Source organism: Zophobas morio, unplaced genomic scaffold (assembly GCF_036711695.1).
Source record: "Zophobas morio isolate AGI-343-1 ecotype UQ-CSIRO unplaced genomic scaffold, CSIRO_AGI_Zmor_V1 ptg000076l, whole genome shotgun sequence".
In the NCBI taxonomy this organism is placed as follows: domain Eukaryota; kingdom Metazoa; phylum Arthropoda; class Insecta; order Coleoptera; family Tenebrionidae; genus Zophobas; species Zophobas morio.
The window spans coordinates 2,095,309-2,239,487 of NW_026972181.1; the positions used below are offsets into that span (position 1 = coordinate 2,095,309).

The 144,179-nt window shown below is 37.0% G+C and overlaps 5 protein-coding genes and 3 long non-coding RNA genes across 9 annotated transcripts; all 8 read right to left on the reverse strand.

Moving 5' to 3' along the window:
- Window positions 1–17,520: 17,520 nt before the first annotated feature.
- LOC135143826 (uncharacterized) lies at window positions 17,521–18,657 on the reverse strand. Its single transcript, XM_064075766.1, has 2 exons — window positions 18,645–18,657; window positions 17,521–18,044 (listed from the first exon to the last, which is right to left on the reverse strand). The coding sequence occupies exons 1-2, from the start codon at window positions 18,655–18,657 to the stop codon at window positions 17,521–17,523; spliced, it is 537 nt and encodes a 178-aa protein (XP_063931836.1).
- An 18,015-nt stretch (window positions 18,658–36,672) lies between these two features.
- Window positions 36,673–38,453, reverse strand: LOC135143827 (uncharacterized). Its single transcript, XM_064075768.1, has 5 exons — window positions 38,406–38,453; window positions 37,905–38,348; window positions 37,591–37,838; window positions 37,118–37,513; window positions 36,673–36,808 (listed from the first exon to the last, which is right to left on the reverse strand). The coding sequence occupies exons 1-5, from the start codon at window positions 38,451–38,453 to the stop codon at window positions 36,673–36,675; spliced, it is 1,272 nt and encodes a 423-aa protein (XP_063931838.1).
- A 10,516-nt stretch (window positions 38,454–48,969) lies between these two features.
- LOC135143828 (DNA-binding protein HEXBP-like) lies at window positions 48,970–49,388 on the reverse strand. The gene is made up of 2 exons (XM_064075769.1): window positions 49,364–49,388; window positions 48,970–49,286 (listed from the first exon to the last, which is right to left on the reverse strand). The coding sequence occupies exons 1-2, from the start codon at window positions 49,386–49,388 to the stop codon at window positions 48,970–48,972; spliced, it is 342 nt and encodes a 113-aa protein (XP_063931839.1).
- Window positions 49,389–51,794: 2,406 nt separating this feature from the next.
- Window positions 51,795–55,788, reverse strand: LOC135143829 (uncharacterized). Its single transcript, XM_064075770.1, has 3 exons — window positions 55,774–55,788; window positions 53,926–55,721; window positions 51,795–53,865 (listed from the first exon to the last, which is right to left on the reverse strand). Exons 1-3 carry the CDS (start codon window positions 55,786–55,788, stop codon window positions 51,795–51,797), a joined length of 3,882 nt encoding a protein of 1,293 aa, XP_063931840.1.
- A 327-nt stretch (window positions 55,789–56,115) lies between these two features.
- LOC135143789 (uncharacterized) lies at window positions 56,116–56,959 on the reverse strand. Of its 2 annotated transcripts, XR_010282898.1 has the most exons (4): window positions 56,934–56,959; window positions 56,828–56,850; window positions 56,707–56,770; window positions 56,117–56,650 (listed from the first exon to the last, which is right to left on the reverse strand). It is a non-coding gene; the product is annotated as an uncharacterized LOC135143789 (long non-coding RNA). The 2 variants fall into 2 exon arrangements; XR_010282897.1 differs by having other exon boundaries at window positions 56,116–56,650; window positions 56,707–56,850.
- A 22-nt stretch (window positions 56,960–56,981) lies between these two features.
- Window positions 56,982–57,247, reverse strand: LOC135143790 (uncharacterized). The gene is made up of 2 exons (XR_010282899.1): window positions 57,078–57,247; window positions 56,982–57,022 (listed from the first exon to the last, which is right to left on the reverse strand). It is a non-coding gene; the product is annotated as an uncharacterized LOC135143790 (long non-coding RNA).
- A 474-nt stretch (window positions 57,248–57,721) lies between these two features.
- LOC135143830 (uncharacterized) lies at window positions 57,722–58,765 on the reverse strand. The gene has a single exon (XM_064075771.1). The coding sequence runs from the start codon at window positions 58,763–58,765 to the stop codon at window positions 57,722–57,724; it is 1,044 nt and encodes a 347-aa protein (XP_063931841.1).
- A 51,680-nt stretch (window positions 58,766–110,445) lies between these two features.
- Window positions 110,446–111,379, reverse strand: LOC135143770 (uncharacterized). Its single transcript, XR_010282892.1, has 3 exons — window positions 111,189–111,379; window positions 110,817–111,000; window positions 110,446–110,592 (listed from the first exon to the last, which is right to left on the reverse strand). It is a non-coding gene; the product is annotated as an uncharacterized LOC135143770 (long non-coding RNA).
- Window positions 111,380–144,179: the final 32,800 nt, after the last annotated feature.

Consider the following 144,179-nt stretch of genomic DNA (forward strand, 5'->3'; position numbering starts at 1 on the left):
GTGATAATCGAGTGTCGCATCTTTGACATTTTTTGCTGATAAAGCAAAGCGTTGTCGACAAAACCACGGTTGGAGCCAGCATGCAAAATAATTATTCGTTTTCCACGAGCAGGTGGAGCATCTAAGGTGCACTTTCTAGTTCCATCAGTCCATCCCTTTTTGACGGTGTCATGTGTGTCAAACCACGTCTCGTCTAGATATATTATGGGTATATTTTCTTCTTGTAGTTTCTGAATTTCGTTCAGATATTTAACCCTCCATTCTGATATACGGGGAGTTTCCATTAAAACTTGCCGCTTGTTAATAACTGATATCTTGAAACCAATTTTTCGTAGAAAAAACCTCAACGATGACTCACTGCACTTAATTTTTAAATCATCTACTACCTTCTGATGTAACATGGGGACCGACAAAACAACATTATTGGCGTACGCTTCATAAATAAGACGTCGAATTAGGTCTCCGTGGTGTTTTTCAAAAGTCTTCGAATTTCCGGCGTCACTCCTAACTTTCCTTGATTTGAGATCAGTATTTATAATTCTTCTTACGGTTGATGGCGGAACAAGAGTCATTTCTGAGATCTTGGCAATAGCTCCACTGACTCCGTTTCTGTTCTTCTCATAATTATAAATATTTTTTATAATTTGTTTGGCTTCGACAGGCAAATGAGTCCGTGATAAAGTAGCTGCGGTGGACGTTATTGCCACCCCTCTATTTTCAGTAGAAACTTCCTCTTCGTCTTCCTCAATTTGAATAAATTCAGGAAATGCATCAGCATCGCCACCGAGATCAGAGAGGGATCTACTGCGTTTGGATTCCACGGTCTCCACATCTTATGGCAAAGTAACTAAAATAATATAAATTATTTAATACACCCGTTATAAAATTTAGTTCTTGTGAAATACCTTTTTAAAATTGCTAAAGAACAGAGTCTTCAAAAAGACTGTTTTGATTATAAGAAAATAAACACAAAAACAATAATAACGCACATGAAAACACAACTTGTCGACCACGTTTCCAAAATTCAAGTAGAATAACGACCAGATTTCAAATTCGCTCCGAAGCCAGGTAGGTACAAGCATTAAGGATTATATTGTTTGAGAAGTATTTCTTGGAAGTGGTTAACGACTTAAATCCGGTCCCTTATTATTTTCGGAAATTCCGTTATTTAAGTGTATTAAAAGTATGTTTGAGACGTTATCCTGTTACTTTTCAACTTGAGTTTGCTTTGAAAGCATTTAAAACAGTACACGTGTGTCAATATGTCGAAGATAACTCAAATTAATTTATAGATTAAATCTTTTCCTGAATTTATTCTTCAAGAAGGCACTGTGTTTTGTAGCTTCTGCTACAAACCGCATTTCTACTTACAAATATATGTTTTTGGGATCACCGGCAAAATTTTTTGCTACAATATTTCGAAAAGTATTTAAAAATAAATTGTTACAAAAATACTAATTAAATGGCCTGTTATTATTTTTTTTTATTTATTTGTCACTATTTAATGTAAGACAATAATTTTTAAAAATTTTAACAAACAAAATTACTCTGAGTCCGGTCCTTCGCGTCTCGACCGTCCCTGGCACGTGGCATGGTTTACATTTACTAAGTTTTATGAAGGGTCGGCTGTAAAGTACTTTAAACGTCAAAGCCATAAACGCCAAATATGTTTGAGGATAGTATACCAAGAGGAATTAAGGCACAAAGATGCTTCACTGAATTTATTACCGATTTTTCAAGAAAAGTATGCTTATAAGCCTATAAGCGTCTAATGGATTAAAACAACAAATAATAATCATAATTTATTTGTTTTATTTGTTCATTATAATAATCCCATTTATTTACCAGAACCGTCTAAATGCAATAATGCGATTAGGTATACTGACCGTTTTAAGGAGTGCTCGTCCAATAGTGGGTAAACTAAAAGATTTGGTAAATTTTCTTGGAAGAGTTTGTTTCTTCAATGAAAATTTATGGTTTTTAACTCTTCTGCCGCTTGAAAGTCCAGCCTTGTGAAAATAGATTATTTGATAACCTGTTTCGTAATGATTGTAAATACGAACAAAAGCATATTTGCATATTCCAAACAACTGGCCATATCGATACCAAACTTGTACAGATATGTTTTTTAATGCTTCTGTTTTCAATGAAATAAATTGTAGTTGCAAAATACTTCTAACGACATATTACGCATACATACATATGTAGGTACTACCTCATTTACTATATTTCCAATATGTGCATTTTTCGCTTCATTGGTAGGAGCCAGGTAAGAAATATCAGTGAGACCGGCGGTCTTTGAATAGCTCGTAAATAAAGAGATTTAGTGAAGTTTCCTAGAACAGTCTGTCTCTTCAATGAAAATTTTAGTTTGTTAACGTAATTACCTAATTAGGTGGGTAGAATTTTAAACCGGATCGACAATTTTACTTTGAAATATAGGTACAATACGCTATATTCTTTTTTCGCTGCAAGACAGAACAAATAAAAGAATAGTTTCTAAAGCTGTTCCATTTTTCCACTCTTTGTTTTCTTTGAGATACGAGTAGTTCTTGTGCCGAAGTGAAACACCAAAAAGTCTAAAGTTCGGAAATCAGCGTGAATTTTAAAACACATAAAAACGACTTCTTTATTTATTTAAATATTGTGCTGTAACGTCCTGCGACGTGGAATGGAAACACAATTATTACTTGGAATAAAAATAAAGAACATCGAGAACTTGTGCTATGTATTAAAAATATTTAATTTAAATAAGTAAATTATGTTAATAAACCATAAAACCACAAAAACCTTTTTTTAACACAAATTATATTTCAATAAATTTTCAGTAGCGAGTTATCGATATACTTAATTGTATTTACATCATAAAATGTGAAAGAAAATGTCTGATTTTTGACTTTATGTGGCATATGTTACCCGTTTTTTAAGATATATATGAATGCATATGTTTTGTCTTTAGTATATATCTGTCCGTCTCTAGTCTAATAAATTTTCTAAAAGAATATAGTAAGTTTTGAGAAAACGCATTTAAAAGCATTTTCCTTTGTATTATTAGTAACAAAAGCGAGCACATAAAAGCGTAGAAAAAATTTCCAATGTGTTATTTACATTTATTTTACTCCATACTGTGTCAAATTTCACGTTTTACTGGATTCGGTAAAATAAAAAAAAACGGACAAGTCCGGTAAAATTGAGCTAAAAAGAACAAGTCCTGTAAAGTGTTACTATGTGTTTAAACACCATTTTTGATGCTGATTTGCACGAATAAACAAATTAAAACATTTACCAAACAGCGGTTGCTGACGATGTCAGAAAAAGTGACTCGATTTGAACTTTTTCTCAAAATAGTAATTATTTTATCGAATAAAAAAATATGTTGATAGTATGAAATAAAATCCATAACGACATACGTCCGGTAACTCTTTTCGCAGTACTCGTTTCGAAATTAAAGACTCGGTTCCCTACAGTCGCCTCGTCCTGAAACATCTCACTCGTACTGTAAAATTTGAGTTACCGGACCGTATTTATAATAATGTTAGCACTAACAAGTATTTAAAATAACAAGTAATAATTTATTTGTTTTATTTATTTTTATTCATTATAATAATTCCATTTCTTTATCAGAAACTTTTAAACGAAATAAAACCTACTTGGCTAGAAATAACGGCAAACTTGTGTTAGGCTCATCTGGCAACGTTGTAAATTATCTAAATGCTGACTATGAGATTTTTACACATTTTTTTCGTCGCCCTCTATCGAGTGGTAGATTTATTAAATGTATTGTTGGTGTGATTTGTGTTACCTATGCGCGTGATTGGTGTCCAAGCTTTTCGCCGGCGTTTGACGGCCGACTGTTGGTGCGCCATCTCTTGTTCGCCGGCCGTTGGCCTGTTCGCTCCAAACAATAGCATGGGTCTATCTATATGTATTTAATCAATGCACTAAATCAGCTTCTCCTTCGGCAGGCAACGTTGTAATCACCCCGGTGCGTTTCGTACTGCCCTTAATGTGTTTGTTACTATCTGACAAACGTCTTTTAAATGTGGCTTTTGGCACATTAAATTGCCGACAACATTCGTTCAACCCTAGTTGATTTTTACGAAAAGCAGTTAGTGCGTTATCCATGTCCTCTTCGCTCCATTTATAATATTTCTTTTTTGCTTGTTTTTCCGCATCCATCTAGTATAAAATCATAGTTAATAGATTATAACAAGAAAATTTATTATTAGGCATTGTAATACGAAGTTCTAAAATTACGCGCCTAGATACTGTGACGTGATTGGTCAAATCGGGAGTTCCTTCAATTAGACCGATCCAAATAAGGAGACTCTAAGGTGGTCCAATTTACGCGCTGGTGCAAAATTTACTATTTTCTTGTGTTAAAACGCTATAACGAAATAAAACATATTTATTTATAGGTTAGGTTCTTAATTTTATTACGCTTTGACCAATGTAGTCTTTGTGCACTGTATTTATGAAATAATTTAGGCTATATATCCTTACAAAAACATGCGAAAAGTTGTATCACAATGGTAGCAAAATTTCTTTGCAATTTACCAAGCAGACACTTACCGGTACAGAATGGAATTTTGCACAACACTGCTTTGGCGCCAAATACTTTCAAATAATATGCACTAGATGTCGGCAACTATTCTAGATTAAAAAAAATTAGGGTGGTTCAATTCAGGGACTGGTCCAATAAGGGGGACTTTCCCCTATAATGATGCAAAAGTTGCGTTTTCCGCAGCGGTTGAGAATTTGTGTTTTATCCTGGATAATGAAATTGAATATAGTTTAAATGGTATTTATGATAGAGAAATGTTTGAGGAACATTTCAAATTGATTTGGTTAGAAGAATAATAAATTTCTGAGATGATACGACATATATTTAAAATGGTTACTGTGTGGTTTTTCTTGTTGTTAATAATGAGTGGGGAATCGAGTAAATTAGCTTCTGAAAATGAACCTTAAGCGCAGATATAACACCCCTCTGCTTTGTAAGTATATCAGTAGAAAAAATAAAAGAACCACTAATTTTATTCATATTCTTTTTATTCATTACCTCAACCAGATCCTGGGCACTCATATCATAAGAACTATGCAAACATATAATTTCACATTCTTGAGCCTTCTTATTACAAGCAAAAAGATTATCTTCATTTTTTAACAAATCTTTATACAATTCTGCATATTTTTCCGGGATAGGTGAATTACACAATTCAAGATTTTTTTTCTAATGTCTCAAAGCATCGTACGGACCCAAAACTGGACAACAACAATGTACTCCTCTTCTAGACCGCCAAAAATGCATAAGAAAATTTCCCCCAATATCAACTACTGCGCATGAAAAATTTTTATTAAAAGTAACCGGAACAGTTAAACCTAAAACCTTCAAATAAATTTGCATTTCACATAATCTAAAAGCATGTGCTATTGCGTGAGATTCACGCACAGCATTTTTAAAAACTAAACTCAATTCCGGAAATTCCCTACATAATAATGATTTTTCATCTGATTCTAAACACATTTTAATAATCAATCTCTCACATTTTTTTTCTATTAACCAATTCATCTCTAGCGCACTCAATAACACCCATTTCAACTAATCTGTTCAGTTCGGTATCCTTTGTACGAAGTTTCTCATCAACCACATTAGCAATAATTAATTAACAACTAGGTAATGAACCTAGTTGGTCTAAATGGTGATATTAGACCAACTAGGTTCATTACCTCCTGCGCTATAAAAGTATCAGAACCCACAACACCAACATTATCACTAAAAAAATATTCTAAAAGTTTAACAAGCTCAAATTTTATACGTGAGCGTCTACTTACATGATACGAACGTCTAACATAGTTATATGAAGGAAAAGAGAAAACTAAAGAAGAATCCTCGCACAATATATACAAAGCACTTAAAATTACTTTAATTTTTGGAAAAGACCCATAAGTCCTAACCAAAACATTAATTTGTTCAACAGACAAAGAATAACCCTTATAAAAAGCCAGTTCGTCAAACCAGTGTAGGTAACAGTAACCAGAATGATACCGTCGGTTACCATCGACAATATCAAAAACTTCCCCTCCAGCGGCCATACCGCAAGCATACGCAAACTGCAAATCGCAAATAGCAAACCGCAAAGGGCAAATCGCAAACGCAAATCAACACAAACTCGCATAATTTCTTCAGCAAAACCCTTCAGGACCTATAGAATTCCTAATGATTAGAAATCTATATTAATTTCACAAAATCAAAATGTTACCTAGGTGTTATTGGTCCTTTTTAATCACATAATTTTAGTGTAGAATAATTGTAAGGTGGTATTATTAATAAATTTCAGCCCACAGAATTACTCGCCACCATTTTCAAATCTTTATCAGAACCCCTCTCTTTTTGTCTGTCTTTTTCCGCTGGTCTTCGCGCCTTATCAATTACACGGCCAAGCGTCATGTCACAGAGAAAAGAAGCGCAAGAATTTGAAATTAATGCGAAATAAATGTAACAATTACTTCGTGATTGTTACATGCTGAAAAAACTTTATTATTCCAAAAAAAGTATGCACAATAACGATGTACCTACAAAAGTAACATGCAAATAAACAATGTAATATCTACATAACTGCATGAGATACAGGGCATCAGCTTACATGTACGATTTTGTAAATATTTTATTATATGTTTGTGTTTGTCAATGTTTTTTGGTCGTGTAACCACATATTTTTCACATTTTCTGGGTTTGGAAATCCTTTTCTACAAAATCTTCAAAACAATTTGGCAGTTTGTGTTCTCTTGAGACACATTTTAGAGTTGCTTCTTGGCGACCGCTTGGCACATCATTATTGTCAGCAAAAGTAAATTTTTCAGTACTTGCTTCCGCTAATATTACTGGTGCCTCAACACAAAGAGTAGAAGTTGCAACTTCCAAATGTCGACGTTTAGAAGGACGCGGTTTGTTTGCTTTTTTTTGCAAATTTGTTTTTGGGGCATATAGAATGGTATTTACTAAATTTTCAGTGCATGTAGGTCTCATTCCGCAAATTATGCCCAAGTAACTGGCGGTTAAACGTATCGAACGTCCCTTTTGCCAAAGTGGATTTAGGCTTTGGCCTCGTGTAGTTTGCTCTACTTTTTTGGTATTGATATTTTCTATATTTTGCATAAAAGCCTTTAGTGTATTTTCCTATGGAGTTCGATGTATTACATTCTCTCGTCCAAAGCTCTGTCTGTGTACCGATAACAAATGATTTTTTATTAAATTCAATGACAGGGGCATAACATCTTGTTTCCGAAATGGGACTATTTGGCGCGGCCGACTTGGCGTGGCCAACTTGGCGCGAGTCATTTTGACGCAAAGCCAACTTGGCGCAGGGACACTTTGGCACAAGCCGTCTTGGTACGAGCAATCTTGGCGCGAGTACGTCGGCATATAATATAAAAAATATTTATTGTTCGTACTGTAGCACCGTAGATCAAATAATAAATAGATACCAACACGCCGTGTTCTTTCCCTAGGAGAGCCTGTGACGACATCCTCCTGTCACACATCTCTCTTGTGCATGGAGGGATTACAATGAAGCTATCCTTGCGTGATCACTATTTGAATTTTGCGCGCCTAAATTTTAGGAAGTATGTCTAAACTAACTTCGTACGAAAAATGTTGACAGCTTGATTTCATAAATAATTCGATATTTCCACATACAAACTTGCGCTCTTCCACGGACATTGCTTGATAGGTTTAGACAGTTGTAATATCTTCGATGCTGTAGATGTGCTGCAATGTTATAAGTGCAATGGTTTTAATCATTCCATCAAAAACTGCAATAAAAAACGTTCTTGTCCAAGATGTGCTGTTGACCATGAGGTGAAAAATTGTTTAGTCCCTGGAGAACAACTAAAATGTGTGAACTGCGCGAACATACATGAGAAAGAAAATCTTAGTGCTAGGGATATCTCGCATGCCTGTTGGGACTATAACTCTTGTCTTATGTATAAACCCATGCTTAACAAACTTAAGCATGACGTCTTTGGAATATGTAACATGTAGCAATCAACTCATCCAACCACCCATTATTTGACCTATTCATACACAACAGTTGTTAATTCTGCTACAAGCAGTATGACTTTTTCAAGTAATAATACTGATAAAATTTAACATCTAAGTCAAATTTAATTTTTACTTGCGATTCGAACTATTTTGATAGTCTCTCAAATAACCAATGTAGCGACCCTCGTTTGTATTACCAAAATTGTCGCGGATTAAATATCAAATGTAAAGATCTGTACACGGGTCTTCTATGTTGTGATATTGATGTTCTCTGTTTGTCTGAAACTTCATAATCACATTAATGCAGTTACTTCAGAAGCTTTCAAATCTCTTGGCTTTATTATACGATGTGGTTATCATTTAACGGATATAAATTGTCTTCGTATCTTGTATTTCGCTTATGTGCGCTCAAAACTTGAATACGTTAGTGTCGTCTGGTCCCCTTTTCAAAAAACCTATATTGATTCCTTAGAAAAGATTCAACGAACATTTTTAAAATATCTAATGTTTAGGGCTGATGGAAATTACCCTCCTAGAGGATTTCCTCATGTATCCTTGCTGGAGATATTTCACATTGATGACTTGAACACCAGACGGGTCAAGGCAGCTTTAAACTTCCTAAAAAAGCTTATTGCTTTTGACATTGATTGTTCTTACCTTCTTAGTAAAATCTGCTTTTATGTCCCACGGTTATCCTCACGTAATCTGTTTTATTTTTATCTCCCCACTGCCCGTATTAATATTGTAAAACATTCGCCTATTTATGAAATGTGCTCCTTATATAATCAAAACTTATATGATCTGGAATTATTTCGTTAAGATAAACTTCTCCTATCTGGGTAAAGTAGTAATCTTATAGCTACTGACATGAAGTTAGTTACTTTCATTTCACCTCCATCGTTACTAGTTGGTCTGTCATTGGGTTTGTTTTCAACCTGTTCACCAACTCACACATAATAATAATATTAATAACTTGGCGCAAGGACACTTTGGCGCAAGTCATCTTGATATAAATATACAAAAATTGCAGCCGTTAGCATAACCTAATTTTTATAGTCACCAACGCGTGGAGGAGTGGAGGGGTAATGTCGACGTTTTAATGGACACAATATAATTTGTATAACATTTACAGATATACGAGCCAACAATTTGGTATTTTAAGGATTTTTTCCTTCCCGAGTGTAAGCTAAGGAAGTATAGTAATCGAGTCCATCGGACGAAGTGCCACTTTTATGTTTTCTGGATGTTTCATGACCCCTACAGTACCAAAAAGTAGTCTCCCGTTTCCGTCTGTATGTCTGTCTGTCTGTCTGGTGTCTGTATCCATTTTTATTAGACAAGTAATCTCCGAAACTGCTATACCGATTGTTATCAAATTTTGTATCTATGTTAGAAATATCATGGACGTGGTTAAATACTACCCAAAATTTGGATAATCATCCTCACCAATAATTTGATGACGTCATTTCATTAAATCATATCTTAAAATAAGTTTAATGTTATATAAAAATATACTCCTATACTTGTAGTGTACGAATCCATTTTCAGTTTTTTCGCTAAACGTTCAAATTTTCGCAAAAACAATTCCAAGTTTCAATACGCTTATATTACCAACACCGCACAGGGGGGGGTCCCCGTGGCGCAGCGGCCAGTCGAGAACGCGGAGATGTTCAACGAAGCCGTGCGACATGCGGTAGTGGTTCGATGCCGAATCGGATTATTAGAAAAAAATGTTATCAATATTTTACCTGTTTTTAGGAGTTAATTACCTACCACTTTGAATATTTCTTCAATTGACCTATTTGTAATGATAGCAAATAAAATTTTCTATATACTTCAAAAACAGGTGTAACGGATGAAAAACCGTTACTGTTTTGTAGCATTATTTTTTATTTTTCCTAAGCTAAGCACAACTCGCTGTCTCACTATCGTATTATTGGTTGCCCATATTCCCATCGTGATAATTTACTTAATAGAATTTATCTAAAAGACCCCAACAAGCTCATGACCTTTTTGGGCCTGTGAGGGGGCTTACAATACCTCGCTAGTAGTACCCTGACGTCGCTTGGTACCACAGGCTTCCCATCTTATAACCGAAAAAAAATATATATAATAATTTCGCGTACGATGGAGTTTGTCATACCTTTGGCGATCTATCTTTTTTTTTCTTTTTTGATACACTTTGAGACACTTTGCCAAGTGGACTGGCAAAGCCACTTCGTCTCCATTACCCGCTCCACAGCATGTCGAAATTGGCCCCCGGCACCCTATTTTTATCGCCTCTGTTCCTTTGTGTCGTTTGTTTCTTTTCAGTCGTTAACCTTTAATAATGAAATATATTTCTGGTCCTGACGCTTTCGTCAGTTTGTTAACTTCTTATAATAGGTCTTTAACTGTGATTGCTTTTTCGCTATAACCTATAACTCTTTGTTTGCATTTGAATCTGTCAACTGTAATCCACCCTCTCCCCTTTTGAGGTGAATGAAGCGCAGACGTGGAACCTATTTGATAGCCAAAAATCTTTGAGACTCTTCTAGCTTTTTCTTGCGGGGAGCGAGAGCGTGCAGTATCGTATCTTGTATTTGTACGCTTTTAGTGACCGCTATCTCTCATTCCCCTGTTTTTAGCAGACGCCATTTTCGATTTCGAGGTCACATCAATTTTCTCTTCTACTCTCGCCCGAACGGCTCTTCTCCCGGACGGTTCTTTTCCTCCTTGAAGGTTTCCCTTCATGGTAATACTATTGGTTCCCCGCATTGGTGGCCTCTCGCAGTTGCTTTGATTACCTTTGGATGTCCCTGGGTACACTTTGAACGCCCCCATAGCACCCGACGTTGAGAAACTGTTTCTCTTCTGCCTGAAGACGGTACTGTGTACCGAAACACGTGTAGCAGTGACTACGAATATATTATTTAAACTCTGAAAGTTTTTTCATTATTATTAAAAAAAAAAGCTCATACTATTGCCATAAGTTCTAATTCACTCGATTCTATATCTGCGGTTTTGTTTGATATATTATAGTACACCGGATGTAGCTTGCCGTCCTCACTGCCTTGAAGGAGTATTGCTGCTAATCCTGCTGCACAATTATCTGTATGGAGTTCAGTAATTTCTATCTGCGGATTGAACAATCGTAACAGTGGTTCAGACCCAGGCAACATGATCGTCTTTTTCACGTGAATAAATAGTCATCAATTACGTCATGATGACCAAAAATTTCACGTGATATTGACGTACCAATGACGGTCAACTGTCTCGTCCAGATGACGTCATTTTGTGACGAACTATTGACGTGATTTTGTAACGAACTATTGACGTGATGTACTGGCGTCTTAGAGTCGTCATTTTGTAACGAACTATTGACGTGATGTACTAACGTCTTAGAGTCGTCATTTTGTAACGAACTATTGACGTGATGTACTGACGTCTTAGAGACGGCATTTACTGTCCATTTTAAGTCGTTTTTTATATTTTGATTTTTAGAAAAAAATATGCAATAAATAAAACGATGAAATAATTTTATATTTTTATATTGTTTACCTTAAATAAAATATTTTAATTCGATATAATCACCAGGTAAACCCCAAAATAAAAAATAAATTATTTAAAATTAAAACAGATAATTACAATTAGTGTGAAAAAATATTAAATTTACTATAATTCTGTACAACCAACAATAAACTTCAAAAAACAAATAAAAAAATTTATGTTAATTAAACAAATTAAAGATAAATCACTCCTATAAGAACACAAACAAATCTACATACAGGTAATTACGAATACAATTAGTATAAACAAAAAAAGATGGATATAATATACAATACACATAATCAAAAATAAACTTTGCAATAAAATATGTTATTTAAAAAAAAACAGTTTTATAAACACAAAGAAATCTACATATTTACAAAAAATATTAAAAGAAAACTATAATAAAGGGAAAAGATTAATAGCATTGTTGGAGATAACTTATTTGAAAATGCACTATAAAACTAATTGATTATCACGACGACTTGACTAACCACAACAAACAAAAAAGTACTTTTAAGAATTAAGTTTTTAGTGCATGGATTAATGGAAATGCAATCATTTTTTCGTCTATGGGCAATAGCAAGCACTTGGCTATTATTAAATTTAACGGATGACAGCTTAAAGCAGAAGACAAATTCTGCACTTTAAAAATGCTAAATTTAGTTGAATCTAACGGATAATCGTAAAATGGTTGCATTGACAAAAATGTATAGCCTATCAGGAAAATCTCGTTGCCAATACTTTTAACAATATTATGTACCTGAACAAATTTGTCTTCAATAATGCAATAACAATCAGCTACTGAATGTGCAAATATCTTAATTAAAAATTTTTTTAAATTTATCTTTGTATATTGCTTAAAATTAGACATGGAAACAAGTAAAGGGCCATTTGTATGTTCATATCTACAAGATAAATTTTCATCATGTTCTAAATGTTCATTTATTGAGCATAAGTCAGTTTCGTGCAGTCGTCTGTAAATCTGTTGTAAAGGTTTGTTGGGGACTTCACCATTTTCTTTAATTGACCCAAGAAATTTTCGAAAGGGAAGGCTGAAAAATTGTCTAAACAACCAAACAGCTGTACATCATCAGTTAAGTGACATAACATATGTATGTTGTACACATAATATTCTTGTCCATAAAGCTTGCTACAGTGTGTCACAAACGTGTTAAGCATTTCGCTGGCGCTGGCAATAAATTTTGAAATATGATTATCGGAAACTAAGATAGTAATAGCACAATGCAGAAGCATGAAGTGCTCGTATACTGCAAGAGCAAGTTTATTTTTTAATACAACGGGACCAAGATGTAACAGGAATGTGCGAAATTCTGTAAAGTAAAGTAAAGTAAAGTAAAGTTTATTATTAGTTCTCTAAGACATATATAAATGTATAGAACAAGTCAATTACAGTTTAAACATTAAAATCACAAATAGGTACATACATATACATATACATACAGATATGCAGACATAAGTTCAGATTACAATGTTGGGTCATTAAGAAATTCTTCTAACGAGTAGTACTCATTTTCAATCAGTAACTTTTTTATATAATGTTTTTGTTTATCTTGATTTATATTCTTTAAGTGATCATATAATTTATTATAACAGCATATAGATAGATAATGTGGACTATTTTTATAGAGTGCTGTCTTATGCAGGGGAATTTCTAATTTGCTTCCATTTCTTGTTTTATAAGTGTGGTTGTTATTTAATGGCTTATATGCACCAATATTATGTATAGTATGGATTATGAGGCTGTATATGTAGATGCCTGGAACCGTCATTATATTCAATCTTTTAAAGAATGTTCTGCAACTGTTATAGGATCTAAGGTCTGCGATAGTTCGAATAGCTCTCTTTTGTAGTCTGAATAGTCTAATCGTTTCTGAGCATGCACCCCAGGCTATAATACCATAACTTAATAGTGAATGTATTCGTGAAAAATAATAAAGTTTTAAAATGTTATTATCTACTGTTCTTTTTAATTGTTTTAAGGTAAAACATTGTATCAAAAGTTTTTTACTCATGTACTCTATATGATTTGCCCATTTAAGCCTATTATCCACTATAATGCCTAAGAATCGTGTTGCTTTTAGTTGTTGTATTGACCCAGCCTTTGACTTAATTAGTAAGCTTAAGTTTTGTTCACTACCTTCATTGGTGAATTGAATAAATGCTGTTTTGCTATAATTTATAAACAATTCATTACTTTGGAAGAAATCATCTAACTGTTTCAACCTTTCAGTTGCAATTGTACAAATGTTTTCCCTTTTGCGAGCAGTTACAAGAGACGAAGTGTCATCTGCATACATTATTGTGTTTTCATATGTTAGGTCAAGTACATATATTATATATAACAGTGGCCCCAACACAGATCCTTGGGGAACTCCTCTATTTGATGTTAATAAATTGGATTTAACACCTTCCATTTCAACATAATATTGCCTATTTTGTAAATAGCCTTCAAACCAGTTCCATGGGACACCTCTTATACCATTATGCCATAGTTTTGCTAGTAGCTTGTTATGATTGACTAAGTCAAACGCTTTGCTGAGGTCAATAAATAGCCCAACACAACTCTTTTGCATATCCATATTTTTATATACTGCATTTAAAAAGTCGGCCATGGCAGATGATGTCGATTTTCCAGCCATGAATCCATGTTGATTGGGGTTCATGCGTATGCTTCTAATTAAAAAATTTATTAATTTTTTTGCAACTATTTTCTCTAAAATTTTAGAAAATGTATTTAAGTTGGAGATCGGTCTATAATTTTTTGCTAATGTCGGATCATCTTTTTTAAATACTGGCAGAACTTTAGCTATTTTTTGTGAGCTTGGAAATTTACCTTTTGTTAGAGAATTATTAATAATTATGGTAAGAGGTATACACAATTCTGCTGCACAGTCTTTGATAAGTATAGCCGATAGTCCATCAGGCCCACAAGAATTGCTATTTTTTAATTCATATATTGTGTTTAACACTTCATTTTCTGTAACGGGGGTAAAGTACAGTGTACAATTATTACTTTTACTAGAAGGTAAATTTATCCCATTATTAACTTTGTCTTTATTTAGGTATTCATTTATAACATTATTAAAGTATGCGTTAAAGTGATTTACACATTCCTGAGTATCATGAATTAAGCTATCTCCCGAGTTTAAACTGATTTTTTCATTTTTCTTTTTTGGTTTTTTACCTATAATTTGCCATGCAGTTAAGCCTTTATTTTTCGATATTTGCATTAAGTAGTTATTATGTCTTTTTTTTGCTGCCTGTATAACTCGTTTGTAAATTTTTTTATATTCTTTGTAATGCTCGATTATGGATAAATTTCCGCTTTTTGTTAGATGAAAAAGCTCTTTCAGATGTTGAGACGACTTTTTTATCCCTTGAGTGATCCACATATTGTTGGTTATTTTATTATTAGTATATTTTACTTTTTGTGGAAATGTTGCCTCAAAATTTATATTTATAACTCGCATGAATTCATTAAACTGCAAATCGACATCATAGTAATCCCCGTTTGTCAATGAATCATACCAATTCTCTTGAGTTAGTAAATTTTTAAATTTATTTATGTTATTTATATTGTTAGTTTGTCTATATTTTACCTTGTTTTTATTTTCAGAATTATCTGTAGTTTCCTGAAATATTTCTACTACCTGTGCTGCATGGTCAGACCAACCAGTGAAAATTACCTCAGATTTATCTACCATCATTTCTATGGGGATGCATATATTATCCAGACAGCTGACGCCTCTTGTTGGTTTGTCTATTACGGGTTTTAGATTGTATGAACCTAGCATATCAATTAATTCATTACGTTGTTCTGAAATTTTTATAAAATCAATATTAAAATCACCACTTAATATAATACTATATCCCTGAAATTTACTCAAAATATCTAAAAGTGATATTAATTTATCTATAAATATGTCCACATTACCATGACTGCTGCTACGGTACAAAGCTGCAACTATGAATTTTCCGAAATTAGGATGATTAAATCTTACAGCGGAGCATTCGAAGTGAAGTTCCACACATAGGTCTTTTATTTTTTCAATAGGTTCACCACTTATTCCTAGTTTTCCAAATATGGCCGTTCCTCCCTGTTTGAACTGGCTCCTACTGAAGTAGTCAAGAATTCTGTAATTTTCTAAATTCACTCCTAAGATGGTATTATTTTGGTACCAATGTTCAGATAAACAAACTATGTCACTTTCACATTCTGCAAGCAATATTTCGAGTTCAGTTACTTTATTTGTTAAACTTTGACAGTTCTGGTGTAGTAATGCGAGTTTTTTGCTATTATTAGATGTCACTGGATGTCGTTGTTGTTTGAAATGTTCACTTATCTGTTCTGGATTTTTCACGAAAAAAACTATATCTTCTAACCGTCACATTTTCGGGCCAGTTTTCTTCGTTCTGCAGTTCTTCTAGAAGAGAGTAGTCAGCCCCTATTTTAAACGATATGCTATTTGCATTTTCCCTCGTTGGTAGTTGTTCGACTATAAATTGTTTATTGGGGAATGTCGTCTGCAAGTAATTTTGTACTTGTTCTGCTGTTGTATTTAGCTGAACCTTCCCCAGATGTAGCCAAGCACGTTTGGTTACCCCCGCGAAAGAGTTATTATTGGAGTACGTCCCTTTGTTAGTAATACTTTTTTTACCGTTTACGACATATTTCTTCTGATTTTGTTCGTCCAAGTCCTTGATCGTTGTTTTCAGCCTGTTTACGGTTTTTGTGCTGGGTCTTGTTTTGCTCGTATCTTCTTTTTGCTTGGAGATATATTCATCGGTTTCTTTTTTCTTCCTTTTATCAATGACTTTATGTTGATTGTTTGTTATCTTTGCAGAGGGCACTGACCCCGTTGTCAAATTAACTTGTACATGCAGAAGACGGATAATTGTCTCTTGGTCCGTAATTCTTTTTTCGAGATGACTGTTTAGTTTGTTTAAAGTTGAATTTTCACGTTTTACAAACTCACATGTCTTTATTAGATTCTCATGGTCCTCTGTAGCGTCCTCCATGGCATCACTGTATTCAATACTGTCATCGTTTGACCTTGTTCTTGATATCACTAGGGCACTTTCACTCAGCGTTTTTGCGAAATCTATAAGCACTTTGTTGTTATTAACATATGCCGGTAACTCTTGATGTATTATAAGGTTAATAATGTCAGATTTCTTCAATTTATTGAGCTCTGTGCACAGTGTGTCTGCATCCGTCGCCATGTTGGACTGTAGCTTTCCATCTGGCTAATTCATCCAATGGTCGGGGTTTCCGATTAAATTCAGATGGTAAATATATTCTCAGTTGCACTAAATGGTCAGAAATAGGGATGTACCGACTAGTGGCCGACCGGTCGGATAAGCCGACTATTCGGCCGTTTTTCATCGTCGGCTGCAGTCGGCGACTGGTCGGCTAAACAGCCGATCGGTCGGCTTTTTTTTATTAAAATTAAAATAGTATATAAAACAATTAAATCCGGTTTACAGAACCTCAATTAAATATTTAATTGCCATTTAATTTTTAACCCCGTGTTAAAGTACCATATGACCAACTCTACGCCAATCAGACGTCGCTAATTAGGCCTTGTTAAATGCGCGATCAACTTAGTCTCAGTTAAATTATTGTATAAACTGGCCCTAAATTGTGTTATTCTTTATTTTTGTAGTGAGTTACTAAAAAAATTAAATGTTAAAATTATCCAAACAAATTTAACACATTTTTTGGAATCCAAAGGAACTTTAGTTATTCCTTTTATTAAAATAAAACAAATTTTTAAGGTAGTCAGAAAAATAGAAAAAGAAAACACACTGTCGTATTTATAAACCGGTTTTAGCAAAGCTGAACAGTCGGCCGACTAGTCGGTTTTTACTGGCCGAACAATCGGCTAGTCGGTTAGTCGGCCAGACCTACAGTCGGCACATCTCTAGTCAGAAATTTGTTTTGCTAAATTATTACCCAGTCTCACATGAAGTGGACCACTCAACCAAGAGTTCAATAATTTGCGTACAACTCCTAAGCAGATGCAATGCATGTAATCAATGGGGAAACATGCAATAAAATCAATTGGCAGGACTAACAGAGGCGTTTCGCCCACGTGATGCTCTTCATCTAATTGCAATCTAAATGAACGATCAGTTCTCTTAGGTGCAAAAATGTTCTTTAATGTCACTCTACCACAATAATACTCCCCTGGATCATGACATTTATCGCAGGATGAGTATCCTCCGTGAGATTTAACGCACTTTATAAACGCCTTTGCAGGACTATCGCAAACAAAGCTGTGGATCTCAACTGCGTATTTCCTGTTGTTATATTCAAAGCCGTTAACCAATAACTCTTTCAGCTCAGTTACAAAATCACTCAAATAATTAGGGAGTGGTTTTGGTTTCGAAGTCCCACAAAATATGCCAATAATAAACGGACTAGTTTTGGAGTTTTTAATTAAACCTAATATTGGCCACAATTGAACTTTTGAGCTATTAAAAAGAGGAAGACCATCAATGTTAAAACTTAATTTTAAGAGATTTTTATCAAATGAATTTGCATGTATTTTATCTAACTCAATTGTTAAACTTTTAAGAAGACCAAAATGACAATATTCTCCAGTTTCTAATATTTTACTTGTAAAATCTAACGGAGTTTTTAATAATGTTCTGCTGTCAGTAGGAAGTTCAGGATGAAATGGGGACAACATTTTTAGAAGATCAGTTAAAGCTGAGCGAGAGATACAATGTTGAACTGTTGCCCAGCGTCTTAACTGAGATAAAAGGTTATATTCTTTCTCGTCAGAGTTCTCGTCATTGTTAGCCGAAATTTCAAAATCGCTACATACGGAATTAGTTTCACAAACATTGTGATTATTTGAAAAGTCATTGCACTGACTAAAATTTGTTTTAATTGAATGAGGTGAAATATAATTCTCAATTGTCTGACTACTTGAAGAGGTTGATGGTCCTTTAGACGTTATAGAATGAACACTATTTTTTATTTTATTTACAGTTTCTGCCACTCTGCGGTTAAATTGTCTTTTCCCTACCAAATCTTTACGTTTGCGCAACATTTTGCAATAGAATTAAATAATCTTAAACTGAACGCTTACTGACCTTTTGAATCCGTTGAGGAGCGTGTTTCAGATATACCTTTATATCTCCTTCTATAATTTGCTCTGTTGCCGTCCGTTGCTCAGTTTAACAGCACCTGCAAATAATATAAATAGTAAAAATATTAAAGCACACTGATTTTTTTTCACTTACGGATAACAACTTTGTTAATAAGGAGTTCGTGAAAAGCCTTCTTTTCTTTTCGCGTACCTCTAAAACTGTACGTACAGGCCACCTTATCCGTGATTAAATGTCGTAAGACATTATTTGTTTGCGAGGTTCGGTCACGACTTCCCAACGTAGACAGATACAAGCTCTGAGAAAAAAGCAATTTTATAAAGGCCAAAAAATAAAGAACATATAAACTTACCAACGCAAAAAGATTTTCTTTGTCTTGTATAAAGTCCTCCAAAACGTTCAGTTCTTCTTGTGTAGTTACTGGTAATTGGACCGGTATATTATCGGGCAAAATATAGCGTGGTGCAGACTGTGGGTTGTTTTTTTTAAGTATCGCCAAAATTTCTTTATTTTGCTCTTTCACTTGAGCTACAAGTGCAATTAATTGGCTTTGAGTACCTAAAAATAGTGACATATGTAATTACTGTATAAAGTGAATATTTTTAAGATGACTAAAATTATTTATGCGTAAACAAGTAGCCACTATTCAAAAGTCAGGACAAAAAAGATACTTTACCTAAAAAATCTTTTTTAAATAGAATAAATTTTACCTGCACAATCACATACTCCTGATCTAGGGCCGGTTTATCAATGCGCAGTTAAGTTAAAGTAACTGGCAGTTAAAGCTTGTCTGTGAGTTAACCTGTTTATCATTACCCGCTAGCTCAAAACTGGTGGTCAAAGTGCCTGATAAATTAACTGACAGTTCAAACTGTCAGTTAAAGCGTTATCCACCAGTTAGTGGCAACATAACCTAATAAATCCAAATAAATCTGTTATGAATTTAACAATATTTTGATGAGGACTTATGTTGTGCAACAAATTGACAGAGAAAAGATGAGAAAAACACTTATTATTAGCTGATTATTTTCCAGGTCTAATGTAGATACCAAAAATTAAAAACTTATCTAATAATACCGCGAGATCGAAAAAGAAATTAATCGAAGTGGGCCATGCACGACAAGCCGTTTGTCGTAATCACGGTGGTAGGGTAATTTAATTTTTTTTATTAAATGTCAAACTGACAGTTTAAAATTAGAATTATGACGCCTACTTTTAAAACATAAGAATGAATTAAAATCACCGTTTTCCAATTTTGTCTAAAATTTATCCCATTTCTAAAGATTCCAATAACAAAAAAGCTTTAATTTCGTTTGATAACAGTGCAATAGTGTATTAAGTATTAAGAACGGTAAGGGGTGTTTACTGGTCGAAGGCAAAAGTTTGGAGACGGAGCGAAGCGACGTCTCCAATTTGTCTGAGACCAGTAAACCCCCTTAACGTTCGTGATGCTTATACTATTTTTTGTACGACCATCAAAAGATTTGCGTCTTTTTATCAAATTCATAAATTGAAAGAATTTATATCAAACATCAACAAGGTCTTTTTTTTAATTTAAAATTTGTTACTATGGTTTCGATTAATATAAACAACAATTTTAAAAATCAGTTTCCATTTTAACCGCTGTCGTTTTAGATTTGATCTGGCTTGATTTCGAGTTAATTTTCTTTCCGCGACTATAAGGGAGTGATTTATTTGCTTAAAATATCCAATCATAAGTGATGCTGAAAGCGAAAATGTCGAAGTCGAACACGCATGGAATTTCAAATAAAAAAAATCTTGAATGCATGATTACTTACCGTTCAGCTGAACAGTAAGTAATTTACTTACCGTTCTCCCCTTAGTTGTTAGTCGTAGCAACCCGTAAAGTGAACTTACTGCTATGGAAACCTGTACGGTTGTTACGAGCCAAACTCACAGCTCGTTGCCGGCCTGCTAGTGGAGAAGGGGTGAGTTCCTGCGGGTGCAAAGGGTCAGGTCGCTAGAGGTTCGCAAAGAAGAGAGAGCACACTGTTTGGTGTAGCGACGTCGCCAGGGCGCCACCAGTTTTTATTAAGACACAATTACAACAACAAAAAACCGGAAAAATATTTAACTATTGTAATTGCAAGCTGTTACTTAAAATATTTGATTACAATAACACCTCAGGTCACTAATTAAAAAGATAAGAGTGAGAAATAACTAAATAATTAAGCAAAAGAAAATGAGTAAGATATTAATGATAATGATTTAATGCGACTAATGGTTTACGATAAATACGAGCAATACGAACGATAGTTTAATTACGAAAGGCGACGAACTACTTAACGATAAATACGAGCGATACGAACGATGTTTACGAAGCGAACAAATTAGTTGGAGTCGTAACGAATAACGATTTGATTAATTATTTCGAGGGCTATGGGATAAACGAAGTAGGCCACACGCTCGGTAGTCCTAACGAACGTACGGAGGTATCAACGTAGAGCGGAGCGTCACAGTCTTACCGGTTGTTATTACTAGGTTATGTGCGAGTGCTAGTTACGCCAAACTTCGAAACGTTTTGCGATACAATAAAGAAAAGGTAAGGCGACTAATACTTAAACTTAATGAGATGGAATGGAAGTACCATGGGCACTTGCCTCCTTCGATATCCACGACGAGATGTCGAAACACAGCGGCGTCGCAGCGAATTTCCAGTCGATGTCGAGTCGAGGTTTTTGGTGACGGCCTGTCCAACCGATGGTAACTCTCCAGCTGTTCTGGGAGGGCTCACAACTGCCCGCGACAGTTGGAATTCATAGAATTCGTTCTCCCACTCAAAACTGGCTCCAATTCTCGATCACGGGAATAACAAGATCAGCGACAAAACAAAAAAAGCTGCAAGGAGAGCAAAGTCTGAGAAGATGTTCGAACTCAGTCAACCCCAAGGGTTCCACATGTCACATGCACTTGGTAAGTAGTAAAATATTATCGTTAACATGAAAATAACCATAACCACTGTTCGAAGGGATGCCAGGGAAAAGCTAATCAAAAGATTTACCTGCGGATCGACTGCAGCTTCTCCGATTTTAGCGGGATGGTCTAGTGCCCTTAACCCAAAATCCGACAAAGTCGTAGTGCTCGAACGCACTATTTCTTTTACAGCTCACAAATGCGCTCCAAGCGATAGCACCTTGTAGGGGACCCAACAGATCCGACGAATGCGATTCCAAACGTAACGCCAAAGAAAAGGTTGCTAAAACGAACTGCAAAAGAGGAAAGCACTAACCCCCAACATCATTCAACACGGAGTACCAAAGCAAAATGGATTCCCTTCCACCTGCGATGACGTGGCAAGGTAACGAAGCGAGAGTTCACGGAAGTTTGGCCCTCTAGTGGCAAACTTACGAAACGTCGAATTCCGACGAAAATCCCTAATCGATGTAACTAATGAGTGGATGCGATGGTTATTAACAAAAGAAAAAAACAAACAAGGCTATCAAGATTCCAGAAATGACGAAGACTCTAGGGGACGCTCCACGGCGTTTGTTCCCACCTAGGTAAGCAAATGAAATTCGCGAACAAAAATAACAAACAGAACGAAAATCGAATTTCAGAGTGAAGCTCTGGGATGGCGCGATCCATCCAGTTCCTTATAGCAAGAACCAAGCTGAAACGATCCAGAAGACCGATCTACAAACAGCGAGGCTGAAACACTCATCTGAGCCCCTCCAAGCTCAGAATCATCGCGACAGTCTTGCGACTGGGGGAGTCAAAAGCTCGGGACGAACCCTCCACCAAAGTTGTCCTTCATTGCCACCGTGCCCAACCCAACCACCCATGCACGAAATGACGAAACAAAAAAAAAAACGAGTAAACAAAATGTAATCCGATCCGAGAATGCCAATAAAAACCGAAATAGCTACTGCGAATTTTCAATTCGTAACACGGTAAATGATCGAAAAAGCGATGGTCGTACAAAAATTACTTTTGTCAACGTGACGATTAATAAATAGTATATTATTAGCCAAGGTTGCAGAGCCAAGCATTCTAGACCGAGCGCAAATTAGAACCCGAGACGCGCAGCGTCGAGGGCTCTGAAGCGCGAGGTCTAGAAGTGGCTTTGCAAGCGTGGTTAATATACTATTTTTTTCACTAGTAGAAACCATAAGACAATAAACTGAAAAAATTAACGTTCAATTTTTTGACGCAACATGATTTTGTTTTGATTTCTAATCAAACTTAATCTAAATCTTCAACACAAAGAAAACCGTTTATACTTGTCGCTGAGTTAATCATTTTATCTTCTACCGTCTACCAACTACCATGCGTATACTCAAGTAATGTTTGTAGCACACATTTGTTCATTTTTTAAGAAATAGTCACATCAAACATTGCGTACATAACCTCAATTTTTCTTTTTGAACCGGTGGTCGCAAAAGTTGAATTTGCTACCACTAAATGAGTCGACATTTGCATGCGTCCTGGCTGCTAGTGAAAAAAAAAAATTTTAAACTAAGACAACCGCCATTTCGTGCATGGCCAACTTTGACTAATTTCTTTTTCGATCTCTCTGTATTTATTTACAGGTGTACCCACTTGTTTCATTTTTAATTTCCAATATTTTTTTTCTAATGCTAAATTTTGGTTTTCATGATTGATCACGTGAAACGCGATATACAATCGTTGAATACCGAATGCGGATCGAATCTGATGGAACTTTCAAGGTCGGGGAGTTTTGAACTGACCAATCACAACTCATTCCCAGTGGGGTGAGCGTTACCACCTTAAGAGAGTAACATCTAAACTTCGAGCTACGAAACTGGAAGAAACATCGTGCATTGATAAACACTTTACCTCCGTTAACTGCTAGTTACCCTTATCTGACAGTTACTTAACAGACACTTTTAACTGAGCATTGATAAACCGGCCCCTACTAGACGTCACCAGTGAACTTGTAGACGGTAACGATAGACTATCGGACTGCAAATTCTTAACACTCAACTGAGGAGATGGTGGAATATTTTCGTAAGGTCCTACATAAATATGCACAAATATATTTTGTAATAAAAAATTGTAATAAAAATGTCTTACTGTAAGCAGCATCAGATGAAACTGACTGAGAGCCTATAGATGTTGGTGTGCTTGGTAGAGATAAATTATCACAAAACACCTTTCTTAAACTTAGTTGTGTTCTCGAAGAGTGAGCTTGATGCAGTTCTATATAAAATAAATATGAATAAAAATAACTGGTCCAATTAAGTTTTAGTGTATTAACTTACTAGGAGAAGTTGCAATACTCTCCAATAATCTTGGTGGTCGAGGCAAATATTTTGATCGTTTATTTATTGTAATATCAGTATCCTCATCGCTAAAATCAGACGATATTCTTCGCGGAATTCGTTTTCTTTTTGCAGAAACTTGCTCCACCTCGGACTGAACATCTGACGTCACTTCTAACTGCCTCAATTTTTTCGAAGCTTTATCAAAGTCATCTGAAAAGCAGTTTTATAAATATTAATTCTAGTGGTGTTCACTGCATTTATTATTATTACAATGACTATACCAGCTTTTGAAAAAAAAATTGCAATATTAATTTTGTGTATTTTCCCGACAAATACTTATAATTTTTTTTTTTTAATTACGAACATATAATGCATGTTACAGTCTTTTAAATTCAATTTAATTCAATAAGGGTAATACCTGCGTACCGCCGCAATTTACGTAGACCTTTCTGGGACACGGCGAAGGCGAAAGATCCGTTGCAATTCACAAGCAAGAACAGTCCGATTCTTTTAACTTTGGCAGTGTCGTAAACTAATAGCAAAAAAGACATCTGGAATGTTTACGTTTATGTCTACAGTGGGTGCAGACCACTTCAAGCTTTCATGGTTTTACGACACTTTCCCAAAATTAAAAGAATAAGACTCTTGGAATTTAAAGTATTTTTTTCGTCAGCTGCAGTTTACATTTGCCGATAGAGGCACGATTCAAATATGGCAGAGCCGCATATTTGTGATTTGTGAATGTTTGAAAGTACACAGAAAATGAAAATTATAACAACTAAGTAAAATATCAAGCTTTTAAAAACTGAATAAAAATATAATTAAAAGTTAAAACTTATATGTCATATAACTTTTGATTTTTTTCTTACTACTTTTGAAGTTTGAATTATTGTGGGTAACCGAAAAACTAAAAAAATTAAAGAAAAACAAAAAACAAAAAAAAATCGTGTTTTTTTTTTAAATCATTGATTTTTGATTTTTTAAAAGAAACCGATTTTTTTACAACCCTGTTTTAGGCATATTATTTTATACTCTTATTTATTTTTCCTGCGTTTTAAACAAGATTTTGAGAAATTACCTTGCGTTCGGAAAAAACAACTGTTCCAATATTCTGTGATATTCCAAAGGACGGATAATTGACCCTTTTCCTGTAAGCAAAGTGAGTAGACATTATATAAATTCCAATGATACAGAGTGAGACAACATCGCGCAGGCGAAGTCAGATTTTTGGAGCGCCAAGTTAAAATTAACCAATGAGCGACAGATTACGCATGTGTAGCCGGTTGCATTCTGTCAAAGCGGTTTGTTGTCACAGCACAGTATAGATATCAATCAGTAGAGACAACTCGCTGTTTTTACTGACCCGTTTTCATGGGTGGTCTTTTGTCTTGTGACCGTATAATAATAATAATAATAATAATAATAAGGTTTATTCTCCAATGGGACAAGCCCAATTACAGGAAAATTATAATAACAACATAAAGTATAAAGGTACAACATAAATAAAATTCTACATATAAACACTAAATAGACTGTAACAAAATAAAATGCATATCTATTATAAACCGAACACTGCAGTAACATATTTTACAAGTGTGTTAGTTACCTAAATCTTTGATCTTTTGAGATCTGTTTAGAGTTACACCATCGATCTTGTAGGAATACAACACAGAAACTTTTTTTTTAGTATATGATATAACAAAACATTTTAATACATTTAAATATAATTTATTTAGGACACACCATCTAAATAAAGAACATAGATCAGCCTGTAAACTGTCGCAATCCAGGATTGAATTAATCTTAACGTATATTTTCAGATCATCTGCGAAGAGTAACTTATCGTTATTGATAAAGTCGGGTAGATCATTGACAAATAGTAAAAATAGAAGAGGACCTAAATTTGAACCTTGAGGAATCCCCGAAGTTGGAGTAAATGATTCAGACCAGAAATTCCGATATCTCACTGAATGTTGCCGATTAGTCATGTATGAATATAACAAATTGGAAAGGGATTTCGAAAAACCAAGAATTGACAATTTATTTAATAGAATGTGATGATCTATGCGGTCAAAAGCCTTGGCAAAGTCCGTATAAATCACATCAACCTGTCCTCGATTATCGAGAGTTTCCGAAATAAATTGCGTAATGCACCCCAAATTTGTTATTGTCGATCTCTGGTTCACAAAACCATGTTGGTAAGGAGAGATAATATGTTTAATAGTTGAATAAATCTGGTTATACAAACATGATTCAAAAATTTTTGCAAAGTTGCACAATATAGAAATGGGTCTGTAATTATTTATTTGAGCAGGATGACCTTTTTTAAGAACTGGAGTTACACAGGCTTTCTTCCATATTTTGGGAAATTCATTATTCTTTATTACTAGATTAAATAACATATATAGAGGAGTAACAAGTATGGAGGCACAATCGCGTAATAGAAAACTCGGTATCCCATCAGCGCCGGAAGTTAAAGTGTTTTTGCTACGTTTTAATGCACTTATAATTTCTTTTTCACTAATATGTGAAACTGTCACCACTTCATTTGATATATGTTTAATTTCGGATGTACATACATAATTAGGATCTGAGACAGTATACACAGATTGAAAATATTCTTTAAATGCGTTTACTATATCATGGGGTGATGTGAATTCTGCTCCATTGAGGTGGACACATCCGGGTATTCTTGTTCTGCGCTTTTTACTATTTACAAATGTCCAAAATTGCTTTGGATCACCATAAATTGAATTTTCAATATTAGTTATATAATCTCTATAGCTCTGCTCTATGAGAAGTTTACAACTCGTACGGGCTTTTTTAAAGAGATTGTAGTAGTAGGGTGATTTGTAACGTTTGTATCTAGCAAAGGCAGCAGACTTAAATTGAACTGATCGAATTACTTCCTGAGTAAACCATGGAGGATAAAACGAGGTATGCGAAGGTTTTTTACGAAACTTTGGCACCGTAAGGTTAAATATTTCATACAATTTGTTGTATAATTTTGTACATGATTCCTCTGTAGTTGTATGCTTATTTAGAAAGGACCAATCGGTGTTTAAAAGCATATCATACATTAAAGGAAAATTTGCTTTTTTAAAATTCCATTGATCAGTATTGTCATTAATATCGAAATTGCGTTCAAGTCCAATTAAGGAAAATTCCAAGAGTAAAGTTGGGTGGTGTTTATCCTCTTCCACTAGAGAAATAGGTGCTTTGCTGACGCCACAAATGAAAGTGGAAAAAACTAAATCTAAAATATGATTATAACTATTGAACACATTATTGTACTGCTGTAAGTTATGAATGTTACTAAAATTATTTAATTGCAATGAGAATCTATCATTTTTGTTTTCGAAAAAAGTAGGTGTGTTGAGATCACCAACAATTAAAATATCATTACTGTTACATAGTAATAAATAATTGTTAAAAATTTCAAAAAATAATTCAAAATCGTGCAAAGAAATAGCGGGTGGAATATAGAGAACAAAAATAAACACATTTTGACTTATTAATTTTACACCTACAATATCGATTTGAGGAATCTCCTGTGTTAAGAAAGATAAATCCAGATGTGTTACATGAAAATGTGCATTCACGGCAAGGAGAACTCCACCACCTCTTGTTACCCCATGTTCCTGTAAGTTTCTGTCTTTTCTGAAAACTAAATAGTTGTTCGAAAAAATTTCTGAAGTGGATATGTCATTAGTAAGCCAAATTTCCGTGAGAAGTATCAAATCAAAATTAGCCGATGAGATTGAATGATAGAAATCAATAGTTTTGGAACGTAGTCCTCTGACATTTTGATATATGCAATTGATGGGGAATCTGCAATTGGGCGAACTAACTAGTTTAAAGATACTATCTTTGGTATACCATTGACGTATCTTATCTTGAGATCTTTTTCACCATTATTTAATCGATCCTTCAATTCCAGCTTCACTTGTTTATAGAAATCTATTTGTTTTTTTGTCCGGTCGAAAGAAAGAGTAATATTACTAAAATTTGGGTTATCCTTCAAACATTTAGCATTCTTTATAACATCTAGAACATCATTCCTGGAATTTAGACAAATCTTAATTGGTCTCGATCGAGCATTATTTTTGTTATATCTTCCTAATCTTTTTATTTGAGATGTTTGGGGTTCATTGTTCGCCTTTACAATTTTGAGGATCTCGCTTACCACTGCCACATCCTTATTTTGACGTTCTTCAGCTGTTTGAGCGGGTTCAGTGTTTTCAGGTATTCCAAAGATTATAACATTATTTTGTTTTTGTTGTCGTTCAAACACCTCATGAACTATTTCCTCAAATTCTATCGAGTTAGACGAGGCAGTTTTCGAGGAAAGGGTACTTTTTAAATTATTGATTTCATCCTGAAAACTTTGCCGCATTTTATCCAATGATTTTGAAAATTCCTCACGTAGCGTGTCAACAATGGATTTGACATTCTTGTATTGAGTAATATTTATGCTACATTCATTGCAAACCACTTTTACCGATTTAGATTTGCTCCTTGTCATTTTTATGTCATTCTCCGATAAATTAACACATTTAAAGTGAACAGCATTTTGACAGACGTCGCAGTTAATGTGAGGGCTATTATGATTAACGGATGAATTGCAATTTGCACATGAACTCATTATAACTGCTATTACATAAAAGGATTAGATTAACAAGGGATTACAAAGCTTCACACCTTAGGGTCTTTTAAGGTGGCTGATAAGCAATAACATACAAGGTGGAGCAGACCACGGTCAGGTCAACAGTAGAGAACAAGGGAGGATTATAATACTTTGTCAAGGCTAACAGTGGTCCATAAAACACTGCAAATACTAATCGAAGAACTAATCAGAAGAGATAGTACAACACCTTGTGCACAATGAGGTCTATAAAAAGCTTGTATTACCCAGGTTTTCAAAATTCAAAAATTAAATCAGATAGCTTACAGTTGACAGCTGAATGTATTACTTCACAGCTTATACAATTTGTTCGGTTAGTTTATCCACACAAAAACATCAGTAATATGATGCACTTTTACACTCTTCACTTGGCACGATCGATGAGGGCGCGCAACGCAAGGTACTTCTCTTTCTTACACATTGGGACATTGAACTGCGGTACTTTGGTTATCTAGTGACTTTAATGTGAAATATTTGAAATTTGGCAGTTTAGTTGCATTGGTTTTGATGATTTAAGGCTGATCTTCCGGTGTAATTATTGCAGTTAAGTGTAATTTTCACACAGACATTTTAAAAAGCGTTGTTCACGTTTTCATAGGACCATTGTTTACTGTTTTTTTTTTTTTTGTAAAAAAATTAAATGTACATATATTAGCATTTTCTAATAACGTTGAATTTTACAACCATTTACAGCCATCATGAAAAAGAAATTAATGAAACGTAAAATCGTAATCAGAGAAGCGGGCCACATCTAAATTTCAACATGGCATCCCTGTTATAGGGCGCTTAATTAATTATTTATTATAATAGACTGTGTGGTTTCTAAGATCAACTAGTTATAAAATGTTATTGTTATTACACTATTTTTAACTCTTTTCCAAAAATTCATTTGCACAAAGTGTAGTAAATTGTGTACACGAATCAATTTTAAAATGAAGAGTTTGTGATCCTTTTTAAATTAGGTGGCGACATCTAGAAATATTTTGGACAACGACCACCGACGACGGCTTAAAATTCGGGTCAAAAAGATCAAAGGTGCCGACACGAGTTGTCCATACTGACTGTTGTCTATACTGTGGTCACAGGCCTTTGCTCTGCTGCCCGAGTGCCGGATACTATTTCCAACGTGGTTTTGAAGATGCGTGCGCACGGAAAGTCACGATGGAAGTTTTACGATCTTACAGGAAAAGGGTCAATTAACAAAAGAATCATAAAATTATAAATTCTGATGGTCGAGGAAATAGGCGGCTCGTTTCAGGTATTAAGTTGCAGTCCTGTGAATCTTATCAGTTGAGAATGTACACAATAAACTAAAGCACGTTTATGTAAAAACATCTTATTATTCTGTCTTAAACAGAATAGGATTCCAATTTTATGATACTATTATTCCCACGTTAAGCCGGAAATGGGTAGTAAGCCCGGTCCAGATGCTAAAAACTAAAAATTTCCATGCACACCTGCTCAAAATATATGTGCACTAACCGGCAAAAATAATCGGTCAGCCTGAAATATTTTGCAAATTAACTTTAAAAATTATTAATTTAACGAATGAGTATTTATTTTTCTCTCTTTTTTAACTTAATTTGTACATCGTAAGCCGAGGGTTCTTTGAGCTTTAACTTGGCAATGTATCTTATACGATTTATTTTTTTTTGTTTGTAATTTGCAGAGCTGTTCAGTACTTCAAGTAAAAGTACTTGAAGTATTACTACAAGGTACAAAAGTACTTGAAGTATTACTACAAGGTACAAAAGTACTTGAAGTATTACTTCAAGTACTTTAACTACTTCAAGTACTTTACTTGAAGTACTTTTATATTTGGGTACTTGGTACTTGGAGTATTTCTAAAATATACTTGAGTTTAGTACTTGATTTTGCCAAGTACCTTACTCCAAGTACTTCACTCCGTATTTGAAATACTCTTGAAGTACTTGAAGTATGAAAGTGGAAACTTCAAATACTTTAGTCTCTATTTTTCAAAGTTTTCACACCTCAAAATAGGGTCTGTTAAATACTTGAAGTTATTAATTCAATTATTTGATTAGATGTATTTTTTATGGTAAAATCGTGTTTGTTTCCTGTGAGGTTATATTTTGATCTGTGATTGTAGATATCTTATCCGCAATACGACCTATATTTCATAGGTACTTGCATAATGCAGATAGGTAGGTAAGAAAATTAATGTCATAAATATGTCATTTCGGAGTGGATGACGACAGCAGCTTTGCGGGTAGTTTTTCAGTACCTTCCGAGTACCCCAAAGGGGATCGGGTTTGTTGACGTACCTGCTAAAGTGCAAGGTCGGATTTGAAAATATTTGAGAAATGATTCAGTACTCGTTCAAAAAGATATTTATTCTTTCATTAGTTTATTAACCCCGCCGTGTATTTGTCAGTAAGAAGCCTGTTCAGGAAGGAGAACTCGGTAGGGGATTATCCCTTTTATTACAATAGCTGATGGCAGGTACAGACTTTCATATTCGCCTCTTTCTCGTAAAATTCAACACAATTTTATGTTAAATATTTTGCAGTTTAATTTTATTTATTACGTTAGACACTCGTTTATTACCAAATCCTCTTTTTTTTGTTTATACATGGTTCAGCCATATAAACTTAGTTTGCTATTACTTAAATATTTTAGGTATAATTTTTTTTTAAGAAAACTTGCAGTCATTTATTATGATTATGTATAGTGAATTTTAGAATTATTTTTTTTACATTTCTGGAAATTAAGAAAAATGCGAAATCTGAAAAATATAAAACGTTTACTTTTTTAAAAACACAGTAAATTTACGTATGCACGTGAGCTATAATTAACTATTATTCGCTTAATATCATTACTTTTAGTTAATAAATAAAAAAAGTTATTCAAAGTATCCCATCCATTACTATTGTAGCTGATTCACCCTGTACTTATATGTGCATATTATCTGCAAAAAATGTATTGTACAATTTCGTATTGTATTTGCATTTGCAACCGTTTTGTAATTTGTGAGCAATTGTTTTGCGTGATCCTGAATAAATTTAATATGTCATTCAAAAAAAGCTCTGTCTATCAGTGGCGGCTCCTCAGAAGAGGCAGGGGAGGCTGAGCCTCCTCTATTTTTTGGAGCTGAGCTTCCTCTAGTTTTTTTCGATGAAAGAATTTATATTTTTGTAGACATTTGTTATTTTTCAGAATATTTTCTTGGATTTCATTTACTTTCATCATATATCAGGTTAAAATGTCGGAAAAATTTATATTTGCGCCCTCACAATCATAATTCACATTCACACCACTCCGCGTTTGGTTTCAGCGGCAGAGGCTTGCTAGCCGCTAGCCTCCGAACGACGATGCATCTGAATAATGAAACCGTAACCTTGACGCACCGTCAGTGTGCATTGCATTGGCTAAAAAGTTGATCGGACTGCCGCTCCAAGCCGCTAGCCTCCGGCTAGTTCATCTCTTTTCAGATCAAGTCGTACAGATAACTTTTCTTATTAGTTGGAGCAATCGGGTGTAAGTAGGAAAAACATTGAGGTGGTTTCGCGAGCTCCCTGTTCAGTGGTAGTGGTGTTTAGGCTTTACGCAGGTAAGGGTATAAAAGGGAAGACTAACACCATCACTCCCATTAATGGTATTGACAGTTACAATTAGAAACAAAACAGAGCATTTCATGAAAATAATTATAATAAAACTAAATAGTTAACGGCTTCGGTTTTAAGAAACAAATTATACTGTTGGAATTGTGTATTATTTATAAGTGATAAACTGATAAATCTTCCGCTTGGGGTAAAACAGGCTATAATAATTTACAAAATTTGTCACGAGCTATAGAAAGGTATGAAAAATCACAGGAACATATATTTTCTTCGATTAAATTAGAAATGCTTGGTAAGCAAAACATTGCCAATAATTTAGATTCGGCTCATAAAAGGGAGAACTATTACGAGAAAGTTGGTGAAAATTGGGCAATTTTGAAAAGACTAATCGATGCAATATAATTTATCTGTCAACGCAAGAGTGTTCTTTTCGTGGGCATGACGAAAAAAATTATTCAGATAATAAAAGTAAAAGTACTGCTTTTCAAATTTGAGCCTCCTCTGAAGAAAACTTCACGAGCCGCCACTGCTGTCTATATTATACAGTTTCCAAGTTTCTTCATCAGGGTTTTCAGCTTCTTTTAATGAATTGTAATACTGACTTTGCGTTCGGTATGGAGGCCAAAAAACTTGTTTTTTTAAAGGGGTGTACCATTTTTTTGATACCAGAGCAATTCCAGCTCCATCTTCTTCACAAAACTGCACAGCTACGAACGCCATTTTATTACACTGCGGACAATAGGTGTTATTTAGTTTTCATCAAATTGAGAATAAAAATTTAATTTGTTACATTCAATAAATAAAAAATAAAAAAGAACAAATTTTTACACTGAATTTAAAGAAATTCAGCACCCTCTCGATAAACACGCTACAGTATAGTCTTCAGTACTCGTAATAAATTTGAATAAATACGTTAACAAAAAAATTCATGAAAACTGCAGCTTTATCAACGGATTATTACAGTTACGAACAAAAACGTGGAAAAGAAAAAGTTGAGAGGTTTTATTGTTGCTGGTGTTTTGTGTTTATTGGGCCGTTAAAAAAAAACCGCACCTATACATAAATTTCTTTCATATATATTAACAATTCCTGTTATTAAGTGCAATACACCAAATTAATTATTAATAGTACTTACCAAAAATAGTAATCAAACAAACACAAAATAACACAGATTCAACACAAATGCTGTACAAAAACTTTTACCGTACGAATTTCCGCGCTACGGACTCAAGTTTTGTTTATGCTTGGTATCTTGTACGACAGCATGATAAGCACACAAGCGTTTGCGCATTTAGTGACCTGATTGGTCAGAATTCTGAAGAGGGGAACCAACAGAATTTATGGATGAAGAAGTACGAGGCAGATTTAAATATGACTGAAGTATACACATGTTCATTGTCGATCGAATTATATAGATATACTGATGCAATTATTACATATCACTTTATTTTTATAATAGGTAATAGTATTAACATCTATAATCGGCAAAAGCAACTCAACGGGCAGATGCCCATCAATTACTGAGTTACTCAACAAAAAAAAGTGATAAATTATGCGAAACTGAAAAAAGTACAACAAAATTAGAATAAACAAAAATTTCAAAAATTGATGTTTATGTTACTATATTACGTTAAATTAGATTTATTGCAAAATTGAGAAACAATTTCATTGTAATAAGGCATTGATTAAGTTATTATTTTTTCTTGGTACACGTTTTACGCACACCCCCTATAAAAATGACGGAGAAAGTACGGCCTTTTGACGTCATTACTTGACGTCAGAAATAAGTAATAAAAATCTCGTCATTATCACGTGATTTTTTGGGCGAATGACGTCGCCGACGAGTTATAACCAAAAATTGACGTGAATTAGACGACAGTCTGCTGCTTGGGGAGCATAACAACGTCTTTAAATGATTAAAACACTCTTCTTGTTTTTCTGTCCATTCAAATGTTGCATTCTTGCGTAGTAAGTAACTTAATGGACGCGGGTGCACTGCGATAAAACGTCGAAAGTATCCAATCATACCCAAGAATCTACGTACGTCTCCTTCGGTCTTGGATAATTTCTAATAGCCACAGTTTTCTCGCGACCCGGTCGAAGTCCATTCGCTGACACTGTTAGTCCCACGTACTCAACATCCTCTAACCCGAACACGCACTTCGATAAGTTTACAGTTAACTTCCCCTTACGCAACGCCTCGAACACTAGCTGCAATTTTTCCAACATATCACCCCAATCCCTTGCTCCTATTAACAAATCATTAATGTAACACATGCTTATTTTATGTCCAAGTGGTCCTAAAACTCAATGCATCAACCGACAAAATCTGTATGGACCATTTGTCAATCCAAACATCAATCGTTCAAACTGACGTGTCTCATCAAGTGTGATAAACGCAGTTTTATGTTTCGAGTCTTCCTCCAGTGGAATCTGTAAATATCCATGTGCCAAGTCTAGAGTAACAAATCACCGACTACCACTCAAGTGTTCAAACTGCTCGTTGATTGTCGGAATTGGAAAAACAGCTTTCTTTGTATGTGCATTCAACCATCTGTAGTCGATCACTAACCTTGGTTCTCCCGTTTTCTTTTGAACTGGTATTACGGGACTGGCATATTCACTTGTCGTTTCTGTGACTACTCCTGCCTTTTTCCACTCAACTCACAATTTCGGCAATTGCTGTTCTCTCACTTGCACTCGCTCGGTATGGTTTACCTCTCACTGGAACGTCGTTGTTTTCAATTTTCATTTTCATAACATTTGTGCAACCTCTCTCGTGAACATTAGGGGCGATGCAATCCCGATATTCCGTCAACAGTTTTATTAGGCGCTCTTCTTGTTCATCCACAATGGCTTTGATGGTTCTTACCATATTGGTTGTGATCGGTTCTCTCTTGTCTTCCGATGTTACTACGTTAAGCCTCTTCACTCTTTTCTGTTTACATATAGCGTCCACATCCATGTCTTTAAATCTAAACTCAAATTCATAGCCAAAATGCAGTACCTCCACTACTCTGAAGTAATAATAATTATAATAATGGTTTACTGCCCAACAGACTTACATCCAGTTACAGGGCAAATTACAGTTAATTCTAAGGTCTAAATTGAACTAAATTAAACTAAACTAAAAAAAAACTAACTTAATTAGTCTAACTATTATTATCTCTGTCAAATTTGCTTTCGTATTCTACGTTTATTAATGAGGCGTTCGAAGCCAGGATTCAGGTTCATTCTGTTTATACCGATTTTGCCAAGGCATTCGACAGAGTAGGTCACAATATTCTAATCTCTAAATTAAATTACTTTGGCTTTCATCATGACACAGTGAATTGGTTGTCCCTTCAGGTGTACCACAGGGTACACATTGTGGCCCAGTTTTGCTTCTTATTTTTATTAATGACCTGCAATTTAATTTTGAATTTTCTAATTTTCTGCTTTATGCGGATGATTTAAAAATCTTCAAGAGAATCAGCTGCTTTGAGGACACAATCAAATTACAATTCGATTTAAACAGTTTGCATGGATGGTGCCTAAAGAATCAGTTATTTCTGAATGTCAATAAATGTTATGCCATTTCTTTTTGTAATCGCAATCTACGGAGCGTTTTTATTCCCTCTTATGCGATTGATGATGTCTCACTCAAGATCGTGGATGAAATTAAGGATCTAGGGGTCGTTTTCGATTCTAAGTTAGCTTTCAAGAGTCATTATAGTATGATATTTAAAAAAGCATTAAATATGTGGAATTTTTTGTGGCGTCATTGTCATATGCTATCAACGACTTCATTGAGAGTACTTTATTGCTCACTTGTACGATCTCAGGTTGAATATTGCTCATCAGTTTGGAATCCATTTTATAAAACAGACATTGAACTTTTGGAAAGAATTCAAAAAAAGTTTCTACGATGTATGGAATTTAAAATGGGGATTGCACATCGTCCAGGAGAATATGATGTGGTCATGGAATTGTTTAAACTTCCTCCCTTGCACATAAGGAGAACAATGTCGGATTGTTGCATCTTACATGCAATTATTAATTTTCATTTACGTTCGCCTGATATTTTATCAAAATTATCATTTTATGCACCGGTTTCGAATCTATGTACAACCAGAGGTGCTAAAATTTTTCGAGTTTCGGTTGCACAAACGAATTTGAGTTTGAACAACGCAGTTAGGAGAATGATGCAATTAGGTAATATATTAGCGGGATATAGATCAGTAGATATTTTCTCAAACCCTTTATACATATTTAGAAGAAAAATTGTTTATATTTTATTTAAAAATTGTTATCTTAGGAGTTGATGTTTAATTTGATGTTTAATTTGAATTTATTTTCAATTAATTTAGATTGTTAAATGGTGGTTTTATGTAAATTTTTATTAATTCTATATTAATGTAAATGGAGTTTTCCGTAATAAACTAAACTAAACTATTATGAAACTAACTATGCGAAAACTTCATGCGCATTTAGCAGTATTTGCTTAAGCGGCGACACATAAATGTCAATTTCTTCGCCAAGGCTGTTACCAGTCTGCGACAATTTATATATTGGAGCATTAAAAAGAACATTTGAACGAGCTCTGAGACAATTAAATGTACAGTGATAGCGACTATGTAAACGGGGTACATTGATACATAGGCAGCCAGTTATGTAAATGGCATCTATGTCGTTATAAAGGACCTTATATAAAAATTTTATTGCAGACATTTTATATCGACATTCTAGGGTATCTAGTGAACACGAATTTAAAAGCTCCTTATGATCAAAACCTCTAGAGGGAAAGGTACCTATGCTAAGATAAAATAAATGTTTTTCCAATTTTCGCTGAACGTTTTCAAGATTTAATTTTTGATAAGCATAATAGGGGGACCATATTAGGGAGCAGTACTCTAACTTGGAACGTACAAGTGCTATATATAAAGTCCTTAGGGTTACAGGATTACTCAAGCACCTACATGTTCTGGCAATAAAACCTAAAAGTTTAAGAGAAGACGCTACTAGATTATTTATATGTGGGTGGAAAGATAAGATACTGTCAAATGTTACACCTAGATCCTGGATTTCAGTTATACGTTGCAAGTTCACACCTTTTAAGCAGTAGTCGAAGTGAACTGATTTGTTGGTGCGCTTAAATGTTAAAACTGCAGTCTTCTTCATGGTCACCACAAAATCATTGTCAGTGCACCACCCATATATAGCATCACCATCCACCTGCAATGATAGCGCATCTTCGAAGCCATTGACTACATTGGAAATCTTTATATCATCTGCATAAAACAAGATCCTATTGCGTATCACTGAGTGCAAATCGTTGATGTATATTAGAAATATTAATGGTCCTATAGTTGAGCCTTGAGGTACGCCCGACGTTTGAGAAAAATAGGAAGATTTGAATCCATTATAAACAACTGTTTGCTTCCGGTCGGAGAGATACGAATCAAAGAATTTTCCAACCGCCTGAGAGCAATGGAATGGTTAATGGTATCAAACGCCTTAGACACGTCCAAGTATATACAATTAACCTGCTGCTTCTTATCAAGGTGTTCCGCTATGAATTGTGTGAAGCATACAAGATTTGTTAGAGTTGAACGCCCAGGGAAAAAACCATGCTGATAGGGAGAAATCATAGATTTTGTTGACGGAAATATTCTATTATAAATGACTGTTTCAAAAACCTTAGAAAAAGCTGAAAGTACAGCAACAGGCCTGTAATTTTCGATATGGCTATTGTCACCAGACTTTAAAACCGGACATATTTTAGCCAATTTCCAATCATTAGGAAATGTTTGAGTTTTCAGCGACAGGTTAAATAGGTAAGTTAAGGGTTCGACTAAAATAGCACGACAATCTTTGACCAGATAATATGGAATTTGATCAGTACTAAAAGTGTGCTTCGGTTTGAGCATGTGCAGAGCCTTCTCAACATCCAGTTTGTCTATGTTTGAAAGATGTACGCAGGACGCAGGCACTGCCATACTATCAGAGGAGACAGAAGTACCCGCAGACGAAGTGTTATATACACTCTGAAAATATTTTGCAAAGCCTGAGACAATATCTAAAGGGTTGGAGAGTTCGGTGCATTCCAACGTGAGAACACCAGGTATTCGAGTTTTTCCACTCTTAGCACGAACAAAGTGCCAAAATTTCGTTGGATCCTTACACAGCGATTGACTTACACTGTTCAGATAATCGTCGTAGTCACGGTTAGTTAGCAATTTTGCCATTTTTCGCAATCTAATAAATTCATCTTTATAATGGATAGCCTTGCATTTTTTGTATTTTCGCCTAAAATTATTCTTAAACTTAAGAGTGGTTCTTAATTCAGTACTATACCACTTGGGAAAGTTTTTGCTGCCAGATGTAAATTTGGGTATTGTTATGTGCTTATTTTCCGTAGAAGCACAGTGTCGGCGGCAAGGTGGCGTTGGCAGGGAAACAACCTTAGATATTAACTAATTCTATTGCTAAACACACTATGAAATTCAATACAAACGAAATACAACAAATATCAGTAACAATTGTATCACCTTAATAACTTACACTAGTACTGAACCCCGATCCCTACTCTTTAACCTCTACCTCCCTTCAAGAGGATTAAGCCCCCTTCAGCATCTGCTGTCCTAGATCAATCCCCCTTCACAGTCCACGGCGACGGACCCTCTGGGACTTCCACAGTCCCCCTTTGGTGCTCTGGTCGTATGGGGGTAGAGATGAGAGGCAGTTTCTCTGGTTCTTTGCTGTCTGGTGGCTTTACTCTCCGAGTCCAGCACAAACACAAAACGGGGCAATAGAAATGCCACGGCAACAGCTATGTGGCGATAATATCAACGTGATGGTAACATCAATGTGGTAACTTTATTGTGACGGTAACAGGAATGTGGCGAGTTCACGCTCTTCTCTTAATCCCCACACCAACACATCAGCCGATGGCAACGGAATTGTTTAATTCACGCCAGTTAAGTTTTGGCACGACTTTTCCCCATCGCGTCCAAAAAATGGCCGAATCCCGGCAATACCGGTGTCAACTGTCAATTTCCACTCTAAAACGTCGACCTCCCTGCGCGTCGTGCGTACCAGCGGCGTCCCACAATTCAGTGGCGTAACGTTCGATTTTTAAACCATAACAGTACGCAAGAATCAATATATTTTATCATAAAAAGTTTTACATGCCAAATTAACATCTGTGAGACTATATAATGTCACGACTGAGGTGTTCTAAGGGGTTGGTAGAGCGGGGTAAAAAAGCCCAGTTCGTGAGTTTACGTTATTTCTATTGATAATAATTCAAATACAATAAAACTACTTACTGTTTTGTTGGGAGAAACATGTCACAGGTTCTTTTTCTTTCTCTTGCCACAACCCAACTGCCGTCCACCCGCTCTCGTCAACCCCACGAAGCCCTTGCAGCGTCAGCAACTATCCCTACTGTCGGTATGTGTCGACACTCCATGGCCTCGATGGAATCATATCGCGAGCAGGGTGTTTGGCAATCCCATCGTAACTAGGTTACATATTTTTGTGACTGTGACATATCTCCCCCCCTAGAGAACACTGGACCCCAGTGTTCCTTTAGTACAATCTAATCTTAAATACTAATAACAACAATATAAATATTCTAAGAGTAACAATAATTAAAGCAACCAAATCACAATGATGACAGTTTCCCTGGCCGACTTCTAACACATGGGAGTGGGTGACCCCTCGACCCTGAACACCCGTTCCCCTACGAGCTTATCTGAATTGTAGGTCCAATCGCACAGTCGTGGTGGTAATGCAGCGTGTTGAATATCAGCAGAATGAGCGAACGTACAGAAAATTCCAGTTTTCAGAATCGCGTTGCCAACGTGGACATCCCTTCCAGTGTTATTTCTGAGGCCGATACAGACATCATCGTCGGAGAAGAGGACGCCAGTACACACAATGTTTGAGGCATATCCTCCAACGGCTTTTAAGTGCAGAGAAGAGGTTATCCAGAAGATCACACTGCTGAGAGGCAATGAAGAGGCAATTGGACTTCTTAGTGCTTCGGTTCTGGAAGTTCCGGCACCATGAGACAGCTCGAGAGTACTGAGGTGCAGAGATCTCTGGGGATTACAGCCATCGACTGGTGTTCCCGCCTCCCTTTTGTGCTCGGTTGGATGTAGGGGCCAGGGAGCAACCATTAATCATGAAACAACATGAACCAAAATTATTACTGACTACCTACTAATGATTATCCTTATAATTCTTACAATTTTAACTTCTTAACTTAATTATTATATTATCTAAGGAAGTACATTTATTTATTATTATTATTAATTAATTTTTTTTTTACATACATATATATATTTTAATTGATCTCTTCACTTGAGATCGTAATTCTGATTTTCTCTATTAAGAATCGACTTAGAGAGATTTTGTAAAGTATTGTTAGACGTGTTGTTGGATTTGGGGTTGTTAAGTTTAGAAGGCGGATAGTTAGTGACCAATTATAGTTCATGGACTGGTTATTGTAAGTATGTGGGTAGAGAATGGGTGTGAATCGAATTAAAGACAAAGGATTTTAGCGTCCACCAGGGATTATATGGTTAACGTACGATATTAGGGCATCTTATCTGAGCACGGGAACCCAACTTGTATGATTACTTCTCGCTCATAGTCAAGTGAACATTTAGAGGGAAGTTTGGGTTTCAGTGCTCCGAATAGATTATGGGACGAATGATTCTACCTTTTATTTTTGTTATGATGAATAAGTCTTCCTCAGTTCAGTGAGAATAACTCGGAGGCATGACATTTCTTTGGGCAGTGGTGACTGTTCGTCAAATTTTCAAAACATTCAGGTCATAATAACTACAATTTTCGCAAAGCAAATTTTCCGGTTCTATACTCTAGCTTATTTGCTACAGATTAGTCCTTATTATTGTCACAGTCACAAAAATATGTAACCTAGTTACGATGGGATTGCCAAACACCCTGCTCGCGATATGATTCCATCGAGGCCATGGAGTGTCGACACATACCGACAGTAGGGATAGTTGCTGACACTGCAAGGGCTTCGTGGGGTTGACGAGAGCGGGTGGACGGCAGTTGGGTTGTGGCAAGAGAAAGAAAAAGAACCTGTGACATGTTTCTCCCAACAAAACAGTAAGTAGTTTTATTGTATTTGAATTATTATCAATAGAAATAACGTAAACTCACGAACTGGGCTTTTTTTACCCCGCTCTACCAACCCCTTAGAACACCTCAGTCGTGACATATGGTGGAGGCGCCGAAATTTAACTATACGGCTACATATGACTGATAAATTCGGTCAACGTCCAATAACTCGGTTACAAACTAAAATCATCATAGAGCGAGAATACAATTCTTTTAAACCAAAAATCAGAAGTTCCGATATACAAGGCAATGCTAAATTCGAAATCGGAGAAAGCAGTAACAGTACCGCGTCCGCATCTGGAGTAAATTTAGATTCGCTCTCCTTAAGTAATATATCCGGAGAACAAACCACAGACCCAAAAACGATTTTGGAAAATTCCCCGCCAATTATTATAACACCCACTAACGAAAAACCTCGAGTCAAAATGGCTGACGTAACAATCAGTAACGCTTTCGAGAGTAAGAAAACTCCAGCCATTCCGAATTTTATTAGCCCCGAAATTTTCGATCCAAAACGTGACGACCCAGAACGATTCCTAAAAAATTACGAAAGGGCTGCCGTGGCCAACGCTTGGGATAACAACCTCAAAATTATATATTTCGGCTCATTTTTGTCCGGTATAGCGAACCGATGGTACGAACACCTGGTAGACACAGAAAGGGATAAAAAATGGGAAGACGTCAAAAAAGAATTCTTAAAGGAATTCCAAATGTCAGATTACTCGGGAGATAAAGAAATGCAGTTCGAAAATCGAAAACAGGGTAAAGACGAAAGTGTGAAAGAATTCTTTTTTGATCTACTTTTCCTCGCGCATGAGGTAGATCCAGATATGACGGACCAAAGATTTATCAAATATTTCGAAAAAGGAATGTTGAACAAATATTTTAGTAATTACAAAATTTTGAAACCCGACGGTGTAAGCATACCTGGCTTGAAACCTATTATCGAGAAACTCGATGCTATCGAGCGGCGGGCGGATAATATTTCCGAAAATCCACCGGAGACTAGCTCGTCGCAACAACAAGGCTGGACGAACAGACAGCCTCGCCCGAATTACGGAAATACGCGAAATTTTATTGTTTCGGAAAGTCCACAGGAATCTAGGCTGTCGCAACAGCATTGGACGAATAGACAATCCCGTCCACATTTTGGAAACACACGAAATTCAATGAATAACTCATCAAATCCATCGCCACAAAATTTTAGGCGGGGCGTAACCAATTTACCGAGTACTCGTACATTTGACGGACGACCAAAATGCTACCACTGTGGGAAAAGCGGCCACTTTGCTAGTGCCTGCTGGCATAAACAAGAAAAATTCCACCCAAACGAACAAGGACGACGAAATTAAATCTCCCGATCGTCCTAACACAGAAAGGGGGGCAATCATTAGTTCAGTATCATGATAATAACCATTTCCACTCTAGCATATTAACCCTAAAAGTCCAAGTAGAAAATAAGACTGTAACCGCCATTATAGATACCGGGTCGGCTACTAATATTATTACGAGCGACATGGTCTTGACAAATGAAGTACGCAAGTCAAAACAAGCGAAATTTCTGTTGGCTGCGGGAAATACCAAAGTTCCTATTTTGGGTACAACATATTTTACACTAACCCTTGGAAAATTCAAGAGAAAAATTTTCGCATACGTGGTCGAAAGATTACCATATCCGGTCATTTTAGGCATGCAATTTTTGCGTCAAGAAAACTCAATCATTAATCTAAAAAATAACACAATTTCGTTTACGAACGGCGTGTTTAATTTCAATACATTAGGTCATATTTCACAACATACACAATCGACAGTATGTGGGTCAGTTCAGTATTTCAACGCAAAGAAAATATGTTACAAGAATCTCTACTATAAACATTGTATTGATGAAATAGCGCAAACACTGAAGAAAATTGTTAACCTAGGTCGAGACACGGCAAATTTGCAAACGCGGCAAGACTATACTAGGCCACAACAAATAATAAACACATACGTAACGCATGATTGCAATTTCCTTACAACTCACAACAAGAATGACCTTGAAAAAGAGACATATGAACACTATGTTAAATCTAAATTCGATGTTTATGACTCAGTTGTCAAATGTAATATTTGCAATATCAAAACAGGATCAGACGAAAACTATCCACGAGTCACATGGTCATTAAATAATCAAACCAATGACTCAAAACTAAATGAAACATATCTAACTGATGACAAATTCAATTTAACATTAAATATAAAACCAGGTGATTATCACAGTTTGTGGGAAACTTTGAATGAACTAAAACAAAAGTTACATGAATATAATGTGGGGAGACTCTATTTAGAAAAACCAAATTTTGCAAATAGTCTGCTTAAATTTTCTGATGTTAATCGCATGCTTCACTATGTTTTCAAAGACACACAAATAAATATATTTATTTTCCACAACGATAACCAACAACTCAAAGTAGATTCCGAAACCCGCGAATCAGTAATTGTACACGCCGAGTCGGAAGTGGAAGATAATCTTCACCAAAAAGTTACCCCCATAGTAACAGAGTCAAGATTCGATGCCAAAATTCATAATGACGCGACACAAGTTTTAAAATTAACTTTGTCAAAAGATTATAAAATCGATCCTTATACAAAAATTGTAGTTAAACTGAAAGTAAACAAAAACATTGCTGACGATATCAGCTTGCAGTCCGTCAATAACGATAAATTTTTGATTAAGCGAGGACTTATATTTAACATCTCAGACGATTACAAGACAGGAACGTTGGAGTCTCGGAACCATAATGCGTTAAAACTGTTTAAAGGCACCACCGTGGCGTATTTGGAAAATGTCATGTACCATGAACCGCTCCTTTTGATAAATCAAATAATAGAAACCGAACGACCAACGGAAAAAACCCCGAATCAAGAAATTAAATTTGATAACAACATAACCGTTGATCAGGAAAAACAAATCAGAGACCTAATAGATGAATATAAGGACGTTTTTGCAAACGATTTAAGTGAAATAGGTTCAACACACGTTGTAGAACATAAAATACAGTTAACAGAAAATACACCTATAAAAAGTAAACCATATAAAGTTTCACCAAAGGAACGCCAAATAATTGGTGATCAAATTGAAGAAATGCTTGAGCAGGGTATCATCAGACCATCTCAATCCCCGTATTCTTCACCAATTGTTCTCGTAAAAAAAAAGGGGACGATCAAAAAATGCGATTTTGTGTAGATTATAGAAAACTTAATAAAATCACGAAAAAGTCAAGCTACCCATTGAGTAATATCGATGAGATCATGACATACTTTGGTGACTCAAAATTTTACAGTACACTTGATCTCTTTAGCGGATTTTGGCAACTCGGAATTGAAGAAAACTCAAAAGAATACACAGCTTTCATAACGCCCGGTTTCGGTCTTTTTGAGTTTAACAAGTTACCATTCGGTCTATGCAATGCACCGTCAACGTTTCAAGACCTGACAGATAGAGTTTTCCGCGGTTTAAAATGGTCGTCTGTACTTGTATATATCGATGACGTTATAATTTATTCTAAAACATTTGAAGAACATTTAGAAAAATTGCGAGAAGTTTTCGAGCGTTTAAGAGCGGCTAACCTTACTCTGAAAACAAAAAAGTGCACGTTCGCATCCACACAAGTAAAGGTCTTAGGGCACATTGTTAGTAGCGATGTTATCCGACCTGATCCTGAAAAACTCGCTGCTATTAAAAATTTTCCGCAGCCGAAATCCATCAAACAGCTTCAGAGTTTTTTGGGACTTGCAAATTATTATCGAAAATTTATAGGTAATTTCTCCAAAATAGCTAGCCCTCTGCACAAGCTTTTGAAACATAATTCAAAATTCAAGTGGGAAACAGATCAGGAAAGGGCATTCAATAGCCTCAAAACGGAACTTTGCGGATCCCCGGTGTTAACACATTTTAACCCGAAAATCGGCTGCGAATTACGAGCGGACGCGTCAAAAGAGGGATTAGGCGTAATTTTGTTACAAGAAAGCGGGGGTCAAATGCACCCAATAGCATATGCGAGTAGAACACTTACCAGTGCGGAAAAAAACTACTCTATAACGGAATTAGAAGCGCTGGCTGTTCTTTACGGTTTAACGCACTTCCGACATTTTGTCTACGGGCGTCCCATTATTGTGAAATCAGACCACCACGCTCTGTGCTATCTAAAAAATTCCAACCAGTCAACGAGTAGACTAACGCGGTGGGCTATCAAATTAGAAGAATTTGACTATGAGGTAGTTTATAAAAACGGTAAGGCACACGCCGATGCGGATTGTCTCTCACGGAACCCGGTGTCTCAGGCGCCCAAAGACGAAGTAGATCTTTTTGACATACCTACTTTCCTCTTGGTAAACCAAGATCTTGTTCTTGAGCAACGCAAAGATCCCGATGTGAAGCATCTAATTCAAATACTTGAAGATCCTGAGAATACTCCATCAACCATTTCTTTAAGAAAAAAATCAAAAAATTTTAAACTGGTGAACGGTATTCTGCATAAAAAAAAACGCGACCGCAATTAACAACGATGATCTGGTAGTTATCCCAAAACATCTCGTACACGAAATTCTTTTTGCACACCATTCAGAACCGTTAGCAGGGCACTTGGGAATTGCCAAGACGAATCACAAAATAAAAAGCCGCTACTACTGGGATAGAATGCAGTCGGACATAGAAAAATTTGTAAAAGGATGTCCAGATTGTCAGGCACGTAAGGGAGCACAAAATCAAAAACCACCCGGGTTACTACATCCGATTCCGGTAGCGACTCCTTTTGAGAAGGTCGGGGTGGATATTCTTGGACCTTTTCGCAGGAGCCGAAACGGTAAAACGGTTATTATTGTAGCGACAGATTATGCGACACGATGGGCGGAAACTAAAGCCTTACCAAACGCCAAAGCGGGCTCAGTAGCAAAGTTTATGCTAGAGAATATAATAACGAGACACGGGGCTCCTCGAGACATTTTGAGTGACCGCGGGACAAATTTTCGATCAGAGCTTATAGGCGAATTGTTGAGAATAATGGGTACAAATCGTCAATTTACCACGGCATATCACCCTAGCTGTAATGGACTGACAGAGAGATTTAATAAGACATTGGCCGACATGTTAGCGATGTATACAAACACTAACCAAACCGATTGGGACGAGTTTCTTCCACACGTGACCTTCGCATATAACACCTCTCGTCAAGATACGACTAAATTATCACCTTTCATGTTAGTTTACGGTCGCGAACCAGTACTTCCGTCCGAAACTAGTCTAAGAAAGAATATTGAAAATCTAGATATAATAAATATTAGGGAAAAAGCGTTAGCGGTTAGGAACATGGCGGTGGATAATATTCGATTAAAACAAAACATCGACAAAAAGCGGTACGACGAAAAACATCGTCACGTAGAATTTCGGGTAGGAGACAAAGTTAAAATATTTACTCCTGTTCGAAAAGTCGGGAAAAGTGAAAAATTATTATTGCGGTGGTTTGCCCCATATTATATTACAAAAAAATTAAGCGACGTTGATTATGAGGTGCAAAAATTGGATAAACGATCTAAAAAAGAAGTCGTACACGTGGGGAGGATATTACCGTATAACGATCCGTGGACGGGAAACGGCGCATCCGACGAAAAATAAGAACGCTCGAAAAAACATATACCCTGTTGACGGGGGTATACAAGAATTCCTCAACCGTAGCACCTGCGTGTCGTAAAAGGCGACTAAAAGGAATAAAGTAGGGGCTCCTAGGAAAAAAAAAAAAAAAAGAATTAAAGATATTAATATTCGTTTCCGTAGGTATGTGCATCTGTGTCTGTTTGCCCTTATCCCATACACGAAGGCACAAGACAAAGTATCAGCTGGAGCTTTTGGGACACTAATCGTGCGAACTTTCAATTATGAGGCCCGATCCTAATAATACATTACCCGCACTTATTATTGTTCTTTTTAGCAAAGTTGCTGAATCGAGTATCGCACTCTATTTTTGGCAGCAAATTGAAAAACTAGGACTTTACCAATACAGCCACATAGTGACAAATTGTACTTTCTACCCCGATTTGAGGAAGATAAGCTGCACGGACCAATGTTACTAAGGAACGACTGATTGAGGAACTTAGTCACCACTGCCCGGCGCCTCCACCATATGTCACGACTGAGGTGTTCTAAGGGGTTGGTAGAGCGGGGTAAAAAAGCCCAGTTCGTGAGTTTACGTTATTTCTATTGATAATAATTCAAATACAATAAAACTACTTACTGTTTTGTTGGGAGAAACATGTCACAGGTTCTTTTTCTTTCTCTTGCCACAACCCAACTGCCGTCCACCCGCTCTCGTCAACCCCACGAAGCCCTTGTAGTGTCAGCAACTATCCCTACTGTCGGTATGTGTCGACACTCCATGGCCTCGATGGAATCATATCGCGAGCAGGGTGTTTGGCAATCCCATCGTAACTAGGTTACATATTTTTGTGACTGTGACAATAATAAGGACTAATCTGTAGCAAATAAGCTAGAGTATAGAACCGGAAAATTTGCTTTGCGAAAATTGTAGTTATTATGACCTGAATGTTTTGAAAAATTGACGAACAGCGCTTCCTTAAGAATTATATTTATAACAAAAGCCGGATGATAACTATCCTCCCTTAAAATGGGCTCATCTTCTTTGAAGACAGCGCACTTACCTACATTAGTAAATACTAGATCTAACATTACCTTATGCGAGTTCAATATGTAATTACACTGGCGCAAATCTAAGAAATTCATGAAATTAGTGTAAATAGTATTTACTTTACTCAAACATTTTGCAAATTCCGGAAAATTAAAGTCTCCTACAATTAACACTTGATCCATTTGAGAGCAAAATTCACATAGCATATCTAAAAATAGTTCTACATCAATAACAGGAGTCTTAGGGGGAATATAGATACAAAATATTTGTAATGTACAAGTACTGAGTAAAATTTTGCATGCCACAGCATCTATCATATTTACCGAAATTGCTTTAGTATCGACCAAAGAGCAGCTTAAATTGCTTTTAATCGCCAACAGAGCACCACCACCACGCGATTTCCCCGAGCACTCAAATTTACGGTCAGATCGAAAAACAAGTACGTTGCTAGAAAAAAGTTCCGAGCTTTTAATACTATAGTCTAACCATGTTTCCGTCAGCGCTAAGACATATTTAACATCACTTGTAGAGTAAATTTCCTTTGTTTTAGTTCGTAGTCCTCGCACGTTCTGATAGTAAACTCAAGTAAGCAACATCTGGCGCATCTGTCAAGATTCGGCTAATCAAAAAGCCCATTGACTGAGCTGCAGTTGGTACTACAACAAACTCAGTCTCTCTTTCAACCTCATCTATCTTGAGTGTCAATCTCGCACCCCACTGGCTAGATATCACTTGTGGCATCCCAAAGCCTCGGAGATTCTGACTCGATGGCAAACATTGGATGTGATATTTTCGCACAGCCTCTTTCGTTACAGTACACACAGCACTGCCTGGATCGATAAATGTCATTACTTTCAAATTACCGTTCAGAATTACCTCCCGGCAATATCTATCAGCATTGCTTTCCTCATTCTTACTTGAGTTTTCAACTATTAATTGCTCTGCCGTTAGGTTTGACTCCCTCTCGCGGCACTCCTGGGCCGTTTGGACACTGTCGTTTCACGTGGCCTGTCTCCTTGCAGCCAAAACACAGCTTCTCATCTCTGGGTTTCATGCAATCACGAGCTACATCACCTACAATGCCACAATTATAGCAGGGACAGACAATTGATCTTGGGCATTTAACTTTGGAGTGATTGAATCCGTTACACCTAAAACAAGGAGTGACCGTAGTATCTCCTTGCAGATATAATCCTCCAACATTCATCACTTTCTTGGATGTTTCCATATCTGTATAGTTGCCTGAAATATTTTATTGTTCTTCTTTAATGACCAAAAGTTTAATAATCGATACTTCGTTGCTTCAGAAAGTAACTCACTGTTCTGTGACTTCAGGTAATTCATGAATCACTCTTTGTCGAGACATGATGAAATGCCCACGACTCTAATTTTAGGATGTTCAACTCTCAGTACAAATACTTCATAATCACTAGAACGTTTGTCCTCAGTTAGTTGTTTAAGTTTTTTTGAATTTTTACTATCACTGTATCCTACAATAATACCACCAAATTTCACACTTCTTGAATTCACCAAATTAACATTTCGCAGTAAGTCCTCTTGCGTTTGCAATGATTTTTGTGCCACTTTTGGTTTGATCATCACTTTAATTTGCGTAGGTGCAGCCAGTTTATTTGCATAAGTGTTGTTTACATTGGTACTAACAGCATTCGAAATATTTTTATTTTAACTTATATTGTCACGTCCTGTGACCATTAGGGTTGTTATATAAAAACATTTGTCTCATATTCTATGATTTATTACCTACTACCTACAAAACTAAGTATATGGAGTTGGTACTTACTTAATCATTACAGTTGTCATTGGCAGTCTTGAAGGGACCCACACTGTCACAGTCTCTAACTCTCACTGTCACTCCCTGTCCTCGATTTGCCACTCTCCAAGTTCCTTCTGCTGGCCCAAGCATCAGCCAAACTTACTTTTTGGGGGCAAATCGGTTTCGTAACTTGTTGCTAACTGTGACATTTGCCCGCCCTTCAAGATTGTCGTCCCGACAATAATTTCCTAAAACTAGGCTACCCTAACATCTTACAATTCTACCCTAATTCCGCTCTTCTTTCCACTGTGGGGATGCCACTTAATTTCTGCAAGTCGCTCTGACTCACGTCGCTTCCTTTCCACTATCACTAGTTTCGACCAGTCGGGATTCGTTCGGATCATCTGCCAGTCCAAGTTCTTTCCGTCTTTTTTCAGCTCTGTTCAGGAATCTCGTGCTACGCACTCCCACTTCGATTCTTCTTCAAAGTCTGGACCAATGGATAGAATGGCGACCATAGGATATCATATGGAAGGATCTTTACGTCTTGTAAAAAAGGAATGATTTTTCAACAAGAAAGGAATTGCTTATAGGATCGGATTCTTCTTGGTTTGTTGTCAAATATGGGTCGCTCATCTCACATGTGGGCTCATTGACGTTATTTCTCTACTTGTCTGCCGAGTCCATTGTCATTGTTGGTCCTTTGACATACTTGTGGAAAGTGCTGTCGGCGTACATTGTCTCTTCCTCTCCTTGAAAGGGGTGATGTTCAAATTTTTCCAAATTCTAGCGTGACTGCGTGATCCTACTCCTCCCTGTGGCCTACCACTAGGATAGTTCGATGTTTTCAGGACGTTGACGTTTGACTCTTGTTGTGGCACCCCATGCGATATAAAAGAAAATTGTGTTAATTCGTTACAATAAAAATGTACCTATATCTAAACTTAAAATCTACATCTACTGGATCTTTAATTTTGATCCCCATTTCATTACCAACTTACATTAACTTAATTCTAGGAAAGCCTCTTCTCCCAACTCTAGACGCCCCTCTGACAAACTCACTTGCCGTCCTCTTGTCTGCAAGGGCACACTGGTTTCATTTACACTTTCAACTTTTCTAGGGTTGTCCCTATTTCTTCCAGTCCCTCGCTTTTACACATTTTAAACCCTATGTATCCTACGAATACAAGTATGGCAATACACATGAGCGTCAAAACTACTTGATTGTATACGCATGCGCTCCTGGAGCAGCAGCCTACACAATTCCAGATGAACATCATAGAATCCCCATGTACTGTGTAGGTGTTCGTCCAGTCGTGATCCTCCTGATGCACTTTTATCCTTCTATATACATCCGCCAATTTCTCGATCGGTGAGGTTAAATTTACGTGTGGTATTGTCAGTGTCCAATTCTCGTTGAGGCAAGTTTTCAGGGAGTCAAAGTGTAGCGGCACTGTTTTTTCAAAATCGTTAATTACCATGGCCCCTACTGTCGACCACGGTGCCGGTAAAATATGCGTTATGGTTATTTCCTTCTCATCTTCTTTGCATGGAAATCTTCTGCCAATGATTATTTCATCATGCAGCATGAGTTGGCAGTGGCAAGGTAGTACGATTTTCTTAGCACCTGGTTCTGCATCCTCTTTGTGCACGCGGGGTGCCGTGACTTAACTTTGCGCGAAGGACCGAGAATAACTGAGAAGTACCACTAACCTGGAGTATCCTGCTGGCGGTGACAGGGGCCCCTGGTTCTTGGTAGCCTGATTTTGAGAAGTACAACGAGGAACACGCGAGAGGAAAAACCGTTCACTCATGCACCTTTTACGTTCAGTAGCGTACTACTTCCGCTCACTCGCGCGTGCGCCGGAATGGAGCACTTACTGTTCGAACATAACCGCCCACCAATTTTAACAAAATTTAACGAAAAATTAAACGAAAATTAAAGAGAGTTCTTTATGCACATTATGAGAGTTCACTCAATTCTCCATTGAGAATTGGGTTGGGAGAATCACGAGCTTGTTTACCGGACGCGTATATAAACCGGTCGAGGTTTTCACTGTGGCCACACGGACGACTCCATCGGTTCCAGGATGTACCTCTTGTACGCGTCCTAACGGCCATGAAAGGGGGGTAGTTTCTGCGCCATACAATGCGACAATGGCGCCAGGTTGAATGTTTGGTTGATCCTTATTCCACTTCTGACGTTGGAGTTGAGTATGGAGATACTCCGTAGACCACCTCTTCCAGAACCGCTGATACAGCTGGGAGAGTAGTTGCCACCGACAGGTCCAATTCAAGTTGTCCTCCAAGGGAGCTTCAGGAGGTTGCAATAACGGTCTGCCGACTAAGAAATGTCCAGGGCTTAGGTAATCTACAGCGTCTTCTGGGTTAGAGGTGACGGCACATAAGGGACGGCTGTTCAATACCGCCTCAATCTTAGAAAATAGCGTGCTGTACTCTTCGAAAGTTAAGAGAGAGGTGCCGATTGATCGATACAAGAGACTCTTTGCGGATTTGATCGCAGCCTCCCATAGGCCGCCAAAATTGGGGGCGGCTGGAGGGTTAAAATGCCATTTTATCTCCAAAGAAGTTAAGGAACTCGTTATCTCAGAGGAGTGCGAACGTAGAAACTGACTCACCTCCCTCAGGTGGCGAGCGGCGCCGAGAAAGTTACGTCCGCAATCAGAGTATATGTCAGAGGGTAGACCACGGCGTGCGGTGAATCTGTTGAACGAGGCTAAGAAGGCTTTCGTGGAGAGTTCCGAGACCATTTCTAAATGGACCGCTTTCGTAGACATACATATGAATAAACAGAGATACCCTTTGTATGTGTGGGCCTTACGTCGACGACTTTCCCTGACCGTGAAGGGTCCGGCAAAGTCAATGCCAACAGAGGAAAACGGTTTGCTAGGTTGAACTCGAGCTGGTGGTAGATCAGCCATGAAGGGAAATACAGGTTTCGATTTAAACTTAAAACAGCGAATGCAGCGAAAAATGCGCTGCCGTAGGAGGGATCGAATCGATATTATCCAGAACTTCTGCTGTATAAGCGTCTGCACGCTTCTAGGTCCAGCGTGGCAAGCGTACAGATGATAGTAGTCGCAAATTAACGCCGAGAGATGAGCTTTCTGAGGTAAAAGCAGAGGGTGTTTCGCATCTAGGGGAAGGGCGGAGTGTCGTAGCCGTCCGCCCACCCTAACTATACCCATTGCATCCAAGAATGGGAACAGCTTCCTTAATGGAGTTGTGGTGTGACCTTTGGAACGCAACTCTTCTATAAGCAGAGGAAAATGGGTTTGCTGTGTGAGACGCACAAGCGATAAGGTCGAGTATCGCATCTCTTCGCTTGAGAGTGGTCCCTTCATCTCGGGACATCTTATTCGGAGTAGCCATCGGCGAATAAATGCGAAAGCGCGTTGTAGTCTACTAAATGAAGAAAATCGTGACACAACTTCATACAGAGGATTTTCTGGGTCGGCTTGGATGCGCAAAACTATAGGATCGTTTTTACGCTCAGGGAGCTCTTCGGGTGCGACATAATTATCGTCTCTTACGGGCCACTTGGACGGCGGATTCTGCATAAAATCTGGTCCATTCCACCAGGAATGACAATCCATGATCTCTTCGGGAAATAATCCTCGAGACGCAAAGTCGGCTGAATTTTGATTCGACACTGTGTGTGCCCATTGGTGAAGAGATGTAAGCTCTAATATGCGAACTACACGATTGGCCACGTAGGTTTTGAGAAGATGAGGAGAGGTGTGGAGCCATGCAAGGACAATCTGAGAATCGGTATAGAGATGAACATTTTCAAATCTTACGGCTTTAAGAGATTTAATCACATCACGAAGTAGTCTAGATAATAACAACGCTCCACAGAGTACCAATCGAGGAATAGTCAATGTCTTGAGGGGTGCCACTTTGTTCTTGGCCTTCAAAAGATAATTGCTACAAGTGCTACTGGAATCATACGCATGTAAATAGATGCAAGCGGAGTATCCTTTAGAGGAAGCGTCCGAGAATCCCACCAAGAGCAAACGTGGCAAACTTTGGAGAATGTATCAAGGAATTTTAAGTGCGCGTAGACACCGCATTTGAGAAGAAAACCTTCCCCAAGCCTCCGATAGGAAAGGCGGCAGGATATCATCATAGCCCACTTTAGAGATCCATATCTGTTGCAGAAAATGCTTAGCCCAAAATACAATTTGAGATAACCACCCCATGGGATCAAAGATTCGAGCGATATAAGAAAGAACAGTGCGCTTGGTAACTTGAGAATCAAATTCTTGTACATAATAGGTGAAAGTATCAGACCGAGGATCCCACCGTAATCCAAGAATCTTAATAGAAGGATCGTCACTTGAGAAATTCAACGGAGATTCACGATGCTGTCCTGGAACATGATCTAGAGCAATTGGATCATTACTAACCCATTTTCTCAGCTGGAAACCGCCACGATTGAGTAGGTTTGCGAGTTGTAACTGTAGCGACTTCGCTTCCTCAACTGTAGAGACACCATGCGCAATATCGTCCACATAGGTGCTTTCTGTGATAGCTTGTACTGCCAATGGGAACTCATGCCCTTCGTCCTCGACGAGCTGGAGAAGGACACGTTGAGCAAAATATGCTGATGGTGCTAAACCATATGTCACTGTTTTTAACTCATACTCCTGCACATTAGAAGCGGGATCTGGCCTCCAGAATATGTACTGGAGATAACGTTGCTTTGGATTCAACCAAATCTGTCTATACATCTGTTGAATATCCGCTGTGACTGCTATAGCATGAAGGCGAAAATTCATGAGAATGTGGCTCAAATCCATTTGTAGCTTAGGACCGGGCAGAAGTTGCTGATTAAGCGTTGTCCCGTTTAAGTCAGGGGAGGATCCGTTAAACACAACTCGCACTTTGGTAGTTGAACTAGTTTCCTTTTGAACACAATGATGAGGCATTACGTACATGGAAGGTTGTGCGGCTAGTTGCATATGTCCGAGATCGCGGTATTCTTGGAGAAAAGTAATATAAGCAGCGTTGAGTTGGGGACGCCGAGACATTCGAGCTTCCATTTTGAGATAAGTGTTCAGAGTTGTCTCTCGGTTGCTGAGAAGCGGCGAGCGCTGCTCACGGACTGGCATTGATACCACATATCTGCCTGAACGATCGCGATAGTGCGTGTCCTTGAAATGAGCTTGACAAAAGTCATCTTCAGGATTGGAGACTGAAAGGTTATCAGCGAGAGTCTCAGTTTCCCAAAACTTACGAACGGTATCATCAAGAGAATCGGTGCATGTGAGAAGAGAACACAAGGGGGAATTTGTTGAAGATGAAATCGAGCCTATAATTATCCATCCAAAGATTGTGTCAATGGCAGAGGGTTGTCCTTGAATAACATTAGGCTGCGTATTACATAAAATGTGAGGATATAGATCTGCTCCAATTAAGAATTCAACTCGAGCAGCTTGATGGAAGTTTTCATCAGCTAACGTTAGATGACTGAACTGATCCTTAATGTGAGAAGGTAACGTCTGACTAGGAAATTTATTAGGAATATCCGAAAGTACAACAGCGTGAACGTTTACGACATCAGCACGAGTTCTAGAGCGTAGAGTGGTACGAATGAGACCTTGAGTTCGGACAGGAAAACTGGCGATGCCAGTAACTTCAATGGGAGATCTGCTTCTTTTTAATCCCAAATGTTGCGCCGTCACTGATACTTGAGAGCCGGGATCAACCACAGCTCTTATCTTGTGATAATCTCCATTACAGTCTTGGATCTGGGCTGTCACAGTCGCTAGTAAAACAGTGTTGCGCTCCGCTGAGGTCTTGCACGAAAACACAACGGGAGATTTTCTTTCCTCTACAGAGGGAGAAGTACTAGTTTCGGAGGTATCCACCTTGGACTCCTGGTGTAACACGGAGTCCACAAGCAGCTGTGACAAATACGACAAATTTTACGAGATTGACATTCATTTCGATTATGAGCACCCAAACAGTTGAAACATCGTCTCAATCTCTTCAACGTATCATATTTCTGTTCATTTGTTTTCTGGAGAAATTCGCTGCATGCCGGAACCCCAGTAACATTTTATATGTAATCAATATTGAAGTTCTAACATTGAAATAATATGGGTAACGACAGATTTTTTTTTTAAAAATCAATATTGGTTTTAAATATTGAATATATATTTATTTTCAATGTTTAATACTTATTTAGTTCAGAACATTTAATAAATGTTCTTCATATGAAAGGGGGTATGGATATAAAAAAAACTTGTATGGAATACAATATAATATTTATTAAATACAAAAATACATTGTCACTGGAAATAAAAGTGTATTTGAAACGTTGCGGCAATATTTATACATTTAAAAATTATTTGTCCTAGAACCAATTCGTTGAAAATTTGTACCGGGTGATTTTTTTTAATTTCTGCTTTTTTTTCAGTTTCACTGCTTATGTCAGCAGTGAAACTGAAACTGCTGGCATAAGCTTCATGGGCAGAAATTTAAAAAATCACCTGATTTGAAACACAATATAAATTTTTTAAACATAAAAATACACTGCCAACTTACAATGAAATAAAAATACATTGTCAATGGAAATAACAATGTTCTGCTACATTTCAATCGTTATACAGAAATATTTATTTAATAATTATTTGCTCTATAACCGATTCATTGAAAAGCGATATAATTAATTAAAATAAAAAAAATCATACCTCATGTTTTTTTCGATGAGAATTCACTCTTGCTTTTGTCTGCGCTTAATGAGGTCCTACCATTTTTTAAATTTCAGCAGTTGTGGCGTTTTTGTGACGTTTCCGTGTGGTACCTACAATTAAATTAACTTACAAATTTCGTAATTTTTAAGAAATCACATAACTTTACATATTGTAGCCTTGTTAATTGTGAGTTCACTAAAAGAGAGCTTATTTTTTCCTTGCCCTGAAAACTTGAAAGCAATTTGGTTCATTATTAATAATTTCTTCAAAATTGCATAGGTACCTACATGTTTTTTTACATCTTCTCTTCCTGGAAAATAAACATTATTATCAGTCTGAAACTAACTAGTTTATAAATACTAGGAGTTAATAATAAGAATAATAAATGCTTACCAATTCATTCAATTTCTGCGTATCTCTCGCAATTTCTAACTGGATTTCTTCTTTTTTTTGGTTGCGCCCGGACATTCATCATTTTGTTTCTACATTCATAATGTGCTTATATTCAGGAATATTAAACCTCTTAAATATACTTACGTGTTGAGAAATTGCATTTTCTGCATTGCTTGTAGAAGTGAGGTTATGTAGAATTAGTACTGTTTTCTTGACAAAACGGTATTTACTACACTATTCTGAATTTATCGCAGTACCGATAATCACAATTCATAATAGAACAAACACCATGAAATTACAGAAAATACTTTTTGAACCACCAACAACAACAGAAAATATGTATATGTTGCACATTGCGCAAACGCGTTCCAGCAGAACAAGCGCAAATTTAAGTAAGTTTTACAAAAATGATGAATAAAATTATTATTTTTTGTTCGCAAAAATAAAAAAAATATTACTTTTTAATGAGCAATTAATAGTGTGCAACACGATATTTCGAATAGTGTCAATTTCACAATAGCTGGTATTTTTTCAAATCAATTTTTAATATTGCTCCGATAAAAACCCTATGACATAAATTACCTGCAAGTTGTCCCAACATGGTACTTTTTTTTTCATTTTTGTTGTTCGGTATCTTGATAAAAAGACATTTCATAAATATGTAATATATGTTGAAATTCATATATAAATTTATAAATATAAAATGAATATTATATAAATATTTGTAATATCTAATCAACATTTAATATTATATCAATCTTATATAAATATTAGAAAAATATTGCTTGCTACTGGGGAAAGGGATGTGAACCTTTGCAGAGCACGCACGGGACAGAGCACGTAGAGGAGGCATCGGATTTGGCATTTGTCATGAGTGAAGCACGGAATGACTTAACTGATAGAGATTTACATTTCGGTGATTTTGTGTCCTGAGAGAGAAGTTCGTACGTTCGATTCTGATCCGTTATGAAATCAATTAACGCCTGATAGCTGGGAACGGAATTTGAACTTTGCCTATTCTCAAAAGCTTTTCTAGATACAGGATCCAAATTTGCAAACGATAATTGAAACAGCAAAAAATCACCAAGGTCTTGAAGATTCAAAGCCTTAAGAGCATTAATGGAATTCGAATGAATATTCAAAAAATGTCTCAAACTGCTAGAACTTGGGGATGATAAAGGAGTAAAACCTAGAATTTGATTGACGTAGTGAGTCGCCAACCGTCTTTTATTCTGGTAGCGAAGTTGCAATGCCTCATACGCCAGTGCGTAATTTTCGGGGGTTAAATGAAAATTGGCAATGACTGTTAATGCGTCATCTCGCAGATAAGAGCGCAAATACTGGAATTTTTCCGCTTCTGATAACGCATCGTTTTTGTGGACAACCGAATCGAACAGTGAGAAAAACGCCGACCATTCTTCGATGCGACCGGTGAACGTAGGGATATTTATTCTGGGCAAATGCTGGTTGCTGTTGGCGACCGAATTACTGCTGGTTTGCTGCGGAGGTTGTGTCTTCACCAGGTCTAAATAACGACCACGTGTGTTAAATACTAAATCATCGAAAGCTGTTTGCACCTTACAGACTTCGAGAGCATGGCGATTATCCAATAAATCTGCATTTAGCTGAATAATTGCATTCTGAGTCTTATCCATTTCTATCTCAATAACCTCTAGTTTTTCGTACCGAGGCTTGAACTGAAGAGCTGTATCAACGGTGGTTCTCTTCACGGAGTCATAACAGTTTTGAACTTGAGCAAATAACTTTTCCCGTGTAGATTTCAGTACGGCGAGCTTCTTAATTTGAGATTGCAACAATTCTTCGTTAGTCATTGCGGCGATACGCGATAAAGCGTCGATCGAGAAACTGATAAACCGACAAATTTGAGGTTATGATCCGGCTTCGATTAGGACCAATTGTGCACGCGGGGTGCCGTGACTTAACTTTGCGCGAAGGACCGAGAATAACTGAGAAGTACCACTAACCTTGAGTATCCTGCTGGCGGTGACAGGGGCCCCTGGTTCTTGGTAGCCTGATTTTGAGAAGTACAACGAGGAACACGCGAGAGGAAAAACCGTTCACTCATGCACCTTTTACGTTCAGTAGCGTACTACTTCCGCTCACTCGCGCGTGCGCCGGAATGGAGCACTTACTGTTCGAACACTCTTGTTTCACAATCGGTCTTAGTTGGTTATTGCACTTGATGCAGGATTCATTTCTCGCGTGGGTGATTACCTATGCCTCTTCCTCAACTTCGGTTATGGTCATTGCAGTTGAATCATAGCACGTCATTGGGCAGTGCCTGCTTAGCTCTAATGATGATCCTCCTACAACCAGCTTATTGACACATGTTGGACCATGTAATGAATCCGCCGAAAATCGAGGCAAAAAACACAATTTGTTTTCGAAAGGTTTGCAGTGGTGAAGACTGACTTCGGATATCGCCCTCACCTGTCTGCTCACTCCTTCTGACACGGCAACGTACATACTCTCGTGCTGAGTTTTGCATGTTTGATTGTGCCACTTGAAAGGGACCGCAATTAATTCAAATAAAGAGCATGCAAATCCTTTAGTTCTTACAGGTATGCGGATGTGAACTGTTATCGTCTTTTCAGTCAACACACAGTCACAAATTGACAATGTGTACAAGATTTCCGCATCCCCAACAGAAATGGCCAGTTCCTGCCGATGATTAGCGATATTATCCTGTAACACTCAGTACCGATGGTGGGAGTATTATCTGCGGAATCAGATGTTGTTTAGATGCAGTCGCCACTTCGTTCTGCTCCATGATCCTGATGGTATTAATAATTTTTTTCAAATTCAAATAATTATTATAAATCGCTGTCAAAGCTAATCTTTCCTCCCCTCGCACTCGATTCTCGAGTTTCATCATTAAATCTGATGCCACCTTTTCTGCTAAATGCATCCTTCGTTCGATCTGACGGAACGTGTTCGCTGTGTCGTTTTAATATTTCCAAAATGCCTTCGATTCTTGACCGATGCTTTTCAGAGATTCGGTAAGCCCCAGTTGCAGCTGATTAACCTGTTCGGCCAACTGCTGCTCATTTGCTGCTAGCTTTTTAAATTTATGCTATTAGTTGCGTCAACATAGAACGCTCCCCGTCATAAAGATTTGAAAGCCTCTCTATTTCTTTGACAAACTGACAATTTAAAGATTTGCCGTTCTCACCACAATCCATCAAGCTAGTGCTGCTGTGTCCGGCGTTGTCTCCCGTCTCCCACTTGGTCGTATATATCAAGGGTATACTGGCTTCGTATGTAATGGAATTGGGCAGTTTTCGCCAGTAAACGTCCGTATTTATTTCTCCCGCTTGTCCAAGGTATAAGATTCCCATGTAGTATATTACTAGCATCCTAAAATTAAAATCATATTAATTTTTAATTTACACCAATTAAAAAGTTAACAAAAACTTATTGCTATATTATTATGTGACTAACGAGTAATATGTATGTTAAATTTTCCTTCGCAGGGGATGTCCATTGATCATGATAATTCATGATTCGACCCACGTGGACAATTTCTTTTCTAGGTTTTTGTTTCGTCCGCATTTCCAGCTCGTAATTTACTGCGCTGACTTTTCGAAGAACCTTATAAGGACCAAACCATTTACACATTAATTTAGGGCTTTTTCCTTTTCTCCTGATGGGAACAAATACTTTCACGTTTTCCCCGACTTCAAAATCTACCTCCCGATGTTTAGAGTCGTAGCGTTGCTTGTCGTACTTCTGCCTCTTAGAGATGTTATCCACAGCCTGCGCTTGGATTACCAAAAAACGCTCACGTAATTGGACAATATCTGCGTGTTCGATATCCGGCTCCATCAAATTAGCCTGGGTTGGCACTGTTGGAAATCTCCCAAAAAGCAACAAATATGGCGGAAAACCTGTTGTAGCCTGGACACTGGTGTTGTATGCAAATGTGGTCGGTTTTACGTATAAATCCCAATCCTTCTGGTCAGTACTTGTGTACATAGCCAGCATTTTGGCCAGCGTCTTATTATACTTCTCCACAAGCCCATTTGTTTGTGGATGATACGCAGTTGTGTACAGGTCCTTGGCGACTCCCATAAGTTTGAGTAGGTCGGTTACCATCTGACTCCTAAAAACTGTTCCGCGGTCAATCAGAAAAGATCTAGGAGCTCCGTACGTACACATTATGTTTTCAAAAATAAACTTGGCTACGCTTTTTGCTGTCCCATCTCTTATGGCTCCAGCCACAGCCAATCTAGAGACATACTCCGTACAGACGATAACCATTGTGTTTCCTAATCTCGATCTAGGGAATGGTCCTAACAGGTCCACTGATACCATTGACCACAGTTTCCCTACCGAGATTGGTTGTAACATACCCGCTTTCTTCTTGAAATCTTCGCCCTTAAAAGCCTGACAATCTGCGCATCCCCTCACAAACTTCTCTACATCCTGTCGCATTTTAGTACAGGAGTATCGTTCCCTGATTTTGTTAAACGTTTTTTTAGTCCCTAAATGCCCGCTGAATGGATCACTATGATGGTTGTAAAGAATTTCTCCAATCAACGATTTAGGTATCGCTAACAGGTTTTCTAATCCGGTTGCTATGGTGTTCTTCTTGTGTAATACTTCCCTTATTATTGTAAAATTTTTGGCCCTCTTTCGTAAACCAATTGGAAGATCGACGTTGTCAGGATCTTCAATTGCCTTTATTATGTTCTTTAGCTCTTCGTCTTCAAGCTGAAGTTTTCTGAGATCTTCTTTCGAGACCAGGTATGTGGGAATTTCTGCATTTTCTTCATCCTGTTGAGTCCCGCTTGACGTCGGATTCCTAGACAAACAGTCGGCATCTTTATGTTTATTTCTGGTTTTGTGAACCACCGTGTAATCAAATTCCGACAACTTAATGGACCACCTTGCCAGTTTACCTGTGGGGTCTTTAATTGTTTTTAACCACTTGATTGCATTGTGGTCTGCAACGATAGTAACATGTCTCCCATATATCAGATGTCGAAGATAACCGAGTGCCCATACACATCCTAAAGACTCCAGTTCTGTTATTCCTAAATTTCTCTCATTTTTCGTGACTGTCCTACTAATATATGCTACTGGATGTAATTGGCCCTCGTCATCCTCTTGTAAGAGTACAGCTCCCAAACCCTGGAAACTTGCATCAACCCTCAGTTCACAATCTCTGTTGGGATTGAATCGTTTCAATACCGGCGCAGTTATCATCCTCTCTTTTAATGTTTCAAAAGCTATATTTCTTTCCTCATTCCACAAGAAAACTGAATATCGTTTAGTTGTTTCATGCAAAGGGCGCGCTATTACGGAAATTTTTTTTATAAATTTCCGGTAATAGTTACACATTCCAAAAAATTGTTGTACCTCCTTAACATTTCGTGGAGTCTGAAACTTCGAAATTCCTTTAATTTTATCCTCGTCCACGCTGATTCCTTGCACGCTGACCTTGTACCCCAAAATATTTATTTCTTTCTTCAGATACATACACTTGCTCGGCTTCAATTTCAGCCCTGCTTGGCATAATCGTTGAAAAACCTTCCTCAATTTTTCTATATGTTCATTTATGTCTTTTGAGAAAATAATTACGTCATCTAAGTACACTAGAATATCCTTCCATTTCATATCTGCAAATAATTTATCCATCAGAGCCTGAAACGTTGCTGGTGCTGTACACAATCCAAATGGCATAATTTTAAATTGATATTGTTCGTAACCTTGTGCTATAAACGCTGTGTATTCTCTACAGTCCTCCTTTACGGAAACCTGCCAGTAGCCACTTCTTAAATCCAGATTTGAAAACCATTTGTTGTCATAACCAATGTATGTCATTATGTCATCAATGTTCGGAATGGGCCAGTTGCACTTCTTTGTTACTTCATTAAGTTTTCGATAGTCTACGCAAAATCTTGTACTTCCATCCTTCTTTTTTGCCAGAACCACCGGCAATCCCCATGGACTTGAACTTGGCTCGATAATGCCATTTTCTAACATTTCCTGTATTTGTGTATCTATAATTTGCCTTTCCTTGTGTGATACTCGATACGGTTTACATTTTATAGGGTTTGCTCCTTGTACATCAATTTCATGTTCAACTAGATTAGTTTTTCCTAATTGATCTGACGTTGCTGCAAACACGTCCGGGAATCCTTGCAAAACATCAACTAGTTTATGTTGTTCGTTTTCGGGGAAGTCACTCTCGATCTGATGATCTATCAACCGAACTTAATAAACCCCTTTTAACCAAAAACGTCTCGTTTTTGGCGACCTCCATGTTTCTTGCAAGTGAATTTTTTTCTTCCGGGTTTAACATTAGGTTAATTTCCTGTCCAGGACGAATGATGACATCCCGTGACGCGGTCAGCTTTATTTTGCCACTGTCATCAATTTCAGTCGCACTTGCCGGTGTTCGTGTCAGTTCATTCCACAACGCTGACCTCGTTGTTGACACTGACCTAGTTCCTGACGTCATCTCCAACACCATTCCCGATTTTGAAAGAAATATCTTCCCTTTCGCAAAATGGATCACGGCTTCTTCCTGTTTTAGGAACTGGACACCTAGGATTATTGGACTTGGTAGTTTGTCTACTACCGCCACCTCAACTTTGAAATTCTTTATTCCGAGTTCAATCCTAATATCCGCTTTTCCTAACGTAGAAATTTTGTGATTACCTATAGTTCTTAAAAATAAATCCTTCGTAGTACGACCAACACTCTTTATATTTACAAGATCCCTACTAATTAAATTACTACTACACCCTGTATCTATTATAATATTTACGACCTTACCATATATTTTCCCTTTTATCACTACTATGTTGTCCGGCGTTCTTGTATTCCCTGTTTGGTTTACAAGGACGACATCCGAATGCCCCCTCGACCCCGTCCTTATTCTTTTGGGCCTCTCCCCCACTGTGATTTACCTGCATTTCCATAATTATTTTTTGGATTACTTCTGCAGACTGCTGCAAAGTGCCCTGGTTTTCCACAAACAAAGCACGTCTTTTCATGTGTCGTCTCGTGTCCCTTACTACGACACGCGGCGGCGAAATGTCCGGGTTTTCCGCAGTTAAAACATTTAGAGCGGCCCTCCCTAGTTCTTGTAGATGGCAGTCCACTCTTTTCCCTTCTCCATGGTTGGCGCATTTTTGGCACGGATACTGTTAGTCGTCAAAAATGCACTGTCTGTAGAAATATTATTAATTAGTGTGAGTTTTTTCACTTCGCTAATTTTTAAAGCTAAGTTCTTGATTTCATTCTTACTCATACTAGGCGTTGCAAACATATAAAATGTTTCGGCTAACGAAGGTAGAAGACCTTTTTCAAAATGGGACCTGAAGGACTCATCCGACATTTTTGGATCCAACTCCTGCTGTAGCGCCAAAAGCTCGAAAAAATAGGACTTGATGTCCTCGTCCAGTCCCTACTTCCTGTTTTCGAATTTTGCCCTTACTCCTCTTTTAGACTCACCACTGCCGAATTCAGCAAAAAAATCGTTGGTGAGCGCTCTCCATGTCTTCTCTGCATTAGACTGCGTTGTTGTGTATTGGCGAAACCACGCCAATGCCGCTTTTTCCAAAAAAATTGGCAAACATGAAATTTTTAGCGGGTCATCCCATGAGTTAGTTAAAGCTACCCTCTCGTAGGTGTCGATGAAACTGTTTGGGTTTGACGTAGCTGGATTGAAGAGGGGCGGGGCTAAAAATTTTGGTAAGGCTGTAATTTTAGCTTTTTCCAAAGCTTCCCGAAGAGTTACGTTTGACATCTTGTCTTCTCCGGTCTCTATGTCGCTTTCTTCCTTGTCCCCTTCGCTCTCTGCACCACTTTCCTCCAACTCCTCTTCACTCTATTCCCTCCTTTCTTCCTTGCCCTCTTTGCTCTCCGCACCACTTCCTTCCTTGTCTTCTTCCTTCGTAGTTTACTCGTCTTTTTTCGGTTTTTCTGCTTGCTTTCTCGTGTCCAAAATTTCTGATATTTCTTGTAATGTCGAATCTGATACAGGCTTTGGGTTAACTATATTTACTTGCACCGGGTTTTCGTCAACTGTCTCAAATGCTTCCGTGCTTCGGCACTTAGGAACAAAATTCCGGTACTGCGCTTCTTCTACCTTACGCCTTTGACTACGTGTCTTTAACGATGGTTTCGTTCCTGACATTAAAAAAAATGTTTTTTTCATTTATGTGCCTTTGCCCTAGATTATCTACTGTGCTGCAAGTTCTGACTCAGCATATTACACCATTATCTACTTTATAGCTTTAAGGTAACTCCAACACACCCGTCAGCAAAATTCATTGCTCTACTTGTAAAACTAACCTATTAATAATATCGTTTAATTTAAATTAAGATAAATATGGTGATTTATCCTTCGAAATCTCACCATGGCGCCTCCACCATATATGTCACGTCCTGTGACCATTAGGGTTGTTATATAAAACATTTGTCTCCTATTCTATGATTTATTACCTACTAACTACAAAACTAAGTATATAGAGTTGGTACTTACTTAATCATTACAGTTTGTCTTTGGCAGTCTTCAAGGGACCCACACTGTCACAGTCTCTAACTCTGTCACTCACTGACCTCACTGTCCTAGATTGCCACTCTCCAAATTCCTTCTGCTGGCCCAAGTGTTATAATATTTTTGATTAGGATATTTTTGGAAGAGTTCGTTAAAACCGTTGAAAGCAATGAAATCATTACAAACGAACTTTTCTACAATTAGTGCATAATTATGACCAGAGCGAATTGGGAAACGACGGTTCTACAACGGATTTGACGATATTGGTTACGATTTAGTTTAAATGAGATTGGTTGTAGGATCAACTGTCGAATGAATATTTTGAATATGATTGGGACTTTGTATGACTGAGAGGGAGAATGCGAGTCTTTATAATTCTAAGTTAGTTTAAGAAAAGACAGTACTTCGATAGTTAAGAGTCATGAGAGGTGACTAGTTCTACAGAAGTGCTCAGTGGAGCAAGTAATGTAAAAGTGAGTACTTCGAGAGTTAAGAGTCATGAGAGGTGACTAGTTCTGCAGAAGTGCTCATTGGAGCAAGTTAATGTACCTACGTAATAGTGAAATAAAGAGAACATAATTCAGAGCAATTAGTGTTATTTCGAAAAGCTCTAGTATCTCATGAGGAGATAATTGGACACAAGAAAAGTTAGAGTTGGTGATTTTTGTATTTTTATAGCAATTTCTCAAAAAGCGGTAAATTGTTATATCACAAACATTTCGCAGTTTCTTTGCGAAATACTTGGCATCAGCCAAACTTACTTTTTGAGGGCAAATCGGTTTCGTAACTTGTTGCTAACTGTGACATTACGATTAAGGGGCCAAACAATCCAACGCGCAAATTTTTAACCAACGACATGACGGTATAGTTTCAAATTAAACGAATGGGATTCATTTAAAAAAAATCAGCGATAAAATATGCTTGTACCAAGCAGTATTTTTCAGTGAAAAGATGTATATCAAATTACTTACAAATAGAATCTTGTTTTCGTATTTTTACATTGAATTTCTTGTACTCCATGGCGTATTTCCACTAGAGTTTTATTTCCAAATCTTCGTCTCATACTTATTATTAAATTAAACCATCAGAAGCACAAATAAAGTTGAATGTGATTTTATTGTTTATTTTCGGATTTGTTGTTTTGTTGCTAGACTGCTGGGTAGACATAGTTACGCGCTGGACACCAACTAAATCTCCATTCATACTTACACACGCGATTAAAAATGTTCTTGTTGTCATGCTGAATACAATTCGTGCACTGATTTTTTCTTCAACAAATTAACTTGTAGCTGTTGCTTTGGAAAATCACAAGTCGCAACAGCTACTTTGTAATTTATCTCATAAGTTTTGTCGGAAAAAATCAGACCACTCCATTATATTATATATGAATAAACTTCACTATGGCTGCGACTACCTTATCAAGTCGCTTCCCATTTTTCCCACCTAAATAAATATATTTCAAAGTTCGATGCATCCTCTCTATGTGCATGTTTCTATTCAATTCAGTATGCATCCGATAGCATTGTGCCCACAATTCAGCCTTATGAGGTGTTAAAATAATCCAAGAATGGTTGGGTGGCGGGTTCACATCCCAGCTGATATGAACACTCAGGATGACATGTTAATAAAATATAGGGATAAATGCAAAAATTACTCGTTTTGGGAAATACCTTCGTGAAGTTGTAAAATAATTGTGTATGGATGCTTCAAACCACAAACAATGATTGTCTGACATTTTTCCAGTCTTCTTTGTGCTTATCGGAGGGTTTTCGTTGATGTGATTTCTCACCATATCTTTCAAATTTTGGTCCCGTTCGGGAGACTTTCGTATCCTGGATAAAAATTTAACGATTCTACAAATTAACAACGTTGGTACATACATGGATGACACTTTCTGCATCCTCGAAATAGTTTGGTGTACTAAGTTGCTTGCTTCATATTTTTTTTTAATTTGCAATCAAATTCATAAGTTGGCATATTGGGTTGTCAGTGTATTCAGTTGCAGTGTATGTCACGTTTCATGTAGATTGAATTATGTGCAGTATTGTGAAGTCAAAATAATATTTTCGAAGTTAAAAATGTGGTCAGAAAACTGGCGAACGCCAACCACATGATTTACAGTGTGGAATGTTTTTTCTCGACTACTTAATTGATTAAGTCAGTCAGATTCGGTGTCATTTTTTTCTCGAAAAGTCTAGTTGCGTTCCACAAGTTTGGCACCCCTCACCAGTCTGGCACACCGTATGTTTTCGTATACCTTTCCCAATGTATTGATCAGACAGATTGGCCGATATTTTGTCTGTATCTGGTTTGGTCTTTTTGGTTTTTCTAACAAAATCAGTATGGCTACCTTCCAACTCATCGCAACTCGATTTTACTCCATATACTGGTTTAACATGCTTCTAAGTGGTGTGGCAGTATTGCCTGTAGCACATCTGGCCGAATGTCATCAGGCCCCGGAGCTTTTCCACTTTTCAGTTTAGCGCAAGCATCTATTATTTCCTGTTCCGTGAGTATTGGTGTCACCTTTGCCGGAGTTGTGACAATATGACTACAGCTTGTTGTGTAAAAAAGATATGTTTCTTGCTCTCGGTCTGTAGATAAAGAGCCGGTGGACCATATTTCATCTGCGCTCTCACAACTTTGTACGCATCGCCAAAGATGTCCTTTCTAGATCATCTCGTAGTTCGTTCCATTGCCTCTCTTTCCTTTGGACCATTTCTATCTTTAGTTTTTTTTCGCGAGTTGGTAGTCTTGGCGGGCACTCATTTCCGTTTCACTGTTAATTTTCCTCTGGTATAAACCTTCTTTTTTCTCTGGCCAGTTTGTTAATACTGTCTGACCACCAGTCACTTTTGGGTCAGTCGTTGAAGAGTGCGGACGTGTTTCAAGTACCTCTGCAACAAAGTGTTTAACAGTGAATCATGAGGGCTATAATTTTAGCAAGATTTATAACCTTACCCATTTGCGGCTTGTCCCGCGAAACGTGGTTTGGTGACAAGTGTGCTGGTAGTGACGTTAGTGTGCGCCTACGAGGCGCCCTGTCGTGAGCCCCCTTGGTGGGAGCGTGAACATAGACATTGCAGCTGTTCCCCCACCTGTCACAGTCCCCAGGAACCTAGACCCAGGAGTGTGATATTAGGCTAAGTGGTCGATATAAGTTAGGTTAGATTTTATATATAAATAAATAGGTCGGTCAGACGTGTTTGTTTATATCAGCGACACTAGTACCGTATTCTTTTTCGACAACACTTTTGGTGTTGCCGGGTTTGCAATCACTGGAACGCCTTATCGCGGAACGTCGTGGAGTCGCCTAGTATCAATTCGTTTAAGAATCATCTCATCATCTGGACTCTTTTCTCTCCGATTATTTGTCTTAGTTGCAGTACTGGTTTTGTAATTTTATATTTTTATTTTATTTAATTTTTTTTTGCAGTCTTACCACACTTAAGTTTATAAGTTATCCACACATTTTCCATTGCCATTTTTTTTAGTTAAGTTATACAGTTTATAGGACCTAGGTCTTCACTGTATCTTTATTACTTAATAATAATAATAATAATAATTTACTTCCCGAGCGTAAGCTAAAGAAATATAGTAATTGAGTCCATCAAACGAATGGCCACTTTTTTGTATTGCATTGGTAATGGCCTGTTACTGGTATTATCTATTTTAATAATAATATTATTATTAATAATATTAATAATAATTTTATTCCAACAGGAACACCCGATAACAGGAATAAATAAACAGAATATAATGTGTGTATAATAAATAACTAATTGTATAACAGTACCATAACCTAAATGTAACTAATTATAAAAACAGAATTAGTACATTCTACCAATGTCATATATCTAATACTACTATATTGCTAACTGGCCACAAAAGATTCCGAAAACATAACGGCAGAGCAATATATCGGACCTCTCTGTCTCTCTGTGGTACTAAACAGTACTGCGCATACACTCGTACTTGGTTGATTTGTAGTCGATAGTGTAACTGGATGCATTTTGACATTTCGTACTATCTATTTTGTGTACATGCGCACAGACCCTCGGTACTCTTATAGACAGAAAACAACATCTTCTGTCTCTCTCTGTCCGTGAACACCGTTTCTATGTTACTTCTGAAGAGTTAGCAATATAGTACTACATATTAGATATATGACTAATACACTGAATTAGAAATTATTTCCAACTTAGAAAATTTAAAATTAAAATTGGTTCAATACCGAATTACGGATGGACTTAAACGAATCAAAATTTACGTCGCACATGTTGGATACTGTATTAAAGAGTTCACATATTAATGAGATGGGAGATCTTATTAAAGCATTAGTCCGACACGATTCACAACAGAATGTGGTATGATATCGCACACTATGTCTGGGTACCAAAAAATTAATTTTAGAGAGTAGTGCTTGACAATCTATTCTATTGTTTGCAATGTTATAAAGAAATTTAATCCATAACATATCACGACGTTTACTTAAGGGTCCCCAGTAGCAGACCGAAAAATGAGCTAAATAGATTTTTAATTTACGGGCTTAATTTCAACTTTGAAAAAAAGATCGACATTTCAATTGATAGAATATGTCTAAATCTCTGGGGAAGACACAATATTTTTTTAAATAAGTGATTGTTTAGTGTTTAATTAATCGTTCATTCTTCGAAGGAATTTGCATTTTTAGACGAGGAGAGAGCATTTTTCGCTTCAACTTTTATATCAGTGCAAAGACAACATTGAGCTCTATGGGGAAGACCCGGTCATTTTTGTTTAAAATTTATATTTATCGAAATATTTGCGTTTTAAAAAAATACTGAATAATGAAATTAAATTGAAACTAGGCAACTCTATTTACAAAGGATTCGTTTCCATAAATGGTTGAGTTTGACACAGCAGGGAGCCTTGCCGACCGACCCTTTCAGGTAATCCGTCCAGGTACTTTAGATCATAAAACTCATAAATACTTTTAGCTTACGAACATTGTTGAAACTCTTTTACAAGTGGACTTCTTTCATTGCTAACATAATTTGAATTAAAAGTATGCAAATTTTTATAATTTTATACATTCTACTATAACATTTTCTTACAAAAAATGATTCCAGTATTTTTTACTAATCTGTCATTCTATATATAAATCAATACACAAAACTGACAAGATTTAGATTCTCATCACTTCACTAACCACTTATTTACCTGAACAATCATATTTATTTAAATTTAATTTTTTGATACTCTTTTCCGCACCACCTATGAGGTAGAGTATTATAGGCACGTTTTTTACGTGATATCTCCAGTAAACCTATTCCAATATTACTATTTATTCCTGTGTGTGTTTATACTAGAAGGGGAAAAGATTTATATGAACTACACATGACGCGAATGCAAATAAAAAATTTTAATTGTACAATCTCTTCTTTACAATTTGTCTAATGGGTTGAGAATCTACTCTCTCCGAATGTAAGGCATAAAATAAAATTTTTCTCTCTATCTATTTCGCTCTATCATATTAGTATATATAAATTAATAAAAAATTGGACATTTTATATATTTCTAAGATAGCGTTTTTGTCTATTAAGCCGTCTGGCGATGCCGCATGCAAATGTACAAACCGCATTGTCTTATTGTCAGTTTGGTGTTACTGCAAAATGCTTCAGTTGCCCTTGCTTCATTTTCTATGCAAAGATTTTGGGAGAGTACATGCCGAATTAGATTTGCAGGGATGTAAAATGTTTTTCACAGTACAGTAAGATTAGCCGTGTTACTTGTTCTCTCATTTTGCAAATTTTACCAAAATAACGTTCGGTTAGTCTAAAGGATTTTTCTGCGCACCATTCTGGATTATTGCGTTCGCAAATTGTTTTGTTCGATTAAAAAGACATCAAGGTTTGAAAGTTTTTTGAGAAATACTTTTTGCGCTGTGACATATCAGGTATTTCAACTGCCTCGTTATTAGATACATCATCGCCCGAGAACTTGTATGATCCACAGACCGGAGCGCGCTCAGGCCAATGTCGACTCTATAAGCCTCCAGAAATTCAGCGGGAAATAGTTATTATTTAGATGCTTTTGTTTACACACGTCTCACATGTTTCACTCGACTTTGACACTCAACTATTTTTTTGTTTAACTAAGAATTAATACTTTCATTGCGTTTGATACTAACGTCCTAAATTAGCAATACTAGTGGAACAGTAATCAAGCAATAGATTTTTTTGGGAAAGTTCAGTTAATTTTTATGTTTTAGCAGCAATGTGTTATATTTTCTATTAATTTTTAGGTACATATTTTTAGTCACAATTTTGGTAGTTATTTTTTACTTTGATTTTTAGCAATAATAAATAGTCCAAACATGAAAAAATAAAAAAAAATTAAAGTCGGAAAATCTAAAATTTAGAAATTGAGAAATTGAACAATCGTATAATTGAAAAATCGAAACATCGAAAAACTGGAGAATCGAAAAATTAAAAAAAAAATGGAAAATCGGAAATATAATGAATTCCGAAAATTTAAAAACTGAAATATGCATAGAAGAACTGAAAACTGGAGAAATAGAAAAATCTAGAATTTTAAAAATTGAAAAATTAAAATATCGAAAAGTTGAAAAATTGCGAAATCGTATCAGTGAAACATCGGACAATTGAGAAATCGAAGAATAAAAAAATGGAGAAATCGAAAATTTGAAGAATGGAAAAATTGAAAATGTCTAAAATTAAAATACTGAAAAATTGAAACATCAAAAGTTGAAAAATCGAAAAACCGAAAAGTCGAAAAATCTCAATAATGTAAATTGTAAACCACAAGTTCAGGATTATGCTACTAAAAAATTGATAACATCATCTCAAAATTTTGCTGAATAAATTCTACTAAAAATGTGCAAAATATGATGAGTTTTTACTTGTAATTTATCATTGCATTCATATTTTTTTTTAGATTTGCTTATATACCTAGGTGGCTCAAAAAAATTAATGAATGAGTCAATTTATTCTATTGATTAAATCAGTCTCGACTCACTCCATTTTCCCAGAAATTTTTGGAATACTGTTATTTTTAGTCTAATCCACATTAATTTACGTGTCCTTGCAAAATGTTGATTTCATCACAAAATTGTGTACCTAAAGTAAAAATTTAACTCGAAAATGCTGGATATGTTTCATTGTATTTTACGTGCGAGGGAAGTTCTGTCGAAACAACTTTCCACCAATTTTTCTTGCTGTTATATTTGAACATAAACAGTTTATTTTATAGGAGTATATTTTTAAAACATTATAAAGAAAATAAAAAGTTGTGTTAGACTGAACCTTGTGGGTTTCTCAATCTATTTTCCGCAGCATTTTAAACTTTCAACTCAATTTCTTTCAAAATAGATAGAAATGGATTTCCATGGTTATTTCTCTGTACCCTTCATTTCAAAATAAATAAGCTTATCTGGTGTTGTTTACCGATTTGCATTTTATGACGGACTCCCTACAGTGACCATAATCTCTCCTCTCTTGGGTCGCTACCTGCCGTGCATCCGTACTTTGGGTTGCATAGTTACAAAAAATAATTCTTCTCACTGAAACCGATTTTGCGGGCGACGACTGGGGACCCTTAAAGAAACCACGCCAAATCTGCCTAACAAAATCGAGTGACCATATAACTGAGGGGGATAAGTACCATCTTCAAGGAAAGTTAAAAACTTAAGAAATTTCCTTTGTACAGATTCTATATGGTTACAATGAGTTGCGTATACTGGATACCAAATCAAACTGCCGTATTCTAATATTGATCTGACCAAAGAAAAAAATAAAATTTTCAAGACATGTGGGTTATTAAAGTCTTTGCAATTACGGTATATAAAGCCGTATATCTTGTAGGCTTTAGCAACAACTTCGTTAATATGTTCGATAAATGTAAATTTATCGTCAAATAAAATTGCCAGGTCATTATACACAGTAGATCACTTAATGATAGTACCATCAATAATATAGTCATAATGAAACAGCATTTGCTTCCTTGAAATTGTTACCACTACGCACTTAGATATGTTGAGTGTAAGACGGTTAAGCCGACACCAAAGAATCAGGCATTCGATATCATGTTGAAGAATTAAGCAGTCTTCCATGGAACAAATTTTACGGTACAACTTAAAATCATCCGCAAATAGTAATTTATGTGACGTAACAACATCCGGAAGGTCATTGATAAACAGCAGGAATAGCAAAGGGACCAGGTTTGAACCTTGCAGAATGCCAGATGTGGGAGTAAAACTAGTCGAAATAAAGTTTCGATATCTAACAAAAAATTGTCTATTCAACAAATAGGATCCAAACAAATGTAACATAGGTTGAGTAAAGCCGAGTCTATCTAATTTTCCAAGTTAAATTTGATGATCAATTTGATTGAAAGTCTTTTGAAAATCAGTGAAAATCATGTCTACTTGTTCATTAGCATTGATAGCCTCACTTACAAATTGAGAGTAGACGGCCAGATTTGTAACAGTCGAGCGTTTAGGCACAAATCTGTGTTGATATGGCGTAATTAAATGTTTTGTTAAGTTAAAAATTTCCTTATACAAAAGACTTTCAAATACTTTAGCGAAGTTACTTATTGACGAGATTGACCTATAGTTCTTTATGTCATGCTTAATGCCTTTTTTAATATTGGGCAAATATATGCTTGCTTCCAAACTGAGGGAAATTTTTAGTATTTAAGAATGAGATTGAAGAGAAAACATAAACGTTTAGCAAATACAGTTGCACAATCTTTTAAGATAAAGCTAGGGATATTGTCAACACCTGCAGTAAAGGAGTCTTTAGCTTGTAATTGTTTTAAGACGTTATTTTCATTTAATCCAGTTACGGAAATAGAGTGACAAGAGGTTTGAATAACTGATATATTTTTGTCGTGACACGGGGATGATGCAATGAAAACGCTATTAAAGTATTCAGCGAACGCATTAACTATTTCGAGGGGACAAGCCAGTTCCATATTTTTAAAGATCATAAGAGCTGATATGCGTGTGGTTTGCTGGCTATTCCTTCAAAGTACATGTAAAGAGCAGGATGATGAACATCTTCCTGAAGGAGTGGTTCATGACTTTTGTCAACTATAAAACAGAAATTGGAATAAACAAGATCTAACATTCTACCATTGATATTAGTAATTGAGTTATATTGTGTTAAATTATAAAATTTTTTGAAGATATCCAGAGAAGTACTAAAGCTATTCTTACGATGTAAATTGAAACCAGGTGTATTGAAATCACCAATAAATAAAGCATAGTCATCTTGCGTTAGTTCTACACCAGAGTAGACTCCGTCAAAAAAACCTTCAAAGTTCTGAGCAGATGTTTGTGGCGGCACATATATGACAAAAAGCAGTTTTTTCCCATTGTTGGTAAAAATTTTGACACCAACGATGTCGATATTAGGAAAATTATTATTAAGGCAGCTTAAATCTATTTGAGCACACGTTAGAGAATTTCAAAGGGCTGACAACACACCTCCACCTTTTGATGCACCCGTAGAAACAGGGCAGCGAGTTTTCTTAAATACAACAAAATCGGGGGGAAACAGTTCACTATCCAGAATTTCTTCAGTAAGCCAAGTTTCTGTTAGGGCACTCAAGTCTGAACTGCTAGAACAAACGTTAGAGTAGAATGCACTGACCTTTGACCTAAGTCCACGGACATTTTGGTAGAAGCAGACTAATTGTGATAATGGAAGTAATTGGGTGTGCTTAGTGGTTTAAAGAAACAATCTTCGGGATATTATTTACGTGCCGATTTTTAAGGTTTGTCTCGCCGTTTTTAGTTCGCTCGTCCAGTTGACTCTTGAGATGTTTGAAGTAACTGATTTGTTTTGGAGTACGATCCGTTGACACATTGATGTTTTTGAAACGATCCATGGTTCTTAGTCTATTGGCTTTACCTATATATTTGAAAACATCCGATTCGTTATTAAGGGTCACTTTGATTGGACGAGGATTCGCATTAGCAGCATTAAAACGTCCCAACCTTTGAGATTTTAAGATTGTAATATCCAGATTTGGTTGAAGAAATGTGAGAATGTCATTGACGATTTCATCATCTTTAGTGGAGCGTGTATCAGTTGAAACAGTATCATTCTGCTCGGGAAAACCAAAAACGATAATATTCTTCTTCCTTTTTTCTCTTTCTCTGACTTCGTTACAGATTTCTTCAAAGTTACCAAAAGGCTCAACAGCTGGTTTAATCGAATTCTTCACCTCACTTGTTTGAGCGGTCAAGTCCTCTTTTAATTTGCCAAGAGCCAACGTGAATTGTGCTTGAATTGAGTCGATGAGTGTTTTGATACCTCCAAGTTGGTTTAAATTACCATTACGTGTGTTGCAAATTAAGTTCAAAGAGTTAGCTCTTCTCCTAGTGATTTTTAAATCACTTTCGGACAATCCTGTACATGCAATGTGTAGTAGTCCTTGCCAACAATCGCAAGATAATTCGCAAGTTGGTTGTTTGTTAGAATCGCTACAATTTCTGCAGATACACATTATGATAATTGGAAATAAATACATCAGTTTAAACGATAACTAATAAGGATAATAAACATTAACACAGGAATTACATCCAGGGACCAAGATGAACTAATTCCTCAAGACATCCACAGGTAGGTCATGGGAAAACATAAAAGAAACAATAAGTATAGAATTGCTCAAGGAAAAACTGACTATCAGCTAAGTACCCAAAAAGTTATCAATTTAATATCGTGGCAATACTTGAAACGTGAGAATAATTCGCCAGTAAAGGAATTTAGATGTTGAATATATCTTCAACCACCTCCCAAAGTAGTACTTTCATATGATACCATTAACCATTTGTATAGTAATCTAATCACTCAAAAAGAACCCAATAAATTTACCAAAAAACTATGGAGCGCTCACACACACTTTCACACACGAAAGTTAAAAAAAGTTGTTAATCACGTCATCACAAAATTGTTTATTCATCAAATTAAGAATGAGTTCCCCGTTTTTCTTTAAAATAGAGAATGTAGCCGGCGATATTTAATAATGGCAAAATAGGAAGTGAAATTTGCGTTTCCGTGGCGCAGCGGTTCAGAGGGTGCTATTGACGCCGGTTCATCCGTCACCGAGAAGAATGGAGGATTTCTTGTGACTTTGTTTGCCTAGTTGGGTCCTCAATAAACCCCAGATGTGCTGTTTATACAATTTGTTACGTACTTAACAATAACACTTAGTTATTTCGAAAAACTGCACAACAAAAATGGATCAGTCGTAGTTCGGGGGCGAGGGAAGTCTTGTACAAATAACCTTCGACCAATTTTTTGATGTAAATGTTCCTGTCACTTAGACAATTTTAGGTTAAACTGTTTAAACTAGATACGCCCTCCATCTTTCAAATCTTTTGTTTCCCAAACCTCTCCCTGTACCAGATTTAAAAAACACAACTGTACAATAGGATATGAATGCGATGATTATTATCCTCGTACGTTTTTGTGTTGTTATTGCTAATGAAAACGAACCAGCTCTAGGTATATGTGTCCACAATATACAACAGTACGTAAGAATCATATCTACGAGAATCATGTAATTAAATTAATAACAAAAAAAATGACAAAATCGATTATAGGATTCTTTCCGGTTTCAGTTGTACAGAATATCCAGTTCGGAGAGTAGAGGGTTGCATAACACCAAACGCAGAAACTGCGCATGGCACCGTCATTTCTCATTTGTGTTGTGCTGTGCCATCCTTGCGTTAGTTCTCATGTGTTCTCGGTGGTGTTTACGGCGGACACGGAGAAGGAAGTGTGTATTGACGATGAGTTGTAACGACAGTGATTAGTGATTCCACGATTGTAGTGAACTTGTGGAAATGTGTTAGTTATTGTACTCTGGACTTTCGAAAATATATACTGATCGGCAAAAAACCGGCGACCCTGACATATTTCGCAAAATCGCTTTAAAAATTATTAATTGATGTAGTAATTGTTATTTTATATAGAGAATCATTCACTGTAGGCACAGGATGTACAAATTAGCCCATAAAAGAGAAATAAATACAATCACTAGTTAAAATACAATTTTCTAAATGATTTTGCAAAATATTTCAGTGTGGCCGGTTTTTTATACGGGTCAGTGTACAAAGCGTGATAGGTTTTCCCAAACACTTGAGTAAGTTTTTTGTTTCACAAAGTTTTTGTGTTAGTTGCACATGAAACAGTTCATCATTGGGTAAGTTTTTGTTTTTGTGACAATAAATCATCAATTTGAACTTTTTACACAATATTGACGTAAGCAGTTATAACGGAGATCAAGAAAGTTTTGCAACATATCTTATGAAAAGTTATTACAGTTTGCCGTTAAAGTTAAAGCCCAAACACATTGCAAGAAATAATAGTCAGTAGATGCAACCGCGTACCTAATTAGTAATTACTATTTAATAAAAATACAATGTTTCTGGATAATATCAAGGCAGAAATACGGTTCTTCCAGGTTGCGTATCAGAGTATCCAAGCATGTTTAATTGAAATTTAATGAATGAATGTTTTTTAAACATTAAGTTTTATTCTCGTCCGTTATTCATTATATTGTTTTTTGTATTTCGGGACACGTGGACATAAAAAGAAAAAGAAGAGATGTCTTCTACGTCAACAGTTTCCCAGTTTATTTACCGCTTTTTCAAGACGTTCAAATATACAAAATATTCTTGAGGCGAACCATTTGCGTCTTAACATAAAAATGAAATTTTTTAAACAATTTCGTTCACTTGTTTTTAGTGTTGCTAAATAGTGTAAAATACTCAACGATTGGCACTTTAAAGGTCTCACCTCAAATAAAAATGCTTAAAATCTATTTCTGAAACAAATTTTTGTTTTCAATGTTCCTAACGGTTTTAAGATGCTGCATTTTTATTTCGTCTTTATATGAAAATCTTTCCACTATAACGGGTCAATTTACAATTATTGCATAAAAGCCATTTTTACAAGTCTGATGATTGACACTATGATAGTAATCGTTGACATTCCAATCATTGCCACATGTAAACATTATGAATTACACGAAATAAAAGAGAAAAATGATGAAAATTCAAAGAATAAAAATCTGAAAAAACGATACAAAAAATATAAAAAACAGTATTCAGTTAAGTTTATTGGTGTAATAAACTTGTTTTTAAAAAGAACTTTTCTCATTCGTGTTTATATTCTAGCTATTATTACCGTTGTTTGGCGTTGTTAAAATGAATCAGTGTTTCATTGAATGGAACACTGGTTGCTAAGGGTCCAGTATTTCACTAAAACTTGATAAAATCTCTTGCTATTCTCTGTCATATAACTCATTAGAAGTATCTGGAAGCAAGTTCTACACAACATTTGCTGCCGCTCGACAAATTTCTTCAGGAATTTGCATGTTTTTACAAAACTTTTACGTGAAAATTACATTTTTTTTTCCAAAATTCACAGTTATCAATTTATAGTCCTAACATAATAACGCCCGCCAACTACATACCCTACACACGTATTGGACAAAATTATGTCCTAATTTGAAATTTATTATTTTTTGATGGCATATAAGTCCATCGTATATGAGAAAACTTAATATTAAGGTACAGTCGCCAAATATCATCACTTCTTTGTAAAATGGTCATAAAAAATAATTAAAAAAAAACTAGAGTAATAAATAATAGGTCAAACATAAGCTTCAATATTCCTTTAGTATTAAAATAATCAGAAACTTTAATATTATTAGAAAAACTTTAAACATAGCTTCAACAAAAATACCCATATTAAAAAAATGTATTTTTGGGTTCCTAATTCCGTTCCGGGGACGATATTGAGATTACAATAATCAGTACGTGAAGTGGAGTTTTACTCCTATCAATATTAAATCAAAGAGTTAACTTAAGTATTATATTAATGTCTAATCAGTTCTTTGTTAATTACTTAAATCATTGGTATGAAATGTGTAGGTACTCCTAAATCTCCAAACAAAATGCGCAGACAAATTTTGGTCCTGGATGTGCAGCACAATTTTCGTGCATTCACTGGAAACATTGAATGCATCATATCCATTTTTCTTCTTTTTGTCTTGAGAATAGTTTTTAATACAAGCTGGGCATTCAGCATCATCATTCTCGCTATCTTCCTCGTCAGTGGACCCGAAAACTGGGACATCATCATCGGATGTTTCTTCATCAGAAGACTGTGTTTTTCGTCGCTTGTTGGTTTTATTCTTGTTTTTGTTGTTTGCAACTGGTTTAGTTCTTTTTACATTTTATTCTTTTTCGCCACTCTTTCTTCTTTCTTCGTGTGCTTCTTTTTTGCCTCCATTATTTCTTGTTTATGTGGTGATGCTGTGACTATCATCGCTTTCCCTCGCCTTGTTGAGGTTGAAGGTGCTTCAATTGTCGGAACCGGATGCACATCTGCTGGAACTATAAATGGAACTGAAGGAGATATATCCGGATCTGATAACGGAATTGTTGGTCTTTCCATTGTGGAACGTGAAGGTGGCGAGACAGCATTTACTAACTGTGTTGTGTTGTTTTCATCGGTTGAAGAGGGAGCATGCGGAAAGTCGCCGAAAATGTTTTCGTTAAGTGGAAATATTCCCGTTTTGCGGAACCAATTTATTGCTGTTTCTATTTTACAAGCTTTTGAATAAGCTTTACCAAACATCTCTCCAATTTGATAGTGAGTAACAATCCGCCCTGGGCGATTATTCAACCAATTCTCTATCTCTTCGTCTTCAAAAGAAACATAAATGAGACATGCAATAGTTCAGTGGAATGAGGTAGATTATTGATATCCCATTGTCACGTGCGATGTCTATTACATCTAAATTCCTTGTATGGCTTGTAATGCCCGTCTAAAACTAGCAGAATGGGATCTTCTTTTAATGGTTTTACGATAGACACAAAATATCTCAGCCATTTTGTAAACAGTTCTGGCTGGATCCAACCAAATGGGTGGCATCTACCAATAGTGCCTGAGGGGGGGGGGGGGGCATCAAGTAGTTCGGCTTTTATATTTTTTCTTGGAAACACCCTCAATGGATGAATATATTGTCCTGTAGCCGACATAGAGGGAACGACAGTTACTAATGATAATAATAATAATAATATATCTTTATTGAATACCAGCGGAAAACAAATAATTTAATACAATGCACATTATAACATAAACTGTATTCAAAAGGACAAGAATCTGTCATAGACAGTTTTTCATCTTATCCTAAACTTAAACAAACTAGAGTAAACTTAAGTGAGAGATTGAGTTTTGAATTTGCAACAATGAATGTTTTAAAGACTTCTTATAAGTATACAGTGAGAGATTTTGTTTAATTAAGTCTTTAAATTCATTGATGAATAAAGGTGCTTTGTAGCGAAAGCTAGCCGTAAATTTGGATGTACGATGAGCAGGTATATCGTATAAATTTACATAGGGTGGATGTACCAGTAGCAAACCGATTAAGCGACATTTTGAAAGTAATTTTGATGCTGTGACTCAATTATCACAACAATCATTACATGAAAAGAATAATGTACTCCTTGTATACCATAGAATTATATAGCTTACTCCGATTTTCTTAATAGCTGTTAGGTTTTTTTTTATTTAAAAATTAATGTGGAAAGTCGTAATGTGCCTAAGGTTGACCAGATTGTACCAGTAATAGACCAGACATTGTGCCAATAGTAAACCAGTAAATAAACTGATTGCTTTTAATGAAGAAAATTTTTATTGTTAATACTAACAAGTTTAGTACTTAATAATCATCACAATTTTTCATCAGTCTACAAGTTTTAAGTAATACTTAAATACTACAAGGCTTATAATGTTGTTTAACTAATTTAATAACTCCTAGATAATTATTAAAAGATCAATATCACTTACACAAGTATCACAATCATAACTTGCAATAAAGTATTTATGAATTAACATGAATAAAAAAATATGAAATAAAAAGAAAACAATGTAAGTACTTATAGAAAAATTAAAAAAACAATTACATTTTTGGCATAAATTTATCCATTTCAGGAATTCTATAAAAACCTCGACTATTAGCCAAGGTCGGAACTGCGATCTTCTCTTCTATCGCATCTTTCAGATACCAGATTTTATCACATTTTTCTGGCCAACGAAAAGTATTTCCAGCAGAAAATATCATAGTACTTATCTCATATAGATCACCATCAATATTCTCTACAGTCCCTGGAAAATATTCTCCTTCATACCTGACAATCACGTAATCGCCTTTCTTTGGTTTTGCAGTGACCTCCAAAGATTTATGTACAATTAAAGGTACATTATCATCATCAGAGTCTGAATATATTCGAAGTCGTCTCATCTTTCTCGGAGCTGCTGGTATTTCTTCGTCTGAACCTGTGTCCTTTTTTTTATTCTTCGTTGACATTTTTCTATTAGCTGCCTTAAGAGCTTTTTTTTCTTCTTGTTTTTTCTTAATGTCTTCTTTTTCATTCCAATATTGCATCCATTCGCCGCTATTTACTGCATCAGGTAGGCGAACTTTCTTACGCCTTTTCTGATTGCCTTTAACTGGAGATTCAGAGGGCCACACAATTGCTGATGCAAATGCAGGGCTTATTGGTTGAAGATGTTTTCTCGTAGAAGGAGATTCTAACTCGATGTGCTTTGTGTTAATAACGACTGAAGATTCAGGTTGAGATGGCGTTCTAATATTTAAATAGTCAACATTGCTATTAAAATCCTCGTTTATTTGTTCTGTTGTTATTTGGTGATTTTCTTCCAAATTAATGTAGTTTTCACGTGGTGTAACATTTTCTTCCAAAGTGGGTATATTTTCTTGCATTGTCTGTAAAGTTTCTTGCGGTGTCTGTGGATTGATTTCCAAGTTAGGCTCTTGTTCCTCTGCTACTTGCATTACTCTCTTGGCTATTTTCTGCCACACATAAAACAACTCCTTTGCTGATTCGTCGCCAGTCCACGAAGAATCTTGGTTTGCACGGAATTCTCGAACACGGGAGGAAGACATCAATGATTCCAAATACAATAAATGTTCAGGACCAATAACAGCTGGTTTCTCTGGTATGCCGTGTCGAGTAGTATCAGTCATACATTTTTCGTAGCTAATTGCGTTAGCATCGAACGGATACAGTCCACATTTTCTAAAACCATTGCAGATGACTTCTTTTGAGAGATCATTGAATGTGGCTTCTAAAAGGGGTGCAAATAGAGCTTTGGTAACGCATCGATGCCCAGTTTTTAATTTCCAATCATTAACAACTTTCTTCCAAGAATTCTTCAGTGGTCGAAAAACAGATACGTCAGCTGGTTGAATGATGTGTGTAGCGTTCGGATAGAGTGAATATAAAATAATACCATTATCTTTACACAATTGAGACACTTCTCGATTAATGTGAGACTTATGGCCATCTATCAGCAACAAAACAGGAAACTTTGTATTGTTTTCTTTTAATTTTGGGATGAGAGTATTTGCTATATAGCCGTAAAAAACTTTTGATGTCATCCATCCTTTTTCTGACTTACCAACGCTCCATTCTTTATTAATTTGTCTAACGATTTCAGATGGAATTCGTGCATATGGGTATATAATCAAGGGTGGTAATATGGTACCAGATGCTGCAAAGGTTCCCAGTACGGTTATGTTCTCCTTCTCTTTTTCTTTGATTTCATAAAAATTTTTAAATCCTCGCGGACCCAACACTAAACCAGAAGAAGGGCTTGTTTGAAATCCGGATTCATCTGCATTTATGATCCTTTCAGAATCTTCTAAAATGTCAGCTACGCCTTCAGCGATTAGGTATTCTTTTAAATTTGCGTGCCATTTTCTCAGAGCATTTTCTGTTACCAGACTTCTAGAAATGTTTATAGATTCCGCATGACGTGCAGCTATATCTGGATGTCGTTTTAAAAAACCGGAAAACCATTTTCTGCCTGGAGTATTCTGTTTAAAGGGATTTGGTCGATTCTCTTCAGTTACAATTTTCTTAACAGTGTCAACTACCATTTCTTTATTGACTGGAAATCCTTTTTTTGCCATCGCTATTATCCAACTTTTAAGCAACGATTCTTCTTCCTTGGTCAATATAGTGGGAGGTCCCATTTTTCGTTGGACAGGATACTTCAGTTTCATTTTATTTATGACGGTAGTGTGGGGAATATTATATTTTCGGCACGTTTCTCTAATTTTTGCGCCCTTGCTTATCTCGTCTATCGCTTTAAAGACATCTTCCTCCTGATAATTGAAAAACGTTCTTTTCGGCGGCATTGTGTCTATCAAAAAATGTAGGTGGTCAATTACTGGAACGAACTCATAGTATAGATATTACCAGTAGTAAACCACTGGTCTACAATAGGAACATTGTGGATATTTTAAGAGTTTTTTATAATAATTGATTGCAGTATATTAAGTAAATAATAATGTAATAGAAAAAATAAAAAATATATCAAAAAACAAAATCACCAGTTGTAGACCAAATGGAATATTACTGGAACATCATTGAATCCGTGTTCCATTAGTTTACCAATGACAGCTATTTATTTAAATTAGCATTTTTTTATGAAATGAGAGGTAATATTATTGCTTTACACATCATATTACTCAATTAATTGGAAAATAAGTTACAACGATCGATATAAACAAAGATTTAAAAAGATTAAAAAAACTTACTGTTGGAGTGTCGCTTACTAGTATGGCCGCCCGGCACGAAGTGAACGACTGTCGTTTCGAAACATATGTTGTTTGATGATGTAGATGGCGTGTTTATCGCACTTATTTGCGACTAAATGATTGGTAGAACTATGGCAGTGCTACCAAACGTAAAAAAAGTGGCGAGAAATTCGACAGAAGGTTAATATTTTGATGTGAAGTTTGAAATGGTGTACTACTGGTTCCTGGTGTGGCACTGGTGCACCCACCCTATCAAAGATTAAGATTGATATTCTGATCGCTTAATAAGAAGTTTTTCTAAATAATCCGGACTATTCAGTTTTAGAAGTTTGTATAGCATACATCCTAAAAGGTACTGACATCTGAATTCAAATTTTAAAATTTTTTCAGAGTTATATACAGGAGTAACATGATCGAACCTACTTATATTGAATGCAAATCGTAAGCAACAATTGCATAATACATTAATCTTGTTCTTAAATTTACCATTAAGAAAACTAAAATATACCACACTACAATAATCTAGTAGACTTAAAATTAAACTCTCAATTAATGCCCATTTTTCTTTGGTCGGTAAAATGTGTCTATATTGATATAAGGTACGCAATATGAAATAACCATTCTTACACTTTTTAATAATATGTTCTTGAAAGTTCAAATGTGAATCTATTAACAGACCTAAGTTTCTTTCGCACATGCTGATATTAATTACTTTGCGCTAAATTCTAATTTCACTACTTAATAAAGATAGACCTTTTGCACGTAACACAGGAGAACCAATACACATGCATTTACATTTATTTGCATTGAGACTTAAACCATTATTTGAGGACCATTCTGACGTACGTTCCAAATTCTTGTTTAGTAAGGATACTGCTGAGTTAATATCTTGAGGATTACAAAAGACATACATTTGTGTATCGTCCGCGTATAGATGAGCAGTGACGTTTGAGGATAGACAGGATGGTAAATCTGCAGTAAAAATGGTGAAAAGTATCGGAGACAGAGAGCTACTTTGAGGGACTCCTACAGCCATTTCAATTTCTGACGACACGTTATCTTCTAATTTGACGACTTGCGTTCTATTTGATAAATAGCTGTCGAACCAATCGCAGAATGCTTCGGCTAGACCATAGTATCTAAGTTTCGCTAAAAGTAGTTGAGGATTCACCATGTCGAATGCCTTACTGTAGTACAGGACCGTTAGTATACATAACTGGGAGTCATCAAGAGCTGTCGAGATGTCAGAAGTTATTTTCAAAGGCGCTGCAAGTGCTGTAATTTCTTCTGAAACCAGACTGATATGAAGGTAGAATATTAAATTCGTTCATGTATTTCATAATTCTGTAGGTTATAATCGTCTCAACTATTTTAGATGTGATTGGCAATAGACTAATCGGACACAATTCTGTCAGTTTAGTCGCTTTCGTAACTTTGGCCAGCGGAACAACAACTGCTTTTTTCCACACTTTAGGAACCATACCTGATAAAAAGGATGTATTAATTAAATGAGTAATTGTGTCTCCACAGAAAGGAAAGGTGGCGTTAGATTTTATAGATAATAGAGCATTCTTGACTTCTTCCGTAGTTACTAATGTAATAAGTTCTAAAGTTTGATGTGGATTGTGGTGTCGATTGTAATTAAAGAATTCCACCAAATTGGGATCAATAGATGTTGAAGGAACGTTGCAAAAGAAATTGTTTATGCGATTTGGATCAGTTAGTTCAGGTGCTATTTCGTTAGATTTTCGTTGATGTACTCCAAGATCACTAAAGTTATTCCATAGTTTCCTTGAATTCTTTTTACAAGCATTAAGTTCGTATTTCACATAAGCAGCTTTTTCTTGTTTAATTGCATATGATACATAGTTCTTGAGATCTTTATATGCCTCGTAATGAGATTTTTCTCTAGATTGAATATTAGGGATGTAGCGACTAGTGGCCGACCGGTTGGATAAGCCGACTATTCGGCCGTTTTTCATCGTCGGCTGCAGTCGGCGACTAGTCGGCTAAACAGCCGATCGGTCGGCTTTTTTTATTAAAATTAAAATAGTATATAAAACAATTAAACCCGGTTTACAGAACCTCAATTAAATAGTTAATTGCGATTTAATTTTTAATGCTGCGTTAAAGTACCATGTGACCGACTCTACGCCAATCAGACGTCGCTAATGGCCTTGTTAAATGCGCGATCAACTTAATCTCAGTTAAAATATTGTATAAACTGGCCCTAAATTGTGTTATTCTTTATTTTTGTACTGAGTTACTAAAAAAAATTAAATGTTAAAATTAGCCAAACAAATTTAACACATTTTTTGGAAAACCAAGGAACTTTAGTTATTCCTTTTATTAAAATAGAGCAAATCTTTAAGGTAGTCAGAGAAAAAAAAACACACTGTTTGTCGCATTTATAAACCGGTTTTAGCAAAGCCGAACAGTCGGCCGACTAGTCGGTTTTTACTGGCCAAACAATCGGCTAGTCGGTTAGTCGGCCAGACCTACAGTCGGTACATCTCTATTGAATATACTTTTTCCTTGCTTTGTCTTTGAGTTTGATTATTTCCTTTATCGTGTCGGTTATATAAGGTTTAACAGGTCTCTTAGTGGTGATGGTTTCGAGAGGAGCATGAACGTCGAAGAGGGCTATTATTGCTGAGTTAAAAAAAGATAACTTGTCGTCAATAGATTCAAGATTAGTAATATGATTCCAGTTTATAAGGGAGGTATCTCGAGAAAATTCATTTGAATCAAAATTGAAATATTCTTCCTTTTGTTCTTTTACTTTGGGTGTCCCAGGACTTGCACATAAACACTTACATTTTTTACAAGGCGTTTATTGTGTTCTTGGTGGAGGTTTACACGTAACTCCCTAACATTTTTAATTCTCTCTATTTAACAACAATTTATGCTTATTCTGTATATCATGCATTTTCACCATTTCCCCGTCGATGAACCGATGGGCACTTATAATATTGCTTAGTTATTTCCTTAAACTGTGCTGCTTTTGTCGGTTCATCGTCCGGGTTCATTGGCTTGCAATATCTTACATTACCATCTCGAGAAAATTCATTTGAATCAAAATGCTTAAAACTTCTATAGGTAACCGTGTTAATTTTATCTTTTGGAGGCTGCATGTTGATTTCACAAAAAGTTAACAAGTGATCCGTTACATGTAATAAGTCTACAGTACCATGATCTAGGATTTCTCTGGATGACTTTAGGCATATAATATCAAGAAGCGTTGCTGAATGTTCAGTAATTCTTGAAGGCGTATTGATCACTTGTTTGAGGTTAAAAGTATCAAAAACATTATTTAAATTTTGCAATGGACTACTCGGAACTAGGAAATCTATATTGAGGTCACCCATAAGTATTATTTCGTCCATCTCGGCTGTTAAGTTTGCCAGGGTGATTTCGAGGTTGTCAATACAGTTTGTAGGTTTGGACGGGGGCCTATATACAACTCCTACTGCGTTCTTCATTTTCTGTATTTTTATGCAGATCCATATCTGTTCAAGGTCATTATTAACTGATATAAGATCAGAACTGATATAGCTAGAATTTATCTGTTTATTAATGTATAAACCTACACCCCCACCACGACCCAATCTTTCTACGCTTATAAGTTCATAGTTAGGTATAGTAACTAGATGTGGGAGGAAATCAGTTGGAAGCCAGGTTTCTGTTATGCCTAAACAACTAAATTTGTATTCGCTAATTAGTTCTACTAATATATTAAAATGAGAAGTAAGAGAGCGGACATTAACATATCTGAATAGAAAATTTAAGGATTTTTTGTATAGATTTTTGTTCGAGATTATTAATGGAATATTGGAAGTATGGTTGCTTGTATTTTCGTTATTTTGGCTAAATTCTGGTACATCACTTGAGCTCACGAAACGAGACTATTTTTGGAACATCGTTAATGTGTCTAATTCTTAGATTAGTTTCTCCGTTGTCCATCCTAGTTTTAAGTTGTAATAAGCCAGTTGTTGAGGAGTTTTGTCCGATACTATTGAACAGTAAAGCACTCCTTTCAGCAGATGCCAATTTGTGAACTTTCCTTTTGCCTTTCAGTGTTAGGATTTTTCTGACTTTATATTGAACGGTGCTAATCCCTGTCTCATCAACATTAAAAATTTTGTTAGGATTGTAGTTAATCTTTTGCATCTCAGGTTTTAATAAGTTAAAAAAAGTCTTAACGTGTTCTGGAGTAAATCCTTGGACACAAGCTCGTGATAATGACTCAAGTTGACGGAATGATAACTCAGGATACGAGCCATAAATAATTTCATCCATTTTTTGCCTGCCTTCTTCTTGGTCTGTGAAAATGGATGTGCTGCTCTTCTAATTCCACCGGCAGTACTGGTTTTCTTCCCATTTTTCCTGAGACCAAAGTTTCTACAGATTTATTACCATTTTTGACGTAATCTTTCAAAGTAGCTCTTGTGGCAGATTGTTCAAACATGTTTGATCTTTTCCTTCTATTGAACTGGCAAATTTTTAATTCGTCAAGCAATCGACTATCAACACCAAACCGCTTTTTTGAACCATTGAATGTGAATATATTTACACAGAATCAGGTATTGCAGCATCCTTTATGTCAAAATTGATGAAAGTCGTTCGAATAATAAAGTCACTTGCTATAATTGTGCGGAATGGGACTATTTGGCGCGGCCGACTTGGCACGAGCCATTTTGGCGCAAGGCCAACTTGGCGCGAGCCATTTTGGCGCAAGGCCAACTTGGCGCAGGGACACTTTGGCGCAAGCCATCTTGGCGCGAGTACGTCGTTATATAATATAAAAAATATGTATTTTTCGTACTGTGGTTGGCACCCTGTTATTTACGCCAAGTGTAGGCAACCAGATACACACGTAATTTCATTCACACAAATTCCAATAACTAAATGATCCACGGAGCAAGAAGTTCCACGTTTAGGAGTATGTTTATAATGGGGTGCCGGGCGCGAAGCGCCCGTGTGGCCATTAAAAAGTGGACATTACCCCTCCACGCGTTGGAGACTATAAAAATTAGGTTATGCTAACAACGGTTGCAATTTTTGTATAATTATATCTATTTTTCTTGGTGCGAGTTCATTCGCGTCAAGATGGCCCTCGCCAAGATGGCTTGCGCCAAAGTGTCCCTGCCCCAAGTTGGCTTTGCGCCAAAATGTCTCGCGCCAAGTCGGCCGCGCTAAGTTGGCCGCGCCGAATTGTCCTAGACCGGCCCAAGGTAGATAACAAAAATGGGAAATACTTTGAAAACATTCTGGGCAAAGATATGCAAATAGGATTGCTAATATCCACAAAAAAGTAAAAAAAAGGCCAATCATTGGTCGAGTGCCAACAAGTAGGAGTTTTACTCTAATGTGCTATTTTCAAAAATAGCTTTAATAGCTGGATTTAGGGTAAACAACCCAGTTATTATCACCTTAAGGTGAAAAAACAGTTTAAACCGTAATGTCATTTTCATAATAAGAATTTATAAGGAAAAGATCATTTCATCTGATTGGATAAACCTTAATTTGGTAACTAAACAAAATTATATCACTTTGAACAAATTGTGTCAAAAATCCAGTTATTGGCATCAGTTGCCAGAAATTGGCACCACAAAATTTACCAGTTATTGGCATACTAAACGTTGCGGTGCTTGGCAGGTACTTTGTAAGCAAAGGTGTTTTTGGTATCAATTATTAAGCGGTTGACTATTTTCGACCAAACTAATGATCAAGGTAGGTATTTACTTATTAGAAGATTTATTAATTTACTTAGGTAGAAAATACAAATATTATATAATTTATTTTTGTTGCAACTTTTACATACAAAATTATCTTTGTAAATATTATTCTTTTGCCTTTTTTTGTCTCCTCCTTTACGCTCTCTTATTCTGTTTTTGCATTCTGTTTCTGTTCTTGCATTTTTTCCAACCACTGTCGGTTATTACAAAAGGCATACTAGTTGAATTGCGTTTTTCCTTTCTTCTAAATGTTTTTGGCCACAGCGAGTAATCGCTCAACTCAAAACTAACATTGCAAGTTTGCTGAACGTTCCGTGATTCAGTATATTCTTTCATTAACATTTGATGTTCTTCTATTGAATCAATAGTTTTTTCAATCTTTTTTGGAAAAATACTGGCATTTTCTACATCGCTCAAATTATTGCCTACAACAGGTTCTTGGCTTGTTACACATGAAGGATTTTCGTCTTAATCTATTGATAGTTTTAAGTTTTCCTTCTCCGTAACGATAATCTCTTGAGTCGTCATCTATGTCATTTCTTGTTCTCTTAAGCTCGTTTCATTTTCGTCCATGTTTTAAATTTGTTTTTGTGAATTATGTGCATCTTCTTCTGTTTCTAGGTTATTAGTTTCCATGAAAAGCATTGGCATATTTAACTTATCGTCTTCTGAAAATATAGTGTCTTCCACTTGTCTGGATTGATCTTTATCGGGTTGTTAATTCTTCGCATATTTTTAAACGACATTTAAAATCGTCGTTAAAACATTTCTTATTAATATGTGTTAGTGCTCTTTCTATTTCTTCAATTTTCCTCTGTCCGACTATTGACTTGAATTTTTTTTAATCAAAAAGTGAATTGATTGTTGGATTTTCAAATTCTTCGTTATTGTCAACATTTAAATTATGCTTTCCCAAGCACTTAGTAAAATCAATAGAGTTGACATTCTATGGGCATATACCAGAGTCTTTACAGCCGTTTGCAATAGTCTTGTGTTGTAATTGAGATAGAACACTATTAAGAATAGGAGCCACATTGATCTTCTTAATTTGGCAATGAGGATTCAGGCGCCGCCAGTTGATAACACCCAATTTCAGTGGTTTAGAGCACGCAAGATCAGCTGGCTGAGGAATCCTCGTATAGCGCCGCTAACACTATTTGTAACTTTGAGCAGAGTTGATTTAGCTCAAAAATTTCATGTGTTTTATGGCCATCCACGAAGAGTATAATAGGAAGTTACACATTATTTTTTTTTAAACTCGGATAAAATATATTATTGGATATACATATATTCAAAAAAAGTTCGGACTTCATCCATCCACTTGAGCTCATTCCAATGCCCCAGTTCTTTGGAATTGTATCTAATATGTTGGAGGGCATGCGTTTGAAAGGATATATAAGCATATGGGAGATCATCACACCTTCAGCTGAGAAAGTAAACATAACACTGATGTTTTCTTTAGCTGTAGCTTGATCAACCTGAAACGTTTTGTGATCCTTCAAGGGCAACAATATACCCGTTTAGTTATGTGTTCCAACTTCAATAATTTTGTAATGGCTTTGCCTTTCTTTACCAGATTATTTATAGTAGGTGGGAATTGAAACAAGATCTTCCAATTTTTTCACCCACGCGCTGTACAGGCATAGTTGCTTGGCATAAACAGTTATGACATCTATAGGACGGATCAAGTCTCGCGAGGGGGTGGTGTCTGCATCTGTCTAAAAAAAGAATTTTTTGTCGGGTTTAAAGTTTGTAGTACCATCAAAAAGTTTGGGCATATTGAATTCGTTAGGGTTGACTGTCGTTTTTCCTCTTTTTGTCTAACTTTGGTGTGTATATATCGCCCTCCAACAAGCGTGCACACGGATGACCTATAACTCTTCAAAGAAATAAAGGTGCTTTCTAACCAATGCGCACACTTAGTTATATGCGGCGACTTCAATTTTCCCAATATTTCTTAGCAAAATATTTCATTCACCGATCGTGTAAATAACGCGGACTTATTTATTAACTTGCTTATAGAGACCGACTTAAAGTAACTTGTGTCGTTCCCTACGCGTTTTAGGGCAAATCAAAATCCATCACTGGTTGACCTAATTCTAACAAATGGCCCAAATTATTGACTACACTAATTTCTGCTCCACCAACAGGAATATCTGACCATTGTGTAATCGAGACAGCCATCCAGTATCATCTTACCAGTCTTAGGAACCATGAGATAAGAACGCGATAAACTGCAATTGGATCTTATCTCCACTAATTGGGAGAAGGTTTACAATACTGTTTCCTGTGACGAAGCTTTTTCTATTTTCTCAGTCAGACTTGAAGAAATGAAGAAGAATACTAATTTTTTAAAAAGGTCTAAAGATAAGAAAAAATTGTGGAACAAATTTAAAGCTACGAACTTGCAGGCTGATTTTGAACAACACCGGAGATTTTCAAAAAAGTTAAAGGGTGATCTTAAAGCAGCTAGAGTGAAGTACGAAAAAAACCGTGCAAAAATGGTTCACAAGCTGCGTATAAGTACGTTAGATGTAAAATACTATTCAAAGTTTCCGTTCGCCTCGTTCGTGACTGCAACAATGAACTAGCAACAAATGAATTTGAGTCGGGTAATTTACTTGCTACATTCTTTAACGATGTTTTCGTTAATGAACCAATTAATAATCTTCCTCATTATACTCATATATAAGTCCCTGATAGTTTATCTGTGATAGAGTTTACAAAAGAAGCTGTACAGCGGGAACTAGTTAAGCTTTCGGATAAAAGTTCACCAGGTCCTGACGGTTTTTCGTCACTTCTTCTCAAACTTTGTGCATCTGCAATTGCTGAACCCTTATCCGTCATCATGCAATGCTTTTTTCAGTCATCATCTCTTCCATCTATTTGGCGTCATGCCCATATGCAAGAAAAGCGATAAAACTGTAGTTGCAAATTACCGCCCTATTAGTTTGACCTGTATTTATGTCAAAATCATGGAGCGCATAATCTGAAAACAACTTCTACAATTTTTCAATACATACAGTATTAGTCCAATAAATCAGCACGGTTGTCTTCCAAAAAAATCAGTTACTTGTTCACTGCAGTGTTTAAACATCTGGGCATCTCATTTAGACAAATCGGAACCAGTTGACGTCGTCTACCTAGATTTTGAAAAAGCCTTCGATCGAATCCCTCACAGACGCCTTTTGCTCAAGCTAGAACACGCAGGAGTCAAAGGACTATTGTTGGCGTGGATAAAGGCGTTCCTTTCCAATCTTACATTCTCAGTCAACGTTGGAACTTTGTACTCTGATACCCAGTACGTACTGTCTGGCGTTCCGCAAGGATCTGTTCTGGGACCTATTCTTTTCTTGATCTACATAGCTGACCTACAGGTGGGGTTGAAATCGAGAAACGCTTTTTATGCTGATGATGGAAAAATATTTTGTAACCTATTAACAGCCTCTGTATCATTGCAAGAGAATCTTGACTTTATTTGTGCATGGACCACCTTGTGGCTATCACCTCTTAATACCAACAAATGCTCGGTGTTTCGATTGGGCAACAAAAATCCTCGAGTTTAATACAGCATTAACAATTCTGTGCTAGAGTCAGTAGATCAAGTAACTGATTTAGGTGTGATATTGGATAACGGTTTAACTTTTGCGGTACATGCTGCTCACATCATCAAGCGTGCCAACACCACAGCGTATCTTCTTAACAGAACGTTTGGATCACTTGATCAGTCACTCTTTAAACTACTGTTTGTTGCGTTTGTCCGCCCCATTTTGGAGTATGCGAGTGTCATTTGGTCGCCACTATTTAAAAAAGATATACTTTTAATCGAGAGGGCGCAGCGCAGTTTTACTAAAAAAATCCCTCGACTGAAAAACTTATCTTACGAAAACAGACTTTCTACCGTGGGTATTTGGTCTTTGGAAAAACGTCGCCTTCTCAATGATTTAGTGTGCACCTATAATATTCTAACCCGACAGTTTAATGTCGACCTTTCTAGCATTTTTGTTTATTCTCACAATTCTTGTTTACTGGGTCATCCATACAAAATATATCATGAAAAGTATAACAGCAGATTTCGGAAAAGTTTTTTGACGAACAGGATCTTCAGTGTATGGAATGGGCTAAATGATGATGTCGTGAATTCTTCTTCTACGGCAGTGTTTAAGAAAAGAATATTACATTATTTCGAAAATCTGTCGTCGGTATAAACATCTGCATGATTGTGTATTACTCTATTGAGATAGATGTAACAGTCTAGCATCTATTTATCCACAAATCTTTACTGCTTTTCTCGTTTTTTTTTCTGTTTTATTCTTATTGAGACATCCAAACAGTGTGGAGCTTAATAGGTTGTATTACCTCAGCTCTGAATTGAATAATAATATTAATAATAATAATAATATGATGTGGGTATGATTCCTGCAATATGTTCCATGTTGATTACATATTACTGGCATTGTGTGTTATAAGAACTTGAACTTTTTCTTTTCCTACGTCATTTATAGCATCACACACATAGTTTTCCACCTGTGTGTGATTCAGCTCCATAGAAATAATATTATATGGAAGTAACTTAGAGAGAGATGCGCGTTGTCAACACAGTCGGACAGAGATGGGTTTCTTTGGGTGGCAACACATTGGCGCGAAACTGCCCGGCAATGTGTTTCTGGGAGGTTTCTTTCGTGTTCTCGCATGGTGTGTGAAGGTGTTTTGTTTGCAAAATTACGTTTAGTGGACTCAAGCTACGATTATTCAAATTAGTAGTGTTCTTAGGTTGCATTTTATCGAATTATTTGTTAAATATGGTGAAATCGTGTTGTGCATATAACTGCACGGAACGTGCAAACGGAAGCAATTTTATTTCATTTCACAGGTAGTAATTACATGTTGTATACAAACGAAGGATTTCGCATAATATAAAAATTTTGTTAGATTCCCTAAACATCCCGAATTACGAAAAAAATGGATTATAGCTACAAAAAGGGAGGATTTTATACCTACTGAACATACTCGTATTTGTGGAAAACATTTTCTAGAATCAGATTTCATAATCCATTTTGGTAAAAGACAATTGAAGAAAGATGTCATTTCCAGCGTGTTTAATTTTCCTGAACATTTATGCAAAAATAAAAAAAACAGAAGAATACTTAAGCGAAGGCGTTCAACTTTCCAACAAGGTACCTAAACACACTTACATGTTTTACCTTCATGAATAAATACCTTTTCGGTAATACTTATTTTAATTTTTTAGTGAGTCTGAGGATATCAATAAATGATTGTGTTTCTAATACACAAGAAACATCTGAATTTTGTCCTGAGCAGTTGCCCCAAACATCATTAAAAAGATCATCTTTAGAAGAAGCACAGGAGTTAAAGAAATTTAAGCGGTAAAAAATGTATACCTAATTTTTTTTTTAATTATTTAAATCGTTGATTATAGAAACAAACGTGAACCTGTTTACTTCGGCGATTATAAAGTAGCTAATTTGAAATCTAGTGAGGCTAAGAAATTATGGTACATCGCTAGAGACCAAATTAAAAAATATCAGACCACAATTAAAACTTTGAGGGTTAAACAACATCGTTTAATTAAAAAGGTGAAATCTTTAGAAGATTTAGTTACCCATTTAAAAAATTCCAAAAAAATGTCTGAAGACTGCTATTCTTTACTACAGGTACCTACCTCAGAACAATAAAAAGATTCGTTAGTAACATAATTAAACGCAAAAAAATCTGCATGTTTTAGGCTACATTGTTGCTGCTTGTATGGTACTGCTTCTATGATACTTATTGTTAACTTTGGGGTTGCGCTTTTATTATATATAGTTGTTATTTCTGTATCGTGCATTTATGTATTTTTTTAATGAAAAGGCAGGATGCCATTTACTTTTCAGATTGTTAGAGGGTCATTTATTTTGGTAGTTTTATGTTAGGTAGTTTTATATTAAAAATTTTCTAGGACTGTCTTTCACCTGCTCAGAAACAAATGCTGCTAAGACAATTAAGGGTAACAACGGCCAGAAAATATCCGGAAGAATTAAGAACATTTGCCCTTACTCTTAATTTTTATTCTAGGTCTGCATACAACTATGTAAGACGAATATTTTCTAAGTGTCTACCTCATCCCAAGTCTATATCGAAATGGTACCGTACTGTTGATAGCGCTCCGGGTTATACAGCTGAATCACTACGTGCAGTACGGTTAAAAGTGCAGGAACAAAAAAAAGAAGGAAAACAACTTTTATGTAGTTTGATTATGGATGAGATGGCCATAATGAAACATATACAGTGGAATGGTTCCCGTCAAGTTGGTTACGTTAATTATGGTTTTGAGATGCACAGTGAAACACTACCGGAGGCCTCAGAAGTTCTAGTATTTTTACTAGTCGCTCTCAATTCTCGGTGGAAACTACCAGTTGCTTATTTTTTAACGAATGGTACTAGAGCAGAACAGAAAGCCAATTTAATCAAAGGATGTTTAACAATATTGCAAGATGCTGAAGTTACGATCACGTCATTAACGTTTGATGGAACGGTTACCAATTTTTCTATGGCCAATGTTCTTGGCGCAGATCTATACAATATCCACAACTTGAAAACTCATTTTTTACATCCCGAGACAAATAAACCTATTTATATTATATTAGACCCATGCCACATGGTCAAACTCGTTAGAAATTGTTTGGGAGATCAAGGAGTGTTATATGACAGTGATCATAATATTATAAATTGGTGTTTTTTTAAGTTGTTAGTAGAGCTGCAAGAACAGCATGGTTTACATGCTGCAACTAAAATTCGGCGTCGACATATAAATTATCACAAAGAAAAAATGAAGGTCAAATTAGCGGTACAAACATTTAGTGATAGTGTAGCTGATGCGTTATTATACTGTAGTCAGGATTTAAAGCTTCCTGCTTTTCAAGGAGCAGAAGCTACTGCGTTATTTTGTCGACAAATGAATAATTTATTTGACATTTTAAATACAAGAAATGCTTTGAGTACGAACAGTTATAAAAAACCCATTTCAAAATCGAACATAATCTGCATTAAGGATTATTTTCAAGAATTAAGGAACTATATTTGCGGGCTACAAGATATTAACGGGACTAACATACTACATACAAGGAGAAAAACAGGGTTTTTAGGCCTTTTAATTACCATGAATAGTATTGAAAATATGGTACAAGATCTTGTCGTAAATAGTGATAAGCTAAGTTATTTTCTAACATACAAAGTCAGTCAAGTTCACATAGAAATGTTTTTTTCTAACATTAGATCCAGAGGTGGATTTCCAATTCGAAACAGCATATAAAAGGTTATTAATTCATGTTGAATTAAACATTTCTGAAGCTGCCAATTGTTTGGCCCAGGATAATATTAGCATATTAAAAGTGTCTAGTGGGTACAGGAAAGTTAGTAATGAATTAGATCTTCTAAATTCAGGAGTAGATGCGGATAAAATGAGTGATTCAGAAATACCTTGCACCTTTTCACAGTTTACATCTGATGTTTTATCTTATATTGCTGGTTTCGTAAGCAGAAAATTAATCAAATCAAAATTTAACTGTAACATTTGTTGTGCGTCCCTAACTGATCAAAATAATTTATCTTTATTAATAAACAGAAAAACTAAGGGAGGATTAATTAATGCGCCTAAAGATGTTGTTAGTTTATGTAAAATTGCAGAGAGTACATTTAGAGCAAATAAGGATGATTTAAAAAAAGATAATGTTAATAACAAAGTCATTGTTTTTGCCACAAGAAAGGTGGATTTTAAAAATATTTTTCCAAATTTAAAAACTCATATTCTCGATCAAGAACCATTAAATAACCACCTAATTCAGATTGTTTACAATATATTTAAAGAATACTTTAACATAAGATTAAATCACGAAAATAAATCAATGAACGAAATTAAAGATAGAATTAGACATGTTTATAATAAATTAATTCATTTCAAACATCAATAATTTTTTTCTTTAATCATTAATTAATCAATATTATTATTTTTTAACTCATTTTTGGTTATTGTGTTAGTTAATTGTACGTGAATTTAAAAAATTGATCTTGGTAGAGAATTCACACAATTTAATATGTTTAATTAAATTAGTCAAACTGTTAGTTTTTCCGAAAGTTTAATTACTTTTATCCTAAAAATTCAGATTTCCAAATGTTAGCTTGAAAAAGCAATTATTGTACACTATTAGATTTCGGTAACTTGTAGAAGATTGTTGTATTAATTGAATTCGTAATGTATTGTAGATTCTGCACATATTTCATTTTATTAAAAGAGGATTTCCATCGCTTAACACGATTTCTGTTATTTTAGATTATATATAATTATAATGTAAGCTGTGAAAATATAGTTTTCATTAATAAACGTTTGTTATAATAATTTGTTTGAACAAATTCGGAAGAAAACGTATTAATTCCCGTGCAAATGAAGCGTTTCTTGCCACTCAGCACGTGACACCCAGTCAGCCGTCCTTTCCCCACTGACGCATAACCGGTCTAACTATTTCTCTCTTATGTTGATTACACTCGCCTGCGTATGGAAACGTATACAAGGCTCCATCCACTCCTTTATTATATCAATGTTCAGCTCTTGTATCGATTCCTCGATAAAATATGGGAAGTGGTCTTAAAAACATTATGTTAACATATGGACTTCTATTTATATCGGTTCATCCATCTAACGTTAAACATAACGATTGCGAGTATATTTGATAATTGGACACGGGACGGCACTTGGAATGACGGCCGAATCAACTTGAAAAATTCTTGCCATTGTGAATTGTGAACAATATTAAACGATTCCATCTGGCTAGGGATGTATCCAATAACTCTTGCTCATTTTTGGGCATTTTATCAACAAAGGCTAAAGAGCCAGAAGAACCTCCATAGCTGGCTTGACTTACATTTGAGACAGTTATGGTTGAAGCGGTTGAGATAAAAACAGATTAAGAAACCTTCAAATTATAAATATTTAGTTCACTACTACAGTTGATTGAAATTAAGAGGACCCGGGTGGGTTAGGTAGCTTCGTGCTTGCCCGCTACACCTTGGGTCGTGGGTTCGATTCTCGCTCGGCTCTGGGTGTTGTGTATGTCCCCCGTTCCCTGTAATTGGGACACCGGCCTGTAGGGGAACGTAATCAAATAAAATAAATAAAAAATAAAGAAATAAATAACTGGCATGTTGTTGCATTATATTCTGCAGCAATTTCTTTTCACGCCTCGTCTTTCTCCTTCCATGTGACGGAATCAGTGGTTTTATTTTTGATAATATGTGCCCTCGTGACAATAATTTTTAAAAGCCGTGTTGTTTCTGCTTTGGTGTAATTTGGCTCTCTCTTCCCTCTCTCTTAGCTTCTTAGGTGTGTCTGTGTGAATTTTGCCTAACAGGCCGTCTTTACGATGTCTGTAATTTTGTGGAAGCTGCTTGAGGACTTGGCTGTATTTCTTCGCCAGTTTATTCGATTTATTAAGTACAGATTCATTTTTGTCAAAAAGGGACCCTAGTGAATGGTTTACAATATTGTTTCACCAACAATATCTGAAATTTCTTCCAGAAACGTCGAGGACATTTTCTCATTCGAAAAATGTACCCCTTAGCGCCGTACAATCTTGCTTGCAAAGCTCGACGTTTAATACCTGTAAACGCAAATTTACATCTCACCTCTTGTATATAAAAGAAGGCGTAATTTTAGTCTACCGAGGTGTTTATGGGAATATGAAAAATAAATAAACCCAGGAAACACAGTTACGTCGTAGCGATGTTAATGCCACTTAACTCTGTCTACGATCTTGTTAGCTGTTACATCCCAAACTGCGTACATTTGCTTTCCCTGTGCTATGTAATGTAATCAACAGTGACCAATGCTTGTAACATACTGGTGACATCCACATTGTTTCAGACTAAAGACGTGCTCGCTGGTACATTATCATAACGTTGTGTTAGTATGTCGCTAGATTTTCTATATTTTGATGTATCTGTTACGTTTTATTTTAAACGCCAATATAACGTATTAAATGGACATAGACGTTACGTATATATCGCAACATCGTAAACATATGACTCTCAGTATATTTTATTAACATGATCTATGCGATATGAATAGGCATTTCAAAAAGTCTAGTTACCGTTTATATGTATCATTTAGGGATATGGATATGGAGAGTAAAATTTAGAGCTTACAGTAAATTATTATTTTATTCAATGTTTGAAAAAATATAATATGTAATAAGTAATAAAATACAAAAATTAATATAAATTCATAATATAAATAAATAAATATATATATGATTTCCTAATTCGAAAATAATACAATATAATTTACACTTAAAAAAAGACAGAAACTATAAACTGTCGTTGTTTTTCCTTTCTTCAGGCGTTGACTAGAATGCCGTAGCCACTCTGAGCAGCGTTGTTCTACTTCTTTTTCTATTGCGGAATGGGTCTTCATTGTAATTTCTTCTAAAATTAAGTTCGAAAAATAAAAAGCAGCATCACGAAGTAGAGAAAATTTTAAATAATTTGTTTTATCTAGTCCTAATTCAGGGGAAAAAATATCAAGATCTACACCTCATTCAGTGCCATTATTTGTTTTCATCTAAGCAATACACAGCAAAAACAAAGAAAAAATTTAGTCACAATGGAAACTGAATCAATCATTGCCGCATCATTGACATTTAACTAGATGTTCCGTATTTGTTTCTTGAAACTTGAGCAGCAATTTAATTACTTTGAATCCGTGTGACAATTAAAGAATTTTTTCTCCTAATCTATTTGGAAGTCACCGCGTATGTATAACATACAGGGTGCTTCACTATAAGACTTTTCTGCAACCCACTATGTATGTAACGTGTTAAGCGAAATGTGTCATGTTTAGTAGGTTCCTAAAAAGTGTTATAGTATTGCAGGCATCTACCTGTATATAATATCAAATATTATGTTATATGTAAGTACATATAAATTTATTGTATTTTTTTAACTTACAAAGAAACCTGCTTGTTGTAGTAGGCAAAGATAATCTTCTAATTCCTCAAAATTTGTTTAGCTGTGGTCTGGCGGCATCTCTTCTATTATTGTTTTCTTTTTGATTTGTCAGATTTGATGACGTTTTCATGTTGAAAATTTGTTCGCTCGTTTCCTTTAGAATTTCTTTTGTTTCGCACATATTATTTGTATTTGTCTAGAGTAAAATTATGTTCATTAGCACCTAGTTCATAAAAAATTGCAGTAACATACCTTTGCAACATTTTATGGCAAAGCGCCTCACTTTCAAAAACAATCATCGTAAGTTCTTCAAAATCAGCGGGAGTATCTTCAGTGATTAATGGTGGTATTTCCAGCTTATCTGAAAAAACTGTTTTTGTTATTTACGTACAGTTATCAAAAACAACAGAAGCACGTAAAAATTAAAACGATTACTTCATTAGAATTATATTAACTTAACTAGTATAAATACAAACCACACTGAATGACAGAAATTTTCACAAACTGCATTAAAAATGAAGTGAGTTACGGATCCACGAGAAAGGTTCGGTGGTTGTGAACCAAATGGCCAAATGGAATTCGAAAACTTCATTGTGAGTGTGAAGTGCAATAAACATAAATACTGAAAAAAGGGATCGTCGGACTGCACCTTCCAAACATCTGGTGGATAGTAAATGCAGAAGTTGAGCGTTATTTTTTCATTAGATGAAATAAATTTAATAAAATTAAAAATTAACCACTCTCTAATTTTTTGGTACCCATCATCGCTTTATAATTGTCTTTATAAAATCAAAATTCGACGAATGAACTCTTCAAAACCTTGTCCCGTTTCAGGGACAATGGACAAATAATTTTTATGACGTTGTTTGTGTCGTTGGGTCTTCCCTATATTACCCCAGATTTTCTATTTATAATTTGCCAAGCAGGTACTTACAAAATAACATTTCAAGTGAATAAGTTTACAGAAATAATTCTTAGAAGTTATTACAATGAAAAAAACTTGTCTTTGGTGTGTTTCTAATAAAGCCGTTGTATTTTTCGCTCTGAATATAATTATTAATTAAGCATTACGAACTCACTGACGAAGGCCACTTTTTAAAGAATACGACGACCCACATCTAACTGACCATATAATCTTTAACAATAAATTTCAAATAATACCATAGTGTTTTTTTAAATTTTGATAAGGTGTTGTAAAACTATATGTGAATCGCCACATCTGATATGTTTCTATTTCTGTCTTCATTCCAGTTACTGTATTTAAGTGAGCAAAGGATGCCGTACGTGGGATTTTAGGGGCGGAAGCGTATACCTGGGTAAATACTGTAAATACAGTGGTGTCGAACGAAGACAAAAACAGAAACATACCCGATGTATTGGTATTATACATACACTCTATTACCTACATTAAGAGCAGGTTTTACTTAAGCCATTCATTCGTTTCTCGAACTGTGAAATCAGAATTCTGAGGGACGTAAACATTTTCGAGGGGAGAAGTGAATCTTAGTCACAGCGTACACAGAAAGATTCAACTTAGTTCGGGTGCCGTCGTCGACTTGTAACACTCCACCGATTATAATATGACAAAAGTATTTCAAAATACGATCTCGTCGTGTCTGTACTGTGCGTTTTAGAGTGGGAGTAGATGTGAGCCCCCGCTTAGCGTCTTTCCTCACCTGACCCGAGTGAGGGCGACCAGAAATCGGCTTGCATTTTGTCCGAAAACATGCGTTCTGTTTTTTCGTTTTATAGCAACATTTTGTAATTTACAGCGGCGCAATTTTATATACACAGTTACGAAACATTGATCTTGCTGCCCCCGTTTGAATTTTTCGAAGGCGTCATTTAATTGCCGACTTACAAACGCTTCTTTTAAGCCAATTTTATGTGTTTTTGTTAATTTTTATTGCAAGTTATTTATCAGATTTAAAAAATTCGAACGGTGGCAAAATGCCACATCTTTTGACAAGACTCAATTAAATTTTTAACTATTTTTAACCATTAGTAAATCAATGATTCGAAAAATCATAACCCATTGCACGGGCTACTTTCCGTGTGGGTAAAACCTCCTCTTAAAAAAGGTCTACATTATTTCGTCATATCTGCTGCTTTATTATCAGTTTTCAGTTAGCCACATACTGGATATGAAATGAAGTGAATTTTTTGAGAAAATAATAATTTAAAGATCAACCACGAAAATACTCAATTATAATTATTCATTATACATTACCAGTTTATTTTAGAACCCAAGATTACATTAGAAAAATCTAAACTTTTGAAAATTTAATGTTAAACAGATATACCTATAACTGAGTACGAAGTCAAAACACAAAACTCGATGATCAATTGTTGTTTCGTATTCAAATTATTATTTATTTTCCTTACGAGCAAAATGAAGAAATTATTTAATTAATTTGTATTTTAGAACGATATCGCTGACCTTGAAATTGATTCGTTTTTTAACTTCGATTTTTTTCTTTGTGTTGCTTTTGTTGCCGATCAACATATTTTGCATTAGAATTAATAAAATGATGAAATATATGATTTTATTTTTCGAGCATATTTCAAAATTCTGTATATGTATTACTTTTTGGCAGTGACTCATAGGCAGAGGTTAAAAAATAATGTCTCATTACTAGTCTTAATTCGTGTTACCTGTTAGATGGGATATTTTTTAATTCTGATCATAAACTATATGCATTAAGTCTCTTGTTCTGTTTTATAAAGTGCAGGTCGTTATGCACGTATAAAAATAAAATTATAAATAAATATAATTACAAGGAAACATAAGATGAAAAAAAAATTAAGAGCAACTTACTATTGGCGTCATTTCGCTTGTGCAAGATTTAAGAGAGGGAAGAAATTTCTTTTTTTAAGACTCAGCATCTTTTGTTTATGAATATACTATTTACTTGCAACACAAACATAAATAATGAATATAAAATAGAGCTATATAATACTCGATATGTATGTTTTTAAATGTTTTTTTGGTGTTGCCCTGTCAAAACGTTAATTTTCGATTTGACATGCCATTTTGTAAAATGAACTAAAAAGCACTTTACATGATTAATTAATAAAAATCTAGTAACTACAGTTAACATTACTTATTGGCAGTGAGGGGCACGTAGATTCCGTCAGTGTAAACAATCGATTAGTTTACGTGTAAACTATGTAAAGTAAACTTTAAGTGAGTTCATATAAACTATGTTAGTATGTAGACAATGTAAATAATAAGGGTTAAATAAAGGTCAATAAAATTTTAATGTATTTTTATAAACTGACAAATACAAAATTTATATTTGTAAAAAAATATACAAAAAAATGAAAATTTAATACACAAAAACTTGATAAAAGTCAAAAGTTAAAAAGTTTAAAGAACGAATGGTAGTAATTAATAATAACTGTACTCGATTATTCATCTTCAAATAATAACTCGTTAAATTCGCTGTCATCTGCTTGTTTCTTCTCTTGTATCTTTAATGCATAATAAACGTGCATGAGTTTTTTTGATCTCTCAAATGTTAGCCTATTTCTAATTGGTGTATGAATTAATCCCCATGTTGAAAAAACTCGCTCAATTTGAGCGGATGAAGCAGGTATCATTATAAATTTGAGTGCCAAATTTGAAATCTCTAGGAATTCAGACGAAGCTAATTTCCAAAATGTAAATGGGCCTTTAAGTTCCTTTTCAAATAAAATTTTCAAAATTCCTCGTTTTTCAATAAAAGCGTCTAATTCTTCTAATCCACTACCGCTCAGATTTTGAATTAGAAACTTGTTAATAACAGATGTATGAGTTTTTTGAAATTTCTCGTTATTTAGAAAAGGATGTAAATAATAAGCCACTAATGCATATGTATTTAGCGCCATTGATTTTCTTCGCGCAAGTTCTTTTTCAAATTCGTCAGGAAGCTGCAAATCTAACCAAAGATTCGCTGCATCAGCAATCGAAAATACAGACTCTTGGCAACTATTAATCAGGTGGCAAACTGGATCAAATATCTTGATGCTTTCCTTGACAATTTCGACGAAGTCATCGTCAAAAATAAGGTTAATTACGTTTTGTTTTAATTTTTTCCCTTTATTTTCAGCAGCAATGGATTTCATGAAAGGCAAATTATTAACTAAATTCAAATAACTGTCTCGATAAGTGCACCACCTAGTTTCACATGGAATTTTGATGGAGTGACCACCTTTAGCAATTATCCTTTTTTCAAATTCAACTTGTTTGAATTCTTTAAGAACTGTGTTGACATTTTCGGTAACCTTCCGATCAGTTATATATTTAGCCAATAAGTTGACAGTGTGGCTGCTGCAATTATATGCCAAAACTTATGTTTAGTTAAATTTCCCATCTTCACCATACAAGCAGCATTATCAGATACCGTTGCGTAGATATTTGTGTTATACAAATCTTTTGACATTGAAGCAGATTCCAGAGCAATCTCGGCTAATTGTTCACCGGTTTCAGATTCGGTACTTAAATCCCAGGCATTTACAAAGCACTTGTTCCCATTGGCATTATGGATCATGGAGACAACAGTTTTTGAATTAGTAGAACTATTTTTCCATCCATCTATCACAAGCACAGAGTCAGAATTTAAAGAATTTCGGGATTCGGACAGATACTTTTCATAGGTCGCATCCAGCAATTTTGTTGACGATGTCTTCCTTGAAGGTATTCTGTCAGCATAAGCTGGGCGCATTTTATGTACAAAATTAATAAAATGTGCAGATTCTATAACTGATAGTGGGATATTACATCCAAAGACAAACTGCGCTAAGGCTGTATTAATTATTTGTTCTTCTATTTCATTGATTGAGTCAATAAAAGCATCGGTCAGCCTTTTCCTTCTTTTTTTGTATTTCTTACCATGAAAGTTTGAGATGTTATAGATTCAGTACTTTGAAAAGAACTAGGTGTGATGGGAAACTCCTCTTGTGAGAAACGACTGCAACTAGATCCTACATCTCCTAGATTGGAATCAAATGTTAAAGTATCAGCATGAGATATTGGTAGTACTGATACCGGTGTAGAATTTGATACGTTTATTAAAGTACCATCTCCTGACAACTCGCAGTCTATTTCCTGAATAGAAGTAATTGAAAATATAATTTAAAAAAAGGTAAACACTTACCATTACAGTGTTGTTATCATGGTTATTCTTTTCAGTGAGATTTACACCAGACAACATATTGGAGTGTTTATTTTTCGACTTTGTATTGCACACACTTCTAGTAAACAATTTAGTATAAAATTTAAATCAATATATTATGACTAATAAATGATTTATATCTATGTGATTTTAACCTCTCCGCGGCTGTATTTGCCAGTGATTTTTCACAAATGAGACATTTGGCGGTGTACTTCCCTTTCACTTTGATTAACTCGAAACCTAAGTTATTAAACATCGGATTTCTTTTTCTTCCTGCCATTTCTGACGGCGTTAAACTATTTACTTTTTGTGAGTTTCTGACTCTAAAAACGTAACCTCACGTTTGTTGTTGGTATTGTTTACGGAAAGTCTACATTGTTTACATTCTTTACGTTGTTTACCTATTCTCTACGACGTAACGTAGACAATTAAAGTCGACGCGTAAAGTCCCATCACTGCTTATTGGTTACATAACCGTAGCACTCCATTGTGATGTTACAAGGCTTACCTGCCAACTATATCGCTGCGACACAATAATGAGATATATAGTAAATGCAGTTAACATTAGGTGTTAGTTACATAACAGGAGTACCACAGTGTGATGTTTAAACGCTTATATGTAAGCTATATTGCTGCGACATAATAATGAGATATCTAGTAAATGTAGTCAACATTACGTGCTGGTTACATAGCATGAGTACTCCATTGTGATGTTATATAGCTTACGTTCCAGGTATATCGTTAAGACATAATCACGCGATGTACTCATTGTTCTTTTGTGAGTACGTACCTGTCTCGTCAATAGCAGAACTGTGTTTACTGGGAAACAACAAATAAATGTATTTGTACCTATGCAGAAGTTTTTCACACATCGCATGTTATGTTTAAATTAAAAACTTGGCAAGAAAAACAAGGATGCATTCAGAGAAATGCCTTAATTCTTTTGAAGAAAAGCAAAAGAGATCAATTTTCCATTTAGGTGGCAGTTGATTGAAGTATTTAGGTCCTCAGTAATTCTAAGCAAATCCTGACCGTTTTAATCGTAAATAAACCTAAATTTAAGTTACTCCCCCAGCGAAGTGCTTTATTGGCACGCAAATCATCACACGTTTGGTGTAAATCAAGAGTTTTCTGTATGTAAACTAAACAGGCACAAATGTGAAGAAGCAGAAGCCGGAGAAGTCTAACGAACGTCGCTGCTGGTTATTGGGTAATCATTTCACGTGCGATACTACGTTGGTAGCCCCTCTCCTATGGAGAACAGCAGTAATTTTAGCTGCTGTTTATGGTTGCCTAGCGAATTTTGTTTTATTTTTCTGCAATTAGTAAAAACGGTTTAACGTTCTAAAGATTGCCATTTATCGGCATTGGACTTCATAAGAACTTTTCCTCTGCTAGAAATAGATTCTCTAAATATGCTCTGAGAGCCTAGCGAGGAAACAATTTTTTGGTGGTTCTGGTTATTAAGAGACTTTGTTTATATTTTCTATGATGTTCTGCGTATGGAAATCATGCGAATCATAATTTAAGAAAGTAACAGCTTCGAATCTACAGCGGATAGTAGTAACAATGTAGTAAAATACATCGAGAGATACTCATATCTTGCATAGAGGCTTAAAACAAATCTAATGGAAATGAATGTGTTAATCCTTACTTTATTCTTAGGATTTTGGAGTGGGCTTTGAACAATCTCCGGATGTATAAACTTTTCAAATTCAGTAATGATGTTATTCTTCTCGAAGTGGCCATGGTTTTAATACATTTTTAAAACGTTGAAAGAAAAAATTCGACGCCACATATATAGTTACTTTTATTAAGGTCTGCTTACATGTTTCGATACAATCGTATCATCTTCAGAGCTACATATATTAAACAGCAGTATCAAGAACACAAAATTAGTGAAACGTACCATTAGAGAAACGTAGCATTTATATTGTGTATTTTAAGGATAACAGGTAATGGCTGCCTACACCCTACTTATGTGAAAGAGGCAAGCAACGGAATACTGGGACCTAAAACATTCCGCGAACCGATATGAATTTAAGCGTTAAATGAGATTGACAATAATGGAGTGAGCTGGTATATTCAACACTCAGTATTATTTACAATATGTACAGACAGGCAATCTAGCAGTTACTGAACTGAAATGTGTGAGTGAGCTGATACCTCAATAACTTGATTCGATTATTTCAAACTTAAATAACTTTAAAACAAATCCAGGCGCTTCGATTGGACAATGAAACTAATTGCACATGGACTGTAGTCAAGTACCGCTGAAATCCAGCTACAATAATGCCCAGCAAGATCTTGACTTCTGGAGCCTCCTTGATTCCTAGCGGTATTCTGAGATACTGGCGTCGGTCAGGTGAAAGCGATGGGCAACAGCCGCAGCTCCACAAGCAAGCCATCGATGGAAGCCAGAGGAAGACCAAAAACTCGAAGGAATAAAGTACTAAATAAATCAGGCCAAAATAACACGATAACGAGGTAACAGGAAAAAAAAACAGAAAGCTCCTATAAGAAAAGGTGTTCTAGCACAATGAAAGATAACAAATCTGATCTTACTCAGGTGGTAGCCGACTCAAAGGGTGATGTCACGTAGCTAGTCTCGAAATTCGGAGCAAGTCCGATAGCTGGCCAGAAACTCCAAAATTTTTATCGAAGTCCCTCAGGAACATAGTTTCTTTAGTTCACCAACAACAGTTAGATTATAGCACTAATCAAAATAAAAAGAAAAAAAATCGATCAAGACGTCCAATTTAGCATCTTTTTGTCGCATTGAAAGCCGCCTTTACCAAAAATCAAATTAAAGTTTCCCGCGGCCGTAAATAATTTAAATCAAGTAGAAGAAATCCTGCAAGAAACAAAGAAATATTTAGTGGACAATGACTCTAAATCTGTGGATGAAAGCATCCAATTAATAAATGATATTCTATTATCTTTGATTGAACGTCTGCCAGAAAAGGAGTCGACAATCAAATTTTTAAGTGAACAGATTAATTGTTTGTCTGCATTCTCTAAGACACGATTTAGATACACGTGGGAAATGATTTTGTTTTGTGGTTTGCTGTATTCCATATCCTCACATGCATACAAATTTTTGAAAAGTTCTGGAAATTTAAATCTACCATGTGCAAGTACTATACAAAGAGTATGCAGTAACTATTTTACTGACCCCCGAATGGAACAAAATGAAAATTGCTTCTTGAAATATGTATCAGCAAAATTTAGCACATTAGAGGATACAGACAAATTAATAACTGTTATGTTGGACGAAGTTCATTTAAAACCATACATGGACTACAAAGGTGGCAATATTGTGGGTCAAGCTAACAACAGTTCAGACGCTGCCACTAGTGCCTTTGTTTTTATGATTCAAAGTCTAAAATCGAGTTACAAAGACGTTGCCCACATCTTGCCGGTAAAAACACTTCATGCTCAAGCCCTGCATAAGATTATCAAAAAAGTAGTAATTGGCCTTGAAAACATTGGATATGAAGTCATAGTTGTAGTATCTGATAATAATCCCATCAATAAAAAGGCAATGTCATTTTTTACAGCACCTCCATCTATAACAAATTCCTATCCTCACCCAGTGAATAATGCCAGACCCTTGTTCTTTTTAATTGACACTGTCCACATTTTAAAATGTATCAGAAACAATTGGTTGAATATAAAGCCTGACCAGAATATCATATATCCCGACTTTCTAACTGACTCCGACTGTACCAATGAAATTTCTAGAATTGCCTCGTTTAACGCCCTGAAACAATTACATGCTTTGGAATGCGAAAAATTATTAAAATATGGATACACATTGTCTTTAAAAGCACTATTCCCATCATCTTTAGAACGCCAGAACGTAAAGCTTGCATTACAAGTGTTTAATCATTCACTAGTTGCAGCTTTGAATGAATTAGGCCCAAAGCGGCACTTTGATCATTTTGAAGATACTTCAATGTTCATTGACATAATATGTAAGTGGTGGGATGTAGTAAATGTAAAGACGCTGTGGAAAGGGAAGAGACTTCGCAACGAACTGGCAGAACCAATTACTAAAACGTCAGGACACATTTTAGAGTTCTTAGAGCAATTTTCACTATGGTTACGTAAGTGGAAAAACATAAACAGCTCGGCAAAATTATCTCCTGAGACCCAGTGGGCGCTTGAAACCACCACCGATGGACTGGTTCAACTAGCTAATTATTGCCTGACTGAAAAAAATTTCACCTTATTCCTCTGTGGGAAAGTACAAACTGATAAATTGGAAGACAGATTTGGAAAATATCGGCAAATGGCAGGAGGGCAATACAAAATTTCCATTCGGCAAGTTTTTCAATCTGAAAACAAGTTACTTATGCAAAGCATCACTCCTTTGATTTTAAAATCAAAAACTTACGGTGAAATCCAAATAACACCTGAAGATCAATCCGACGAAGTTTTTAATGTAGCTAATCCTGAAACGTCCATATCAGCTCCACTGATGAACAATTGTTTTGTGAGTGACGACGATTTAAATGAAATTGATGACGATACGTGGCCAGTTTTAGTGTATGTGGCAGGCTATGCTTCATATGCTGTAAACAAAAAGTTAAAATGTGATTATTGTAAGGTATTTTTAATAACAGATGACTCCATTTTTGCAAGCAATGTAATAACTGCTACTAGCAGGGGGGGGGGGGTTGTGTTACCCTACTACAGACGTGGTGACATGCTGTGCGTTTGTATACTTGACACTTTTAAAGTGTATAGATACAGATTTGGAAAAAATTTTTTTGGATGAAATTGATCAAAGACTTACCATCAAAACTTTAGCAGCAAAATCCATTGGGGAATCAGTCGACAACTTGTTTTTGGACCATCAATGCTCCAAGCATTCTTCAGACAAAATTCTGGATTTTATTTTACGTCCCATTTGTAATATTTTGCTCAAAAATTATTGCAAAAAGCACAACGACAAGTTTTTTAAAACCCCAATGGCCCAGCTAAAGAGAAAAAATTGAATAGACTGTGGTTTTGTTTGTAATTGTTAATTTTCAAGATTAAAATATTTAATTTAAATTTTTTTGAGGTTTTTCTATTATATTTCAATGTCTTGTGAGAGTGAATGTTTATGTTTGTTATTTTTAATTTTTTGCTACACTGGTACTTGTTTAAACATTTTATTACATACCTAGTTATGCAGAAGTGTAGTTCCCGTATGTGGTAGCATGGGAATTCATAAGTTGTTGCTGTTGGGGTTTTTGCATTTATGTAATGTTGTACTTTTGTAAAAAACTCTACTTAGCCTTTAAACAAAACTATGTAGGCCAACAATCCATCTTTAAAAGCAATCTTATATCAATAATGACCCCTTTCTTTAATGGTGGCATTGTAGGTTATGTCTGTTGTTATTGTCTTTATTTATCCATTTTTTGTGCAAACACACTTTCAACGATATTATGCAGACTAACGAATGATTTCTAAAATACATTTGCATTATTAATGACGATTACTTGCCTTTTGTAACAATTTACAGAATGTTGACATTTTGATGCGGACCCATTACCATGACGTCACAAAACTAGTGCGCAGGCCTTATGTCTAGAAGGTGTTGGTACAATATACGACAGTAGATAGTGCCTAGGATTAGTGGGGTAATAAATCATGTTGACAGGTGACGTTATGTTGACAGCTGTCAATCAAGATAACGATCTTAATGGATTTTTGACGTGTGCTGTCAATCAAGATACCGATCTTAATGGATTTGATTATTCATAATTTAATTTTTAATCGCGAACGTAATTAAATTAATTATATCATTATTAAATTTAATTAGATCACTATTAATTTGATAGCGGATTTAAATAATTTAAATTTAAATATATATTTTTATTTGTGTATTTCGGGTTGCAAGCATATGTACATAAAGACGATAATGTTTTAAGATTACGCAATTGAATCAATGATTAAAATACTAATTACACCATCATTAATTCATTCTGAATATAATACGATTTGATGTGGGTTAATATCTGAAGCGTTTTGATAATTCTTTGATCGATTGCATTATTAACTAAAAATTAGATCGTAATGACCATTAGCCCGTGCCAATAGCTCAATAATGATGACGCACTCTAGGCAAGCGACTCATCATCTACAAGCACAGACTTATTTCTGCATGTATTTTCTTGTTATACCCATTCTCCGAAGTCATTAATCACTAGCCCTACGGCAACATCTCATTATGATGTTTGTCCGTTAGCTTTTTGTTATTAAAGACATACCGACGACGCACTTTTTGCAGACGAGTCATCATCTATAAGCACAGACTTGTTTCTGCATGTATTTTCTTGTTATACTCCTTGGATTTTGATTACTCATAATTTAATTTTTAATCGCTAACGTAATTGAATTAATTATACCATTATTAAAATTTAATTAGAACACTGTTAACTTGATATAGAATTTAAATAATTTAAATTTAAATAGATATTTTTATTACCGAACAGCGGGTTTACATAATAATAATTATATAAATATATACATACAGCTATACTCTTATCATATTTCTACACCGCTGTCGCCGTCGTCTTCCTCATCCGATAGTGGATAATACCTTTCTCTTGCGAAGTGGGTGTAGTGGAATCTAGAGCCTGTGAAGCCAAGCCGGCTACCTTGGCAAACAAATCTTCGGCTCGTCACAATTAGTACATTGCATCTTGCGCAATATACCCTCGCCAACGTATGTATGTGGCCTATTGTGATTTTTAGCACAAAAGCGACATATAAATCTTTTTCGTAGATCGTTTCTAGACGGGGCCTTCCGCCTAATGGAAAATATTATTATACACAGATCTAGAAAAAAAGAAAAAAACTTATAAGAAATGAGAATAAATTACATTCTTAAAAACTTACTATTGGCCATATCGTTCACAGGAATATCACACACGGTACTACGAAGCCGAATGTTAGAATAGGAGCGTCTGTATTTTGTAAAGTTTAAAGTAAAACTAATTTTTCAGAGGGATGACAAAGGGAGGGATAGGGTAACGACAGGTACGAGTCTTACAATTTTGCCGAAAGTTAAATTTTCTTTGTGAGTAACATTGGGCGCCACTATGCTAATAGCTTATCGCAGGTAATCACACAGAGAATGTTAAGTCCTCTAAGGTCTTGCAGAGACAATTACTTATGCACTTAAAGAAGTACATGATGTAAAGTTAAGATAAGTTTTCTGTCTATACTAATAAAGAAGGCGCCAATATTGCATTACCCCTTTTAAATGTCTGAGACGTCGGTGAGTACCTTTTTCCAGATGATTTAACTAAGCCGACAATGTACATTGTTCCGTACATTTAAATATTTTTCAAGAAATGACTTTACATAGAAATGTTTCACTACCCAACCACTTAGTCAGATCCCCAAATGATGGCACAGTGACTGTAAGTCCTGTCGCGACTTGCAAAGACGGATATATTTGATGTCAAGCAATGATAAGACAACCTTTCAGTGTAGAGTAATAGAAAATAGGCGCCGGAGTGCATTACCGCAAATCTGCGAAGGGCAAGTTGACGTTTTTGGCATCTCCATTTTTCAGACGATTTAACTAATTCGACAGTTATTTCGGATACAGATTTCCGTGTATTGTGTCATGGGTAAACGGCGCATGTACCATTTAGCTCTCGATAAATGCCAATAGGGTTTATCTGATTCCTACCACTTTTTTACCCCACCCTCATTGGTTGACGTCTGCCTAACAATGTGCATTGTGAAAATTCTTAACACCCTCTCTTGTAAAACAGCATTCGTCGGTCATCAAGATTTGTCGCGGAAATTGTGCATTTGCTTCACATCTCAAATCTCTTCTATTCCTTCGATATTCGGCCATCTCAGTCTGTACAATATACGAGTTCGGAGAGTAGTGCTCTCTTATGACTTTGACCGGCTCCCACTCTCTTCCTTTTCATCATAGGATCCTGACTTTCCGTTAATTTTGGCAAGTTTTTGCTATGTCGGTTATAGTAATATCTTGCGCGCTCTTGTTGTGTTTCCTTCTTTTCTATTATTGTTTGTTCAACTTTGGGTACCAAAAGATGTGACAAAATCGGTAATTTACTCCTAAGTCTTCTGCAATAAAACCCCAGAGCTGGTGTATATGTATATTTTTTATAGGTGTATTGCGGTATGCTAACAGCAGTGGATAAATATCAGTTCGTTGTTCGAATGCTTTTCGTAGAATGTTTTTTGCTATTTGTACACCTCCTTCAGCCATTCCATTTGACTGAGGGTACCTTAGACCTTGAGGTAGTTAACCCCTTCGCATCGGGGACGTTTTTACGTATATGTCGCTGAAAAACGGGCTTGTTTTGCTTCCCGTTATACGCTCATCTAGATATGATGCAATCGGGTGTCTTCCGCTATACGGGCGCGGTAAAATATCTAGCGCAATTATGACTCTCCTTGTATTTATAAAACAAAAATAATCTTCATCATCCTTATTACTTTGATACACTAATTCTTCGAGTTATTTTTCAGTCGGATATTTACGCTTAACACTCATCTTTAAAGTTGATCGAGTTTATGGACAAGTAAAGTTGATATTGCGCATTCGATACAAATCGACGCAAACGGGTGAATTCCGATGTTAATGCATGTTTTACCTTTGCGCGCACAGGCGCTTCCCGATTATCAACGATATCATATTTTTGCGCATTTTGGCGAATCCCGATGCGAAAGGGTTTGTGATATCCCAATCTTTGGCAAATTTTTCAAGTTGTAGACTATTAAAAGGCATATTATCAGAGACGAATTCTTCAGGAACTCCATTTCTTGCAAACATTTCTTGAAACTTGCTAATCAATTCTTGCGCGGTTTTTCCTTTTAGTTTGATAATTTCTAGCCAATTTGAATAATAGTCAATTGCAATTAGATAGTTTCTTGTCTTAACAGTTAAAATGTCTGATGCAATTTTCATCCATGGGCGTTCTAGAATCTTATGCTGAATTAATGGTTCTTTCTCATTTTGCCCTAGGTATTTCTGACAGATTTCACATTTGTTGACCATCTCCTCTATTTTGTTATTAATACCCGGCCAGTATACAACTGATTTTGCTTTAAGCTTGAACTTTTCGATTTCTTGATGTCCTTCATGTATCTGTCCGACAATCTCCTCTCAGAACTCTGATGGTATTATCAATCTATCACACAGAAATATTAGCTTACCATCCGTGTTAATGGCATGTTTCAGTTTCCAGTATGGAATAACGCTATCTGGTATTAAATGTTACTCACTTGGCCAACCGTCACGACAAAATTTATGAAGAGTTCTGAACGTTTCATCCGTGTGTATTGCCTTCATCAGTTTCTCTTTCTTTTTTTCTGACATGACTGTATGTTTAGAAACACTATGGATAACTGCTTGTAAGTCTGGATCATCTTCAACATGATCCTTACGTGTGCTCTCGATAAGGCATCTGCCAAGTTTAATTTGCATCCTGGGACAAATACGACTTCAATGTCATATTTGAATAGTTTCAAAAGCATTCGTTGCAATCTGTATGTTCCTTTACCAATGTCTTTTTTAATAATAGTTATTAGGGGTTTGTGGTCTGACTAAATGCAAACTTTTTTCCATACACGTAAAAATGGAACTTTTCTAAACTATACACTATGACCAAGAACTCATTTTCAATTTGAGCATAATTCTTTTCATTGTCTGTTAATGACCTTGAAGCATACGCTACCGGATGCTTATTTTGAAGCAAACAGCAACCAATCCCATCTTTTGATGCATCTGTTTGTATCGTAACTGACAGTTTTTGATAAAAAAATGCCATTGTCGGTTCTCCAATCCCATACAACATCGTTCTTCACTAACTCTCTCAACGGTACATTTACTTTGCTAAGTTAGGTATGAATGATGACAGATAATTGGCCATTCCAAAAAATTGTTTTACTTCTTCCTTGCATTGACCTGTCTCCATTTCCACTGTCGCTCTTACCTTGTCACTGTCAGGACTTAAACCATTTTCTGATATGTTAAAGCCAATATATTTCACCGATTTTACTTTTAGTTGTATTTTTTCTTTATTAAAGTTAATGTTATTTTTCCGCGTAGTCTCTAATACTGTTGTCAGAATTTTATCATGTTCTGTCTCATTTTCCCCAGTTATGATTATATCGTCAAAGACAACTTGAACTCCTTCGATCTCCTCAAATATTTCTAAAACATACTTTTGAAAAACTTCTGGTGCTGAACTTATGCCAAACGGCATTCGCAGAAATTTATAGCGCCCAAAACATATATTGAAGGTGCACAGATCAGAACTCTCCTTATCTAATTTAATCCATCAAATACCTGAGAAGGGAAATGTTCGACCACTTACTTTTCTACGCAACCACCATATTGTGACGTTTGTCTGGCGAATAATAAATCGGACGTAGGTAAAACTCAAAGATTTATTTCTTTAGCTCAATTTACACTAATATTGTCACGTGCCCCAAAAATCTTCAAAAAAAAGAACCCACAGTCCGAAAAAAATGAAACTTCAAAAATTTTAGAAAAAAACTTAAGATCTATTTATTTTAAATAACCGAAATAAATTTACAAAAAAAAAGGAACTACTCACCTACTACTCGTGTTGTCGCCGTGGGCCACCACACACACTCTGCCTTCCGGAGCTCCGGCACGAGCCCAGGAAGACTCCCTCGTGCTGAGCTTGCAAAATCACAGTTCATCAATCTATGGCAAGCTCAGCATTATGGTCTCCCCGGTCTCCCGCCGTAACTCGCGGCTGGGCCATTTCCCGAAGAGAGGAATGTCGAAACTTTAAAACTCAAAAAATCTAATGTGACAATATCTATTGCAACGAATATGTACAGAAATTATTCCGGTGCTCTTGACTGTCTTCACTGGCTGAATGAATTCCTTCCCTACGGTCGCCTCTATTTAAACCCATATTCTCTGATCGAGATCTTTCACGAACATCCATCGCGATTCCGCTTCGAGACTTCCCTGGACGCCGCTTCGAGACGGCTCCAGAGCTGTCTTTATGCGCCCGCCGCTCGGCCGTCGACACCGTCAGCAGTGTTAATTCACCCGTCAGCGCCGTGCGTACGTCCAGAAAGCTCTCGACGGCCATAGGCGTCGTACTGGGGCGGCGTAAGGGTGTATTTCGTAACAATATATAATCTACCCAAGATTTGGCGACTTTTCTGGTTAGAACCTTACTATAACTCCTCGGGAAAACCAACTATTTCAGCTTATCCAGCACGTTTTTTACCTGAGGATAAATATTCAAGGCAAAAAATCACAATAAGGAAACGGTTTGGACTATTATTAACGCAACAACCAGAGTCAGTTCATTAAATAAAACGTGATATTACATATTTTAACTTAATTAATGATTTAATCTTAAATGTAGTGCATTTAAAGGTGTACAAGGGGATTAAGAATTTAGATGATTGCATGTTGTTACAAAGAGATCTGGGTAATATTTTTCAATGGTGTTCTTGTAATGAGATGGATATTAATTTTAATAAATGTTAACAAAAGGTGCTAGAAACTTGAGCTCATGTCTATTGCAGTAAAAATTTTCGTACCATTTAGTTTAGCAATCACATCTTGGGCAGTACGAATCCTACAATGTTCTCTTTTAATTACTTTATTCAAATTTTTTAGATCCAGACAGAGTCTTAATTCCTCTTTTTTTTTCTCCACTATTACAAGACTATTGACCCATTCTGCTGCATAATTTACTTTTTCTATTATACCCAAGGTCTCCATTTTATTCAGTGCACTCATCAACTTCGGTTGAATGAAAATAGGAACTCGCCTGAGAGGGTGTACTACTGGGGTTATTGTCTTGTCAATTACAATGTGGTGTTCTCGCCCAAAGTAACCTATACCTGTAAAAACATCGTTATAGCTATCAAGAATATTTTTGACACTTAATTCAATTGAATAAAAAAAAAATGGGTGTCTACTACCTTCTACTACAAAAAATTCATTATATACAATCTGGTTTTTGTATACACATCTTAACTCTATTCTACCCTGCACTTTGATTTTATTATTACCAAACTAGCTGACCCCGTGTACTTCGTTTCACCTACAATTTAATTTTGTATCTACAAAACCGAATGCTTTGAAATCTTGCAGATGTTTTAAACATATGATAAGCATAATAAATTTTTATTCAAAATATATTTACTTATCCCCTCCAAAAAATTCATGACGTCAGCCCAAAATTTTGCCAAATGAATCCTATCTAAAATGTCCAAAATAGGATGAGACTATACTTGTGATTTATCATTCCATTCATATTTTTTAATTTTGCTTATAGGTGTCCCAAAAAAATTAATCACTGAGTCAATTTATTTTATTGATTGAATCAAGAATTGCAAAACTGAATTTTGAAATATCGCAGACGTTTTGAAGTTACTGTTTGACATGGTAGGTTTTTAATCAAAATATATCTGTTTATCAAGCCCAAAAACCTGATGACGTCATCTCAAGATTTTGCCGAATAAATCCTATCTAAAATGTGCAAAATATCATCAGTATATTTTCGTAATTTATCATTGCATTCATATTTTTTAGATTTGCTTTTACAGTGACTCAAAAAAATATATATGGATCAGTCAAGTTATTTTAGTAAATAACTCAAGAGTTACAGAAATGAATACTTTGAGATCTTGCCGACGTTTTAAAGTTATTTTAAGCATGGTAAATTGTGAAGAAGATTTATTTATTCCCCCCCAAAAATTGATGGAATGGCTCACTCGATTTTCGCAGATAATTTTGGGAATACATTCAGTTATTTTTAGTATTACACTGCACCAATCCAAGGTGGTATACGTGTTGATCGTAAATGTTGATTAGGTCATCATAAAACTGTGTGAAGAAAAGACTCAACTCGCTGAATAGGTTTCATTATACTTTTGGTGCGAAGGAAGTTCTGTCGAAACAACGTTCGATCAATTTTTTGACAATGGTTGATATAAATAAAACTCAGTAGATGCTTATACTCGAAATACGAAGTATCTACTCGAATATCTAATCTAAATATTTTTATAGTTTTTCTAGATGATGCTAATACTTCAGTAGGTAACAGTTGATGCTCAAGTATCATCTCGATACAACAAAAAAGGAAAACAGTGACAGTGTTCCACCATCAAGGCAAAAATCGAGTCACCAAAATATAAGTTATACACCTTGAGATGGGAATCTCTATGGCCAGTGTTAGGAAAAACGCACTGTACAATTTATGCATAAATAAAAGTTAATTACCTGAAAAGTTTTCAATATTCCCGCTCTCAATGTGTTTTTCAAACTGAATGCACCTTTTGACGACGTTCCACGTTCATGAAAGTATCCATATTTAGTCAAAATTCACTCTTACAACGATCCTACTCGTTTTCTAAGCTGCTTTACAGACAGCTCAGTCATTTGCCACGCCGGTGCTCATTTTTAGAATAAATGCTCACAAAACGCGTAGATGTTCAATTTGTGTCCAGGGAGATACAATGTTTCCAAGTTGGTACTCAGTACATAGAGTAGATGCTCAGGTATATAAGAGTAATAATGAAGTAGGTACTTCGTACTTCGAATATGAGTATCTACTCAGTTTTATTACCACCCAGTGTCTCGCTTCAATGTTTGATTATGTTGATTATGAGCACAACGCTGATCAACTTCCATATCCGAATTACCCATGAAATAAATCATTGCGGAATGACTTCGTGGACCTATGTCAGCTTGTCGTCTTCTCGGCATTGTAATGAACTTCATAAAACGACACAGAATTATTTTCACAGTCAATCAAATCTGTAAATTTTGTCTTGAGACTTTTAAAATACTGAAAACTTCAAATTAAATCCTCGAATAACGGTAAAGGTTGAGGTTTTGTCGAAACCAACAAAGTGAACATTGGTAAATAGAATGGCAGTTCAAAATTAATAAGAAACTTTCGCAATGCGTAACTAAATTCACTTTAACCAACACTTTTCTTAAAATAAACGACGTTTTTTTTTTTAAGAAAAAACAAAGAACGACTTGAAACGCAATACACTTTTCACAATCGCACGGAAGAAATAGTTTTGTATGACACGTCAGTTAGACGACAGGTCCGTCAGGAACGCCAACTATTCAAATTGATTCGAAGTGGCGATTCCCATACAAAATTTTTAAAATTTTTTTTATCTTTTAACCGTGTCATTTTTTATAAATTTTCTTACATATGAACCTTGTCCTGACAATAAGGTACACGTAAAAAAAAGAATCGTCCAATTCGGTGCAGTCGTTCTGAAGTTATGGGCGTACATACATTTCGGCGATTCATTTTTATTAATATAGATGCATTATTATTTTAGAACAAATTTCATTACCATAAAAATAGTTATACTGAATAAATCTTAAAAGATAGACATATGCTGTCGCGGACTTTTCTTTAGAACTTTTAGAGGGGAATAATTTCGTCATACATGATTTTTACGTAATTTTAACCGTTTAAGCAACGTAAGCCACGGAAGCTGTCAAAAGAGGAATGATTTTCTCGTTTTTCCGAATTTTTCATTGCTACTTCGCTCCTAATGATCGAAGCGTGATGTTATATAGCCTATATGTAGATACGATTCATGGACTATCCAACACAAAAAGATTTTTTGAATTCGAACCAGTAGTTTCTGAAATTAGCTTGTTCAATTAAACAAAAGCTTCAGCTTTATTATATAAGTGTAGAAGTGTAGATATAGATGAAACTAAAATTGTGTTACAAATTATCACTTTTTGTCTAACAACATGCATTGTATCTAATAATGTAGGGGTATTACATTTACATTGGCAAACCACGCCCTGTTATTTCCATTTGTTACTTCTGAAATAAAAAAAAAACATGAAATTCTCTTTCCCTTCTTCCTCTTGAACCTCTTGAACTTTCTTCTTAGTGGTTTTTGGAAAACGGCACGCACAGGAAAAATCATTTTTCTTTCAGCAATTCAGACATGTCTTTCTAAATGCAGGACATTTGTTCGGCTCATGAACTCGATGACATTTCTTTTTGCAACATCTGTATGTGTTGTTCCTTGAAAAACTTCAGCTTGCCTGTTACTCTGCTCTGGTGCGATACAGTAATCTATGCAAGTTTTTAATGATAAATTTGTTTCTCGAAGCAATTTTCTTTGTAGAACTTTATCATGTATACTGCAAACTACTCTGTCCCTAATCAATCTTTTAGGGTACTAAATTCACAAGAAGCAGCTTTGGTTTTCAGTTCTATGAGGAATGATTCGAATGTTTCACCAGTTCTTTGTACTATCATGTTAAAATTGAATCTCTCAACCACTAAATTTTTTATAGGTGAATAATATTCTTCAAACTTCTTTGTCATTAAACTTCATCTCCTGGCTCGTTCTATGTGAATGTATCCATAATGTCCTGGGCGTCTTGTCCAGTCAAAGGTTATTAACAGAGCTATTTTCCTCTTATCACTGACTGTGTGCAGGGCCACTGCCGTCAAGAACGTTGTAAATGTTGCGTACCACTTTTTGCAGTCTACTGAGGGGTTGCCTTTTATTCTCAACGTTTGAGGCTTATTCACGTTGTCGGCTATTATTGAGGTTAAGTGTCACGTTTCTACTTTAGCACTTGCCTCTAAAACAATAGTCTTTCTACAAAACTGTTATACGTCGATTGGATGCAACAATTACTTTATAAATATTAACAGCCACCATATTGCTGTTTGGACTGCCACGCTCAGCGTATTCGTTAATTTGTTGTTTCATTGTGTATAATTCGAATTCAATGGAAACGCGCTAGAGGCCAATACAGGTCCAGTCTTATGAACACTATTCTCGACTAATCCTACAATTATCCCCATATAATGGTGTCACCAAAGCGGTCACCTACTATGGTTTAAAATGCCTGACAAACATGGTATCACATAATAAATTAACCATGTTTTCCGATTTACTGGCTTCCACTTCTCTGTACTAACCTCTTCTGGCAAACTATGGATTTCTTGAGGTGTCAGATTGTAAGTTTTCGGTTATTTATTAATGTTAGACTTCGTGGGGTTATATGGTACGGACGGTCCATATATATATCACTCAACAGGCATATTACTTCCAAGGGCGCCGCTAGGACTTTCGGTGCCCGAGTGCAAGTTTGAATTTGGCGCCCCGCTTCAATATAGATGATAAGATTTTTTAAAAGAAAATTGTGTTAAAATAAGTATTGTTAAAACGTCAAAATTAAAATTTATTTCATAACAAATACCTTTATCGAACACAAATCTATTGTGCTAATAAAGACGTAAATACATAGGTATCCATATAATATAACTCAATAAAAAAAAGAAACTAAAAAAAAATTTTAAACTTAAAAATAATAGAATTAAATACATTCTTTTGACTAAACTAGATGAATGTTTCTAGATTTCATGCTGGTAAAACTATTTTTTTAATGTCCGAATTGTCTAACAGTTCATGTTCAATTGCAACAATAGACAAGATACTTAGCCTGCCTTGACTCATAGTTGGTCTGAAATAATTTTTATTATTTTCAGTTTTGAAAAGGATCGCTCGCTAGATGCAAACGAAACTGGTAGCGTAAACAAAATTCTCAATGCTATTGATGTATTCGGAAAAATAGAGATTAAATTAATGCTTTCACACAAGTACTGTAGAATTTGGTGAGGATCTTCTAACGGTTTAGCTGAAGAATGCAGTTTTAAAGCTTTATGCTCATTAAATACGTCAATGTCGCCCTCACCAAGGGAACCAACTGTAAGTTTTAAATGTAAATCTTTACATGTCTTCTTCTGAGGAATTAATCACATTATTGAAAAACCCAAATACAATATCATTTGTGTTTAGTTCCTCAAATGTATAGTAATTAAATGTATGTAAAGACAAAGTTTTGTGCAGAATTGGGTAAAAAAAATTATTTGAAAATCGTACGACAACTTCGTCATTCTGCTCGTAATCAAAATGTTGCGGTTTTCTTCTTGGACGCACGGTTTGGATTAGCGGAAAACATGGTTCAACATTAATTTCATAGTCAAGTTTGTTTGTTACAGTTATGATTTCAGCAAAACTTTCATGTGAAGGATACTTGCTACAGTAACCTATTACATCTTGAAGTAATAAATTCTACATACCTTGGTGTTGATGCTAGGATTCTGGATCATTTTACATAACATGTTGATTTGATTCAAAATATATTTCAAACCAAATTATCGTTGAACAAATAAATTTATAGTTTTGTATGTTTAAAGCTAGTAAATAAACTTTATGTGTTATGGTACAATCCCATGAAGAAGTATTTTCGGATATTCTCAGCAAAGCAAATTTTGCAAATGTGATACCATATAATTAAAATAAAAATATCATCTGTTCCTCCGAAAAGTGCAAACTCCAAACTGCAAGTGCAAATAACAACTGTGTTGCATTTGCCAGCTCGGATAGCTATTTTTCGTACCTTCTATATTGTTTTAACTCCATAGAGCTTATCAAATTTTATAATTTTTCAGAGAAGCAATATTTGTTGGGCTGTACTTCAGAAGCGAAGGAAGTTCTCTCTAAATAACTTTTGACCAATATTTATAAAATATTGTCGGATATAAGTACACGAGAGGTCAATTTTTGCCAGAAATAAAGTTGAATTTTTAATGAGAATTTTATTTCTTGGAAATTCGCCGAGAAAATTTATCTGATAAATTTTCGAGTCAAATTGCCAATTAGAAATAAAAATCGAATTTTAAAAATTCAACTTTATTTCACTGACTAAAAGACGCGACCTCGAGCGTAATTCGATACGAAAATTTAACAAATAATAATTTAAACTTGATTTTGTATGACAAATGTTACCTTTTATTTTTATCGCTGAAAAAGTTAGGGCAAACGTTTGTCGCTGTCAAAGTGACAAAATTGTCATGGCTTATGGGATATTTTCTACGAGTTAAATTGTCATGGGAAACATTACCGATGCGACTTACATATTTTTAACTTTAACGACATTTAAACTTAGTTGAAAATTTACCATGGAACCTTGTTTCAAAGATCATTAGATTTATGGGTAGAAAGGAACCCCAAGTTTTAGCCACAGATAAAAAATATAATACCCAATTATGGATTTAGTTTTTCTTAAAATTCGGTAACTTAATAATTCTCTATCTACCTGACTCGAATTCTTTTTTAATAACCTTCGGTGTTTTTGTCATTACTAAGCATTCTTAATTTTTAACGGTTGTATTAATGAGATCTGTACCATCATTAATATACCCCTAACCATATTTATATTTGTACAAGTTAGATAACCAACAATACCTCACACACTCCTTATTGTTTTATTAGTTCGAGTTTATTCCTACTATTTATCGCCAACCGTGTTAGTCGTTACCGAGCTTAGCGAAGGCGTAAACCATTCCGACACGAACGTAGCGCCAACTGGTACTACACTCGCGCATGGCTTCTGCGCACCGCGTCACTCATATTGTCACGACTAAGGTGTTCTAAGGGGTTGGTAGAGGGGGGTAAAAAAGCCCAGTTCGTGAGTTTACGTTATTTTCAATTAATGATTCAAATACAATAAAACTACTTACTGTTTTGCTGGGAGAAACATGTCACAGGTTCTTTTTCTTTTTCTTGCCACAACCCAACTACCGTCCACCCGCTCTCGTCAACCCCACGAAGCCCTTGCAGTGTCAGCAACTATCCCTACTGTCGGTATGTGTCGACACTCGATGGCCTCGATGGAATCATATCGCGAGCAGGGTGTTTGGCAATCCCATCGTAACTAGGTTACATATTTATGTGACTGTGACATATCTCTCCCTCTAGAGAACACTGGACCCCAGTGTTCCTTTTGTACAATCTAATCTTAAATACTAATAACAACAATATAAATATTCTAAGGGTAACAATAATTAAAGCAACCAAATCACAATGATGACAGTATCTCTGGCCGACTTCTGACACATGGGAGTGGGTGACCCCTCGACCCTGAACACCCGTTCCCCTACGAGCTTATCTGAATTGTAGGTCCAATCGCACAGTCGTGGTGGTAATGCAGCGTGTTGAATATCAGCAGAATGAGCGAACGTACAGAAAATTCCAGTTTTCAGAATCGCGTTGCCAACGTGGACATCCCTTCCAGTGTTATTTCTGAGGCCGATACAGACATCATCGTCGGAGAAGAGGATGCCAGTACACACAATGTTTGAGGCATATCCTCCAACGGCTTTTAAGTCCAGAGAAGAGGTTATCCAGAAGATCACACTGCTGAGAGGCAATGAAGAGGCAATTGGACTTCTTAGTGCTTCGGTTCTGGAAGTTCGTCCGCTTTATTTGAATTTGAATTTTTTGTTCTTCTCAATCATTCATCAAAGTATTTGTAACACCTTTCATACTTTTCCTACTATTTTACGGGCACTACATTCGCAATGGCTTCTGCAGATTATCTGAAAATGCCAAGATCTTCAGAATGATCCATTTTTTGCTTTTTTACGTTTTTATTTGATTATCATGAACATACTTGTTATGGTAATTGTTTACATTTAACGCAAACATAATTATCGTAAATTGAAATCTACTTTAGAAATTCTGTTTTAAACTTTGAAAAACTGAGTACACGAAAAAATAACATGTTCAACACATAAGAAAAATGTGTTTTTTCTTTTTCGTTCCCTTCGATAATTAAACCTTCCATTAAAACGACCACTTTTTACTACTTGTAAAACAATCTATTATTAATAGAACAAAAAATGGTTTCGACACAATTGACAAAAACAACATTTTACCACATAATCTGAACTTAAAAATAAGAATTTTTAATAACTACTAAAAATAAATACAATGTACCTACTATTGAACCGTGTGTGTGCATCATTTTTAAAAGTGGCCATAGGGATCTCCATGTTAAATTTTATACCCCATATTGTTATTAAGTTTGATTGTTTTGCTTTTAGGAAGACATAACGAAGGCACAGTTCCAGACTTTAGTTTTTTTTAACCTTTTTTAGGGAGATAATTCAAAAGTTCGTGTTGCAAATTTCGTTCAAAATAGTTTTCACTAAAATGCTGCGAACACACTCTTGCATTTTTTACTGTAAAAGAGTCCGAACAACAACAAGAAATAACCCATAAAAATTGTCTTGTAACATTGTCCCTTGGAAACGAATAAAATTTTATGTCGTTCCGAAAATGTTTTGATTGATTATCGCTATTACACCCAAAAACGACACAAGGCATCGTTGTAACTTTATAAAACCATTATAAAATAACGTGCACCCCCTAACTTTCTAAAGGGCACGTGGAATACAGAAAAACGTCCCAAAATACGCGCGAAATGCCTGTGTTTACTCTCTGAGTGACGTCACTCTCCCACTCCGTACCTGCGCAATATCATACCTGGTATTTATTGTATCATGGGTGTTCCCGCCTCCCTTTTGTGCTCCGTTGGATGTAGGGGCCAGGGAGCAACCATTAATCATGAAACAATATGAACCAAAATTATTACTGACTACCTACTAATGATTATCCTAACCCTGATAATTCTTACAATTTTAACTTCTTAACTTAATTATTATATTATCTAAGGAAGTACATTTATTTATTATTATTATTATTAATTTTTTTTTCCATACATATATATATATTTTAATTGATCTCCTCACTTGAGATCGTAATTCTGATTTTGAGAGATTTTGTAAAGTATTGTCAGACGTGTTGTTGGATTTGGGGTTGTTAAGTTTAGAAGGCGGATAGTTAGTGATCAATTATAGTTCATAGATTCGGACAGGTTATTGTAAGTATGTGGGTAGAGAATGGGTGTGCAGCGAATTAAAGACAAAGGATTTTAGCGTCCACCAGGCTGCAGGGATTACAGTGTACTCTCTCTTGCGCGGACATCGTCGGTCGCACAGAATTTGTCCGGCCAACAGGGGTGTCCGTCTAAAGAATTTGTCCGCTTAACAGGAGTGTCCGTTCTTGAGGAATGAACAGATTTTTTTATTTAAGGTAGAATAATAATAATAATAAGAATTGACAATAATACATGAAATATTAAATTTTAAACCTGATTGAAATAATCTTGTAAGGTTGTCTACTTCAAATTGGACTGATTTAATGAAACACTTTCAAAATGTAACATCAAGTCACAGCAAACTTGAAATCCCTTCATGTCGTTTTTATTCGCACAAAAATGTTTCAGCATTTGCACACCTTCTATAGCTTCCCTATTCGTTTTCATGAATCCAGATGAGACATTTTCCATGTATTCTGTCGTTGCCTCGCCTTCTTCTTCCTCATTTTCTTCTATCTCGACATCACTTGGCTCGTTTATCTCCAATCTTTCATCGTTAATGCATAAATCGTTATCAAAATTAACAAAATCATCAAAGCCAACATTGCTGCTGATCCGTTTCATTCCTCGAGTCATTTCTGCAATCACTGCTAAGGGAATACCATCGTCGTCTTCAAAAGCATCATCTATGGATTTTTCAAAAGTGTCATTCCTGAATCTAAATCCTGCTTTTTGAAAGCAATTTGTTATTGTCGCAGGAGTCACCTTCTCCCATGCTTTTTGAATAAAGTATATTACATCCAACAAGTTGATTTTTTAAATCAGATCTTTCGAATTTCTTGCTTTGATGAACCACTCGTAGCAGCGTTGATCAATTTTTAGACCTTCAGGTTTGAAGAAGGTGCGCTTCTTATTAACATTAACGTTTGTTTCCCATTCTTTTAGAAGTTCGTTTCTTTTTTTTATGATGGTAGCCGCCTGACTTTTACCAATTTTAAATGTTTTTCCTAAGACTCGAGCACTAACTTTATGTTTAGTGTAAAATTGCACTATTTTGATTTTTTCTTTCAACGTTAAAATTCTCTTCTTTTGAGATATAATTACACCTCAGCAAACGAAAGAGAATGAGTGACTAGTGAGAATGAAAAATGAAACGGGCGAACGTGTTTAATGTGGATATTTACAAATTTTCCACATGCATCCATATCACATTATTGACGCTGTTTCAGCGTTTCGTCGCCAAGTATTGTCCGTACAGAGATTGCGTTCGAAAATTTGTTTTGAAAGCACTGTCCGTGTCCGGTTACAAGGGGGTCCGCTTAAGAGAACAACATATACCTATTAAGAAATGCCTGTGCGTTGGCCGGTCGCAGAAAAATCGTCCGTACAAAAGGGGTATCCGCTTATGAGGAGTGCCCGTTAAGAGAGAGTACACTGTATATGGTTAACGTACGATATTGGGGCATCTTATCTGAGCACGGGAACCCAACTTGTATGATTACTTCTCGCTCATAGTCAAGTGAACATTTAGAGGGAAGTTTGGGTTTCAGTGCTCCGAATAGATTATGGACGAATGATCCTACCTTTTATTTTTGTTATGATGAATAAGTCTTCCTCAGTTCAGTGAGAATAACTCGGAGGCATGACATTTCTTTGGGCAGTGGTGACTAAGTTCCTCAATCAGTCGTTCCTTAGTAAAGTTGGTCCGTGCAGCTTACCGTCCTCAAATCTGGGTAGAAAGTACAATTTGTCACTATGTGGCTGTATTGGTAAAGTCCTAGTTTTTCAATTTGCTGCCAAAAATAGAGTGCCATACTCGATTCAGCAACTTTGATTGCTCCAGCTAAAAAGAACAGTAATAAGTGCGGGGAATGTATTAGGATCGGGGCCTCATAATTGAAAGTTCGCACGATTAGTGTCCCAAAAGCTCCAGCGGATACTTTGTGTTGTGCCTTCTTGTATGGGATAAGGGCAAACAGACACAGATGCACATACCTACGGAAACGAATATTAACATCTTTAATTCTTTTTTTTTTCTCCCTAGAATCCCCTACTTTATTCCTTTTAGTCGCCTTTTACGACACGCAGGTATTACGGTTGAGGGATTCTTGTATACCCCCGTCAACGGGGTATATGTTTTTTCGAGCGTTCTTACTTTTCGTCGGATGCGCCATGTTCCTAACCGCTAACGCTTTTTCCCTAATATTTATTATATCAACATTTTCAATATTCTTTCTTAGACTAGTTTCGGACGGAAGTACAGGTTCGCGACCGTAAACTAACATGAAAGGTGATAATTTAGTCGTATCTTGACGAGAGGTGTTATATGCAAAGGTCACGTGTGGGAGAAACTCGTCCCAATTGGTTTGGTTAGTGTTAGTATACATCGCTAACATGTCGGCCAATGTTTTATTAAATCTCTCTGTCAGTCCATTACAGCTATGGTGATATGCCGTGGTAAATTGACGATTTGTTCCCATTATCCTCAACAATTCGCCAATAAGGTCTGATCGAAAATTTGTCCCGCGGTCACTCAAAATGTCTCGAGGAGCCCCGTGTCTCGTTATTATATTCTGTAACATAAACTTTGCTACTGAGCCTGCTTTGGCGTTTGGTAAGGCTTTAGTTTCCGCCCATCGTGTCGCATAATCTGTCGCTACAATAATAACCGTTTTACCGTTTCGGCTCCTGCGAAAAGGTCCAAGAATATCCACCCCGACCTTCTCAAAAGGAGTCGCCACCGGAATCGGATGTAGTAACCCGGGTGGTTTTTGATTTTGTGCTCCCTTACGTGCCTGACAATCTGGACATCTTTTCACAAATTTTTCTATGTCGGACTGCATTCTATCCCAGTAGTAGCGGCTTTTTATCTTGTGATACGTCTTGGCAATTCCCAAGTGCCCTGCTAACGGTTCTGAATGGTGTGCAAAAAGAATTTCGTGTACGAGATGTTTTGGGATAACTACCAGATCATCGTTGTTAATTGCGGTCGCGTTTTTTTTATACAGAATACCGTTCACCAGTTTAAAATTTTTTGGGTTTTTTTCTTAAAGAAATGGTTGATGGAGTATTCTCAGGATCTTCAAGTATTTGAATTAGATGCTTCACATCGGGATCTTTGCGTTGCTCAAGAACAAGATCTTGGTTTACCAAGAGGAAAGTAAGTATGTCAAAAAGATCTACTTCGTCTTTGGGCGCCTGAGACACCGGGTTCCGTAAGAGACAATCCGCATCCGCGTGTGCCTTACCGTTTTTATAAACTACCTCATAGTCAAATTCTTATAATTTGAGAGCCCACCGCGTTAGTCTACTCGTTGACTGGTTGGAATTTTTTAGATAGTAAAGAGCGTGGTGGTCTGATTTCACAATAATGGGACGCCCGTAGACAAAATGTCGGAAGTGCGTTAAACCGTAAAGAACAGCCAGCGCTTCTAATTCCGTTATCGAGTAGTTTTTTTCCGCACTGGTAAGTGTTCTACTCGCATATGCTATTGGGTGCATTTGGCCCCCGCTTTCTTCTAACAAAATAACGCCTAATCCCTCTTTTGACGCGTCCGCTCTTAATTCGCAGCCGATTTTCGGGTTAAAATGTGTTAACACCGGGGATCCGCAAAGTTTCGTTTTGAGGCTACTGAATGCCCTTTCCTGATCTGTTTCCCACTTGAATTTTGAATTATGTTTTAAAAGCTTGTGCAGAGGGCTAGCTATTTTGGAGAAATTACCTATAAATTTTCGATAATAATTTGCAAGTCCCAGAAAACTCTGAACCTGTTTGATGGATTTCGGCTGCGGAAAATTTTTAATAGCAGCGAGTTTTTCAGGATCAGGTCGGATAACATCGCTACTAACAATGTGCCCTAAGACCTTTACTTGTGTGGATGCAAACGTGCACTTTTTTGTTTTCAGAGTAAGGTTAGCCGCTCTTAAACGCTCGAAAACTTCTCGCAATTTTTCTATATGTTCTTCAAATGTTTTAGAATAAATTATAACATCATCGATATATACAAGTACAGACGACCATTTTAAACCGCGGAAAACTCTATCTGTCAGGTCTTGAAACGTTGACGGTGCATTGCAGAGACCGAATGGTAACTTGTCAAACTCAAAAAGACCGAAACCGGGAGTTAGGAAAGCTGTGTATTCTTTTGAGTTTTCTTCATTCCGACTTGCCAAAATCCGCTAAAGAGATCAAGCGTACTGTAAAATTTGGAGTCACCAAAGTATGTCATGATCTCATCGATATTACTCAATGGGTAGCTTGACTTTTTCGTGATTTTATTAAGTTTTCTATAATCTACACAAAATCGCATTTTTTGATCGTCCCCTTTCTTTTTTAAGAGAACAATTGGTGAAGAACACGGGGATTGAGATGGTCTAATGATACCCTGCTCAAGCATTTCTTCAATTTGATCACCAATTATTTGGCGTTCCTTTGGTGAAACTTTATATGGTTTACTTTTTATAGGTGTATTTTCTGTTAACTGTATTTTATGTTCTACAACGTGTGTTGAACCTATTTCATTTAAATCGTTTGCAAAAACGTCCTTATATTCATCTATTAGGTCTCTAATTTGTTTTTCCTGATCAACGGTTAGGTTGTTATCAAATTTAATTTCTTGATTCGGGTTTTTTCCCGTTGGTCGTTCGGTTTCTATTATTTGATTTATCAAAAGGAGCGGTTCATGGTACATGACATTTTCCAAATACGCCACGGTGGTGCCTTTAAACAGTTTTAACGCATTATGGTTTCGAGACTCCAACGTTCCTGTCTTGTAATCGCCCGAGATGTTAAATATAAGTCCTCGCTTAATCAAAAATTTATCGTTATTGACGGACTGTGCTACGCCTCGTTCTATTTTAAGTGACCCAGAGCTGTTATACCCAACGAAGTGAGCATTAAGCACCGGCACTCAGGGTTTCGCTGGTAGCAGGGTTCGTGGTTCAATTTTAGATTTTTTTTATCGGCGCCAGCAACGACCTGCTGAGTCACTTAACGTTCCCGTTGCCGGAACGATAACGGTAATAAAAGCTACGTGGACTCTCCTTGCCTCTCTTTGAACTTACCTTGACTTTCTGACTGAACTGGGTGTACTACTGATCTTGAACCAGGTTAATGACTCGAGCAATCCCCTTATTAAAATTGATTTATTTACACCAGTAAATTAATAACAATTCTAATTAAGCAGTTGACACAAAAAAAAAGGATTACTTCAGATTACTAAGAACTATTGGAACTCAACAACGCTCAAAGAGATTTCTAATACTGTGGGCTCTCAAAATATCTGACTAGAATCAATAGTCATGAAAGCGCGAAAAATAAGTACTTATTTGAACGCTTCGCTCTCGCTATTAAATACCCTTCCCCAACAAGTTAAATATTAAAACTCTTTAACAATTCCAGAAATAAGAACTTAACTAACTAAACTTATCTGACTACGACTTTCGTTGCTCCTCCTAGCTACGATTCGTACTTCAAAAAATATACTGAAGTCGACTACGTGGTGACCTCGACAATAACAACAGCTCCATCACCGAAGCTCTACCTACTAGTGCTCTTGCTTGACCCTAGTGCCACGGATAATGGACACGTTGCCTTTCCACGTGACTTTACTTCATCACCTAACGCTCAAATTTCGATTACGCTCAAAATTCGCTTGGCTACCACAACACCATGTCCTGCTTGATTCAAGACCTCTAAGTAAGCTTTTCGGCTTCTAATAGAAAAATTTCTATTCTCCACAAAATGGCGTCTTGTTAAAAAAAAAAAACGTGGAATGAATATCACCCAACTTCTGGCTCCAAAAATACTGGTGAATCTGACTCATCCACTTCAACAACAAGCTAGCCTACACTTGCTTTCCTCCAGCCTTAATCCCTAAAGTAATTAACTTTAGCTAAATATCATAATCAACCCGAAATTACCTTATCAGAAGGGATCTCCACGTGCTTTACACTAACTCGTGGCTACACAACTGCGGTCGGCAAAACTTACAAATACGTGCCCCAGACAATCTCTCATCGCCAAAACACAAACTTTGTTCCTTCGGGAACCTCACAAAAGCTGGATGGAGACCGAATTTTCTGGGCACCACACTACCGTCCTTTCGCCATCTTTTCTCCGACCTTTCTACCACGCATCCTCGCACGCATCCCATCGACTTAATCATCGATCAACCGTAGACCTTTCAATCGATCAACCATAGACCTTACAAAAATAGACTAATTTACGGTCTCGATACGAGAGTCGTGTAGGCAACCTTTTTAAAACGCGAAATTTAAAAGTTGAGCGTAACACTCAAGCTGATATCGTCAGCAATGTTTTTGTTTACTTTCAGTTTAACTACAATTTTTGTATAAGGATCGATTTTATAATCTTTTGACAAAGTTAATTTTAAAACTTGTGTCGCGTCATTATGAATTTTGGCATCGAATCTTGACTCTGTTACTATGGGGGTAACTTTTTGGTGAAGATTATCTTCCACTTCCGACTCGGCGTGTACAATTACTGATTCGCGGGTTTCGGAATCTACTTTGAGTTGTTGGTTATCGTTGTGGAAAATAAATATATTTATTTGTGTGTCTTTGAAAACATAGTGAAGCATGCGATTAACATCAGAAAATTTAAGCAGACTATTTGCAAAATTTGGTTTTTCTAAATAGAGTCTCCCCACATTATATTCATGTAACTTTTGCTTTAGTTCATTCAAAGTTTCCCACAAACTGTGATAATCACCTGGTTTTATATTTAATGTTAAATTGAATTTGTCATCAGTTAGATATGTCTCATTTAGTTTTGAGTCATTGCTTTGATTATTTAATGACCATGTGACTCGTGGATAGTTTTCGTCTGATGCTGTTTTGATATTGCAAATATTACATTTGACAACTGAGTCATAAACATCGAATTTAGATTTAACATAGTGTTCATATGTCTCTTTTTCAAGGCCACTGTTGTGAGTTGTAAGGAAATTGCAATCATGCGTTACGTATGTGTTTGTTATTTGTTGTGGCCTAGTATGGTCTTGCCGCGTTTGCAAACTGGCTGTGTTTCGACCTAGGTTAACAATTTTCTTCAGTGTTTGCGCTATTTCATCGATACAATGTTTATAGTACAGATTTTTTTAACATATTTTCTTTGCGTTGAAATACTGAACTGACCCACATACTGTCGATTGTGCATGTTGTGAAATATGACCTAATGTATTGAAATTAAACACGCCGTTCCTAAACGAAATTGTGTTATTTTTTAGATTAATGATCGAGTTTTCTTGACGCAAAAATTCCATGCCTAAAATGACCGGATATGGTAATCTTTCGAGCACGTATGCGAAAATTTTTCTCTTGAATTTTCCAAGGGTTAGTGTAAAATGTGTTGTACCCAAAATAGGAACTTTGGTATTTCCCGCAGCCAACAGAAATTTCGCTTGTTTTGACTTTCGTACTTCATTTGTCAAGACCATGTCGCTCGTAATAATATTAGTAGCCGACCCGGTATCTATAATGGCGGTTTCAGTCTTATTTTCTACTTGGACTTTTAGGGTTAATATGCTAAAGTGGAAATGGTTATTATCATGATACTGAACTAATGATTGCCCCCCTTTCTGTGTTAGGACGACAGGGAGATTTAATTTCGTCGTCCTTGTTCGTTTGGGTGGACTTTTTCGTGTTTATGCCAGCAGGCACTTGCAAAGTGGCCGCTTTTCCCACAGTGGTAGCATTTTGGTCGTCCGTCAAAGGTACGAGTACTCGGTAAATGCGTTACGCCCCGCCTAAAATTTTGTGGCGATGGACTTGATGAGTTATTCATTGAATTTCGTGTGTTTCCAAAATGTGGACGGGATTGTCTATTCGTCCAATGCTGTTGCGACAGCCTAGATTCCTATGGTCTTTCCGAAACAATAAACTTTCGGCGTATTTCCGTAATTCGGGCGAGGCTGTCTGTTTGTCCAGCTTTGTTGTTGCGACGAGCTAGTCTCCGGTGGATTTTCGGAAATATTATCCGCCCGCCGCTCGATAGCATCGAGTTTATCGATAATAGGTTTTAAACCAGATGTGCTTACACCGTCGGGTTGCGACGAAATTCCGGATGATGGGAGGGACGGACGGTCCGGTGACGGTCCGGAATCTCGCCGATAACGTATGGGGTGGCGGCGTACTTGGGTGCCAAGCTTTGGGTCGACTAGTATCGCTGATGTCAGTAACACGTCTGGTCGACCAAGCTTATGCGGCTACCTTCATGCCGCCGGGGGTGGCGCCTTCGGTCAGGAGCGACGGTCGCTCGGGCGCCAGCTCCCTCTCCGGGGGAGGGAGCGCCGGGGTGCTCTAAAGCCGGAGACACGGAATTCAGGTGATGAGCCGCCGCGAAAACTCGAAAATAATAAATAAAACGGCGAGGATGTGTGATAACAAAAATAGGGTTTATTCCCTACCACCAGCTACACGGTCTAAGATAATAAATCTTACGGCTAAATAACTTAAATAACTACAGAACTGTTTTACAACAAATAAAATTAAATGTCCGGCACGGTCGTTTCTCCTGGGCGGCGACTTCCTTCAGGCCGGGCTCCTCTTGGCTCTGGGGGCGGCGACCTTGATATCTGGAAATCGCGCGAAAACGGCACGGCGACCCGGGAGGGGAGCGCGGTGACGGTAACGACGCGTGCACGACGGTGTCGACTTTCGACGGTGACAAAAAAAACGCGGTGACGGTGACACGGTTTCTCGCTCGGGGGCGGCGATTCCAAAACCGGTACTAAGACGGGCAGACGACCCAAAAAGGTACTTACGGTGGGTCGGAGGGTCGAACTGCTCACTTAATCACACTTCTCCAAAACTCTTCTCCACTCAGAAAATCGCCCCAGCACTTCCGCACTCCTTGGAGTTTCAGGCAAGAGTCCTTCTTCTTCCGCCGCGGCGGCGCGGCGATCGCCAATTTACCCCCGGCTCTCGCGGTACGCGGCACGGTTTCCGGCCCGCGAAAATTCGCTTCGTTACACTCCCCCCTTTCGTCGGCAAAAAAAAGGAGTGTAACTTCTTTTTTTTTCTTCGAAGACGGCTTTCCTTCCTGTGCAGCTCTGGTGGACTGAAGTTCCGGTTCAGACGGCGGGGTCCGGGACTCGTCAGTGACGGTGGTGTGTCTTCAACTGTCTTGGGGCAACTCGGAGTCATCCTCGGAGAACCGTTTCAAGTCCTTGATGTGAATGCGGCGGTAGATACGTCCCGTTGCACTTCTCAAGTTGTACACAACCGGCGAGACCACCTTGCAGACGGTGTACGGCCCCGAGTATTTAGGGGCGAGTTTCGCCGCGAAAGCGTTGGCTCCGGAGGACAATGGATGCTCGCGTCTCATTACCTTATCGCCCACGTGGCATTTCCATTCCCGGTGGCGAAGGTTGTAGTGGTGGCTCTGCGTGGTGAATGCTCTTGCCAAGTTCACCCGGACTAACTGGTACAGCTCTCTGAGTTTGGCCAAATGCGCAAGGAAGTGCGATGTCACGGTCAGGGACTCTTCGACGGTGGCGTCGGGATCGTCGGCCAAGGAACGGAGCAGGCATTTCGGTGGGTCGAGCTCACGACCAAAATTCAATAACGCTGGTGAAAATCCGGTAGACTCCTGTCGAGCAGTGTTGATGGCGAAAATCAACTCCGGGAGGAACTGATCCCAAGTCCGGTGATCCTGTTCGCAAAACTCGGCGATCATGGTCTTCAGCGTTTTATTAGCTCTCTCGACGGGATTCGCTTGCGGTGTGTACGGTGGTGTGAAGCGGTGTTGAATCCCCAAGTCGGCCAGAAGCGAATTGAAAGTTCTACTATCGAACTGGGTGCCGTTGTCGGTGATGACGGTTCTTGGGCATCCAAAACGGCAGATAATATCCTCGTAGAGTGCTTCAGTGACTGCTTTGGCGGACGCTCGGCGAATCGCACGGCACTGCGTCCACTTGGTGAAGCGATCCTGAAACACTACTAAAAACGTATTACCCTTTTTAGAGCGGGGCAGCGGTCCAACTAAATCGGTGCTGACAGTATACCAGGGGTAGCGATTCGGCGACGGTTGCATTTTTCCTGGTGGCTGCTGCTGGGAGACTTTATACCGCTGGCACTGCAGACAACCTCGGACGTGTTTGGCAGCATCACGGAACATTCCTGGCCAATAATATCGGTGAAAGAGACGGGCGATGGTCTTGGCGATCCCCAGGTGACCTGCTGTTGGCTCATCGTGGTTTTCTCTCAGGGCGGCCTCTCGAGATGGCTTTGGCAAACACAGCTTCCAGGGGTCGGTCATGCCAGGTTCGGTGAGGTCATTCGAATCCCAGAAATGACGGTACAGACGACCCTCGCGGATGCAATAATCAGGAAAATTAGTTGGATTCTGTCTCACTTCTGCAATCTTCCGATCATACCAAGCACAGCCCGTGTCGGCGTCAACTGTGTAGAGTTCTTCGGGGGCAACTTGAGGAAGCGGATGGCGAGACAACGCATCGGCAACTCGGTTCTGAGATCCCTTACGATACTTGATTTCAAAATCAAATTGCTGGAGGAACATAGCCCATCGAGCAAGACGGCCAGCGGGGCTTTTCAGGGAACTCAGCCACTTCAGCGACTGGTGATCGGTTACGACGGTGAAATGGTAGCCCTCCAGGTACGGACGCATTTTCTCCACGCCCCAGACGATGGCGAGGCACTCCTTTTCGGTGACCGAGTAATTCTTTTCGGCGGGTGCCAGCGAGCGGCTGGCGTAGGCGATGACTCGCTCGCAGTCGTCTATCTTCTGCGTCAATACAGCGCCGAGACCCAAGTCCGAGGCATCGGTCTGGAGGACGAACGGCTGGCTGAAATCTGGGCATGCTAACACCGGTGCTTCCGTCAAGGCTTGCTTCAACTGCTGGAAAGCGGCTTCCTGGTCATCAGACCACTTCCATCTTTGGTCTTTGCGAAGTAAGCGTGTCAGCGGAGCGGCCGTTTTCGAAAACGATGGGATGTACCGGCGATACCACGAGATCAACCCCAGGAACTGCCGAAGTGTACGGAGATTTGTCGGTGGGGGATATTTCACCACGGACTCCACCTTGTCGGGGTCGGTGCAGATGCCGTCAGGGGTGACTACATGTCCCAGGTACTTCAGTGACTTACGGCAAAACTGGCACTTTTCGGGGTTGACTTGGAGGTTGGCCGCCCGGAGACGACGAAAAACCTCTCGCAGGAGTGCCAGGTGTTCATTGAAGCTCTCACCAAGGACGATGATGTCATCGAGATAGACTAACACTTTCGGCTCTAAATCCACGCCGATGACGACGTCCATCAGGCGCTGGAACGTGGCTGGAGCGGAGTGCAGTCCAAATGGCATGACGGTGAACTGATAGAGCCCGCGGCCTGGAACGGTGAAGGCGGTGACATGCTTGCTATCGGGAGTTAATGGTACTTGCCAATAGCCTTGCTTCAGATCCAAAGTCGAGATATATCGAGCACGACGGAGCTTATCTAAAATAGCATTGATGTACGGCAGAGGATATGCATCCTTGACGGTGACATCATTTACTTTTTGAAAGTCGATGCAAAACCTCGGCGTACCGTCCTTTTTCGTAACAATGACGATCGGGGAACTCCAGGGGCTGTCGGAGGGCTCGATAATTCCATCTTCGATCATCTTATCGACCTCGGCGTCGATGATCTCTTGCCTCCTGGGGTTTTGGGGACGATAGCGCTGCTTAATCGGTTCCACTTCTGGTTTCAGTCGGATTCGGTGATGGCAAACCGTGGTCGGACCTCTTACATTGTCGAAGAGTCGAAGTTCTGCCTTAAGAAATCGGCGTAGGTGGAACTCTTCTTCGCCAGTGAGGGTGAAATGGGACGGTGCGACGGTGGCGCTCTGAACAGCAAGTGGAACAGTGGTACTGGACGGTACAACTGTGGCAACAGCAATGGCGGTAGCTGAGCTGCAGGTTGGACGGTGCCACAGTAACACTCTTCTGGGGATGTCGACGGCGATGGCGTTGGCGTGTAGGAAGTCCATCCCTAATACCATGGCGGTGGCGAGATTTGGAAGATAAGCAGCACGGATGTTTACAGGAATGCCGCCGATCTTCATCTCTAGGCTGTAGGGTCCTACGGACGGGATAATGTCGCCATTGGCCATGCGAGTCAAAACGCGAGGAGCTACCAGGGGAAGAACGTTGCGCTGGTTAAGTAGGGTAACGGCTTCATTCCCAATGAACGTTCCGGCGGCTCCAGTGTCAAGCAGGGCATCGTAAACGATGTCGAAGAGTGTGACGGAGACATGGGGACGGTTGTCAGGGAATTTCAACGGCACGATGATTGGCGAGGTCTCGTCGGACGGGCGCTGCTGCGGCCTCGACGCGGTGCAGCCCCTCTCTCGTTTTCCGGGATACAGGAACAATCCCTGGACATTACTCCCGTTCGTCCGCATCTTGAACAGAACAAGCGGGGTGGATTCGAACAGGACGAACGATAGTGCCCAGTTCCGCCGCATTTCCAACACTTGATGGCGGCGACAGCGTTGGGGGTGGCTGCTCTGGTTGTCGGAACCGTCCTCGACGCTGCACTGACTCTCTGCTCATTTCTTCGGTCGCAGGGGCACTCTCGGGACATTATACCGCTTCGGCCGCACCTGGAGCAGAACAGTCGGGGTGGCTTCCTGCAGGCCGAGCGGTAATGTCCGGTTTCGCCACACCTCCAACATTTGACGGTGGTTCCGGTGTTGGCGGTGGCGCCTCTGGACGGCTGGATGGGCCTGGACGACGGTGGTGGGGGACGGATGGTCTCCAGCCTTCGCGGTGTTGCCGTGGATGGCTGCACGGGCCTGGACGACGGCTGCAGGGGACGGTTTTCAGACCGAGGGGCGTAAGCATACCTGGCAGCCGGGATCTGGGTCGTCGTCGAAGTGCAATTCGGTGGTGGGACTGGTGCATGGCTTCTCACTTCGGTCTGGAGCTGCTCATACTCATCTATGAGCCTCACCAACTCCCTGATGCTCTTAAAGTCTTTACGACGGATGTACTGGCGGTACTCCGGCAGCAGGTGGCTGTACAGGCGACGAAGGACGGCCTGTGGGCAATACCCTCCCAGACGGCGGGTGAGGGTTTGCATCGCCTGTATAAAATCTCTGCCGGTTTCTCCAGGTCGTTGGCGACAGTTGACGATCTGGTCTTCCAGGACTTCTTCATAATTCGGCATGTAGAAGTCCCGGAACTCCTCGACGAAGTCGTCCCAGGAGTACCAGAGGGCCCGGTTGTTACGGTACCACTCCAACGCCTTACCGGTGAGCATTTCCGGCAGCACGGTGAGCATCGTGTCCGGTGAAATGCCAAAATGCTCCTGGAGCTCTTCGGCGCGCTCCAGAAACGCCATGGGGTCGGTCTCTCCGTCGAAGTGAATACGGCTCTTGCGCACTAGGTCCAGGGCTTCCCAACGGGTGTCCCGCGGATGTGCGTAGCACGACTGGACCGAGTGGCAACTTCGACGGGGCTGTGTCGGTGCCGGTGGTGGCACGAGAGACGGACGCTTCGGTGGTGGCGGTTGAAATTCTTGCCTTAGAGACGGCGAAGTTGGTCTTGTGGCTGTCGGTGAGGGCGATGGGGAAAGACGGTGCGGTTCCCTGTACGTCCACGTACTTGGCTCGTCGAGTCGGCTCCTGGGGGCCTCTCCAGAGGCGGGACGAGCAAGTTCCAGCGGGACGGCAGGTCGTGACAGGGCACCTGGGGACTGGATTCGGGGAACGGCACCTGTAGCGCTGGTGGGGGCTGCCCATGAAAACGGCGCTGGCATTACTGGTCGTGAAATCACGGGCGTGGGCACGGCAGGCCTGGTTAGCGCAATGCTCCAGGTCAGCGATGTCGCTGATGCCGAATTTGCCACCACGTACCCGATGGTCGACGTCGGTATGGAGGCGTTGGGGTTCGACACGATGACGGTGTCCACGACCTCGTCGGTGACGGTCGGGAGAGACGGGGCCAACTCCTCCAGGTTCATCTCCGTGTCGATTTCGGCCTGGCGACGGAGATGAAATTCCTTCAAACGCCGGCGGAGCGTGTCGACGGAACCAGTGGCGTCGATCCCAATCTCGCGCAGGGCTTCTTCCAGCTCGTGACGCTGCAGCTGGTGCACCCACGTCGCGAGCGGAGCTGGGTGCGGCCGGCCTTGGTCCTCCTTACCCATTCTGTGACGTCACCAATTCTGACGGTGACGGTTGATGGCGTCACGGGACTTCAGGGACAGTGGCGGCGACCACAATACAGCACAAAAACAAAAAAAAACAGTAAGATAACGGCGCTTATCTTTTTCGACAATTTTGTCAAGAGACCAAAAAAAACAGACCGCTCAAAAACGACGGTCTCCCGCTGATAGCGGACAAAAACGTAGCTGGTGGCGGCGGACGACCGGGGGCGGCTCACTTTAAGTCCCTGCTCGGGCGCCAAAATTATGCGACGAAATTCCGGATGATGGGAGGGACGGACGGTCCGGTGACGGTCCGGAATCTCGCCGATAACGTATGGGGTGGCGGCGTACTTGGGTGCCAAGCTTTGGGTCGACTAGTATCGCTGATGTCAGTAACACGTCTGGTCGACCAAGCTTATGCGGCTACCTTCACGCCGCCGGGGGTGGCGCCTTCGGTCAGGAGCGACGGTCGCTCGGGCGCCAGCTCCCTCTCCGGGGGAGGGAGCGCCGGGGTGCTCTAAAGCCGGAGACACGGAATTCAGGTGATGAGCCGCCGCGAAAACTCGAAAATAATAAATAAAACGGCGAGGATGTGTGATAACAAAAATAGGGTTTATTCCCTACCACCAGCTACACGGTCTAAGATAATAAATCTTACGGCTAAATAACTTAAATAACTACAGAACTGTTTTACAACAAATAAAATTAAATGTCCGGCACGGTCGTTTCTCCTGGGCGGCGACTTCCTTCAGGCCGGGCTCCTCTTGGCTCTGGGGGCGGCGACCTTGATATCTGGAAATCGCGCGAAAACGGCACGGCGACCCGGGAGGGGAGCGCGGTGACGGTAACGACGCGTGCACGACGGTGTCGACTTTCGACGGTGACAAAAAAAACGCGGTGACGGTGACACGGTTTCTCGCTCGGGGGCGGCGATTCCAAAACCGGTACTAAGACGGGCAGACGACCCAAAAAGGTACTTACGGTGGGTCGGAGGGTCGAACTGCTCACTTAATCACACTTCTCCAAAACTCTTCTCCACTCAGAAAATCGCCCCAGCACTTCCGCACTCCTTGGAGTTTCAGGCAAGAGTCCTTCTTCTTCCGCCGCGGCGGCGCGGCGATCGCCAATTTACCCCCGGCTCTCGCGGTACGCGGCACGGTTTCCGGCCCGCGAAAATTCGCTTCGTTACAGGGTTTCAAAATTTTGTAATTACTAAAATATTTGTTCAACATTCCTTTTTCGAAATATTTGATAAACCTTTGGTCCGTCATATCTGGATCTACCTCATGCGCGAGGAAAAGTAGATTAAAAAAGAATTCTTTCACACTTTCGTCTTTACCCTGTTTTCGATTTTCGAACTGCATTTCTTTATCTCCCGAATAATCTGACATTTGGAATTCCTTTAAGAATTCTTTTTTGACGTCTTCCCATTTTTTATCTCTTTGTATGTCTACCAGGTGTTCGTACCATCGGTTCGCTATACCGGACAAAAATGAGCCGAAATATATAATTTTGAGGTTGTTGTCCCAAGCGTTGGCCACGACAGCCCTTTCGTAATTTTTTAGGAATCGTTCTGGGTCGTCACGTTTTGGATCGAAAATTTCGGGGCTAATAAAATTCGGAATGGCTGGAGTTTTCTTACTCTCGAGAGCGTTACTCATTGTTACGTCAGTCATTTTGACTCGAGGTTTTTCGTTAGTGGGTGTTATAATAATTGGAGGGGAATTTTCCAAAATCGTTTTTGGGTCTGTGGTTTGTTCTCTGGATATATTACTTAAGGAGAGCGAGTCTAAATTTACTCCAGATGCGGACGCGGTACTGTTACTGCTTTCTCCGATTTCGAATTTAGCATTGCCTTGTATATCGGAACTTCTGATTTTTGGTTTAAAAGAATTGTATTCTCGCTCTATGATGATTTTAGTTTGTAACCGAGTTATTGGACGTTGACCGAATTTATCAGTCATATGTAGCCGTATAGTTAAATTTCGGCGCCTCCACCATATGTCACGACTAAGGTGTTCTAAGGGGTTGGTAGAGCGGGGTATAAAAGCCCAGTTCGTGAGTTTACGTTATTTTCTATTAATGATTCAAATACAATAAAACTACTTACTGTTTTGCTGGGAGAAACATGTCACAGGTTCTTTTTATTTTTCTTGTCACAACCCAACTACCGTCCACCCGCTCTCGTCAACCCCACGAAGCCCTTGCAGTGTCAGCAACTATCCCTACTGTCGGTATGTGTCGACACTCGATGGCCTCGATGGAATCATATCGCGAGCAGGGTGTTTGGCAATCCCATCGTAACTAGGTTACATATTTATGTGACTGTGACAATATTTTTACCCTACTAAGGTTTTACGACGATTTATTGCAGCTGGAATTGTCCTTTGGTCGTGTTCACCCAGAAATCGCATGTTTTTTAAAATGTTACGTTGCATTGTTTCAATTTTTGTATGGACATATGATAAATTCGATTTTTCTCCCTCAATTTCTGTTATTAGATTAGAAAGACTTTCAATAAGCTTATAGATGTTTCCCACTGTAGGCCAGAATTGTTCAAAATCAAGAATATTTTTCCTTATATCGTTTTCAATTATTGTTGAAATTTGTTGGGTAACTGCAGCCAGTTGCAGAACTGGTTTAAATAATAAATATGACTTTAAAGATTGGGAAGTTGAACCCCAACGAATATCAACTGGAAGGTGAAGGGAGCGGTCTTCCGTATTGTTCTTGTTGAATTCTCTTTAAAATTTGTCGAGGTGTTTGTTTGTTTTTAGAAAAAATTATATTTTAGACTTGTTCAATAATATCTTTTCTCGGCATTGTCAAATTATTGATATGCCTAAAATGAGGAAAAAGGAAAAAGGCATTTGGGACAAAACCAAGGATGATTTACAACTTACCACTACTGTTTGCTAAAACAAAACTTGCGACAATGTGCAGCGCAACACTCCAGTAGCAGTCAGCCACAAAAATATCACCATGCACTTAAATCTTGAATGACATCCAAACTTTGGTTAGGAAATTGCAATGAGTATGGCGCCAAATTTAAAATAAATAGCCGACCAGCTATTAATGTAAATAGCCGCGTATAGTAAACCTGATATTAATCCGGACAGTCATATGGATTAAAATCTACTCTCAACACTAGATAGTACGTTGGTAGCCGCTCTCCTATGGAGAACAGCAGTAGTTTTAGCTGCTGTT

Coding starts and splice junctions, on each gene's coding strand:
- LOC135143829 (XM_064075770.1), bottom strand. Junction 53,866..53,925: donor CTATCGGAGGCTTGGGGAAG/GTTTTCTTCTCA, acceptor CATTCTCCAAAG/TTTGCCACGTTTGCTCTTGG.
- LOC135143828 (XM_064075769.1), bottom strand. CDS start 49,388: ATGAATTACCTGAAGTCACAGAACA. Junction 49,287..49,363: donor TTACCTGAAGTCACAGAACA/GTGAGTTACTTT, acceptor AAAATATTTCAG/GCAACTATACAGATATGGAA.
- LOC135143830 (XM_064075771.1), bottom strand. CDS start 58,765: ATGACTAACGAAGAATTGTTGCAATCTCAAATTAAGAAGCTCGCCGTA.
- LOC135143827 (XM_064075768.1), bottom strand. CDS start 38,453: ATGGCAAAATTGCTAACTAACCGTGACTACGACGATTATCTGAACAGT. Junction 38,349..38,405: donor ACGACGATTATCTGAACAGT/GTAAGTCAATCG, acceptor GTTCGTGCTAAG/AGTGGAAAAACTCGAATACC. Junction 36,809..37,117: donor CTTGTACGTTCCAAGTTAGA/GTACTGCTCCCT, acceptor TAATTGTCTCAG/AGCTCGTTCAAATGTTCTTT.